Raw genomic sequence first — 112937 nt, forward strand, 5'->3', positions numbered from 1 at the left:
TTCATCTCAAAAACATTGTTTCCGCTCGATTATGTAGGCTCGAGTCAGCGTTGTGGGAAAGAGAGCACTAGAGCAGCTGTGCAAAAGCCCTCAGATATTTGTGATTTAAATTGGTGGCTGTACAGCCAGGTAGTGTGAAAGGGGTAGTCAAGTGGCTATTAAGACCATTGCTAAGAATTATTAACAATCATGGAGAGCTCTAAAGCTTGTTCAATGTAATAAGCCCAGTTTGTCTTTTTGCGTGGGTAACTGCTGAAGAGGTTGCAGCTGCACAGTCTCAAATAGCTTTAGAATGACAGCAATTACAAAGCAATTGCTTGTTTTCATTCAGTATGGCATATATGCAGTGTAACTCCTTAGGTCCTGACAAAAAATATACAATAAATAGTCTACAGCATTCAGCTTTAATAGCAGATAACAGTTAGTCATTCAACTTGTGTAAACTTTGCTTTCAATTGTATCACACTCTTTCATTCTAGCTATGTTTTATCCTCTAAGATTAATGCTAAGTAGTGAAATCATTTAGGATCATTTAGGAAAATCAGTCTCTAATCTATAAAGGTTGGGTAAATTCTACACAACTTTTGTTTGCTGATTGTTTTGCACCTGAAAAAAAGATAAATCCTCCATACTCTATGATTTAAAATACTGATATTAATAATTTTTTTTAGTTAAAGAAAAAACTTACTTGATCTCAAAGCTGGTGTTTATTTTTTGTCCTAGATGATAATTACCAGGAATGGATTATACAGAAATGTCTTCAGAAATGTCTTAAAGAAACTGCAGGATAGAGACCAAAACAATCACAATCTCTGCCTGCCCCAACCCGGCCTGATCTGACTACTCTATTGCCTAACGTCTTGTACCGCGACCTTTGGCCTAAAAGACTCTAGCTAACAGTCGTGCCCCTCTGCCTATCCAGAACCTCTAGCCTTGCACCTCTCATTTAAGTCCTGGTGGCATCCAAGTAGCTGAGGGCTCCTCCCGAGGCCAAAGGCGGTCACACTACAGGTGAAGCGCGAGCCGAGACCAGGGTGCTTGGCATTTGTTCTGGTGTTGGGTACCGACCGTGACAGATAACTTGGGGCAAAGCCAGGTTATCACTGAGACATCTAACAACTTTCTGCCAAAATTTTACAATTTGTGGACAAGACCATATTACATGTAAGAAATTAGCTGTAGGGAATTGACAGCTGGGGCAGGAGAGAGGTTTATTAGGAAAGATCCCATACAATGTTCCAGGCAGAATGCTTGCCCTTTCGCAACGATCTTGATCGAATGGAGAAGGCAAGAAGTTTTGCAAAGCTCTGTACAATTCTAGTAAGCTCCAACTTTTTAAATAATGATAATAAAAACATTTTTAAAAAAAGACCGTATGGGCAAATTTTTTGGGCTGTTTGGAAACAAACCTGTTTTTAACCTTTATTAAAATTATTAATGATGATTGATTAATGATGTGTATGTAGCAGTAACTTAAAGGGTAACTGACTATAATTGTGTCTTGTTAGTATGTGTAGCTGGATTAAAGGCTTATGGCAGCCTGAAACATTGTCTATGATGCTATCAACTATTCTACTGATATTGCATGTGAAGGCAGTTGGTCATTACAATATGTGCTTCTTTATCATTTTTGGGATTTTGGGGAGTGCTGATTATTGAACTATATCTTGCGGATGCAATTTTCAGCTCTGGCCCTGTGCCTTAGAATAAGATGCAGTCTTGTGTGAATAAGTGGGGAAAAAAATTAATTTAGGTAAATTTTATTTAGTACATAAATTGGACATTTACATTGCACAACATTTAAAGAATATTTAAAAAAACAGACATTTGCTTTTAAAAAGTGCCAACACATTTTTTTTTTATGAATAAATAATAAATTTGGGTTTTTTGTCAATTTACGTACATTGATGTTAAGAAAGAAATGTTACCATCAACTCATGAAAATAAATTTGTTCAGTTAAGAAAGTCTTTGTGTTGAAACATGAGGATTTTTTTGTAAGTAACAGCATAATGATGATAAACTTCAGAGGTTTTGGTTTTGTTCATATGACGTGAATAGTTCAGGTACCAAGGCAAAATGACTGCATATTATTGACATGCTATTCACACTGCACGTGTTCCTTGGCTTACGATTACCCATACATAAGAAAAACCAAGTTGAATGTATGAACTTCATTTCATATAGAGATGTGTTTCCCACAACCCATCTCTGTCTTTCTGCCACCGTTAAACAGAGTTCATTGGTTGTCTTCTAGCAGTCCTGGGCTGAATGCTCAAGCTGCAAGAAGCAGACTCGGGTTCCATATTTCTGCAAAGAAATGTCTGTTAAGCATTGCATTGTGTTTTCATCTTAGTGAATATCACCTTGTAAGAAAGATTGTGCCAGACCTAGAAGATAAAAATGGATTCCGTATTAATATTTTGTGATACTTATTCATTTGGACTTTACTGGGGTTATTTACTAAACTCCGGTCTGGCTTTTTGGGGCAAAACTCGATTTTTTCAGATTTTTTTTAAAACTCAAATTTTTCGAGATTTATTAAAGCCCGATGCTGCAAAAAAGTCAGAATCCAAAAATCCGCCATCTCAGACCTGCCGAGGTTGTGTATAAGTCAATGGGAGAGGTCCTTATCCTATTCGGATAATCCTAAACATTCCGTTTTTTTAGAGAAAGCCCACCAAAAAAATTGAGCAGTTCTGGAAAAAAAAATTAAAAATCGTACAATTTGGTTTTTCATTCGATTTTATTGAGTTTTTCCTGATCTGATTAAAATCAAGCTTTTTAATATATATTTATAAATATATTTTTTTTGTAAAAGAATCGTGGATTCTAGTTTGGTTGTTTTTTTTATTAATTAAAAAATCTGAGAAATTCGGATTTTCATAAATAACTCCCAAAATGAATGGTCAGCATTTCCCAATTTTAGCTTCCTGTCACTTCTTCGTATCTGGAAACCTGTTATCCAGAAAATTATGTAATGGTCATCTCCCACAGATTCCAGTTTATCCAAATTTTTAGAAATTATTTCCTTTTTCTCTGTAATAATAAAACACCACCTTGTATCCAAAGTAAGATATAATTAATCCTTATTGGAAGCAAAACCAGCTCCAAATTATGGAAAGACCTGTTATCCAGAAAACCCCAGGTCCCAAGCATTGTGGATAACAGGTCCCATACCTGTACAAGTCCAACATTTCTGCCTGTAATTGTTTTTAGGGTTTAGTTCTACTTTAAGTTGGGAAATTACTTCATTTTGAAAACTCATTCTACTTGCAGTATTTTGCGGAAAGCATGAGTCTGTATCACGTTCCTTCCAGTAATAAAATCTGTCATGTAATTTTTAAATGGTTTGGATTCTAGACTAGATTAGAATCAGAAAACTAAAGCTGGGCACACACACACAGGGTTGGACTGGGTCGAACACTGGGAAAAAACCTGAGACAGCAGCCCGATGGGCCCCCGGGCCCCCCAGTCCGACCCTGCACACACAGGCAAATTAATTGATGTAAACTTATTCAGAGTACTTTCCTGAGCACTATTACAATTTGCACTCATTTTTTAATTAATTTAATAATGTGAAAGACAACCAAAAGCCTGGTATTAGTCTAAAACAGCAACCACTAAAAATGGAAAATTAATGTAACTTGCAAAAGAGAAACAGCAATTCTGAGAGAAATAGCAATCAATTCTGAGAGATTAATTAACTGAGGCCAAAATATAGTACTGATTCCTTGAGGCATGCATTTCAGCAGAGTTTGCCAGCTTTACATTGGACATGTGTACAATCAGGGCCCGGAACTAGGGGTAGGCAGAAGAGGCACCTGCCTAGGGTGCAACGAAAGGAGGGCGCTGGGCAGGTACCTGTCTTCTGCCTACCCCTAGTCCATGTTCGCGCTCCCTCTCCATTCCCTTCCAGCTCTCTTCCCCTCCCCTCTTTTTCCACTCTCATCTGGTAATATCTCCCCTACGCTCCCTCTCCCTTGCCGAGCTCACCTCTTTGGTTTATCCCCTCCCCTCCGTCGCTCTGCGCATGTGTGCGCATCCTGGATGGGGGGGGTACGCGCACGGAGAGGAGTGCACGCACAGAGAGGAGCGTACGCACGCACATGAGCATGGAGGGGAGCTCAGTGGCCAGCTGGGTCGCCTAGGGCTTGGCCCAGCACTGTGTACAATGTACATAATGGCATCACTAGGGGTCGAAGTGAAAATTTTGAATTGAAAAAATTAGAATTTTGAGCTAATTTTTGTGTACTTCAACTAGGGAATAGTCAAAATTCGTTTTGAATTTGAAAAAAAAAAAATCGAATTTCAAAATTTATCATGTAAATTCGACTTCAGGATTCGGTTGGGGATTCGACCAGGATTCGGCCTTTTTCAGCAGGATTCGGCTTCATCCTTCTTGCCGGCCGAACAGAATCCGAATCCTAATTTGCATATGCAAATTAGGGGCGGGAGGGAAATCACATGACTTTTTGTCACAAACCAAGGAAGTCAAAAATGTTTTCCTCTTCCCACCCCTAATTTGCATATGCAAATTAGGATTCGATTCGGTCTGGTATTCGGCCAAATCTTTCGCAAAGGATTCAGAGGTTCAGCCGAATCCAAAATAGTGGACTTGGTGCATCCCTAACCATTTTCCATCTAAAACCTGCCGATTTGCTGTTCTAGCCTATGGGGGACCTTCTAGAAACTATCTGGAGTCAATTGGTGGACTTTGAAAAATCAAAGTTTATTTTGGAAAAACTTTGAATCGAATTCGATCAAAAACTGACCTATTCAATCGAAAATGTACCTATTCTGCGATTTTTTTCAAATCCGAAATTTTAGCCCGGATAAATCTGCCCCTAGAAGATACTAGGCCCTACATCAAAACTATCCCCTCTGAAAACTGTCTATTGAAATGGTTCAAAGTGCACGTGTGTCTCTTTGCTTCTCACAGTTTCTGCTTCCACTATTATTGCATATATGGCATGTCATGTCATGATGTTTCTGCTGCGGGTCTACACCAGTTAAACAGAGCCACACCTCTTAACCTATATTACACTCATTCAGCTCATCTGATTCAGACAAGTAGGGCATGGAAGTCCTAGAGTTGGATTATCTAGCTCTAGGACATGTCAATTCATGTATCTATGTTATTGTAATCTGAATCTCAATTTGTTTGTGTGTATGTATGTGATTTTGCAGCAGTAACTACCATGATAGACATGTTTTAGTTTAGTTTTGAGGTTTCATATGTAAAATTATAGAGAATATGTTGAAAAATATAGACCAACTGTAAAAAAATATGTAGCTGTATATGGGACCAAATAAAGCAGAAAAAGAGTATTTCATTGAAAAATAGTAGTCTTGCAAGTAAAGCATATAATAAGAGCAGGCATACCGATCATTTTAAAGATAGAAAAGATGATTTTCCTGGGCCACAATGCTTTGTATACTGAAACAGTATTCACTGTACCAGAATGTCCATTTAACACCATAAAAAATATTCCTTATTACACCACGATACAGCAAATTACGTGTAAATCCAATGTGTGCCAATGGAAAAAACAGTGCCTTTTCAATCTTGCAGCAATTTTGTTTTGTTTTTTTTGTCGTTGCTCACCTTTTTAGGCTTCAGAGAATTTATCATTTTGCCTTTAGTAAAATTTAGTGAAGCATTCTTTTGCTGTTCATATGTATGACTGCACTTATTCCATATCTGAGACATTTCCCACATTTGAGAGAAACAGTTTGTGAGTTGTGCCAATGGAAACTCGGTGCCAAGGCACAAAGTGCTGTTCCCTAAATTGAACCAGATGAGTAGTAGTCCCTTTCATCCTTTGCAGTAATAGTACAGAGGATAAAGTTGCTGAGGATGGTGCAGTATCTTGTTGGTTAGTACTGAAAAAGAATGACCTGCGAAAAAAGGGTGTGAGTGTTATTATCATGCCCAATAAAGCAATACACCAACACACGTAAAGGCGGTTTTATTTCCATGGAATGGGAGTGCTGTTTTTATTATGGCCACAAAAGAATCTAAACCTTTGCCGAATCCACAAAATTTTGTTAGCAAGGTCCACTTTAAATTTATTTCACACAACGAGTCTATTGGCTTAAAGGACATAGTGTAATGATAGCATTGTTCTCATTGTTTTCTTTTGGGCAAGTAATATCTTATAACCTTGCAGAAAACAATGGATCATAATTTAGCAATCATTTAGCTATTTTAGCTAATCAACTAGCAAGTTTCACTGTGTAGCAAAACCACTGCTTTCAATAACAGTTACCTTCACAATTCAGTATCATTTACATTTGTTTAATGAACTCATATTTATAGATTAAATAAAGGCGTAATGGTCTATCTAGATTTACTTAATTTCAAATAAAAAGGACCTCTGATCTCAATGTGGGTTATGGAGCAAAAGCAACCAAGAAATAGAGTAAAATACCCACATCTGACCTATAAACTTGTGGCTAAAGGTGGCCATATAAGTAACAATTCTCATCTTTCTTGGAAAAGATCTTTCCAAGAAAGATCGTTTGTTTCAATATACACATGTAAAGGTGGCCATACACTGAGAGATCCGACCGTTTGGCGATATCCAGAATTTTGCCGAATTTTGGCCAGATCTCGATCGGTGAAGCCTGCCGGGGGGGCCCATACTCGGGCCAATAAGATGCCGACATGGTCTGTCGGCAGCTTTTATCGGCCTGTGTATGGCCACCTTTAAGCTGAATCGTCAGATATACAGATAGAAACAATAGAATTCTACCGGTATCTGATGATTCAGCAGTAACAATGGCTGATGTTTGGGTGCCTTCAAAGACACTCGACCAAAATTTTCTGTCCGATATCCAAGTCTTCTGCCGATATCGGTCCCTTGTTTCCCACCATACATGCACCAAATATTGTAAGAACATTTGTTTCAAAACGATATTATCTGTGCAGTCTATGGCCACCTTAAGAAATGTGTCAAGTTTGCCTACAGCTTATGCCAGATATTCTGCTCGTAATGGCTCAACTATTGTTATGTTTAATGAGGGAATATATAGAGAATACAACTTGACTCCTAAACATGAAGCCCCTGCTGTTCTAAACAGAAGGACACAGGAAACTTTTATTGTGGTTCCAAAAATAGCTGTTGGGCTTCATTCTGAATTTACATCTTAAACATCTTCTTAAAGGGATACTGTCATGGGAAAAAAAATTTTTTTCAAAATTAATCAGTTAATAGTGCTGCTCCAGCAGAATTCTGCACTAAAATCCATTTCTCAAATGAGCAAAAAGATTTTTTTATATTCAATTTTGAAATCTGACATGGGGCTAGACATTTTGTCAATTTCCCATCTGCCCCAAGTCATGTGACTTGTGCTCTGATAAACTTCAATCACTCTTTACTGCTGCACTGCAAGTTGGAGTGATATCACCCCCCTCCCTTTTTCCCCCCAGCAGCCAAAGAAAAGAACAATGGGAAGGTAACCAGATAACAGGTCCCTAACACAAGATAACTGCTGCCTGGTAGATCTAAGAACAGCACTCAATAGTAAAAACCCATGTCCCACTGAGACACATTCAGTTACATTGAGAAGGAAAAACAGCAGCCTGCCAGAAAGCATTTCTCTCCTAAAGTGCAGGCACAAGTCACATGACCAGGGGCAGCTGGGAAATTGACAAAATGTCTAGCCCCATGTCAGATTTCAAAATTGAATGTAAAAAAAATCTGTTTGCTCTTTTGAGAAATGGATTTCAGTGCAGAATTCTGCTGGAGCAGCACTATTAACTGATTCATTTTGAAAAATTTTTTTTTCCCATGACATATATCCCCTTTAACTTCTTATTAAACTGAGGTGACTATCATTTCTTGAAGAAGTTTCATTCAAACTGCTTCAGCCTATTTTCAGAATATTTTGTTGAACTGGTTAAATGTAGACCTTGAAATTTGACTGATATCTAGACATTAATACATCTTGCAATAGCACTCCTCAAATAGACACGGGTCTAATAAGAAAAAATATCAAAATATGGCATTTCCCTTTTAGGCAGGAATGAACAAGCATATGACATATCTTTTCAACCTACCTTATCCCCTCTGTTAGACAATGTTGCTTCCATGTCAGCTTTGAGGTGCACAGGAGGCCCAGCATAGGGAAGTCTACAGTGCATCTGCCCACACTGTACTTGACCTACAAAATACAGTTCAGTAATACAGTAATTGTTTTAAGTGGATTATAATACCAAAGAAAGGTGAGAAAGACAAAGACATTTTCTCCATTCTAATGCAAATAAGAGTCTAAAGGGTCTTTAACCTTTTTCTAGATCAAGTAGAAAAAGGTGTGTCTTTTATATTACTAGGTGAATCTGCAAGAAAACATATAATTTCACCGTAAAAATCTATACTAAACCTACAAATAATTTGGCCAACATTTCCTAATTAGATCAAGAGTTTAGTGTATATATAGTAATGGCAAGTTTCAGGTATGGGTGGGTATTTTAGATTTATGGTTTTGCATATAAACACTCCTCATAACCAACTAGATCTGGACACGCCATCTAGATGTCTTGGTCCTATTGGATCTTCTTCAAATTCAGTATCCTCTAGTTTCATGACTTTTAAGGATTTGAACATGGGGTTGTGTGGTGATCGGCATATGCATTTTCACTGCTGCACCACTGGAGACTTTTGAATATCATCAGTGCTGTTAATCCTGACAAACATATACTACTTCTGCAGACTTCACCTATAGGCTTATTAAGCTAGCCTCCTCCTACTCTTTCTGGATCATTGAGCCATTCTGTGTTCTAACTGCTTTGATAGGAATCGAATTCCTTGACTCCAAAGTTCCTGAGTTCCTTGAGTTCCTGAGTTCCTTGAGTACAGAATGGTAATGGTAGAGTAAGTTTGTTCATCCACCCTGACCTTTGATTCTGTTATATAGACTTGCCTTTAGTCTGCTGTTACTCATTTGTTGATCTTTATTGTGTTCTCGCATTAAATTACTCACTCCTGGTTACAGGGGCGCTTCGCCAATGAGGCGACAGTCTCAAGTGGCAGCGCCATGCTAGGTACCAGGGGCAGCAAAAATGCCGCTCCTGATACTTTAAGAGCCGAATTTCTGGTTTTCAAACGGGAAATCCGGCTCTTCTAGCGCAGAGAGCGCAGTTAGGCTCTCTGCGCTAGTGCACTGGTCCTCTCTGCTGCCATGGTGGACCCCCCCAGACTGCCGCCCAAGGCTGCTGCCTTGGGCGGCGGAGGGGCCACGATCGCCCCTGCCTGGTTATAATTAGCACCGTAAAATATGTACACTGGGTTATCAAGTGCTTACCTGCCAGTCACAGTCTTGTGGCTGTACTTTACATTGCGTGTTGTCATAACTACATGTTTGTTATACTTATCAACTAGTATCTCATCTTGTCCTTTCAGGTAGGTATTAATTTACAGCTCCTATAATTGTCAGCTAAGTGTTTAGGTAATCAAGGCTTCGTTACTCTGACTTGGTAAAATGGAGCAAATAAATATACTACAAACAAAATATATCCTCAGTGCAATCTCACGCCTGGCGAATAAATTCGCCCATCACTATTCTATATAACACAGCCACAAAAACTTCTGGATAATGTCCACAGTACACTTGTCAAGGTATTCTTTCTTCTCCAACCTTCCTTGCCAATTTTTCTTTAGTACTCAAAACAGCAGAGATATAACAAAACACCATAGTGAAAAGCCCTAACACAATTAGACACGTGTCACAATTAGAGACATAGTGAAAAGCCCTGACACAAATACAGAAATTATAGACAATTGGGGCAATGCAATAAAAGGCACTAACTTTGCCCAGGTGCAGTAAGCTGTACCAACCAATCAGCAGGTTGTATTTACTGGTCACTTGTTTAAAAGCAAATATCCTATTGGTTGCTATTGGTTACTGCTCCTTGGGCAAACTCAGTGCCTTATATTATAGATGGGGGTGCATCTCAATATATGTGTATTTGTCACAAATTTTGAATGAGCATATTATAACAATTCCCCTTTTAAAGGGGTTGTTCAACTTCCAAAATTTTTTCAGTTCAGTTGGTTTCAGATAGTTCACCAGAAATAAAAACTTTTTCCAATTTCTTTCTATTTTCTATGTTTTATGTCTTTCTAATATTGAAGTGTAAAGTGTAATTTTTCACCCTCTAAAGCAGCTCTGGGAATGGGGGGGTCACCGACCCTGTAAATGGTTCTAAATTAGGGATGCACCGAATCCAGGATTTGGTTCGGGATTCGGCCAGGAATTTGGCCATTTTCAGCAGGGGGCAGGGAGGGAAATCACATGATGTTTTGTGACAAAACAAGGAAGTAAAAATGTTTTCCCCTTCCCACCCCTACTTTGCATATGGAAATTCGGATTCCGTTCGGTATTTGGTCTAATCTTTTGCGTAGGATTCAGGGGTTCTGCCAAATCCAAAATAGTGGATTCGGTGCATCACTATTCTAAATTGATACATTTAGTTGATACATTTCTTATCTTTGTCCCTGCTGGGCAGAATCCCTGAGTTTCATTAAAGGCAGCTGTTAGAATTGAACAATAGTTACTAATAATCCAGAATTGCTGCTGAAAAAAGTATTTCTCAGAATACTGAATTTCTCACTTTTTGTTTTGTTTTTCCATTTTGTAATTTTGGTTTATCCATTTTCATGGCACCTGGAGCCCACTTCTACATTGGTAAACTTATTGCCTACCTCATTTTATTCATGCACCTGCTTGAGGGTAGTACTATCAAACATTTCTAAGGGAGGCTGTAAGGGGCCACCAATAAGATCACTGGCACCTTAAAGCAACACACTGGGTGCCAATACCTGTATGCAGTGATGGAGTCAAAGGTGAACTTTAGTATGCACACACAGACGTCAAAAAGAGTTGTTCAGATGGAAAAGTGATTCTGAAATTGGAACCATATAAGTATGGCGTAATTCTGTTCCCTTGAATCTACTATTTTTGTACGGAGTAAGCACAGTGATGAAGAGGCCTTGTAGCGTGATATGCTGTGAATGTATACTGTTACTCAGTGGTGCTTTTCACCTCTACAGAACAATCATTAAATAAAAAGTGGAATAAAAGAACACATAATCTGGTGCACACTGCTCTTATTTATGTCAAAGAGATAACATTTGGTTCTCTATGTACACCAATGACAAGCCTTAAAACATCTCAGGACTTGCCTACAGCAACAGTTTCACTGCTAGCTTAATTACTAACTAAGCTACAGATATATCAATAGACAAACTTGTTACTTACTTTCTATGTATCCATGCAAAGTTACCATCCTTGTTCTTTCAGGACTGCTGAAAGGGGAGAAGTGAAGGTCATCTGACAATGAAGATGAAATGCGTGTTGGTGTAGGGCCAGGAGGAGGCATTGCGTGCTGAGGTGTGTGCTTTTTATGCCGCGCCCTGCAGTTCTGAAACCAGACCTTGGATTTAAAAAAAAGAATACAAATTACAAGGCATATATGATTAAACCTATGGTATAGCATATTCATTTTGTATTGGGATTAAAACGATCAATCCAGATTTTTACTTTGCAGGATGGCCTGGGGCCAGGACATTATACCCATTGAATTACTGCCCCTACCTAAAGTAGGTTGACTCTTATAAAGAGATTTTAATTTGCAGAGCAACATTTGGTACAATCTTAAAACATGACCGATGAGAGAACACTCTCATCCTAAAACATTACTTTATATATTCATTTACCAATTCCATTATTAACCAAATAGAAATTATACAGGCCTTGAGAAGGCAAGGTCTCATTTTGTCTTGGGTCTCCTGAACCTCTGTCTTTACTACCTAGCATTGTGCGTGGTATAATCATTAGTGGTAGAATAATGAAATCAGGCCTGTTATATGTCATTGGTGGGTACAAGGCAAAAAAAAAAAAACAACTGGTGTGCAGTCAACAGCCCCACATTCAAGTAATTTTGGCTCACTTTGCTTATGGAGATACTGACGTATAAAAAGCCTATGGATTTGTGGTAGCACAGACCCCCAAACGTTCATACCCATTTCCCTTCAGGTTGCTACCCACTCATTTAAGGAAAGTTTCTAACATCAGACTTGGAAGTTTAGGCATCTGGAATCCTCTGTTTACCATTTATCTCCTGCTGACAGCAGGAGATGGGCCTGTTACCGATCAGTAAGCGGAGCTTAAATCACAGAGACTCCCAACAAATATATAGGAGTTATTTATATCATAAAAGATCTTAAATGTATTTAAATATTTATATCTCTTCCAACAACATCTCCTAGTGGACATTAAGATATTTTGTGCAACCTGCCCTCTTCTCCTTCTATTTTTCATTAGACACCACTGGAGAGCAACAGTATGATAAGGAAAGAATAGCTATGATAAGTATCTGGTCACTGCTCCTTTATATTTAAAATTTTTTAGTGTTCTTTTGTCTATTAACTATGGGCAGTGCTTTGGCTTTGTATGAATTATTGGGTCACTCCTTCACTACACCTCTCAATAATAATGTTAAAATGTTGGTGTGAGCCACTGGCACATCAGTTTGTTTTGCTAGCTAGCAACTTTGAGGGACAACAAATGAGTCAGAGTCAAAAAAGAAACTAGGTGGCTGTAGCTATTGCAAAAATAAAAAATAGAGGTTTCGCACTCAACTTCAAAGGGCAGGCAACTCTCAGTAGTGTTCAATCCACAGTTGTATTCATACACACCAACCACAATATCTTAAAAAGAAATAGAGAGCAAACAAGGAAAAAATCCAATAGTGTATCACCAAGTAATTAGATTAATGATTCTAAATTAGCCATTACTAATTAGCAGGGAAAGTGAGTAAAATTTTGCAAGTAAGGGCCCACTGCGGTGCTCCCTCTCTTGCCTTTATACTCACAGACAAAATGTTAAAAATCACTCATCAACAACCATCTTGTTTCCATAGCAATTCGAAGATTACTGTCACTGAAGCGGGGCAAGCAGTGGTGAAACTAGAGTGTGCAAGGCCCCCCTGCAAAAAAATCTTTAAAGGGACCCAGCGCATTTCAATACCCATCCTCCCGCCCACTTCCCTCCTCCGCCAACTTCCCACCCTGACTATGCCCACTCTCTGTTGACTGTCCGTCCCCTCCATGGCTGATTCTGCCCACTCTCCGGCCCTTGCCGAATTGCACTTTGCTTCCCAGGTAAGAGAGCGTCTGGGGAAGGGTGGGTTTCTTGTTAGCTATAAAGGAAGCGTCCTCTATATTACGCCACTCGGTGCAAAGGAGAGAAGCATGAAAGATTTTATTGTGCATTAATTCTTTTAGTGTTGCATAAATAGTTAAAAACAGATGTCTACTCACAAATATAAAGACAATAGAAGTGGTAAGAATATCAATCAAAAAGATGTTGACTACTCCTGGCTTCCAACACGTTTGTGTGGCTCCACCCTCACTTCAATTGGGGATACACTATAGGAGTTGTGCTTGTGCATTCTCAATTTTTTTTAAAGATTTATAATAAAAGCAGCCGCTCACTATCTTAATGCAGAGCAGGGCCAGACCGGCCAGGACCCTAGGCAACCTGGCTGGCCGCATAAACAGCCATTTGCGGCACGTGCCTACTCTGCCTACCCCTAGTTCTGAATGTGATATCAGCACAAATGTCCTGGGCAGTACATCTACTGGCACGCTTTTGGGCTATCCACTAACTGAGGTGATACGTATAAGCCACCTGTGTAAAAGTGGCCCACAACAGCAACAATTGACTGCTCCAACAAACGAATTACCAGCTTATCCCCAATCTTTGCAATAGCAGGCACTCCTTTCAAAGGTCACACCGTATAGACCTCAATTAGCATCAACAAAAGAATAGTGAAAGGATGCCATAGACTGCAGAGCTCTGCTGCGTTAGTGCTTTGTAACACTAATTTGGTTACTTTCTCTTTAAATCACCACTTACCCTTGGCAATCCAGGGGCCCTGAGTCCCTTTTGCATTGAAAAGTACTGGGAACTGGGAATTACAGCGCAGTGCCTCCACCTAGTGAACACTGAGGAAGACACCTCAGGGGGTTACACTAGGAATAATAAAACACACAGTTTGCAATTTGAACCAATATAAACTTTATATAAACAAAAAGTAAACACTTGGGCAACTAATACACTCTGCACTCCTACACTGGGGACACGTGGGACACTCCCTAAACCACTATTAGGTGCTTAACTGTTGCTTCACACAGTCCTTGGTAGATATCACAGTCCTTGGTAGATATCACAGTCCCAATCCTCCTGAAGGGGTTAATAATCACACAGTTCAAATGATTGTCCCTTCCCCAGAGCTCTTACTCCCCAGGTAGCGCTACCTTATTCCCCAAAAGTACCTCTCCCTTTTGAATGTTGGCAGCAGCTCTCTCGTAGCAGGTAAAGGGTTAACAGCTGTCTTCAGTATGGGGCCCCACGCTTGTATCCGTGCCAGTATCCTCCCTTGGGTGGCTCACTCACCGGGGTGCTCTCAGAGGAATTCACACAGGAGATCACACACAGCTCTGCAGCAGAATCAGTCTCACTAGTGGCACCTTTCTCCTTCTGAGTTTGCAGCAACTTGGCAGGGGACAGGCTGGGCTCAATCTCCCCAGATTCAGCAGCTTCTTCTCTGCACCTCACAGTCTTACAGCTACTCACGCTGGCTCTCTCAGCTCTCTTCCTGGGAGACCCTGTGCTTTTGGCTCCAAAGTCAGGCACACCCTTTCTCCCCAGGATGCACTGGGGTTCCCAGCCAATCGGGTCACTATCCAGCATGCAACTGGGCTGGATGATGTCACTGGAAGACAAACAGGGGAAGGATTCTTCCTGTCCCCTACAGCTTTATTGTACACACGACATGTTTCGAGTCACATGGACCCTTTCTCAAGTGTAACAATCACATGATCAAACCACATCTTATAACCTTAATTGCCAAACAGTGCTCCTCCTCCCACCAATTAACTCAATTAGTCCAGAGTAAAAATGTAAAACAGGTAGAAAACATAAAACGTATAAAACGTTTAAAAGTCCCAGTGATCTCCAGTGAACATGTAGTGTCCAAGTGCCAAAGTTCCATATCTTCAGGTACACTCTATAATAAAGACAAAAAATCCAAAAAACCCACATCACCTTAGTCCACTAAAAATGGACAACCGCTATTTAATTTAAAAACATTTAAAATAAATATTCACATAAGAAAGGTGGTACTATCCTTTTTTTGGATCTACCTGTCCTGACAATCCAAGAATACATGCATAACTGTGCCTTTCCACAATTATTCTAGAGATACATTCATATTAGACTATTACACTTTACAATACGATTTACGTCTTAAAGCAATCGCTTCTCCCTTACCTTACCCCCAGCTGAGAGGATAGGCACCACTTAATATCTGAAATAAATAAGAGTACAATATTACAATTCTTATAAAAAGCATTTCAAACTCCAGGCATCATTAAGCCCAACTGGGGCTAGTGAATTCAATTTAGAAATCCATTTGGCTTCACGTTGTAGCATCTTTTGCTTAAAGTTACCACCTCGACTTAATGGTTGTACTACTTCGAGGACCACCCATTTCAATTGCCCGTGGCTATGTTTTGCCTCATTAAAATGTCGGGCTACAGTCGTATCTGTCTGAGATCCTGGTTTATAATTCCTTATGTCCCCTTTATGCTCTTTAATCCTAGTTTTTACATTTCTCATTGTTTGCCCCACATAGACTAGTCCACATGGGCACTTCAACATGTATATGACCCCTTTCGATTCACATGTGGCATAGTCATTCAAATTCAGTTTATTGCCTTTAGTGGGATGATTAATGCTTGACCCTTTTATTATCGAGGCGCAACAGACACAATTTAAGCACGGAAAGGTACCCTTCTTCTGTATTCCCAGGAACATCTGTTTCTTTTCTATAGGTAACTCTGAAGGGCATAGCATGTCCCTAATACTCATTCCCTTCCTGTAACAGAACCGTGGGGGATCCTTAAATAGCTTCCCAAAAGTCTTATCTCGTTGGAGAACAGGCCAATATTTCTTTATAACCTTTTCTATATTTTTGCTATGTCTAACGAATTTGGACACAAACATACTCCGGTTATCCTTCTGTCTAACATGCCGACTTTTTTGTAACAGTTCTTTCCTTGGTATAGACTTTACTTCCTCCATTACTTTTTTGACATGCTTAGACTCATATCCCCTTTGTACAAACCGCTCACTTAAGGACTGGCCAGCCCTTCTATAATCATCATCTGTAGAGGCAATCCTTTTGGCCCTTAAAAACTGACCCTTAGGGATTGCTTTAACGGTACTTGGGTTATGAAAACTCTGGGCATGGAGTAAGTTATTTCTATCCGTTCCTTTTCTATACAAGTTAGTACTAATCGCCCCATTACAAATAGTGAGTTGAACATCTAGGAAGTGTAACTCCTTATCGGACATTTCAACCGTAAACTGTTTAGTCTCGTGTGACCCATTTGCTTCATTAACCATCTCATTTAATGCATCCATGGTCCCATTCCATAGTATCAGGATATCATCCACATATCTAAGATATAATATGATATGTTCACTTAACCTATGTCTCAGGAAACATTTCTCCTCTAATCTGCGAACAAACAAATTGGCAAAAGAGGGGGCGACCGGGGCACCCATCGAGGTCCCCTGTCTCTGCCAATAGTATTCCCCTCCAAATCTGAAATAGTTTTTACACAACACCATTGTCAAGCAATCCAACAAAAAGTATACCAACTGGGTATCGATCGTGGTATCCAATAGTGCTTCCTCAATATACCTAATCCCTTCTTCCTGGGGAATGGAAGTATAAAGACTCTGAATGTCTATACTGGCTAGAACTATACCATTAGGTAAAGGGGGTAGGTCCTCGAGTCTGCACTATAGATCATTCGTATCTTTCAAACACGTAGAAATATCTGTAACCATTGGTTGTAAGTAGGCATCCACAAACTGTGCAAGAGGCTCTAAAACTGACCCCACGCCGGATACTATAGGGCGCCCTGGTGGATTGAGCGAAGATTTATGTATTTTAGGAAGAAGATACAGTACTGGTATCTTTGGATGGGCATTAATCAAGAAATCTTTAACATTTTTAGGAATAACATTGTTGTCAAATGCCTCTGTAACCATTAAATCGACCGCTTCCTTTATCTCACCTGTTGGATTATAACCCACTTTTTCGTAATGTCCAGGCATCATCAATTGTCTATTGGCCTCATTTACATACATTGTATGGTCCATTACTACCAATGCACCGCCTTTATCGGCCTTCTTGATTACTATATTTTTATTCCTTTTTAACCCATCAAGTGCCTTTTTTTCATTTAACGTTAAGTTGTATCTAAGTTTTTTTTTGCTCCATTTGTTCCCAAATATGCTTAACCTCCATACCAACCATATGTTCAAACATATCTAGGGAAACGTTCTCTATTTCAGGCATAAATTCACTCCGCTGGGTAAACTTTCCAACCACCTCTTTAGTTTGTTCTACAGTTGGTACATTGGCAAAATACATTTTCAGTTTTAGGTTACGTACAAATTTTTTTTTTTTTTTTTTTTTTATAATGTATATCGAAAGGGGTCATATACATGTTGAAGTGCCCATGTGGCCTAGTCTATGTGGGGCAAACAATGAGAAATGTAAAAACTAGGATTAAAGAGCATAAAGGGGACATAAGGAATTATAAACCAGGATCTCAGACAGATACGACTGTAGCCCGACATTTTAATGAGGCAAAACATAGCCACGGGCAATTGAAATGGGTGGTCCTCGAAGTAGTACAACCATTAAGTCGAGGTGGTAACTTTAAGCAAAAGATGCTACAACGTGAAGCCAAATGGATTTCTAAATTGAATTCACTAGCCCCAGTTGGGCTTAATGATGCCTGGAGTTTGAAATGCTTTTTATAAGAATTGTAATATTGTACTCTTATTTATTTCAGATATTAAGTGGTGCCTATCCTCTCAGCTGGGGGTAAGGTAAGGGAGAAGCGATTGCTTTAAGACGTAAATCGTATTGTAAAGTGTAATAGTCTAATATGAATGTATCTCTAGAATAATTGTGGAAAGGCACAGTTATGCATGTATTCTTGGATTGTCAGGACAGGTAGATCCAAAAAAAAAGGATAGTACCACCTTTCTTATGTGAATATTTATTTTAAATGTTTTTAAATTAAATAGCGGTTGTCCATTTTTAGTGGACTAAGGTGATGTGGGTTTTTTGGATTTTTTGTCTTTATTATAGAGTGTACCTGAAGATATGGAACTTTGGCACTTGGACACTACATGTTCACTGGAGATCACTGGGACTTTTAAACGTTTTATACGTTTTATGTTTTCTACCTGTTTTACACTTTTACTCTGGACTAATTGAGTTAATTGGTGGGAGGAGGAGCACTGTTTGGCAATTAAGGTTATAAGATGTGGTTTGATCATGTGATTGTTACACTTGAGAAAGGGTCCATGTGACTCGAAACATGTCGTGTGTACAATGAAGCACTAACGCAGCAGAGCTCTGCAGTCTATGGCATCCTTTCACTATTCTTTTGTTGAAACAATTGACTGCTGTTTGGTTTGGTTAGAACCAAACATACATAATTAGTTTCATGGTTAAGTTGGGACCAACATCCATCAAATTTAATCCCTCCAAATGAAACCCAGTGTATGTACGTACGTACACACACTCACACCAACCCCTCCATGCCCTCACATAAATATGGTATATCTATACTAATTGTAGATTTTAGTATCACATTAGCCTTGGATATTATGCCTGTCCAAGAAATCATCCAAGCCCCTCTTAAAAGCATTAACAGAATCAGCCATCACAACATCACCCTGCAGGGCTTTTCACAACCTCACTGTCCTCACTGTGGTTCATATGAAAGTTCTGTTCCTCTAGTCTAAAGGAGTTGCCTCTGGTGTAGTGATTCTATTAGTCCTAAAGATCCTAAAGAGTAATCATGTCCCCTCTCAAGCGTCTTTTTTCCAGAGAGAACAACCCCAACCGTGACAATATACCCTCATAATATATATCTTCAATCCCTTTCACAAGTTTTAGTTTAGTTGCAAATATCTGCACTGTCTTCAGCTCATTTATATCCTTCTTAATGACGGAAGCTCGAAACTTCACTGCATACTCAAGACAAGGTGAGGCCTTACCAGGGACCTATAAAAAGACAAAATTAGGTTTTCATCCATTGAGTTCTCCCTTTTTCTACGCAAAACAGTACTTTATTTGCTTTAGTACCCACAGAATGACGCTGCCTGGAATTAAACAACTTGTTATCTAGAAACATTCCCAGATCCTTCTCAATTAATCAAACCCTCAACACACTGTCATTTAGTGCATAACATTTACATTATTTTTTACCAATGTGCATAACCTTGTAGTTATCAACATTGAACCTCATTTTCCAGTTTTCCAGTTTAGTCAAATCACTCTGCAAAGTTGCAGCATCCTGCATGGAATCTATAGTTCTGCACAATTTAGTATCATCAGCAAAAATAGAAACAGTACTTTCAATGCCCATCTCCTGGTCATTAATAAACAAGTTGAAAAGCAAAGGAACAAGTTCAGACCCCTGCAGTACTTCACAAACAACACTAGTCCAATTAGAAAATGACAAGTATCTTATCCCTTAATACCCCATCAAAAAGCTTTCCGACCAATGACATCAGACTAATTGGCATAGTTTTGAGGCTGAGAACATGATCTATTTTTGAATAGCGGCACCACATTAGCAATTTGTCAATCTCTTGGCACCATACCAGACCTCAATTAATCCTCAAAAATTAAGTAAAAAAATTACCAATCACAGAGCTAATGCTGTTTAGTACCCTGGGGTGACTACCATCCAGTCCTGGACCTCTGTTTATCTTGATTCACATGATTTATCTTGATTCACTAGGATCACTTGGCATAATTTATGCTGCTCAATGACCCTCAACTCAGTTTTCTGTTTTGAATGATTACATCCACTGCAATCACATTGGATTCTGATAAGTCAAAATTTCATTGAATAATGTTTTTTACACCAATCAGTCTTACTTACACTAAGCAACTCAATGATTTCAGAATTCTATACCAAGAATGTTACATTTAAAAACACAGAAACGTAACTTCATCCTCAAACAAATTGGTATCAAGCGTTCATGCAATTGCCCAAATAGATGTACAATATATTTTTTTTTTTGTATTTAAAATTTTTATTTTCAAATATCAGCATATAGCAAATATTGGCACATAGCAAAACTCAGAATCTGCAGGTACTGGACAATCCCCAGGCTGCAGTAGTATTGTGGCACATAGGTACATAACATGTATTCCTGAGTTGTATAATAGTAGCTGACAAGAAAATTATACTAAAATAAAAGGAAAAGAAATAGAAAAAGGAGTAAGAGAAAAGAAATAATCAAAAGTAAACCAAAAACTAAATAAACATTTGCCTATAACACTTGTGAGTACTGTCAACATTTCTGCACCAACTGGTACAGCATTGGGTCAAGGAAATTTAGGGATTCCCCCGGAGTCAGAGTGGGAGGACATGCAAGAGAAGTTAGGTTGAGGAAATATTTCGGTATGATAACCAGGGGGACCAGACTTTGTGGAAAGATTTCTGCGCACCGTTTGTGTAGCTAGTTAATTTCTCCAGAATGAGGACATTATCCAGCCTCCTTTTAACCTCAGGAAAGTCCATGATAGGAGACTTCCAGGCAGCAGCGATGACCTGCTTGGAGGCAGAGAAGATATGTGTTATCAATTTACTGGTGAATTTGTTAATTCTTGGGATTCGCTTATTGATTAGTGCTTCCCCCGGATCCTTCTTAAGTGAAAGTCCTGTCACATTTGTAATCATCGTGTATATTCGTATCCAGAATCTGACTGCTTTGGGGCATTCCCACCAGACATTTAGAAACGAACCGTGGTGGCCACAGCTCCGAAAGCACAGGGGGGAGCAAGCAGGGTACCACTTTGCCAATTTAGAGGGGACCATGTACCACTGGTGTAGTACCTTTTGGGAGGTTTCCAGAATGGAAATGTTCACCGAGCAGTGTATATTGTCTTTAATGATATCAGACCATTGATCAGCCTCCATGCAGATACGCAAGTCTTTCTCCCATAGTTGAATAAGTCCTTAATAGGAACCAGGTGGATCAAGTGATCATAAATAGTAGAAAGTGCCTTCTCCCGTGGGAGTATTTGTAAGCACATTTTCTCAAACATGGTGGGGTTAGGAAATTTCTTGTCAGACCAAAGGGAAGATATGTAGCTTCTGATTTGCAGGTATCTATAATATTCGCTCTGAGGGGCCTTGTAAGAGTCTTGTAGCTGTTGCCATGACAATAGTTTGTTGGTTTTGGTCAAAGCATGTATGTTGTGGAGATTGTTTTGTTTCCACCACTGAAAAGACCCTTTCGCAGACCCCGGTGAGAACTCCGTGTTGAGGTTAAAGTTGACCACCGGTTTATGGGAGGAAGACAATTTGTGCGTATGGGGGATAGACTTCCAGACTCTCAAGGAATGTGAGATGACAGGATTGTAGCTGCCCCTCTTGGGGGGAGGTTTAGAACACAGCAGGTTGTGTAAGGATCCCACAGGGAGGGTTTCTTGCTCAATGGTGGCCCATATTGGGTTGTCTGGGGAGTCATGCCAATGGAGCAACTGACAGACTTGGGCAGCAGTATAATATTTCTTCAAGTCTGGGATACCCAGCCCTAAAAATTTGTTGTAGAAAGTTTTTTGATTATCATTGGGGCCGTACACCACTGCCAGCGTTACTAAAGAATCCTGTATGTAACCGTTAAGGATCAAATATCTCCCTTCTAGATCTGCTTTGGCTGAGTCTAAGCGGAAATTAATTCTATTATGGACACATATGGCAACCCCCCCATGTTTACTCTCAGAAGAGGCTAAGTACACCTTACGATAAGCATGGTGAAAGTATTTTGGAAAGGAAGTTCTAGAGAAATGAAAAGTAGATCCGCTTTCATTTGGTTATACTGTCTGAAGGCTTTAGACCATTTTAGTGGGGAGTTGAATCCCTTTACGTTATGAGACACACATAATAATGCCATTTTCGTATCAAGACAACAGATAGAAAGTGTAGTAAAATATAAGTACTCTTCTCCATAAAGTGTAGTAAAACAATAACTGTGCAAACATCAACATAACACTGTACAAAAGGCACTGTAGGTAGTGCCGACATTAGTAAACAGGGCTTACTGGCAAGCCAGTAATGGTGACAAGTAGGCCTGTTTGTGGGGGGGGCAACGACCAGACGGCCCCAGCATGGTATAATAGAGGAAAGGTATTACCCATAATAGGAGTCACTCAAGTGTCCCGGTTAGGGCTGGTATTCCAGAGGGGGGCAATCGGGTGACCACCAGAGCCTTTAGGTGGGGATGGAGAATTCCGAGAGGCGGGCTGGGGGTCTGCTAATTGCAAGCGGTGGAAAAGCTGCATGCCATCCTGTGGGTTGGTGACGGTGTGCTGTCGGTTTTGTAATGTAAAAGTTAGTTTAAATGGGTAACCCCATCTGTACCTGATCCGATGAGTGATCAAAAGGGTAGTAATAGGTTTCATCGACTTTCTCCGCTGGATCGTGGCAGCAGCTAGATCGGCATAGATTGAATATTTGTGGCCTTTGTATTCCAAGTGCGTAGCGGCTCTGGAGGCCATCATGACCGCCTCTTTGGAGGTAAAATAATGCATCCTGGCGATGATATCTTTTGGTGGGGCCCCTTGTTGTCGGGGTCCTAGGGCTCTATGAACCCTATCCAGGATGAGGTGGTCTGGAGAAACGTCTGGAAGAAGTTCTGTGAGGAGCTGTGGGATTTCAAGGTGCAGATCCTGGACCGTGTCTGGGAGGCCTCTGATTCTTATATTATTCCTCCGTGACCTATTTTCAGAGTCCTCCATTTGGTCTTGGAGGTCCAGCAGCTGTTGCTGGAGTTTGGCGATTTGCAGATCATGGGAGTTGACTGTGAGCAGGACCTCATCAACCTTGTCTTCCACTGCCGCCGTTCTGTTGCCGAGGTCGCGCAGTTCCTGCGTCACGTGGTCCGTGATCTTGTTGGCGACCGCTGATAACTCGGTATGCAATACTTGTTTGAATCTGGAAATCAATACTGCGTCCCCAGAGTAGGCCGTGGAAGTCTCCGTTTCCGATTGCACATGGTCAGATTCCCAGTCTGCCCGAGGGGAGGTCCGAGGAGTGGCAGGTGAATCGTCGTCCATTTTGGTTGCCGTGCCTGCTCGCTGTCTTGGTGTCTGTGTGAGCGAGTCTTTGCTCGTAGGAGCCGTTTTTTTCGGCTTACATCCTCTAGTCATAGTCAGGAAAGCGGAGTGGAATATTACAGCCAAAAATTCTGCGGGTAAAATGCTCAACTTATAGCTATTAGGGACCGTCGGTAACGGAGCACTGGAAATCTGTGTCTCCTCAGGTCAACGTCATGGCCACGCCCCCGATGTACAATATATTTTAAGTTTCTGCATAAAGGGTTTGCATAAATACATATACATACAACTAACTGTAGATCACTATATCCTTGGATATTATGCTTGTCCAAGAAATCATCCAAGCCACTCTTAAAGGCATTAACACAATCAGCTCACAATCACAACATATCCCAGCAGTGCATTCCATATCCTCACTGTCCTCACTGTGAAGAACCATATGCACTGCTGCTGCAGGTGAAAATTCTGGTGGGTCAGTTTAGTGTTTTGTGAGGAAAATACTAACTTGCTGATCACACTAAGAGGCACATTTACTAAGGGTCGAATTACGAAGTTAAAAAACTTTGAAATTCGACCATCGAATTTGATTTTTTCGATTGAAGTAAAAATAGTTCGTTCAATCGATTATATCGTTCGAATCTAACGATTTGAACAATTTTACAAAAAAATACTTTGACTACTCAAAACTTAGCCACAGTTTATAGGAGGTCCCCCATAGGCTAAACAGCAATTCGACAGGTTTAATGTGGCGAAGTGTCGAAGTCGAAGTTTAAAGAGACAGTACTTCGTTTTTTGAAGTCAAAGTTTTTTCAATTCGAATCGAATTTTGGCCTATTTGATAGTCGAAGTACCCAAAAATTACTTTGAAATTCTAAGTTTTTGAATTCGAAAATTCACTTTGACACTTAGTAAATGGGCCCCTAAGTGACTAAATAAAACTAAACAAGAACCTTTTACCTGCATTGTATGATTGGTTATGTTAATGTTTGTATGCAATACTATAGATTATTCAAGTTACCACCTTCCTTTAACATTCAATACAATGGTGCAGAAACTGATGTAAATGTGATAGGGATCTTAGATTCTAAAGTGATTGGGCAGGTACTGGTGGGAATGGGATAAGGACCTTGTAAGCTCAATAGCCATGCACTGTCGGAAATGTAATAGGGACCTTAGATTGTGAGCTCACTGGGGCAGGGACTGATCAAAATGTGATAACAGCTTTTATGAAAAGTCCAGACATCAGCCCATGTGCCAATAAGTAAACAATATTATAGCTATATTTATTTATATTTGCTGTGAGCAAAGCTTTTATTCACCTTCAAAACATTTTTTCATTTTAATTTTTTTCTAATGGAACACCAATAACTTTTTTCTCTTTAGTTTACATTTTTGACCATTCTTCAAATATTGAAGATAAAAGTTTCACGTTATCTTATCTTTGCCCTGCTGAACAGAAGCTCTGAGTTTTATTAAAGACAGCTGTTATAAATGAACAGTTGTTCATATACCACAAATGCTGTTGAGAAATGTAGAAACTAATGCAGCAATTTGTAAAAGTTCAGAGTCTGCACAAAGATTACTGAGATGCCAGACTGAAAAAACTTTAAGGGGGCTATTTATTAAGGTTTGTGTTGTGTCTTCCACAAAAATTTTAGTTTTTGAGTAGATTTTTTGGTTAAAAAAACAAAACAAAATTTTTTCAAGATTTATTATACCCCGACTCCAGAAATAGCTTGAATCTCAAAATACACCATCTAAAACCTGTTGAGGTCAATGCCAGAGGTCTCTTGAACCATTTGAAGATGTTAATACTCTCCATGATGTTTGAGTTTTTTCAGAAGGTTTTGCCCGAAAACTTGAATGATTTGAACGATTTGAGTTTTTTTCCCACAGAAAACTTGGTCAATTCGATTTTTCGGGTTTTACAACTCAAACTCGCAGAATCAAGTTTTTTTTCCATTCCTTTTTTCCTTTCTTATTAACCATTTTAGTTGTTAGTTCATTCAAGGTCATTTGATAAATAACCCCCTAAATGGTCAAGAATAAAACAATGAATAAAACAATGAAAGGAGTTGAAAAAAAGTCTTGTTGGTGTACTATCTGAAATCAGTTGAAATGAAAATGGTGTCTGGAAGGTGAACATCCCCATTAAAGTGTGAACGGGATGTTTGACATTGAGAGCAGTACAATTTAAAGTGGACCTGGCACCCAGACACAAAAATCTGTATAATAAAAGTCCCTTTTAAATTAAACATGAAATCCAATTTCTATTTTTTATTAAAGAATTCAAAGCTCATTTACAAATCTGAGCTGTCAATCAAATATTGCCGGCCCCTCCTCTATGCCTTTCATGTACATTTCAAGTGTTGGGTGCATTTTTAGTAAATAAAAAATACAAGGTAATTAAAATATACATTTTAGTACAACTTTGCTTTATGAACTGATCCAGTTGCCCTTTTGGAGTCAGCAAAGAATTTTTACCCTTCTCATGCAAACTGGACGTGGCCTAGAGCTCGCCATACATGCCTATATATGGCTGCAAATTTAACAGATAGGTATTAAAATCCAGGCAAGAACTGTTGATGCCGTATATGGGTGGACAAATCAGTTACTCCCATGATCAACTAGAAGTTAAGATGGTCATTTACATTAAGATCCACTTGTTTGGTGAAGTTGCTAAACAATTAGATGATAACTGCCAATCATACTTGCCTGTTGAGATAGAACTGCTTCAACAAGACAATGCAGTCCCACCCAATGGAATTTCCAACCCTGCCCAATAGAAATCTGCCTGTTTTTTGCAGATATCTATCAGGGAGAGCTCATACCTGACAAGTTAAGGCACTGTGTCCCTTGTTAAATAAGTTTCTTATTGAGCAAGTTGGACTATGGCACACAGGCATTTGTACTATTAATCCATGTGCATTGGATGCCCTGTCAGATGCACATGCAGCCATACCAATAGTGCATTTAAGCTAAAATGCATGCTTGAGTATTTTTTAGAGTGATGTCTGACTTTACCAAGGCCTAGGTTTGCAGGAAGGCTATAAAGTTCCAAGCTGAGTGTGCCAGGTGCACCTTGTATGTAACCCTAATAAGAGAGCACTAAACTGCTGTGTAGCACCTTTGCATGCTATAGAGTATGTATGAGCTGGGTGTGCAAGGGGTGTCAAGCATTTAGCCAGTCCCAGGGGCTGCCTCTCACAGCATATGATAATCATATAGGGCACATTTTACTGATTAATATTGCAAGGGGCAACAAACTGACAGGCAGTATTTTGACCAAGGCTTTTTCCACTGGAGGCGGCGGCTGTCAAAAAGTCCCTTTGTGCTATTTGTCTTAGTAGCATTTACTGTAATGAAAGATGGCTTTATTCACAAACCTTAACTTTATGAATATTGTTTAAGATCACATTATCAACATGTATTACTTATTACCTGATAATGTTTTAAAATATCAACAACATTTTCCATAATATTAACTTCACATAAAGGTTACTAGAGTGGAGAGTGGATATTATCAGGTTAAAGACAGCTTCATTTATAATGCAAGTCATTTTATTAGGCTATGCCATTCACCATATAGTGATATCCCTGTACTATATTATGTTCCTTACCTGGATGACTCTTCTGCTCAGCCCTGTCATATCTGCAAGTTTTTGGAGTGTTTGTGCATCGGGATTGTTGTCCTGAGCAAATTGTGCTTGCATGACCTAAACAAAGCAAAACCATTTTTTATTAAAATATGAAGATATAGATCTTTGCACCAGAAATGGAGCAGATCTGTTCTGTAATGCTTGTATTATATGCTGTATATGCTTGTGAATATACAGTTGCTTCTAGTACCTGCAGCTGGTCTGCTGTGAAGGATGTGCGTGCTCTTTTGGCTGGCTTTGGCTGGCTGTCTTGTTCGGATGGGACAGCTCCTTCTAGTGTAATCCCATTACCTGTAAAAACACATATTAAGAAATGGCTGTGAATTCCATGAGATTTTAAGCTTATGTGGTATTTTTCATTAAATTCTGTCATTTTCTGACCAATCAGTATGATCTGTATATTTACAAAGTGATTGGGTACACTCATACCAATCCATAGGGAAATACATTGGGAGCAGACCAGGCCAACACATCAGGTATAAATACATCAGGTACAAATACAGGACTAACAGATTCTTCTCTTAGTCCGTTTGCTCCAGCGGGGAGCAAAGGGCCTCCGCGACACTCCTCCAGCGAACTCGGTTTGCAGCGGTCTTCTTCAGCTGAGCCCATGTCCATCTGGCTGCCTTCATTTCAGCCTCCATGCACCTCCTCCATGTCTGTCTTGGCGAGCCAACTTTTCTTTTCCCATGTGGGTTCCACTCAAGGGCTTGCCTTGTGATGTTGTCAGAACTCTGAGGATGTGGCCTATCCAGCCCCACTTTCTTCTTCTGATTTCTCGGTCAATCTGGATCTGTTTTGATCTTTTCCATAGGCTGATGTTGGAAGTTTTCTCTGGCCATCTGATGTGCAGGATGTTTCGGAGGCAGCGGTTGATGAAGGTTTGGAGTTTACTTATGGTTGTCATGGTCAGTCTCCAGGTTTCTGAACCATAAAGCAAGACTGCTTTCACGTTGGTGTTAAAAATACGAATTTTGGTTTGTTGTGAAAGGGCAGTGGAGTTCCAGATGGGACGTAAGGTGTTGAATGCATGCCAGGCTTTGTTGATGCGGCTCCTGATGTCCTCATCTGCTCCCTCCTCCATCCTTGCTTACTACGCTGCCCAGGTAGACAAACTTGTCCACGTCCTTAATGTCAACTCCTTGCAGCTGGATTTGGTCTTGCTGCTGGTTGTTAATCCTCATGGTTTCTGTTTTGTTAGTGTTGATCTTGAGGCCAGTTTTTGCTGCTTCCTCTGATAGACGTGTGAGTTACTGTTGTGCGTCTTGTTGTCTGTGTGACAGGAGGCTGACATCATCTGCAAAGTCTAGGTCTTCCAAGATTTTAGTGAAGGACCAGCAGATTCCTGTGTTGGCATTTTGTGTAGAACTCTTCATAATCCAGCAGGAAGACGGTTGGTGACAGCATGCAGCCTTGTCTCACCCCCGTCCGCACTTCAAAAGGCTCTGTAATTTTTCCTTTATGCACAACCTGGCATGTGGAGTTGTTGTAAAGTTGTTTGATAATGGAGATGAATTTTGGTGGTATCCCATAATGTGCAATACATTTCCAGACGACCTCTCTATCTACACTATCAAAGGCCTTCTCAAAGTCTACAAAGATTGTGTAGTGGAGACTGCCATTCCAGTGACTGTTCTATGATGATGCACAATGTTGCAATGTGGTCCGTGCAAGATTTGTCCTGCCTGAAGCCTGCTTGCTCATCTCGCAGTCGTTTGTCTAGAGCCTCCCTCAGTCTCAGCAGCATGATTCGTGTGAGTACCTTGCTAGGTACAGATAGGAGCATGATGCCTCGCCAGTTGTTGCAGTTGGAGAGGTTGCCTTTCTTGGGAAATTTCACCAGATGCCCTTTCCTCCACTCTTTTGGCATGCTTTCCTGCTCCCAGACTTTCTGAAGCAGAGGGTATAACATGTTCATGGTTGTTATGACGTCCGCTTTTAGGGCTTCAGGTGGGATACCATCTGGACCTGCTGCTTTGCCAGCCTTGATTTCTTTTACTGCTGTGATAATCTCGGCTCTACTGGGTGGGTTGGTGTTGATGTCCAAAAGGCTGTCTGCTGGTGGGATGAGTGGAGGCTGCTCTGGAGGTGGCCTATTGAGGACTTCTGCAAAGTGCTTAACCCATCTCGTTTGTTCTTGGCCTTCATTGGTGATGGTGCGGCCTTCTTTGTCCTTTGTTGCACATGATGGCTGCGTGTTCTTGCCTGCGAGAGTTCTGGTGATCTCATACAATCGCTTCATGTCCCGTCTCCCTGCTGCCGTTTCTGCCTCCTCTGTAAGGTCGTGGATGAATTTCCTCTTGTCCGCTCTACAGCTCTTTTTCACCATCCGATTTGTCTCCCAATACTGTGCTTGGAGATCCATCTTCTCCTGATGATTTTGACGATTATTCATCTTCTGTTTGAGTTCTTTTCTTTCAGTCATAAGATCCCATGTACCCGGTGACAACCATTCCTTGTGCTTTCTGTTCTTTTTCCCCAGGACTTCTTGGCAGGTATCCCTCCAGACTTTCTTCAGCTCCAGCCAGTGGTCTTCCACCGTCTCTTTCTCCAGCTCTGATAGTGCCTCAAAGCGGTTCTTCAAGCTGCACTGGTATTCTGTAGCTTTGTTTGCATCTTTTAGGCTCTGCACATTGTATTTGAATGCTGGCCTCTGTGCCTGGTCCCTGTGTGCCCATAGCTTCAGCCTCAGTGTTGCCTGCACTAGGTGGTGGTCTGACGCAGCATCCGCCCCTCAATTCACCCTGACGTCTAGTAGACTCCTCCTCCACTTTCGACCAATGGTGATATGATCAATCTGGTTCTCTGTCTTTCCATCAGGGGAGGTCCAAGTCTTCTTGTGGATGCTCTTGTGCGGGTAGACGGTGCTTCCAATGACAAGCTCGTTGAAAGCACAGAAGTCCATGAAGAGTTCTCCATTTTAATTTTTCTTCCCCACTCCATGTTTGCCCATGATTAGTTCTTTTTCGGTGTTGTCCTTCCCAACTTTGGCATTTAGGTCTCCCATGAGGATCTTTAGGTCCCTTCTATGTATCTTATCAATATCTGCCTGCAATGCACTGTAAAACTCTTCTTTCTCTTCTTCTTTTGCAGTGTTTGAAAGGTACATAACACTGAGTGATGGTAACATTTCTTCCTTTGGACTTGAATCTAGCTGACAGGATTCTCTCTGAGATTGGCTCCCACTCCATCAATGCCTTGGCTGCCTCTGCTGTCATAAGCAGTCCAACTCCATACATGTGCTGTTCTTGTGGGCCAGAGTAGATGATAGTTTCTCCGCTCACCAGTCGTTGTTGTCCGTTTCCTGTCCATCTTGTTTCACATAATCCTAGTATGGTGATCTTATAGCGGTCCATCTCCTTGGTCACTTGTGCTGTTTTACCGCTTTCATAAAGGGTGCGGACATTCCATGTTCCGATATTTGTTTTGGTCTTGGCTGATAGAAGATTTACCGGCGCACTGGCTTCCCTAAGGCTTTCACCGGCTCGCGCCATAAGCTCTGCTGAAGAGAAATCGTCACCAGCCAGGACTTCCTGTGAAAGATAAATTGTATCAACCTAGTCAGTAAAGAAGGCAGAACGTGGGGAACTGTGGTCTCAATAATACCTTTTCTAACTTGAATTGTGTTCTATCTTTCCTACAAAAACACAAATTCCCCATGTCTTGTGAAAGAGAAGGAGGGATAAAAGGAGTTTGCTAATCGATAACTCCTGTAATTAATTTAAAAGAATAAGGATAATAGATCTGTTTAAAATTCAGTAGTAGAGGGAGAGAGAGTGAACCATGCTGACGCGCGTTTCGCAAAAGCTTTATCAAGGCTGTCGGCGTGGTTCACTCTCTCTCCCTCTACTATTGAATTTTAAACAGAGTTAGTCAGCGACTGTAAGGGGGCTCACATGGGACAGAACAGTTCAATGAGTTTGCAATTGATCCTCAGAATTTATTTCAGATTTAAAAGCAAACAGTGATGACTCATGTGCCCCCCCCCCTCAAGTCACTGGTTACTGCTTGGAGAGCTGCAAAGCAGGAAGTAGTGTTCTGTCATGTTAGACATCCACTCACTCCAGCCTTTATAGATTACATTTTTGGCTAACTAACTATGTTGAATTTGTTTTTTATTTTGTACAGCCTATCTATTTACCCAGTTTTTATTTTTATACTGAACAATTCCTTTAAAATTTTCATTATATGGCAGCTTAGAAAATAGTGCAATTTACATTGGAATTTAATAATAAGCTGTAGTATCAGTTTATACAAAAGGCAAACCTGATTATCTACTTGATGGTTTGCAACAACCCTCTAAGCTTAGCTTCTCTACAGCTACCCAGACCACACTGGGGGTCTTATCGACACTGGGCAAATTTGTTTGTGGGCAGTAACCCATGGCAACTGAATTCATGGTTCTACCTGCAGTTGCCTGAAAAAAGCCAATCGCTGACTGGTTGTTATGGGTGACTGTCCATGGGCAAATTTGCCCAGTTTTGAAAAATAAGCCCCACTGAGCATGTACAGTGTCACTGACACTCCTAACAAAAGCCAAGATGGTGACTCCCTGTGCACACATTGAAAAATCTGAATTATTACTGAAACATTAGACTGGTGCAGTAAGGTTAGTATGTAATAAACAGCATTTCTACCCATTTTTGCTTTTAGGGTTTAGTTCTCCTTTAAGGGCATGAATAAAAACCTCTGGTGAAGGGTTAGGCCAGTGATCCCCAACCAGTAGCTCGTGAGCAACATGTTTCTCTCCAACCCCTCGGATGTTGCTCTCTGTGTCCTCAAACCAGGTGCTTATTTTTGAATTCCAGGCTTGGAGGCAAGTTTTAATTGCATAAAAACTAAGTATAGTGCCAAGTAGAGCCTCTTGTAGGCTGCCAGTCCACATAGGAGCTACCAAATAGCCAATCACAACCCTTATTTTGGCACCCTAAGGGACTTTTTCATGTTTGTGTTGCTCCCTAACTCTTTTTACATTTGAATGTGTCTCACAGGTAAAAAAAAAGGTTGGGGACCTCTGGGTTAGGTGATGTCCCTGCTTCACTGCTGTGAAGAGCTGCTTTTTATGTGTGACATTTACAACAACTGATTCAACACAAGACAAATAAGTGCAGCTTATATTTTGATTTATATAACAAAGCACTAATTATTCTTTTGTTTTACTACTTTTGTGTGCACATTTCCAACACCTATATCTAAAACAACACAATATTTATAGCAAAGCACTAATTGGTTACACTTTGTTTTAACCTTTACTACCTTCCACTACCGCAGTGTTAAAAAGCTCAATGTAATGATCACCTACATTTGACTAATAGCTGTCTTTGTCTCAGGCCAGGTAAGCAGGAGCCCATTATACAGGATATTTGACTAGAAACAAATGTCCTCTAGATCCAATGCAGCCTATGTGGAAAATATCAGTTTTTAGAAAAGCAAGCACTGTTCAGAGTATATTTCATTCTACTGTGCTTAAATCAGAAGGATGATGGCTTACTACTATATTTATTTAAAAGGACACTTCTTTTAACTCTGTATGGTTCTTTTGCCATGCACAAATATTGGACCAGATTCAATTAAGTGAGAAAAATGGTTTATCCTGTTAAAAAATCTTGGGAATTTATTCTTCCTATTGTTTGAAGCTCCAATAAAAAGAAACAAGTCTGAGGTTTATTTAGAATATATAAGAAGATTTGTAAGCATGCTATAATTAAAAACATGATGAAACACCAGAGAGAATCTGGCAAGAATCATTTAAATATCAATGGATTTAAAAGAAATTAAACTTGCATACACGTATAATTGTGCCAACCAAGAAAACCAAAAAATAAGTTTGTGTCAAAATTTACACCTTTAACGTGAACCCACCACTATAAAAGTTGCAGCTTAGGTGCAAATGCCCCAGGCCGATAACTACAGAGATCTCTGATTCAGTACGTTCCATATGCAATCTATGCTCATTTAGCAATAAAAACAGTGTGCATAGCAGTATAAATCACAAAACATTAGCGTTAGCCTAGATGCTGCTGCCCTAGGTTCATAGGTTGTTATAACAATATTTTTTCCAGAAAGAGGATGTGCTCCATGTAACCACCACAGAAACATATCAGGTGCAGATAAAACATACCTAAGATGTTAGGCACCTCCAGTAAACGTTATTGCTATGTTTACCTTTAAATTAAATTTTTGTATAATGTAGACAATTATATTCCGAGGAGATTTGTTATTTGTCTTTATTTTTGTTGTTTCCTACAAAACATTTTGTTTAAAACTGTTCAAGTTTCAACAACTACCTTGTTGCCAGGTGGCAATTTACCCTGGCAACCAGGCCGATGAATGGGAGAATTGAAGAGCAAAGATAAAAGGTAACCATCATTTTTGACTCAGAGGAATAGTCAGTGACACGATTTTAAAGTAAGAAATAGGTAGAAAAGGAAGACAATTCAAGAACAGAAGGACAAGCTATAACATATGAAAAATGAACTAAAGGTGAACTGTCCCTTTAAGAGACATTTGCTTAAAACCGCATATACTTAAACCTTTTTAAAAGCGCTAATGTTCTAATCCATAACAAGAAATGCTCTTCTAGTTCTTTGGGTACACATTATTAATACATTCATCACTTTTGGCACTTGGTTTTGTATTTTATACGCATTTTCGTGACAAACATTTCAGATGGTGATGCAGAGGGGCTCCATCTTCCTCCGCTTCGTATTCTTTTTGGACTCAACAACGATTTGCGCATGAGCAGTTGAAGCGAATTCCAGACTTGGCCCAACTGCACATGCTCCCACAGGCTTCGTGTCGACGTTGAGTCCCAAAAGAATATGAAGCGGTGGACGATAGGGCCCTGGAGCTCTGCTGCACTGCTCTGCATTTTAAGGTCAGATTTTTTAAGGGTTTTTTTTTTTTTTACTAATGCACAGTGTGGAGAGGGAGAGGGGAGGGAGGCAATGCCAGGCAGTTAAGGCGGAGTTTTTTTTGTATAGGAGGGTTATGTTCTCCTTTAATGCCTTTAAGAGGAACTTGGATGATTTATTTGTCAAGTATAATATTATAGGTTATGGTAATACTAACATCTACAATTTGTATAGATATTGGTATATGTAGTTTACGTGAGTGTATAAATAGGTTGGCATAGGGATGCACCAAATCCACTATTTTGGATTCGGCCGAACCCCCGAATCCTTTGCGAAAGATTCGGCCGAATACCGAACAGAATTGGAATCCAAATTTACATATGCAAATTAGGGGTGGGAAGGGGAAAAAATTTTTTACTTGTTTTGTGACATATGCATATTAGGATTCGTATTCGGTTCGGCTTGGCAGAAGGAATCCTACTGAAAAAGGCCGAATCCTGGATTCGGTGCATCCCTAGTTGGCATGAGTGTATATATGAATGTGCACTGGGGATCATTTGGAGGGATTGTTGGAAAATTGTTTGTTAGTGTAACATGGAATCAGGCATGTCTGTGTAAAAAACACATTTTGGAAAAACTATTTTGGTGGTTTTTACATAAGTCCAACTAAATAAGCTTAAGTAAGAAAGGGGAGTATATTTTCCCTTTATAGTGCAACCTCCTGCGGTAGTCTCCGGCCAATGAGCGGTCAAATAATATAACACAAAGGAGACTAGACATGTTTAAAAATGTCATTTGGTAATTGAGAACATATTTGATGTATCTGTACATATAGTTTTCATGTACATTCATGTGTTGGAGAAAATGTAGATATTAATGAATATTCAACAGTTACAACATACTACATTTTTAAATGAAGAGCTCCTACCATTTTCTGCTGCCCGCTTGAGGTTTTCTATCATGGTGTCATAATGGATCCTACAAAGAACTTTTTCTTCCACTAGGCCAAACTCTTCCCCTGTTGACAGTTGTCTTTTACATGAATAGCAAGCAAAGCAGGCAAGGTGGTAGGCGTTTCCCCTGGCTCTCCGTACCCAGTCACTGGCATAAATCTGTCTGCCACAACGTGCACACTTTGTACCAAACCGGCTGAAAGATAAAACAGGGGCACATTTAATTCTCCATTGGCAACTTGAAATTGGGACAGTGCATAATAAGTAACAGAATAAAAGAGATATTTCAAGTCTAGGCCAATCCATTTGTGACTGCATGCAAATACCAATCTCCTCTGCAAAAAAAATTACAGGGATTTTGAAGTGCAAAGTAACAGGAAATGTATAAAAATATTGTTGAGAGAAAAAATGACCAGTATCTTAAACGATTCCCATAGCAGATTTCTAAAAATTTGGGGTCCATGGCTGGAATACAGGTACGGGCCTGGAAATCACCTGACATTGCTTAGTATTTGATTTCAATTTTCTATACCAGTTGACTGGTGCCCTTTGTGGGACCATCATTCACTGGGACCATAGGTGGATCTGTCATTTAGTTTGTTAATTGTTATAAAAATATACATTGTGTTATTAATATGCTTAATCATGCAGAACTGGTTATAGTCTGTTAGCTACTGTGTTAGGTCTATTTGTACGGATGGGATCCTATATATCCTATTACATGATATCTGTATGAAACCATGTGACTTTAAATGACAGTATTCTTGATTTTACATCTGTATAATGGCCGATATTTCCATTTTTACTGCTGTATGCTAACTATGTATACTATGTTTTGTAAAACACAATAAAAATTATTGAAATTGCAAATTGCATGGATGAATTCAGACACTTCTATCAATTTTAGTAGCTAGAAACTACTAAAACTAGAAAATGAATTAAACACCGCTAAAATGTGCTTCTTTCTTTATATGTACCACTAAAAAAAACCAGATTAAATAATTAGTTTAAATAATGGGCCAGATACAGCTATTGTTTTAGCTCATAAAACAAAATTGAGGTATGTGGGGGAAAACTGGAAATGAATTAGTAAATGTGTTTCTCATAGAACTGAATCTGACACAATACTCTCATTATTCAATTGTAGATGGCTCCATAGAGCCAGATGCAATTCAGTTACAAAAACTTCTCACAATTTATCACATGAAATCTCTGTTGACGTGAACTGAACTGAATTAGAAGAAAAGTATTTCCTCCACAAATTTTGGTTTATTTCTTATATATATATATTGTAAGAGAAGTGCTAGGCAGATAGTAGATTTTGTGTATTTTTCACCAATGATGAAAAGTTACGTGCAATAACTCCAGGAAAATTTGTGGTATTGTAGCAGGTTAATGCTACATTTCGTTTGCTGGCTTTAGAAGCTTATGAGTCCCTGGAGTGAAGAGAATGGTAGGCCCTGAAATCTAAATATAGGGTTGTCACCTTTTCAGCTTGGGGAAAACTGGTCGGGGGGGGGGGGGGCAATGGTGTCAGTGGGCTGGCCAGTGACATTGGGGTGGGCCAGTGACATCGGGGTGGGACAGTGATGTCAGGGGTGGGCCAGTGATGTTGGGGGAGGAGCTGATTACATCAGGGGTGGGACTGATGATGTGGCAATCAGCGATTAGCTGATCGTCATGTCATTAACTCCAGTGTTCTGTCCGGATTCGGAAATCCCGAAAGGCACTTTTCACCTGGACAGACCTCCCGGGTGCAAGAAGTTTTGTTTTAATTCTGACCTGAGCACACCATTTTTAGAAACTGTGCACACAAGTTTAAAATGTGTGCACAAACTTTTTTTTGTGCACAGAGCTGAGAAGGAATTCTCAATTCAAGGCTTTTTGAATTTAAGCAATGCTGTGTGAGAAGATGGAGTAATGCAGTGGCTACACACAGACAGACTGCAGAGGATGGCACAGACAGACAATGCACACTGAACAGACCAAACCTCTCTGTTCTGAATTTACACTATACAAAAGTACTGTAGTAATGAAAAGGTTTTGTCCACCTTTACTTTCAGTACAACCCAAAATAGTTGGATCTGTTCTTAGTTGGGAGTTTCCAGTTTTGGGGTTTCCCTGGAAGTTCTGTTAGGGCACTTACACATGAGTGTTTGTCTTGCGGTTTCAACACACAATAGAATGATGAAATCCAGTCAATATTTCCTAATCATACTGTACTCACACAGATGCACCCAAGCTCTGAATGCAGGTGGAGCTCAACTTATTACATTCCACCTCATTCATTTTCACCTGTACTTTTTCTTGGCTTTTTCAGAATCCCCTGTAACCAAAATATTTCAAAATCTTTAATAGAGCCAAACTCTGAATCCACATCTTTTAACTACTAATATACTCTTACTTGTAGTTTGACATGTCTTGTTTTTTTAATACTTTTACATACAGGGGCAGATTTATCAAGGGTCGAATTTCGAGGGTTAATAAACACTCAATGTAAAATCCTTCGAATTTGAATATCGAATTCGAAGGATTTAGCGCAAATGCTTCGATTGAAAGATCGAATAAAAATCGTTTGATCGAACGATAAAATCGTTCGAATCAAACAATTAGAACAATTTTAAGCGATCGATCAAACGATTTTTATTAGATCAAAAAAAGCTAAGAAAAGTGCTGGGGAAGGTCCCTATAGGCTAACATTGCAGCTCGGTAGGTTTAAAGTGGCGAAGTATGAAGTCGAAGTATTTTTTAAAGAGACAGTACTTCGACTATCAAATGGTCGAATAGTCGAACGATTTTTACTTCGAACCGTTCGACCCATTCGATGGTTGAATTACCCAAAAAAAACCTTGGAAATTCAAATTTTTTTTCATTCGAATTCTTCAATCGAGCTTATAGCCCCTTTGTGTTAGGCTATAAACTGAGAACAGTTTAATATTGTTTTACAGCAAAGCCATTTCATTAAAGGGGAACTAAAGTCTAAAATAGAATATTGCTAGAAATGCTGTATTTTGTATACTAAACATAAACATGAACTTACTAAGCCTAATTAAACAAATGATTTATGTTTTCAAAGTTGGCTGCAGGGTCTGTCATCTTGTAACTTTGTTTAACATCTTTTCAAGACCAAGACTACACTCATGCTCAGTGTGGTCTGGGCTTCAGTTGGGAGGATAAGCTTAGGGATAATCATAAATTATCAAAACAGCACAAGTCAAATAATATCTGCCATAGCTGCGGATACAGCAAGTTTAATAAACAGAATTTGCAGACTGCACTGGGCCTGTGGATGCAAATCTCTACACAGTTGTTGACTGCTCTACAGGGAAACAAACAAAGCTGCTCGAGGTCAGGGAAGCAAGGTGGGGAGCTCCCCCCTGCTATTTGAAAGTATGATCGTTTCCAAGAAACGCTGTTATGGACCATCTGAAGTTTCCTATCTGCAGCTGTAAGAGCAAGTAAAACGAAGGGGGAATTTCACTGCATACAGTCAGGTTTATTATAAAAACAGTAACATAGTAACATAGTAACATAGTAACATAGTAACATAGTAAGTAAGGTTGAAATACAGACACATGTCCATCAAGTTCAACCTTTTTTTTTTTTTTTAACTACCTATCTGCCAGTTGATCCAAAGGAAGGCAAAAAAAACCATCTGAAGCCTCTCCAATTTGCCTTAGAGGGGGAAAAATACCTTCCTGACTCCAAAATGGCAATCGGACTAGTCCCTGGATCAACTGGGACTATGAGCTATTTCCCATAACTCTGTATTCCCTCACTTGCTAAAAAGCTATCCAACCCCTTCTTAAAGCTATCTAATGTATCAGCCTGTACAACTGATTCAGGGAGAGAATTCCACATCTTCACAGCTCTCACTGTAAAAAAACCCTTCCGAATATTTAGGCGGAACCTCTTTTCTTCTAATCGGAATGGGTGACCTCGTGTCAGCTGGAAAGACCTACTGGTAAATAAAGCATTAGAGAGATTATTATATGATCCCCTTATATATTTATACATAGTCATCATATCACCCCTTAAGCGCCTCTTCTCCAGCGTGAACATCCCCAATTTGGCCAGTCTTTCCTCATAGCTAAGATTTTCAATACCTTTTACCAGCTTAGTTGCCCTTCTCTGTACCCTCTCTAATTCAATAGTGTCCTGTTTGAGTGATGGAGACCAAAACTGTACGGCATATTCTAGATGGGGCCTTACAAGTGCTCTATACAGTGGAAGAATGACCCCCCTCCTCCCTTGACTCTATGCCCCTTTTAATACAGCTCAAGACCTTATTTGCCCTTGATGCTGCCGACTGGCATTGCTTGCTACAGCCAAGTTTATCATCTACAAGGACTCCAAGGTCCTTTTCCATAATGGATTTGCCTAGTGCAGTCCCATTAAGGGTATAAGTGGCTTGGATATTTTTACACCCCAGGTGCATGACTTTACATTTATCAACATTGAATCTCATTTGCCACTTAGCTGCCCAGATTGCCAGTTTGTCAAGATCATGTTGCAAGGATGCCACATCCTGGATGGAATTAATTGGGCTGGATAATTTTGTGTCATCTGCAAACACTGATACATTACTTACAACACCCTCCCCTAAGTCATTAATGAACAAGTTAAATAAAAGTGGACCCAATACTGAGCCCTGGGGGACCCCACTAAGAACCTTACTCCAAGTAGAGAATGTCCCATTAACAACCACCCTCTGTACCCGATCCTGTAGCCAGTTTCCTATCCACGTGCAAACGACTTCATTAAGCCCAATAGACCTTAGTTTATAAAGCAGTCGTTTGTGGGGCACAGTATCAAACGCTTTGGCAAAATCCAAATAGATCACATCTACTGCCCCCCACTGTCCAGAATCTTACTTACCACATCATAAAATGCAATCAAATTCGTCTGACATGACTTATCCTTCATAAAGCCATGCTGATTGTTGCTCATAATGCCATTCATTAGGACAAAATTTTGAATGTGATCCCTTAACAAGCCTTCAAATAATTTGCCCACCACAGATGTCAAGCTTACTGGCCTATAATTGCCAGTCTGAGATCGTAATCCCTTTTTAAATATTGGAATAACATCAGCTTTTCTCCAATCCATAGGCACCATACCAGATGACAGTGAATCTGAGAAAACCAGAAATAAGGGCTGATCTAAAACTGAACTAAGCTCTCTTAGAACCCGGGGGTGTATGCCATCAGGCCCTGGAGCCTTGTTTACATTAATTTGTATTAAAGCTTTTTGAATCATATCCTGAGTCAGCCACTGACTAGATTGAGCTGAACCATTCGTGCAGTTATTAAGTGAGCCTGTGAACCTAGACTCCTCTATTGTATACACTGAAGAAAAGAACTGATTTAACACTTTTGCCTTATCTGTATCTGTTACAACCATACTGGTACCATTATTTAACGGAGCAACACTCTCAACCTGCATCTTTTTACTATTAATATATTTAAAAAACATTTTAGGGTTAGTTTTCACCTCCACCGCAATTAACTCTTCATTTCTTTTCTTAGCCTTCCGGATTGCTGATTTACAAGATTTATTACAGTGTTTATATTCATTAAATGCAGCTTCTGTCCCTACAGATTTGTAGTTTTTAAATGCCTTTCTCTTCTTTCCCATTAACTTCTTTACTTCTGTATTAAGCCACACAGGATGATTCTTAGAGCTTCTACGTTTAGTCCTTAAGGGAATAAATTGAGAACAGTAATGATTTAATATAATTTTAAAGGACAACCATTTCTGTTCTGTGTTTTTAGCTGAAAACCTAATGCCCCAATCAATGCTCTGTAGGGCAGCCCTCAAGGCACTAAAATTAGCTTTTCCTAAATTCATGGTTTTTGTTGCCCCAGTATATTTTTGTTTTTTGCACCAGACATTAAAAGATATAACATTATGGTCACTATTACCCAGGGGTTCAATGACTTGCACATTTGCTATAAGTTCTGGGTCATTTGAGATCACTAAATCAAGAATAGCATTTTTTCTGGTAGGCTCCTCAACAACCTGTGCTAAAAAATTGTCGTGCAATAAGTTTATAAACTTGTTCCCATTAACTGATCTGGCAGTACCGTTGCTCCAGTCAATATCTGGGTAATTAAAATCCCCCATTATCATTACTTTATCTAAACTAGCAGCCTTTTCTATTTGCATTAGGAGCTTTGTCTCTTCCTCCTCACTTACATTAGGGGGTCTATAGCATACGCCTACAATTAATTTGCTGGATTCTTTACAATTGGTGAAGAACTCCACCCATACGACTTCTGCCCCCTCATTTTCTAACATAACCTCCTCCTTTATATGAGCTTTTAAATCCTGCCTAACATACAGACATACCCCTCCTCCTTTTTTATTGCCTCTATCCCTCCGAAACAAAGTATAGCCACTGATATTTACTGCCCAGTCATGCGACTCATTCTGCCATGTTTCGGCCACACCAATCACATCATATTTTCCTTCCAACACCAGCAGCTCCAGCTCTCCCATTTTACCAGTCAGCATTTGTAAACATACATTTAATACTGGCACCATATTGAACATATGACATGTGGTCCTCCCTATCTTTAACAGTATCCCCAGCCAAATCTCCTCCCCCATTTTCCCTTTGTTTGCCCACTATCTCATCTAACCTGTCTTCCACTGAATCTTTTACTGAACCCTCCCCCCCCACACCTAGTTTAAAATCTCCTCCAACCCTCTAGCCATCTTACACACACACATTTACACATTTTTAATTAAAGTATATTGGAGATAGATTTCTTTTTAATTAAAGAAAGTAAAAATGGGATTTTATTTTTTTGGCTTTAAATCCCCTTTAAGGAATGCAAGTTCAAAGTGCTAAAATTGGCTACTCATTGACAATACTGAGAAAAGTACTTGCTACCATACATATTTTCCTTTGCAATCCTTCAGCCTGCTGTGATTAATTACTCACACAGTGTCAGACTAGGGTGCTTGGGGGCCACCAGAGAACCTCACCTCAAGGGCCCACCAAACATATAAGCATAGCCGCTTCTGTACCTATGCCTACCACCACCTGAGTAATAGATTACCCTGTAATAATTCGCTGTAGGCAGCCTAAAGAAGCACATGCTGCATACTTTGTTATGACAAACTATCCAAATACTAGACTATTATCCCGATGTTCACTATAGAATTCACTGAATGTACAGCTTTGTATAAGAAAAATACTCCATTATTTTAGCTATAGGGTTATTGTGTCATCAACAAGGATTTGTACAATCCACGTTTTAATATTATTTGAAATAATTTCTATGATACTATTTATCAACCTATGTGTTAATTGACTCATATCATCCTAGTAATCTCTTTCTTGATGAATAAATGCCATTTCAAGCTGAACTTAACAAAAACTGAACTAATCCACTTTCCAAGTAAACCAGAACCATCTCCGCTGTTTCAACTGATGGCATGCTTATTGACCCTATCAACCTAGCTTGTTGTGTGGTGGTAGTCATTGGCTCCTCCTTCTCCTTTTCTTCTTTTTCATATTACCACTACAGGCAAACCCTGTTGCTTCCTCCTATGCAATATTTCCAAAGTCTGTCCCTTTCTTGATTAAGCAAAAGTTAAGACCCAATCTCTGCCCTCATCCTATCCCACTTAGACTACTACAACTTGCTATGGCCTCCCAAACTCCCATCTCCTCACTAAAATTCATTTTCATCAAGAAAGAACAGACCCTCCACTGCTATAATCCTTATTTTAGCTTTACCTTAAAGGGGTAGCTCAACTTTAATTTTTACTATGTTATAGAATGTCCTCTTCCTAGCAACTTTGTAATTGGTATTCTTTTTTTTTTTTAAATGATTTCCCTTTATCTTCTATATATTTTCATATTTCAAATGCGGGACACTAACCCTGGTAGCCAAAAAAGCTCTGTGAGCTTATAATTTTATTATTATTTATTTATTTATTGTTACTTTTCACTCCTTATCTTTCTATTCTGACCTCTCCTATTTATCTTACAGTTTCTCATTCAAACAACTGCCTAGTTGCTAAGATAAACAAGACTCAAGCAACCAGATAGCTGCTGATATTCCAAACTGGAGAGCTGCTGAACAAAAAAGCTAAATAACTGAAAAACAATAGGGATAGCAAATTGTCTCAGAATATCAATGTCTATGTCATTCTAAAAGTTACTTTAGGTGACCCACCTCTAATTACAACTGTATATCTCTTCTCCTGTGTCTCTATAAGTCCTGACTGACACCTCCTTTCCTCTTAGAGCTATCACTTGGTCACATCACCCACTAACACTGCTGTTTCCCATCTTAAACCTTCTCTTTTTGGGGGCGCATGCGCGCACGCAACCAAGATGGCCGCAGAATAGAGTAGCTCCGTGACACGTCTCCTAAATTCCCTGTTATTAGCGATCCAGAGCTTTATTTACAGCGCATCGGGGATCCCTAATATCTCCTGACGCCACAGTGAGCATGGGCAAACGTGGTAATCTACCACAAAAAGACTCTATGGAACGATACACGGTTAAAGCTACTCCCACCCGCATGGCGGCAGGCCTGCCAAGATCCGCTGATGAGCAGGGGCCGGAATCGATATCCCCGTCTCAGGCTGCAGGTCAGTTGAGCCCAGTCACCGAAGAAATACTTGAAACCCAGCTGTCGCAACTACATGAGAAGCTCAAAACCACGATTCGCACTTCTATTGCTGAAGCGACTAAAGAGCTCTGGGACAGAGTGCAAAACATTGATGATCGGATGGAGCACTTGGAATTCGCAGCAGAGGAGATTACGCAGCAGGTGTCACACCTTGAGGACGAAAACAAAGCCCTCCGACAGGAGCTGCAGCAACTCCAGTACCAACAGGAGGACACTGAAAACAGGGATCGCAGGCAGAATCTCAGAATCCGGGGGATCCCAGAGGAGGTAGGCCACATTGAACTCAATGATTACCTATTAGCCCTGTTCCAGCACATAGTGCCCGACCTTCCTGAGGGTGAGTGGCGTTTAGATCGGGCCCATCGAGCACTGACTGGGAGACCCCCGCAGACGAAGCAACCCCGTGACGTTATTCTGAGGCTGCATTTCTTCTCCTCTAAAGAGAAAATTATAATGGCGACACGGAATAAGCGGGACATTGCCTATAACGGTGACACCCTCCAGATCTTCAACGATCTCTCCCCTGCCACCCTAGCAAAGAGAAGGGCCCTCAAACCCGTCACGGCAACACTACGGGAACAATGTATTCCCTATCGCTGGGGATTCCCCTTCCAGCTTGTGGCTACCCGCAATGGCACTCACTACGAGATACGTGACCCTGCCGAGGGCCCCACTTTGCTAAAGAGGCTAGGCCTCAAGGCCGGACCGTCACCTCAACGACAGACCTCACCTTCTCCACCACGTCCATCAGAACACCCTCGCAGCGCACCACCGTACCAGCGGTCCCCTGGACCATCGGCGGCCTCGTCTGACCACCCGTCATCCCCGAAACCACAGCGACAGAGATGAGTATGCAGTTTAAGACGACTTCTCTTTGCCTTTTACTACCAAGGTCCATTTTGGACTGCTACTTCCTTATTCATGGAGACCAGCACGGAGACTTCCTGGTCTATTGGTTGCTAACCAATGTTACCCCCACCGAAGGGGGAGTTCCCCCTTCACCTGGAGCAAGGTAGACGGCACAACCTTGCCCCACATCTACACCACCAATTGAAAGCATTACCAACGAAAGCTTTCACAAACATGTCTGATACTTATGTTCAATGTTCTGATATTATCATTGGTTTTTTTTATTGTTTGAGCCCGGGGGACCCCCACACCCCCCTTCTATTGGGAGAGGTAAGACCACAGATTTTCTTGCAATGTGATTATGGCTAAGTTTGTTACATTGAATGTGAAGGGTTTGAACAGTACCCTGAAACGATATTTGCTTTTCAAGGAGGCTCACAGACTACAAGTGGAGGTGCTCATGGTTCAAGAGACGCATTTCTGTTGCTCTGATTCTCCTAAATTGATCTCGAAACAGTATCCCACCTCTTATCTATCCTCGGCCCCTGTTAAGAAGGCTGGAGTAGCAATTCTGATCCACAAAAATTGTCCTTTACAGGTTACAAAATCTCAGATTGATCCTAAAGGGAGATACATCATACTCCAAGGTCACCTATACTACAGAAAGATAACTGTAGCATGTGTATACGCCCCAAATGAAAAGCAAATATCCTTTCTAAAAAGAGTGATGAAGAAAATCGCAGTTCCTCTAGATTCTTTGTTTGTATTAGGGGGAGATTTTAATCTGCTACACTCAACCGCCTTAGACAGAGTGGGAAAACCAATACATAGTGATAGAGAGAGAAGTTCTAAACAATTTAGACAATTTATACGAGCGAACACTCTATATGATGCCTGGCGAGTATGTCACCCAACGGAAAAAACATTCACTTTCTCCTCCCACCCTCATGGTTCACAACAACGCTTAGACTACTTTTTGATCAATCACGATTCCCTAGTAGCCTTAACCACGACAGACATACACCAGATCACCTGGTCTGACCATGCCCCGGTTGAGATGACACTTAGAATCTCGCCTATACAGCGTAAACCTTTCCACTGGAGACTCAATGAGACTCTCTTGACCTGTAATGACACTAAAACACAACTAGCGACTGGGCTTAAGGATTTTTTTGAGAGGAATCAGGGGTCAGTTTCCTCTCCTTTTGTAACCTGGGAGGCTCATAAGGCATGGGTGCGAGGGGAACTCATAGCAGTTGCTGTGCTAGTTATCGCCCAATTGCTTTGCTGAATGCAGATTTCAAAGTTTTCAGTAAAATTATGGCCAATCGCCTGACCAAGCTTATGCCTTCGCTGATAGACAAGGACCAGGTGGGTTTCATCTCCAATAGACAAGCTGGAGACAACACTAGGAAAGTGATTAATCTCATTGATATTGCAAATACCGCTCAAAACCCTCTCCTGGTCCTGAGTCTAGATGCGGAGGAGGCCTTTGACCGCCTTAATTGGGTTTACATGAACAAGGTGTTAGATCTGATGGGCTTTGGGGGTCCCTTCCGGAATGCAATCTCGGCTCTTTACTCTAATCCCACAGCAGCAGTTAAAATAGAGGGATACCTCTCCTCTATTATTCCGATTTCCAATGGCACATGCCAAGGATGCCCTCTTTCTCCCCTTATCTATGCACTCTCAATTGAACCCCTGGCTACTGCGGTCAGAAATTCTCCGAACATACATGGCATCGCTCACCGAAGAAAGACTTACAAAATATCCTTATTCGCTGATGATGTCCTACTCAATATTACACGTCCTTTGACGTCTCTGACGAATTTACACGCTTTATTAGACACCTTCAGTAAGCTCTCCAATCACAAGATTAATCAGGATAAATCTGAGGCTCTCCCAATAAATATACCTCACTCCCAAGCCAAACTCCTACAATTAAATTTTAACTATAAATGGAAATCTGATTATATTAAGTACTTAGGTGTCAGGATCACTCCCACTTATGCAACGCTGTACACGGAAAATTACGCCCCCATTCTCTCCCAGCTCTATAGTGACCTGGAAAAGTGGACCTCCCATACGCTTTCCTGGTTTGGTAGGATGACCACGATCAAAATGGTTTCCCTCCCTAGACTACTTTACCACTTCGAAACGCTCCCTATTCGTATACCTAACAAGGTCATGAAGGTTCTGCAGGCTAGACTTACTAGATTCATATGGGCCTCCAAGTCGCATAGGCTAGCTCGTAAGGTATTAATGACCCCAATTAAATGGGGGGGCCTGGGTGCTCCTGATATTCTTAAATATTTCCTGGCAGCACAACTGCGACAAGCAGTAGCCTGGTCTGACAAATCACACTGTGGTAAATGGGTCACGATTGAAAACGATGCAATGTTTCCGTATACAGTTGCCTTTTTATTGTGGGATATTAACAAACTGATTCCCTTGAAAGACATTAAGCTGAACTCTGTGAAACTGACTTTGGCCATATGGAACTATTCCAAATCACGTTACAATATTGTTAAAGGCCCTCACAGATTGGCCCCTATCTTCGGAAACTCGGACTTTGTCCCAGGCCTGTCCACCTCATTTGCCCAACCCTGGTTGAGAAATGATCTAACGCAGGTGAGGGATTTCTATAACTCGTTGACTCGTAAACTTCACACCTTCCAAGAGCTACAAGCTAAACATGGTGACTTACCCAATGCCATTTTTTATCAATACCTGCAGATCTGGCATTATGTCCTGAGGATGATTGGTCCCCAATTACCTCAAAACCAGACCCCATTGGACATTATTATGGCCACTAGATCCCACAGAAAAGGTCTAATTTCAGATATTTATGGAATCCTCACGATGGACACTGAACTCTCTGTGTTTGTGAAACAAAGATATATGCTGTTATGGGAACAGACCTTGGGAGAAGAGCTCTCCTTACATGACTGGACTACAATATGGGAAAACCTCAGGAGGGCTTCGGCATGTGTGACACATAAAGAGGTTAACTATAAAATCCTCACACATTGTTATATGACACCCGCCAAAATGCACTCTATATATCCAACTACCTCAGCATCATGTTGGAGACACTGTGGTGTAGAAGGCACATTGTACCACATATTCTGGACTTGCCCTATCTTGGTGGATTATTGGAAGGGAGTTTTAGCACTTCTTGAACCTCTACTGGGACGATCCCTGCATTTAGACCCGCAAACATTCCTCTTAGGGAAACCATTTCCCAGATTAAAGAAACATGTACAGAAACTGGCCAACCTTATATTAACCTCAGCCAAACGTCTTTTAGCTTGAAACTGGAAGTCTCCGAGAGCTCCTTCGGACAACAAACTCAAAACAGCCATTCAGGATGTGAGACAGATGGAGTCTTTGGCAGCTCTACATCGATCCCAGTTAATGCTCTTTGATAAAGTATGTTCACAATGGGACTTGATACACACTATCTCTGCCTGACTTCCATCCCACCTGCAGATGTCCGCTCCCTCAGGGACACTATCACTCTTGAGAATATATACCCCCTCTTCCTCTTATGTATGCATATGGTCCTCTCTTCTGATTCCCCCGGGCTCAAATGGTTTATGGTTTAATTTTTTTTTTTTTTCTTGTTTTCTATTATTTTTGAATACTGCTCTAGTCTACGGTGCTCGACTCATATCCATCCCCAATACCGATGTTTACATGCTGCAAGGTGTTACACGGGCGTTACTCCATAGGATTCTCTTACACGACTGTGTATGCCTTGTTGTTAGGTCACCTAATCTGATGTGAACGGATGAGTCTGAAATGTGATAATATGCAATGCTTTGTTAAAACTTCAAATAAATAAAGAGATATAAAAAACCTTCTCTTTTGCTGTGCCGTACATTTGGAACCCATACATTTCTTGAAAGTGAATTTTCCTTCAGTCTCTACAAAACTACCTCTTGGAACACTCGCATGATATTTGACTCAGGCATTTATAAATTAATGAGCCAACGATAACCACTGTAGGATGAGTCTGAAATGTGATAATATGCAACGCTTTGTTAAAACTTCAAATAAATAAAGAGATATAAAAAACCTTCTCTTTTGCTGTGCCGTACTGTACATTTGGAACCCATACATTTCTTGAAAGTGAATTTTCCTTCAGTCTCTACAAAACTACCTCTTGGAACACTCGCATGATATTTGACTCAGGCATTTATAAATTAATGAGCCAACGATAACCACTGTAGGATGAGTCTGAAATGTGATAATATGCAATGCTTTGTTAAAACTTCAAATAAATAAAGAGATATAAAAAACCTTCTCTTTTGCTGTGCCGTACTGTCACGGTCTGCACCCAACACCAGAACAAACACCAGGCACCCTGGTCTCGGCTCGTGCTTCACCAGTAGTGTGACCGCCTTTGGGCCTCGGGAGGAGCCCTCGGCTTACTTGGATGCCACCTGGACTTAAACGAGAGGTGCAAGATGAGGGTTCTGGATAGGCAGAGGGGCACGACAGTAAGGCAAAGTCTTTGGACAGAAGATCGCAGTACAAGGCGTTTAGGCAAAAGAGTAGTCAGATCAGGCCGGGTCGAGGCAGGCAGAGAACAAACGTTATCAGACAGGCAAAGGTCAAACCAGGATGTCAATCAGAGGGTTAATCAGAAGCGGTAGTCAATAATCAGGCAAGGGTCAGAATCCAGAAGTCAGAATAGTCAAATAGCCAGGCAGGGGTCAAAAACAGGAATCAAACAGGTTCAGAATATAGCACAAAGCTCTGAAGCACCAGGAACTAAATCCTATCACGGGCAATGATAAAAATCCAAACTGTGCCTTTAATACTTTTAAATTTCGCGCCACTGCGCACTGACGTCACACGCCAGCGCGCATGCGCACATAAACCAGGAAGAGACGCGCCGCGCGCGCCCTAACTTTTCCCCATTTGCGGCCCAGAGGAGCAACGAGGCGGGCGTCCCTGCCGAGGGGGCTGCAGGCGTCCCTGCAGACCCCCTCCCACTAGACCACCAGGTAAGTTCGTTACATTACCCCCCTCTCTAGGGGGGGCCACTGGACCCCCAGGCTTACCGGGAAACCTAGCATGGTATTGTCTCCTGAGGCGGTCAGCCTTGATGTCATCAACTGAGACCCAAGAGTTCTCCTCAGGACCGAAGCCCTTCCACCTGGTAAGATATTGTAACTTACCCCTCACAAGGCGGGAGTTGAGGAACTCCTGGATCTCATACTCAGGCTGACCTTCAACCAACACTGGGGGAGGAACAGACAGGTGACGAGAATTATTGGCAGGCTTCAAAAGAGAGACATGGAAGGAATTAGAAATTTTGAAATTAGGAGGTAACTGAAGACGGACAGAGGATGGATTAATTACTGTAATGATGGGATATGGACCAATGAATCTAGGACCCAGTTTAGGAGAGGGAACCTTCAATTTGATATTCTTTGTCGACAACCATACTAAATCTCCCACCTTGTACTGGGGTGCTTCCCTACGGGATTTGTCAGCAGCCCTTTTCTGAGCTAGGGAAGCTGCGGATAAAGAATTATGAACTTGAGACCAAATTTCGGAAAATTTCAGGACAGAAGAATTGGCAGAGGGTACAGGGGAATTAGAGTCAGAAAAAGAAAACGCTTTGGGGTGCAAACCATAGACAACAAAGAAAGGAGACTCTCCTGAGGAGGAATGGGTAGCATTATTGTATGCAAATTCTGCCCAGGGTAGCAGTTCGGACCATGTGGACTGGTTATCGGACGCATAGCATCTGAGATACCCTTTCGGTTTGACCGTTAGTTTGGGGGTGATAGGCAGAGGAAAAAGACAATTCAGTACCCACCAAGGAACAGAAAGCACGCCAAAATCTGGAAACAAACTGAACCCCCCTGTCAGAAACAATATTCTCAGGAAAACCATGAAACTTAAAAATATGAGTAATGAATAAGTCGGCCAGGGTTTTAGCAGAAGGGAGATGTGGAAGAGGAATAAAATGAGCCATTTTGCTGAACCTATCGACCACCACCCAAATCACTGTCTTACCCTGAGAAGGAGGCAACTCCACAATAAAATCCATGGAAATGTGAGACCATGGTTTCTCTGGGACGGGTAAGGGGTTTAATAGACCCTGGGACAGATGATGAGATGACTTAGACCTTTGACAGACTGGACAGGAATTGACAAATGTTTTAGTATCCTGTTTGAAAGAAGACCACCAGACATGACGGGATAAAAGAGAAATGGTTTTTGCAATACCTGGATGACCTGCCACTTTAGAATCATGAACCTCTCTTAACACTTGTTCCCTAAGCTACTCAGGAACGAACCATTTACCAGATGGGGTATCAGCAGGAGCGGATGACTGTAAAGGGGACAACAAGGAAGAGAGGTCAGACTCCAAGGTCGCAACAATTATTTCCCTGGGAATGATCGGAGTGCACTCACTAGAGTCAGAGGAAAAGGATTCAAAACTCCTAGAGAGTGCATCCGCCTTGGTATTTTTGGAACCAGGCCGAAAAGTTAACGAAAAGTTGAATCTAGAGAAGAATAAAGCCCACCGGGCTTGCCCTGGATTTAGGCGTTTAGCTGATTCAATATACAGTAAATTCTTATGGTCGGTATAGACCGTCACCAAATGTTTAGCACCTTCCAGAAGATGCTGCCATTCCTCAAAGGCCCATTTGACTGCCAACAGTTCCCTGTTACCTATATCATAATTCACCTCTGCGGGTGAAAACTTCCTGGAGAAGAAAGCACAGGGATGTAACTTGTTGGTAGTCGGGTGCCTTTGAGAAAGGACTGCCCCAGCTCCTACCTCAGAGGCGTCAACCTCCACAATAAAAGGAAGTGCAGTGTCGGGGTGTCGAAGAATGGGGGCAGAACTGAATTCCTTCTTGAGGAAGTCAAAAGCTTGTACCGCTTCGGGAGGCCAGATGCTGGGGTCAGCACCCTTCTTAGTCAAATCAGTAATGGGGGCCACAATTAAGGAAAAATTTTTAATAAACTGACGATAGTAATTTGCAAACCCCAGGAACCTTTGGGTAGCACGTAATGATTGGGGTTGGGTCCAATCCAGTACAGCTCTCACCTTGCCTGGATCCATTTCAAGACCCTTGTTGGAAATATTAAACCCTAAAAACTGAACGGAAGTAACCTCAAAGATACACTTTTCCAGTTTGGCATAAAGATTATTCTCCCTGAGTCTGCACAAGACTTGATGAACATGATTTCTATGTTCACCCAAATTAGAGGAGAAAATCAAGATATTGTCAAGATAGACCACTACGAATATCCCCAGCAGGTCCCGAAATATGTCGTTGACAAATTCTTGGAACACGGCGGGTGCGTTACAGAGACCAAAGGGCATTCGTAGATATTCGTAGTGGCCGTCCCTGGTGTTAAATGCAGTTTTCCACTCATCCCCCTCCCTAATACGTATGAGATTATAGGCGCCCCTAAGATCTAGCTTAGAATAGATCTTAGCACCCTTAACCTGGTCAAACAATTCAGAAATCAACGGGAGGGGATAGCGGTTCTTTATGGTGATCTTATTGAGACCCCTATAATCTATACAGGGGCGTAGACCACCATCTTTCTTTCCAACAAAGAAAAAGCCTGCCCCCGCAGGGGAACTGGAAGGCCTAATGAACCCTCTTTCAAGGTTGTCCTTAATATACTCTTTCATTGCCTGGGCCTCCGGCAAGGAAAGACGGTATGTTCTACCCCGAGGGGGAATAGACCCAGGAATTAGATCTATAGAGCAATCATACTGCCTGTGTGGAGGTAGGGTTTCTGCAGCTTTTTTAGAAAACACGTCAGCATATTCAGCATATGCTGCAGGTAAACCTTCTACAGAAGTGGTTGCCACCACCTGAGGAATACATGAACCACCACACTTAAGACCCCATTGCAGAATCTTCCCCGATACCCAGTCAATATGAGGATTATGGGTCTGGAGCCAAGGTAACCCCAAAATAAGAGGAGAAGATGCACCCTCAATGATAAAAAGGGCTAACCTCTCACTGTGATGATTATCAGAGCACATGGAAAGGGACACAGACTTTTTAGTTACCAAGCCTGAACCTAAAGGTTTTTTATCAACAGCCAAAATCCTCATAGGAGGAATTAGGGGGATTAAAGGAATACCAAATTTTGCCGCAAAGGTGGCATCCAGAAAATTTCCCTCCGCCCCTGAATCCACAAAAGCGGACACCCTGACAGAACCCGTAGGCCAGGTGAGTTTAACAGGTATCAAAATCCTAGAGGTAGACTGGGGAGAGGAAACTTCTGCACCCAAATGGAGCTCCCCTTCTCCATTTAGGCTTGGAAGTTTCCCAGCCTCTTAGGACATAAATTCAGGAAATGACCCTTTTCCCCACAGTAAATGCAAAGACCAAGGGAACGCCTGTGGGCTTTTTCCTCAGGGGTTAGATGGGATATGCCCAATTGCATAGGTTCCCCCTGAGGTTGAACCATGGAAGGGTTAGAGGGCTTAACATTGGACACCATATTAGGAAAGTTATACTTAACATTGGTAAACCCAGAATGCATAGGAGAACCCCTTTCACCCCTTCTTTCCCTCTGCCTCCTATCTACCTGGATGGCAAGGGACATGAGATCATCCAGGTTGGAGGCTAAAGGATAATTTACCAAGCTATCTTTGACAGGATCAGACAGCCCAATACGGAACTGGCTACGAAGCGCCAAGTCGTTCCACCCAGTCTCCACTGCCCACCGGCGGAACTCGGTGCAATACACCTCCGCATCCCATTTCCCCTGGCGCAATTTACGAATCGCGGAGTCGGCAGAAGATGCACGATCCGGGTCATCGTAAAGTACAGCCATGGTTTTAAAAAATGAATCAAGGGAAAAACGGGCAGGATCTGAGAGGGGCAATCTGAGAGCCCAAACTTGGGGATCACCCTGTAATAGGGTTATTACGAACCTCACTTTTTCCTCGCCAGTAGTGAATGAATGGGGGAAAAAGCTGAGGTATAATTTACATGCCTCTTGGAACACGAAAAATTTTGACCTGTCCCCATTGAATTTATCAGGAAACACAATTTTGGGTTCATGGGTTTTGGATACATTACCCAACAGAGCAGGAGAACCCACCGGAGTGGCCACAGGAGGGGTGACTACTGGAGTTGGAGACTGAACCGAAGCATCCAGTCGACGGGTCAAATTGTGGAAACCTTGCATCAGGTAATCTTGCCTCTGCTCATGTTCTTCCAGGCGCTGTAACAGAGTGGTAAGTAGCGCTTCAGTGGTGGAAGGAGCAGCGGCAGCTCGACCTTCTTCGTCCATCTTGGGCCCGTGATAATGTCACGGTCGGCACCCAACACCAGAACAAACACCAGGCACCCTGGTCTCGGCTCGTGCTTCACCAGTAGTGTGACCGCCTTTGGGCCTCGGGAGGAGCCCTCGGCTTACTTGGATGCCACCTGGACTTAAACGAGAGGTGCAAGATGAGGGTTCTGGATAGGCAGAGGGGCACGACAGTAAGGCAAAGTCTTTGGACAGAAGATCGCAGTACAAGGCGTTTAGGCAAAAGAGTAGTCAGATCAGGCCGGGTCGAGGCAGGCAGAGAACAAACGTTATCAGACAGGCAAAGGTCAAACCAGGATGTCAATCAGAGGGTTAATCAGAAGCGGTAGTCAATAATCAGGCAAGGGTCAGAATCCAGAAGTCAGAATAGTCAAATAGCCAGGCAGGGGTCAAAAACAGGAATCAAACAGGTTCAGAATATAGCACAAAGCTCAGAAGCACCAGGAACTAAATCCTATCACGGGCAATGATAAAAATCCAAACTGTGCCTTTAATACTTTTAAATTTCGCGCCACTGCGCACTGACGTCACACGCCAGCGCGCATGCGCACATAAACCAGGAAGAGACACGCCGCGCGCGCCCTAACTTTTCCCCATTTGCGGCCCAGAGGAGCAACGAGGCGGGCGTCCCCGCCGAGGGGGCTGCAGGCGTCCCTGCAGACCCCCTCCCACTAGACCACCAGGTAAGTTCGTTACATGTACATTTGGAACCCATACATTTCTTGAAAGTGAATTTTCCTTCAGTCTCTACAAAACTACCTCTTGGAACACTCGCATGATATTTGACTCAGGCATTTATAAATTAATGAGCCAACGATAACCACTGTAAACTGCAGCACTTTTTTTTTTTATTTGTGTCTGTAAGTTACCCATCTATGGGGCAAGGACCTATTTAACACTCACTACTTAATCTTGAATTATTGTATTATTTTATCAGCCCTGTTTTGTTCAAATAGATTATTGTGCTGTACAGCCCTGTGAACACAAGTTGCGCTATATAAAAAAAAAATCACATACAACCATTGATGTAATAGGGCTTGTGCTAAAAATGTGAAATTGAAAGAGAAGTCACATTCTGTTGAAATCAAAAAAACAAAACTCATGTTCCCAGCATTGTCACTGCTGTAATTTCTCTGTGATTTCTCTACAAAGTCTTTGCAGCATTCTATGTGTACTTAAAGGTACCACTATTCTGCATTATTCTGTTGTATTTTAAATATATGAACATGGGCACGTTGTCTGTATTTCTTAGAGCTAGCTTAACTCCCACAGGGACCTGATTTTCCTGTTGCAGGCTTTTTATTTAACAAAACACATACCACACTGAAAGCACATAAGGTATATCTTTATTTAGAAAGAGCCAGATACATTTTTTAAACTAACATGAAAAGTACAAAATAGCACTTGTAAAAAAAAAAACCCCAGTAAAATAATAACTACTCACTGTTATATGTGCAAACATCAGCTTGTAAATACATTTTGTATATGGCTATTCAGCCATACTTCCTCATTTAAAAACATCTACACATTAAATCTATAATATTGCTCTAGTCTACATGTTTCTTTACAGTTAAAATAAAATAAATTAGCTTTTGGTGGCTTTTGATAGCTTTTTGTGTACATGGCTCATGAGAAATAAATGGAGTCACTCTAGCGCAGTCTATGACAGCCATGATTTTCAGTTTTATTTAACCAAAATACAGTAAATTTTATTATGGAAAAGATGATGGCACTATGGCCATACTTATTGACATATGGACCCTTTGGATTTTCATCATGATTTCCCCAGTTATTTCCTTTTCTATTGCCCCTGGAAGATTCTCTTGGCTATGTATTTCCGTTTCTATTTCCTTTTCCTACTGTGTTTGCAAATTGTATACATATAGAAATTTGAAAACCATTAAAAATAAAGTAAAAACAGAAAGTTTGTGTACATTTAGGGGGTGTGTATATATATATATATATATATATATATATATATATATATATATACACATATATATATATATATATATATATATATATATATATATATATACACATATATATATATATATATATATATATATACACATATATATATATATATATATATATATATATATATATATATATATATATATATACACACATATATATATATATATATATATATATATATATTAATATTCAATCATTTAGCAACCAATCATTTCTTTGCTTTTGTTTTCTAATTTGTAGGTGATGAGTAGGTGATGGTTCAAATCTAATTACTGATTGGTTGCTAAAAGCAACATCACCAATGATGTTTGATTGAGCACCCCCTCTCTTTTTTGTATGCTTGTAGCTAATTTGGCCAGATCAGTAGCACTTCCATTGTGTATATATATATATATATATATATATATATATATATATATATATATATAGCTTAATAAGTAATAATAAGTAAGTAATGATTTTAATAATCATTTAAGACTACACATCTAATAAGTTATTTTTTTAAAAAAATATTTCAAATAAATGCAAATTACGTGGCCAGGAAAACAAAATAGAAAGCGACTGAAGAAGGATGGTGGTGAATGGTGAACTACCCTTTTAATAATGTATTTATTATTATTGCCTATTGTATTTATGTCATAAAATATGTTATAAAATGACAAATCCGGAAATATTGTCTCTGTTTTTACCTTAGTAAAATAATACAATAAATAAAAGGTCCAGCAAATTTCACCATATGAGAAGATGTCCTCTAAAAGTCTGCAAAAATACATTTCATACAAATTATAGTCAATATAATAATGAAAATTAATTTGTGCATAATGTGCTACCGCTGCTAATAATAATAATAATAATAATAATGCTAATATATAATAATAGACTGGGTTCTTTTCTTTCATGCCATCTGCAAGGACTGTGTAAATGCTTTGCATTAAAAAAATATAACTGTACAAAATCTGGCAACATTATAAGCTAGAAGGCCTCAATATCCTTAAATCCTTTTTCGCTCATAAGGAAAGGTTTGCAAGCAAATTCTGGAGGCATGCCTAGTATGCATAATACAATTTACATAGTTGACCCTCAGCTTAAGCAGGTCACTGGCACAAGGTTACATTCATTTCCTGAAATTGCTTGCTTTGCTTTCTCTGTGCAAACAAAGAAAAATTTGTAAAGGCTATTTGTGTTCAAATTAACGTTGTTAGGGCTAAAAAAAAATATTCCACGCAATCAAGCTGAGCTTAGACATCATGAAGCAAAATCAGTACTTTTAATGCAAGGAACAAAACCCCTTTAGCCAAAACCTCTGTTATTATAGAAAATATGAGATTTTGAAAATAAAAGGTGGCTGACAAATTGATAGCAAATATGAATTTAATATTAGTGTACTACACATTATGAACTTGCTTGGAAGGATGTACGTGTGCAGGGATTTTTTCTGAATGTTCTGCAGAAACAAGCATCTTTCTTCCATCTTCTTTAATTGTTATATAATCTAACAGCTGGATATATGTTCAGACACCTGATATATCTCACTACTAATTTAGTAATAGGTGCAGTTTACCACTTACATTGTGCTTACAAAACAAACTACTGCCATGAATCGTTATGATGCTTGAGTGATATAATGAACATGTGTGATGTTAGTCTGTTTTAGTTTTAAATCTCATACAAAAAGCTCAGTAAAATGCTGGAAATATAGTACTTCAATAGGAGGCAATGCTTTTTTCGAGAGGAGTACTCTAATCTGCGTTAAGTCTTGCATTCTAAACAAGATTCCGATGCCATTTAAGGAAACATTTGTCTTGCTTTATATAAACAACATAACTGAACCTGCAAGAATTGTATAGCCATTACCTTCCAGAGCCCTCACCCCCTCCCCAAGTGGCATGTTCCAGATATCAACCAGCGAGCTACTACTGACATAACAAATGAATTACCCACACCTGCCCATGAAATAGCCTTTGAGACAATTCTCAAATTGCTTTTGAGCCCCTTGTTATGTTTTGGGTAGCCCAGGATGAGGAGAGTATAACAGTGCTCTATTAGCAGGCTCTCATGCAGCCATTACACACTGTCCCTCTGCTCCCAGGCAGTGAATAAGTAAAGCATGCTTTCTAGAATCAGAAATCTCCCCTTGATCAGCAGAAATAATGTAATTTTCAAACATACGAATCCAAGCAGTAAAAGGTATGGTAGGCTCAGGTTTGGAAGAAAAGCTGCAGGCTGCTGCAGAGGTAGAAGAGACATCCTGTCGCCAATTGTTATGTTTTGGGTAGCCGAGGATGAGTAGAGTATAACAGTGCTTTATTAGCAGGCTCTCACGCAGCCATTACACAACAGTAACTTTCACTTTCACATTTAAGCTGACAGGAAGTATGCAAAGTATAAGTCTGAGTACAGTGACATCTACAGGCCATCTGCACAAACACCACACCCCTGAAATGAAGTTATTGTGTTAAAAAAAGGCTTTAGTTCCTCACATTCTTATGCCATCTTTTTGTTCAACCCACTGAATTAAAGCTGAAAGTCTGCAGTTCAACTGCATCTGAGTTGTTTATTTATTTATGGGCCTAACTGTATCTCTCTAACACTTAATCTCCCTGAAACTAAAAACCTTTTGCTAAAAAAAAAACTTTTAGTTTCTTAAAAGTTTCTATACCCGGTGAGTTTAGTCAGTGGTTTAGTCAGACACTTTAAATAATGCAAAATTCTTTTGGACGTCACCCTTGAATAAGATGGATATTGCACTGCTTGAGTGTGGTTATATGGCAAATCAAATTGTTTCTTTCTGCAACAGCAAAATCTATTGACCTTTGACTATTGTCTGTCAGATACGTCTTTGACTTTTAAAGACATCAGTTTGACTACAGCAACTTTTCTAGGGTTCAGTACCAATAAATAAATAAAAGACCTGTGTAAAGCAGGGTATTCCAAACTCAGAAGAGACTCCAAGGACCCGGTTGTGGCTCACCCTTCTGCCTATAACAGTCACCTTTGGCTTCGGGACAAGACCTCTGCTACTCTGATGCTGCCAGGTCTTAACATGAGAGGCCCAGTGTCGGACTGGGACATTGGGGGCCCACCCAAAAACCTTAGACCAGGGGCCTACCCAAAAACCTTAAACCTGGGGCCCACTCTCAGTGCTATTATTCTTTCTCTCCTTACTCAACCTCTATTCTCCTATTTGTTCTCATAGAATTAGGGAATGACCATGAAATAAGACCATGAAGGAGGTCCACTGACACCTGGGCCCACCGGCAGTTTTCCTGGTATCCCGATGGGCCAGTCCGATACTGGAGAGGCCCCATGAGAGACTTTTGAGCAGGCTAGGAAACCGAGAGCGAAGCAGTAGAACGGGAAACAATAAGCGTAGTCACAAACCAGGCCGAGTCGGTAATAATCAGGCGGTACAGATTCAGGAGACGGAGTAGTCAGGGTCACAGGCTTGGTCAAAACACTCCAATAACACTGAACAGAATCCGAGAGAAATGTCAATAAACAAGCGAATGGGCAGTGAAGTATAAATAGTCAGGGACAGGCAAGAACAGCAACAGGCAAGACAACTAGAACAGCACCCAAGAACTAAGAATGAGACCTTTACGTTTTGAATTTCACTCCAACCGCGATGACATCTCGTGCATCACCGCTCCAAAACCCAGAAGTGCAGAGCATGGCACACACTGAAGTGGATGCGGCGGGCATCCCTGCTTGCCCCCTAGACCACCAGTACCTTACAATCTGTCCTTCAAACACCTGACCCTTGCATCACATACGTTTGCCAATATCCTCCCAAAGGTTGCTTACACAGTGAGGCACTCACAGGGGCAATCTCAATTAAAGTGGACCTGTCACCCAGACACAAAAATCTATATAATAAAAGTCCTTTTCTAATTAAACATGAAATCCAATTTCTATTTTTTATTCATAGCTGTTGCAAGCTCATTTAAAAATCTCAGCTGTCAATCAAATATTGTCTGCCCCTCCTCTATGCCCTGGGCATAGAGGTGAGGCAGGCAATTACTTTCACTTTCCATTCAGCACTTCCTAGATGTCACGGCTCTCCACATATTCCCCCATTCTCTTTACCATTAAACGGTGTAGCCAGGGCATGGGGATGGACATCAGCTCCCCCATTCTGGTGCACAAACAAGATTCTGAGATGATGCAAGGCTTGCCTTAATAACAGTGTCCACAAAATGGCTCCTGCCTGCTATATATAATTTTGAAATCCCAGACTGAAGGAAGAAAGATTCAAATAATTTATATAGTGTAATTAAAGTTAATTTTGCTTGGCTAATGTAATAAAATATTATTTTGAATATTTTTTTTGGGTGGCGGGTCCCCTTTAAAGGACCAGTAACATCAAAAAAAATTTTTAATCTGCATCTGCACGGATTGTAATCTGCATCGCGCCGCTGCTCGGAAGCCTCCTTAGTCCCGCTCTGGAGAGAGGCTGCTGGGATTGTACCGATTCCCCCTTTTGGTTCCAAGTCGGAGCGATGGAGGCTGTCAGTGTGCGCTCACTCTTGCGCCTCACACAGACACCGACCCGGCACCAGCCGCACACCGCTTCTTGTATCTGAGCGATGTAACGCTCCTGCGCTGATAGATGCGCCCCAGAGGGGATGAAGAGACAATCTGCGATGTCTGTGTGCCCTGCCACCCGCCTGGGGCACTCTCGCTAAGAATCACCTGCTGCTGCAGGGCCGGGTTAGTAGGAGGCTGAGTCCCTGCAAGATCTCCCCAGAGGCGTGCTGCTCTACAGAAGGATGTTCTGGGAACACACCGGGCACTTCAGCTCTTCATCCAGCCGTCTGCTTTCCAGCACGTCTTCCTGCTGTCAGTAGCCTGTGGGAGCTAGCCAGGGAGGACAAATCCAGCACCGCACTATGGATGGTCGCCATATCGCCGTTTCAGAAGAGGACAGGAAGTGGAGTTTCAGTAAGTTATTTCTTAATAAAGGCTTTGCAATTTTGAAATTTTAATTTGTCTTGGTGTTTTTTTTCGTTGTATTCTAACAATTTTTTTAAAAAAAAATTTGCTGTTACTGGTCCTTTAAAATCAGAGGCAGCTTGGGTTGCAAAGTGGAGGCTGGGATGCCCCAGCTTGCCCATGCTTTAATCAAAAACACTGTATTGCCATGTAAGGCCAAGAAACCCAGAAAGAGTACTGAATGATTGCTCCTTAAAGGGATATACAAACAGCTGTGCTTGTTTGCAAACAGAGTTTAAACTGCACAGAGTAAAAATTAATAATCCAAATTAATAATTAAATTAATTTAACCAAATTGTATTTTCCCAACAATTCAAACATAGTAGTCTGTGTAACACACTGATATGGACACAAATTGGGGTCTGTTTTTTGGTAATGTGCACTCCCTTTTACATACATTTTAGCACTTTGGGCAGAACACACGGCTCATTTACAAATACAAGCACTTTGAAACTTTGAAACTATTCAAAAAGTTATTTCATACATACTGTGCAACCTTTCGTCAAGAGCCAATGTACAATGAATTCTGTGTAACTGCTCGTATGGATGCAAGGAAACCTTTGACTTTTGGGAAAAATTCAGCTTTGTGGAAAAAACATAGGCATTTGTGCTTCTTTAATTCAATCTGCGCGATGTTTGCTAACTAAACGTCACATCGATTTATGTTATCTTTTTCCGTTGGGAATCCATGTGCCAAGCAAAATAATATGACAATTTCCATTGGTTTATGATATCACTCAGAGAATAAATTCTGTATACAGGTATGGGACCTGTTATCCAGAATGCTCGGGACCTGAGGTTTTCCGGATAATGGATCTTTCTATAATTTAGATCTTCATTCCCGAAGTCTACTAGAAAATCATGTAAACATTAAATAAAGCCAATAGGCTGGTTTTGCCTCCAATAAGGATTAATTATATGACTGGTAAAAGCACCAAGGACATAGAATTCCACAATACGTATACCAGAATTAAACAACGCAATTTTGGGTGACTGAAACTCTCACCCATGCATTCACACCCTGCTTTGCTTAATTTTTCAATTTATCTTTGACAGTATTCTCTCCCTGTATTTTGAATCTTGTGTTTCTATTCCTTTCAGAAGTCACTGACAGACAGAAAGCTGCAGGTGGAAAATTGCTTTTAAGATTAATTTAGCATCTTTTTGTCAAAAAATATGACATGGGGCTAGATATTACCGTAGGTCCATTTCCCAGGTGCCCCAGTCATGTGACTTGTGTTTTGATAAAATGTAATCACTCTTTACTGCTTCACTGCAAGTTGGAGTGATATCACCATCTCCCTTTTTCCCCCAGCAGACCATCAGCAGAACAATGGGAAATGAACCAGATAACAGCTCATTTGTAACTTGGAGCGAATCCTGGAATTTCCATGAGCATTAGCATGAACCTGGTGTTAATTTCAGAGTTCCCTAAGAGAGTTGGTAATGACACAGATTTCAAACAAGTACACAAACACAAATCCAAGGGAAAAATGTATTCTGCAGCATGTGCATGATTTACCAGAACAAATGTCCATAATGTCCATATTGGTACATCCAAGTTGCAGTGCATGTAGTTTAGTGTGCACCTGTAATTACGCTGAAATTGTAACTGTGTTTTACATTTTTGGTAGAAAACATGATTATCTGCATCTGCACTATGCATTTGATTTGTAAACGAGCCTTTGTTTAAATGTGTCTTCAAGTTTCTAAAATGTTATGATTATGTTATGATGTTAACCTCTTGTCTGTTGTGTTGTGTGTTGTCTGTTTAGTGTGGCCAGTAGCTTATTGATCTGTTTGGGTAGTGCACACATGTTTTTTGCTTTTAACAGCAAAATCTGAAACAGATTCTTGGGGAATTGCCTTATCTTTATTATTTGTAACTATGTGCTGGCCCTGGGCATGCCCATTCTAGACCATTTGCATTAAACCTCCTTAAACTTTGGACAGGGTGACAATTAAAGGAGTCCGGGAGATGCCAAAACTGCCAAGAAAATGGCAGAGACTCCCACTATATCTGTGATTATACTCAGTCTAATGCGTGTAACTAACACTTGCCCTTGATAGCTTTAAGTTAATTTCAGCATATTAGTTTGTTTCCTTCACATTCCCCTGATTCCTAACATTGGCCACACATGTCCACCCCCTCCCTGTTCTTGCTAGGAGGCTACAGTCGTCTAATTTACAAAATCAACGAACTATCAATCAGCAAGCACATGCACAGGATACCAGCAGGGTATAGTTACATGCCCTCCTTGATTAGAGTGGACTCATTTCCAGCATTAGCAAAAGTATTTGTGTTCTGGAAAGCTCATCACCGACATCTGACGGCCTGATTTCAGAGAACTTCCTGGTTTTGTTTAGCATCAATCGCTTCAATATGTTGCCATTTCTTTTCATCAATTTCCTATTATAATAATTTTTTTCCTAGCCTTTCCCCAGACTTACAGCTTGCTTCAAATTCATTTTAACATAAGGTGCATTTTTAAAATGATATAAAAATATTCATATGATGTAAGAGACCTAAGGCTACAGCAACACGAATGTTCAAAACGAAAAATTTCATTTTAATGAATGTGTGAAAGAATTTAATTTATAGGCTGTTATGTACACTGTTTGAAATGTAATGGAAGAAACATTAGTTTACTTTAAAATTATTTTTGCGTGTGGTATCAAAAGACAATTTAAAGATGGTTTTAATTAGTTTTAAGTTTTTTGTACATTTTTTTAACTATTTACATTTTTTTGTGCAGCTGTCAGCTTTGTTGGGTAGGGGTGGTGACGAACAAACTGCTCCATCTCACTTTCACTAAAAATTTTCGAAAGAACAGAAACATTTACTAAATGGTGAAATTTTGCCAAAACGTGTTTTTTCTGATCAAAATTCTACAACTGCCATTGCTCTTTTTCTAGCATCAAAAGTGAATTTTCCCCCGGCGTAAAACAGATTCATTAAAATGTTTGCTACTCCCAAAAATTTGAATATTGCTGAAAATCTGTAATAGGCAAAAATATTCACTCATCCCTAATGTGAAGTTATTTAATAAAACGCACTAAGATTGCCTAGGTAGTGTTTTCTGGTCAGCTGTTTAAAGGCTCTTACAGACGAGCGTTTGAAGCTGCGCTCCCCAGCGCTCCGTTTTTATGCGTTCAGCCGCAGGGGAGTGCATGAGGAGACACATTCAGTTATTTTCAGTGGGGCTATACTCACACAGGCGCATGTAGGCGCCGAATGCAGGTTGAGACGCAACATGCTGCATTTTTCCTGCGTTCGGCGACTACATGCGCCTGTGTGAGTACAGCCCCATTGAAAAAAACTGAATGCGTCTACTCCTGCACTCCCCTGCGGCTGAACGCATAAAAATGGAATGCAGGGGAGCGCAGCTTCAAACGCTCGTCTGTAAGAGCCCTAAAAGTAAACATTTTATTGGTTGCTATGGGTTTCCACATGTGACAAACGTGCTTTTTTTTACATTTGGTGGGTGGAATTTTTTCTGCTTAATTACTTTGGTAACCACTTGAAAGTTCAAATGGAAAATAAATAGTAGACTACATAATTAGGAATATATGAAAAAGAACAGCTATTAAACAGAAATTATTTTTAGGATTCTGATTGTTATTCAAAATTAGAAATCAATACCTAAAGCCTCAGAGTCCTTTACCTTTTTTGGGGAGGTGAAGTGGGGCGGGAAGGACTCTAACATACTAATATAATTTTTAGTTTCAGGTTTAAAAAAGCAGAATAGGAGGGCTAAGAGTTTGAAACCATCAAAAGAATACCCCCCTGAAACAGCCTAGAATACATAGGCCCATATATACTGTAACATCATTGTGTTTTTTTAAATCATTTTTAAATTTTTTATCTGATTCTGCTGTGTCTTTCAAACTTTTTGTCGCAGACCCCAGCAGAAAAAAAGGTATTGTTCTATGAGGCTACAATTGTAATGATATGATTGCTTTTTATTGATTATTTCTCCTATTCATACTGCAGCTGTTTCCACGTGCTTCCTTAGGAGCATATGCCTGAAAAGACATCGAGGCTACAAAAAGTTAGAATCCGAAAATCCTCCATCCCAAATGTGCCGAGGTTGAATATGAGTCAATGGGAGAGGTCCCTATCCTATTTGAACGTTTCTGTGGTCTGCGCTGGAATTAGCCCAAATTATTTATTTCTGGCTTTTTTGGGCCAAAATCCAAAGAATTCTGGGTTTCTGGGAAATAGCCCGGAAAAATTGAGCGATTTGGGAAAAAATTCTAAATAGAATCATACCATTCCTGATTTTTCTAAATTTTATCGAGTTTTTCCTCGATTTGATTAAATTCGAGCTTTTTTTAAAAATAAATAAGGTCCAATAAGGTCAGACTTTTTTTATATTAAATAATCAGAAAAATTCAGATTTTTATAAATATCCCCCCTCATGTGAAATGGTCCTAGCAAAGTAAAGTAGTGAAGTAGGAATCATCAGTACTATAAGTAAGTTTTATAGCTCAAATAACTGTTAAATTACTACCATCATTATCAGTATAAATGGGATAGGACAGGACAGCCTCGGATGGGGAGGGAACTGAGGCTGTGGAATGCTCTGTTGGGTGATGTTGTGATGGCTGATTCTTTTAATGCTTTTAATAGTTGCATAATAGCAGGCATAATATCCACGGCGATTGTACGCACAAGATCTACAGTTAGTTAGTATAGTTAGATAGTATAGTTATATACAGTTATATGTATGTATGCGAGTCTATAGATAGATCTGTATAAGTATGTGTATATATTTGGCACACCCCACTGATTTCACCTTTGTTTCTCCTTTAAAGGAGAACGAAACCCCCTTGCTTATAAAAACTTCTATCCCATACCTTCCATAGACCTCCCTCCCTGTTCCCCCCCGCACAGGTGTTAGCACCGGTTAATGCCCTTAAAGAAAAACTATACCCCCCAAACAATGTAGGTCTCTATTAAAAGATATAGTAAAACAGCTCATGTGTAAAACCCTGCTTCATGTAAATGAACCATTATCATAATAATATACTTTTTTAGTAGTATGTGCCATTGGGTAATCATAAATAGAAAATTGCCATTTTAAAAAATAAGGGCCGCCCCCTGAGATCGTAAGATTCACTGTGTACACATACAAACCACATGTAAGGTCACATGAGCCAATTAACAGACAGAGTTCTGCCTTTTGCTTCCTCACTTCTTCCTATTACAGTTATGTGTTGTAGTATTTCTGGTCAGGTGATCTCTGAGGCAGCACAGATAGAGTCACGAAATGGTGGTTTAAGGCAAGAGATGTAAAAGGGAAATATTTATGTAAATATATATTCCAGTTTGGTAAGATTCTTTAATATGTCATTCAATTTGATAGACTCCCCCTCCCTCCAGGCTAACTGCCTCCACAGGGAAATGCCCCATACTTTATACTTACCTCTTGTCGCAGATTCTGGCAGGGGACTTTAAGGCATCCATTTTCCGGGTCCTCGGTAAGCTGACTGGGAGATCGGTATTTCTGTGCATGCGCAGTTGGAGCAATTTGAAGGCTTGCAACAACTGCGCATGTGCCGAAATTGACGGAGATTGCCGATCTCCCAGTCAGCTTACTGAAGACACGGAAGATGGATGCCATGAAGTCCGCTGCCAGAATCTGCGACAAGGGGTAAGTATAAAGTATGGGGCATTTCCCCGGGGGGCAGTTAGCCTGGGGGGAGGGGGTCTACATGGGGTGGGGGGCAGGGTTTTTTTCTACAGGGTTTCCTTCTCCTTGTTGCAGGGTCAGTGCAGTGGAGCTCACTGGGGCAATCTTCAGGACTTCCTTAAAGGAAAACTTTACCCCAAAATGAACACTGAAGCAACAGATATAAACTATCATATTAAGTGGCATATTAAATAATCTTACCAAACTGGTCTATATATTTAAGTAAATATTGGCCTTTTACATCTCTTGCCTTGAGCCACCATTGCGTGATGGTCTGTGTGCTGCCTCAGAGATCACCTGACCAGAAATACTACAACTCTAACTGTAACAGGAAGAAGTGTGGAAGCAAAATATACCACTCTGTCTGTTAATTGGCTCATGTGACCTAATAAGTATGGTTTGTTGGTATGTTTGTGTGCACAGTGAATCGCACGATCCCAGGGGGTGGCCCTTATTTTTTTAAAATGGCAATTTTCTATTTAGGATTACCTAGTGGCACATTGTACTAGAAAAGTATATTATTATGAAAATGGTTAATTTACATGAAGCAGGGTTTTACATATGAGCTGTTTAACGATTAATGTGTATTCATTAAAATGGACCCAGACACAAAAGTCGTTTTCAAATTAAACATGTAATCCAATTTCTATTTTTTATTAAAGCATTCATAGCTGCTCCTGCCTGCTTGCTATAATAAAGAATTCCCAGACTGAAGGAAACAAGATTCAAATAATTTATATAGTGTAATTAAAGTTAATTTTGCTTGACTAACATGATAAAATAGGATTTTGGATAATTTTTTTGGGTGGCGGGTCCCCTTTAATATGAATAACAATGTCACTGAGGAGTGATACTGCTAACGACACAGCTCTGAATATATTTGCCATACATACATAAGCATATTAGGTAGACTGCATGTTTATAAAAGGCCATTTATTTTTCTTGCTTACACCATGGTGTGCTGATCCCTTGCAATTGTGGCATCAGCTGAAATGATGGCCTGATAAAAAAAAAAAATCTATATTCGTATAAATGAGATTGCAATGTAATCATTTTAGATAAAAGTGATACAAAAAGTATAGAAAGGAATAGATGATCATTTTTCTAAACCATCATTTTTCTAACATTATTTCAAATACTAAGGGGCCCATTTACTTAGTTCGAGTGAAGGAATAGAGGAAAAATAGTTTGAATTTTGAATGTTTTTTTTAGCTACTTCGACCATCGAATTGGCTACTTCGACCTTCAACTTCGACCTTGGATTTGAACTAAAAATCGTTTGACTATTCGACCATTCGATAGTCAAAGTACTGTCTCTTTAAAAAATACTTCGACCACCTAGTTGGCCACCTAAAACCTACCGAGGCCAATGGTAGCCTATGGGGAAGGTCCCCATAGGCTTTCTAACAATTTTCAGATCGAAGGATAATCCTTCGATCGATGGATTAAAATCCTTCGAAACGTTCGATTCGAAGGATGTAACCGTTCGATCGAACGAACGATTATTCCTTCAATCGAACTATTTGCGTTAAATCCTCCGACTTCGATACTCGAAGTCAAAGGATTTCAATTCGGCAGTCGAATATCGAGGGTTAATTAACCCTCGACATTCGACCCTAGGTAAATTTGCCCCTAAGAGTTCTTGCTGTTTTCTCATTAATTCCAAATTGAAAATATATTTATATATGATGCAACTCCAATGGGCTACAAGGAATCTAAAGGTTCCCTATTATGATATTTGGAATAAATACCTAGACATACTAGAAGGAGAGAAACAACATAAGCTATTAGCTCCTTTTCAATAAACCAATTGGTGGACAGAAGCTTCCCTTCTAAGGAAATGTCAGTATCAACCTATTGACCAAATGTTACAATAATAATCTTGCTTCCTCCTCTACATGGAATATCACATTTTGCGCTCTGGCCCCCACCATGCACTGATATGCAATAACCTCCTGCCTCTTTCTTTTTCCTTGCTTCTTTTTCCTTTCTATGCAATGTTTCTCTACCAACTACTTATTTTCTTTATTCCTATTATTTATACTACAGTATGGAATCCATTATCTGGAAACCCTTTATCCAGAAAACTCGGATTTACGGAAAGGACGTCTTCCATTGACTCCATTTTATCGAAATAATCAAATTTTTTTAAAAATGATTTCCTTTTTCTTTGCAATAATAAAACAGTACCTTGTACTTGATCCCAAGATATAATTAATCCTTATTGGAGGCAAAACCAGCCTTTTGGGTGTATTTATTGTTTACAAGGTTTTCTAGTAGACTTGGGGGCAGATTTATCAAGGTTCGAAGTGAATTTGAGGGAATTTTCGAAGTTAAAAAATTCAAAATCGAAGAAATTTTTTTGGATACTTCGACCATCGAATAGGCTACTATGACTTCAACTTCGATTTGAAGTAAAAATACTTTGATTATTCGACCATTCGATAATCGAAGTACTGTCTCTTTAAAAAACTTCGACTTCAATACTTCAAATTAAACCTGCCGAAGTGCTATGTTAGCCTATGGGGACCTTCTAGAGCATTTTTCTAAAAATCGTTCAATCGTTCGATTGATGGATGGATGAAATCTTTCAAATCGTTCAATTCGAAGGATTTCATCGTTCGATCGAATGATTTTATTTCAACCGCAAATGGCCAAATTCGATGTAAAAAAACTTCGAATTCGATATTTGAAGTCAAAGTATTCTAATTCGATGGTCGAATTTCGAAGCTTTTGCTACTTCAAAATTCGACCCTTGATAAATCTGCCCCTTGCTATGAAGATTTTAATTACGGAAAGATCTGTTATCGGAAAAACCTCAGGTTCCGAGCATTTTAGATAACAGGTCCCATTCCGGTACATGTTGACATGTAGTTACATCTTTATATTTTACAAAAATGAGATCAACTGTTGCTGCTCAGGGAAAAAATGCTGTAATTTCAGATCTATGGATAAGAATACATGCAAAAAATATATCAATAACAAAACATTCTTCACGTACAGCATTAATGATAACTTGTCAACTGTCCTATTTTTGTTCTCTAACTACGTAAAAATTGCTATAAAAAAAAGTTTTATTAAAAAAACAAAATGAAAAATCTGTTAAAGACTTTTTAAAAGTTTTATATGGCTGCAGGAAAAAGAACCATTTAAAGCTGTGTATTAACCAAATACTGTGTTGTCTTTGCACAGAATTATATTATCATTACCTTTCACCTGCTTTAAAAACCCACCCCTTAATCTTCCAATGTTGTTCTCATAGAAATTCTAAATTCTGAAAATGACTCCAAACATGAGTAGTTAGCATATAAAAGACAAAACCGCAGATGGTCTGAGAAGGCATTTGTTTTGTGCAGTCATTTTAGTCATGTGTTATAGCCACCCATTTTCTTTGTAGACCAGTAAGCAATAAGACATAACTACAAAAAATGAAAAGCAATTTAACACACACACACAGCACAACAAAATGAGCCAGCTGCTGAAACTGTGCCTTTTAAAAAGGTGGTTCACCTTTAAATAAACGTTTTGTATCTTATAGAATGGCCAATTTCAAGCAACGTTTCATTTGGTCTTCATTGTTTATCTTTTACAGTTTTTTTCTAATTATTTCCCTTTTTCTTTTGACTCTTTTCAGCTTTCAAATGCTCTGTAAAGCTACAAATTTATTGTTATTGCTACTTTTATTACTCATCTTTCTTCTTTATTTTACAGTCTCTTATTCAAACCAGTGGTATCTTGGACCCTAGCAAACTGGGGAGCTGCTGAATAAGCTGAATAACTCAAGACCCACAAATAATAGAAAATGAAAACCAATTGCAAACTGTCTCTGAATATAATTCTATATATAATACTAAGGGGGTTATTTATCAAAATCCGAATTCTCATTATTTTCGAAATTTACTCTGACCAAATCTGCACGGTTTATTTCCCCTTATTTATCAATACATTTTCCTGAAAATTTTCCTGCTGAAATTCGTACGAAAATTTGAACTGTATGAATTTTTTGGATCTTCAAAAACCATAAAATCTTTGTTTTTTTTGCATAAAACCCAGCGCCGATTAGGATATCTTCGGGACTTCTCCCATTGACTTATATACAACCTCGGCTGGTTTGAGATGCCGGATTTTCAGATTTGGTTTTTTTCCATCCTCGGGGTATAATAAATCACAGATGACCAGTAAATTTTACCTGCTGATTGGTTGCTAGGAGTTGCTTCTAGTCAAACTTAGTGCCTTTTATTATATAACCCCCAAGATCTTTTTCCACTACAATCCTATAGCCACTTTTCTTGCTGGAATATAGTGCAACATTTAAATGCAATTATTTCTTCTGCTTTTTCTCCTGTTGTTTAGTTTCTTTCCTGTGAACATGTAGTAGACGGCAATCAGCAATTTGCCTTGTCTACTACAAGTTAGAGACTGAAGACAAAGATCTGATTGGTTGCAACTGGCAGCTGCACTTGTGCAATTTAGTCTTATGTTTGTAATTTATTCTCAGTATGTCTTCTGTACAGAAAAACTGAATGGGCATGAACAAAACATAGTTACATAGATTGGTTTAATGTGATTAAGTTTATTGCTTGACAAGAAACTCCTAGCGAAGGTAGGTAGTATTTACAAGTTCAATACCAAAAAGACACACAAAAAAAAAACAACATACATATTCATACACAAAACAAGAGATTAATGTAACTCTGGATATTATACCTAAGAAGTCATCCTCTTAAAAGCTTTATTAGAATCTGTTAGCACATCGCCCAGCAGAGCATTCCACAACCTCGCTACCCTCACTTTGAAGAACCATTTGCTTTGCTTATATATACAAATCAGAAGATCAGCACTGCCAACAAAATTCAACACTATTTTTTTCCTTAATAGGGTTGCACACAGCTTTGACCCAGATAGCCTGGTTTTTTGAAAAGCTGTCCTGTTCAAAACTGCCTGCCCGGTTTTCCAAATTAGGAAAACCGGGCAGGATTCCCTGAGATTGTTGTGGCGACTGGTTAATCCCCACGTCATAACCCGTCTGCCCCTCTACATCATGACATTGCCTCCTGCTATGCCAGGAGTAAGTCGTGAGGAAAGGTGGCAACCCTAGGCCTAAATTGCAAAGAGAGTGAAGACAAAGGAGAGCACACCTATGAAAATCAGATGCCTGGGTGCTGCTTAAGAATTGTACACAATTTATGAAACAATGGCGCATTCACAGGTCTTAGCAACAAAAAAGTGTTTATTTGAAATCCAAGGTTTTTGTCACATAAAGTGACCTTCCTCAGGGACAAAAAAAAGCATAACTGCAAGTGACCAACTCCTTAAAAACCATCAGCGCAGAAAATGGCACCAAAATGAGAATGACAACCATTATAAAAAAGAGATATTTCAACAAGGTCCTGTTCATCATCAGAGGTCTGCATATCCAACATAGGGGTGTACAGTAACAAGTTGTCCACAGCACTGTCATGACAGGGATTCAGTTTGGCATTCAGCCGAATGTTAAATAGAAGCCAACAAACAGAATATTTGGAATTTTACTGCAGCAAGTATCAAATCATTATTCCTTTGCAAGTCGTATGTAGAGTATACTACTAGAAGCTTATATGAAAAGTTTACATTGATGAGAAAAGTCTACAGATTATAGAAGCTTTGGTTCTTTCTTACATCACTTAATTTGACATTATACATTACAATATACATTGCAATGCAATATGCAATACAATATACAAAATTCATGAGTATGGTTTATATCTATTTATAAAGGTATAAACTATACATTTAGGGGCAGATGTATCATGGGTCGAATTTCGAGGGGTTAAATCCCTCGAAATTCGACTGGGGAATAGAATCGAATAGGCAATTCGGGCAAATTTACGCCCTGGCGAATAGTCGAATATTCGCCCAGCGAATAGTCGCACGATCGAATATTCGATCGAAGGATTTTCATTCGATCGAATGATCGATCGAATGCCTTTTTATTCAATCAAAAACGTAGAAACCAAACCTATGGGACTTTCCCATAGGCTTTTAAAGCAATTCGGTAGGTTTTAGGTGGCGAAGTAGGCAGTCAAAATATTTTTAAAAGAGACAGTACTTCGACTATCGTATGGGCGAATAGTCGCAGCGTTTTTGCGCTCGATCTATTCGAATCATTCTACTCAGGTGAATTTACGAAAATTCGATAGTCGAGGAGCACAAAAAGCTACTCGAAATTCGAGTATTTTTCCCTCTATTCCTTCACTCGAACTTAGTGAATGGGCCCCTAAGTGTATGACAGTGTGCTTAAAAAATACACGTGTCTCTACTTTACTTGGAGAAAGGTTCTTAGTGGGGTTCCTTAGGGCTCTGTATTGGGTCCACTTTTATTTAACTTGTGCATTAATAATGTATCAGTGTTTGCAGATGACACAAAACTATCCAGTCCAGCTTAATAAATTACATCCAAGATGTGCCATCCTTGCAACAGGATCTTGACAAATTGGCAATCTGGGTGGCTAAGTGGCCCTAATGGGACTGCACTAGGCAAATCGATTATGGAAAAGGACCTTGGAGTCCTTGTAGATACACTTGGCTGTAGCAAGCAATGCCAGTCAGCAGCATCAAGGACAAATAAGGTTGAGTTGTATTAAAAGGGGCATGAATTCACAGTAGGAGCACTGTGCAGAGCACTGGAAAGGCCCCATCTGTAATATGCCGTACCATTTTGGTCTCCAGCGCACGAAAAGGACATTACTGAATTATAGAGGGTCCAGAGACAACTAAGCTGGTAAAGGGTATGGAAAATGTCAGTTATGAGGAAAGACTGGCCATGTTGGGGTTGTTAACACTGAAGAAGAAGCTCTTAAGGGGGGATGTGATAACCATGTATAAATATATAAGGGGATCATATAATAATCTCTCAAATGCTTCATTTACCAGTAGGACCTTCCAGCTGACAAGAGGGCACCCATTCCAATTCCGTTTGGTGAGGGCTGTGAAGATGTGGAATTCTCTCCCTGAATACTGGCTGATAAATTAAGAAGGGTTTGGGTGACTTTTTTTCAAGTGAGGGAATACAAGGTAATGGAAGATGGCTCATAGAAGTTTATCCAGGGACTGGTCTGATTGCCATCTTGGAGTCAGGAAGGATTTTTTCTCCTCTGAGGCAAATTGGAGAGGCTTCAAACGGGTTTTTTTTGCCTTCCTCTGAATTAACTAGCAGTTAGACAGGTTATACAGACTAAAGGTTGAACTTGATGGACATGTGAGTTTTTTCAACCCAACTTACTATGTTACTCTGTTACTATTTCAGGCCTAGAAATGTACTAGGAATGTGTCTTTAAAGTGCACAGTGATGCCTAGTGGTAAAAGGGTTTATTTTCCCTTACAACCAAGTAATTAGGTGAGAAGGTGAACAGGGACCTCAATTCTGGGATGGCAGTGGATGTGATTTACTTTGCTAAAACATTTGATACAGTGCCACACAGAAGGTTACTGGTTAAATTAAGGAATGTTGGCCTGGAATATAATATTTGTACCTGGATAGAGAACTGGCTAAAAGATAGACTACAAAGAGTGGTGGTAAATGGAACATTTTCTAATCGGACCAGTGTTAGTGGAGTACCGCAGGGCTCTGTACTAGGTCCCTTGCTTTTCAACTTGTTTATTATTGACCTGGAGGCGGGCATTGAAATTACTGTTTCTATTTTTGCAGATGATACTAAATTGTGCAGAACTATAGGTTCCATGCAGGATGCTGCCACTTTGAGTGATTTGTTGGAAAATTGGACAGCAAACTGGAAAATAAGGTTCAATGTTGATAAATGCACTTTGGCAAAAATAATATAAATGCAAGTTATACACTAAATGGCAGTGTGTTGGGAGTTTACTTAAATTATATAGATATAGATAGGGGTTTTTGTAGATAACAAAGCACTGCGTATCTTGACAGCGCTATATAAATAAATGATGATGATGATGATGATGATGATAACTCTGGGCAGTGTCATTCTGTGGCTACTTAAGCAAATAAAGTTCTGTCTTGCATAAAAAAGGGCATTAACTCAAGGGATGAAAACATAATTATGTCTTTATAGATCCCTGGTAAGGCCACATCTGGAGTATGCAGTGCAGTTTTGGACTCCAGTCCTTAAGAGAGATATAAATGAGCTGGAGAGAGTGCAGAGACGTGCAACTAAACAAGTTAGAGGGATGGAAGACCTTGTTTTCTCTGGAAAAAAGGCACTTGCGAGGGGACATGATTACACTTTACAAGTACATTAGAGGACATTATAGACATATAGCAGAGGACCTTTTTACCCATAAAGTGGATCACCGTACCAGAGGCCACCCCTTCAGAATAGCAGAAAATAACTTTCATTTGAAGCAACGTAGGTGGTTCTTTGCAGTGAGGACAGTGAGGTTGTGGAATGCACTGCCGGGTGATGTTGTGATGGCTGATTCAGTTAATGCCTTTAAGAATGGCTTGGATGATTTCTTGGACAGACATAATATCAAATGGGTATATATAATTTATGTGAAGGTATGGAGGGGTGTTTGTATGGATGCTGTGGTTTCTTTCTGAGGGGTTGAACTTGATTGGCTTTGTCTTCTATGTAACTAAGTAACTATGAGAGCAGAGTTGTTTTTGCAAGTAAAAGGGGTGTGCTCCCACACCTATGTGACTTCCCTGTGTGTCAAGAAGTACACCATAAATACAGAAGGGAGCAGGCACTCAATATTTCCAGCATTGACAGGTTCAATTAAAAAAATAAATGAATCTTTATTAAGGTTTACATTTCAATAAAAAGCTTAAGGTGTTTCGTGCTAGATGCCTCATTATCACAGGCTATATACCTTGTAAAAGAGAACCAGAATATAAAGGAGCAATAACCAATAACAATCCAGGAAAAAAGCTTTATATAAAAAAACACTACATACACACGCAAGCAGGGTGCAAGAAGGAATCTGTCCATGCTGGGCCCCTTGAATGTTTTTCCAGGGGGGCCTGGTGCTCTGTAGTTCTGCCTGAATTTCAGTAAAAATTATTTCTGCAGAGTGCACATACAAAGACATGTTTATGCAGCTCTACTGACTGGCTACCCGCACCCCTCATCCTTCTGTTGCAGAGTTCATCATGCATACATATGCAGAGCACTGGTCAACAAAGTGATGATAATTTGAACACTGGTAGGCTGATACTAATTCAGATAACCGTAGTAGGCCAATTAGCAAAAAAGAGCGAAGTCTGATATGGCTAATTTTACCCTAAAAGGTGTAAACAACCCATGTTTGTAGAAAAAAACAGCACCATATTCATTTTTAAGGAATATGTATCCATCAGCCACCAAACTTAATGTAGTTGCATAGCAGGACCACAAATTCAATAAGTACATTCTGAATTCATGAACCGCAACAATCAAAGTCAAAATCATATTAAAAGGGCAAGAACAATATAGGGTAAAAGCAACAAATTGCAGCATACCTGAAATAATCCATTTTGCAGAATATCTCCTTGTTTTTGATATAGCAGCTATTGTGTTGTCTCAGGGAGGTTCTGCACACGGAACATTCTAGGCACCTGACATGCCAGATCAGATTATTCACCTGAAACACAGAATAGCACACTCTATTAAACTACTTTCTTTAGCAGTTGCTTGTTAATGCGTTTTTTGAACTCTAGTTGTAGAGCTAACAGGATAAATTACTTTATGACCAATCCCCAATGGACAGATGTCATTTCTAGTCCTTTCTCCCTGGATAAAACTGCTTGCATGTTTAGACCCTGGTTACTGCTGGTGCCCCTGGCAGACCGGGACTAGGCAGAGGCAGCAGAGTTTCTTCCTTTATTCTCCAACTAGCAGCAGTACTCCAACAGCGGTATGAGTGGGTGTCATTTCCACATTCCACTCACAAGATACCACTGTGGATATAATATTATCAAACTTTTTAAAAGAGCGTCTACAGGCCCGAATGTGATGACTCCATCTGGTTGGCTTACTGTATTGGAGTAATAATCACCACTAAGTATGTAATTGGAATTATAATATTTTTGGATTGTGCTGCATAACAAATGCAAATTCCTTTTTAATTCTGTATTACTGTTCTGTACAGGTTGACGTTCATGAAGTCCGTGATTATGCTATTATATAAAGTGAAAAAGAATTGTGGCACTCACAGGGTTTTAGTGAAAAAACAAAAAATGTTTTATTATTAAGCCTCAACGTTTCGATCCCCCACAGGGATCTTCGTCAGGAGAAAAAACAAAAACATCCAGCACCCACAACCCCCCAGAGGTAATAAAGCCTTGAAATGGCGCCAAAATCTGTTTCTAGGCAACCATACAGGTGTCAATGAAAGTGCTCAAATCTATTAGCCAGTGATATAATCTAAAAGGCACATGGGGAAATGTATAACAGCAGGGTGAAACACACAAAAAAGATTAAGAGAGAAAGAAAACAAAAAGAAAACAAGAGCGCAGTACTGTGAGTGCACAGTGTCAGTATGAAGGCCACTCCCCCAACTCCTGTTCTAACTGTCAGTGCGTGTCAAAGGCGGGCCTGGCGACCTATCACTGAGCAGCGATGGGTGTATACTATGCTTTTACCGGGTCTCTGTACTTCTGCATTATCAGTGAGCGTACAGTTATTAAGACACGACTGCTGGCCAAGCGGTTCTGCGTGTCACTTATCCAGCTCAACCATGGAGTGTGTGGTATTCAGGACACGATCGCTGTCAAAGCAGTTCTCAGTGTCGCTGCACAAAAGTTTAAAGAACTAGAGGGTAAATAGACTCCAGGCCTGTCATCTGGGTAAAGGATTACTGTTGGTACACATCAGTACTCCCACTTGCGGTGGGGGATGGTATGCCCGGCGCTGCACCACTCCGGCAAGGAGTGGGTGGCTATCAGATACACAGAGTACTTTGACCACAACCCACATGCTACTGTGTTGCTAGGACCCGTCGCGTATGGGAACACATAGGAGTCTAGTGGCTACTGGTCGATCCGGTGCCCCAGTACTGCGTAGGGTTAAAAACACAAATAACAGGACAGCACATGAACAATAGGAAAGATGGGGGTTAAGGGATGGAGGAAGCACAAAGAAATGTTGCGATAGAAATCATAAAGCTGAAGCAGATAAAGATATCTACAAATGTAGCTAGTAAGCTTGTCAGAGAAAGTCTTATTAATATATCAATATCGCCATTGTCCAGAGTTATGTACTTAGTGATATAAGCTATCCCCATATAAAAGTTCAATCCAAGGATTCATATAAGGCAGCCAAGGGGGAGGGTTTTGTTCAATCCACGGGGAGCTACGGTGTCTAGGCGATATATCCATCTCGACTCCCGTCTAAGGAGGGCCAAATCTCTGTTGCCCCCTCTCGCCAGAGGGGGTTGGTGATCGATCGCCATACAACGGAAAGTGGGTAGGGTATGGCCCATTTGTAGAAAATGTCTTGCCACAGGTTGTTTAGAGGTTTTTTCTTTTAGGGCTTTACTTATAGCTGACCTGTGGTTTGCGATCCTATCCTTCAGTGGTGTAGTGGCTTTGCCTACATAATAGAGGCCACACGGGCAAGTTACAATGTAAACCACAAACGATGTGGTGCAAGTCAAGCGATACTGTATTTTTATGCATTTTCCAGTATGTGGGTGGGGGAAGTCTTTGCCAGTAAGCATATAGATCTACACGTCGTGCAGTCAGGGCACCGGTAGCACCCCAATTTCTGTTGACCCGAGAGCCAATTCGGGGCTTCCTTAGTTCTGTTCACAAAGTCAGTGTTCACCAGGATATCTTTAAGGCTACGATTCCTGCTGTGGCCAAACATAGGTGCTGGGGCATGGTGTAGGGAAAGTGTTTCGTCCATGGCGATAATTGGCCAATTTTTTTGCACACACTTCTTTAGGTCCTTGGACAGATGTGAGTATGTGGTGGTGAAAATTAACTGTGTATTCTCTGATTTAGTAACATTCGGTTTTTCACTTATCAGGTCCTCTGCAGTTGCTGGTGTAAGAGATCCTCATTATAGCCCCTATCTAGAAAACGTGTAAATGTCTCTTGAAGTTGTAACAGTGTCTTTTGAGGATTACTGTTGTTGCGTATAGTCCGTAAGAATTGTGAGTATGGGATGGCTCTGGAGGTGGCTGGTGGGTGGTCGCTGCTAGCATGCAAGATCGTATTACGATCCGTTGGTTTCCTATACAGACTGGTACCTAAGCCCTGTTCTGTCTTAAATATCAATAGCTCCAGGAACTCAATGCTATGGTTATCAAAATTCAGTGTCAGTCTGATAGGGGTGTCAAGTGTATTGAGTTTTTCCACAAAGTTTAGCAAGGACACAGAGTCGCCCTTCCAAATAAACAGCAAATAGTCAATGTAGCGCAAGTATAAAATTATATTGTCCCCAGTCCAAGTGGCAATATTTTCTTGTTCATATTGTAACAAATAAATTAACGTAGGAAGGAGCTAGGGCACTTCCCATTGCTGTCCCAGATACCTGTACATAAAAGGTATTTTCGAATCTAAAGTAGTTCCTAGTTAGTGTTAATTCTAACAACTGTAGTAGGAATTCTGTCGGTACAGTTTTGTCTGTGCGTGTCTCAAGTGCTATCCTGCAGGCATGAATGCCTAGGTCATGGGGTATAACTGTGTATAAACTTTTTACGTCCATTGTCGCTAGTAAGTAGTTATCTGGTAATTCCCCCAGTGCTTTAAGGGTTCTGATTACGTGTGTCGCATCACGGGTATAAGATGGCATTTCAGTGACAAGTGGACAAGACACACAAGTTTTTATGCTCAGACTTCCCTCATATTCAAATTATATATACGCTCCCAAAAATACACAAATCCCAGTCTGCACCCCCAGGACGGCCCATCATCTCGGCTAAGGGCTCCCTGTTCCAACCTGTGGCAGAATTTATTGACTATTTCTTACAACCACTTGTCACTGAAATGCCATCTTATACCCGTGACGCGACACATACATTTATTTATTTATTTATTTTTACTTATCTGGGGGTGCTTCTTACAAGGTAGAATATTGTGCATTGAGAATGTTTTGTTAACCCTTCTTCACTACCTAAATTAGTCACATACAGAAGGAAATTCTAAATGTAACCTAGCAAGTATATAGCAAGCAGAAAAATGTTTCTTCCCTTTTACAAAAATGCTCTGAAAACCTCATAAAATAAGCAGACACGCATCTTTTTTTTTTTTTTTGCACGTCGCCATACAAGTCTATGGGCGTCATTTTTTCGGCGAAACGAGGCGAAAAAATTCACCCATCCCTATAAAACACCTGAATTTTATCTAACTACGATAGCTGGTGTCATATTCCTGTTAATAGATGCTATCCCTGGATAGAAACATGCTCACTATGTATGTCCTTCAGTGCTGCTCACCATGTATTTCCTTCAGTGCTGCTCACTATGTATGTCCTTTAGTGCTTTCTACAAGGGATATTGATATTTGGTGAACATCTGGATGAACACAATCTGTGTGTGTGTATGTATACATGGAAATGTTATAACCAAACAATTAACCAGCACTCACTTGTTAAGAAAAATAAAGATATTTGTTATGGCGCCATTTTCTATTGTATTGTATGAAACCATTTTCTGTGTACACATAGCACTTTTTTTGTCCCTGAAGGGTATATGAAGGTTATAATATGCAGGGTTTTCCCCCTCTCTCCTTTAGGATCGCGCGCATGTGTATCCTTTTTCTACCGGATCGCCGAGCGCTTAATGCTACAGAATAAGGCAAACGACATGTGCAGCTGGGTGGCATGCCCCCCTTTACTTTATGCTGCCCAAGGCCCGAGCCTTTGTGGCCTTGCCGCATTCCTCTGGGATATTTAGATTCGTATTTATGAATGAATGAAAGCAAGAGTTCCCCATTTGATAAAAATGCCTCTAAAAATCCCAAAGGAATGAACAGAGAACAGTGGAAATTTTCTGTGTTGAGCTCTAATTTGTAATGGACGTTATTAAAAGATTAGAATATATAAAAAGTACCAGGTGAGAAAAAAAACGCTAGATGATACACTAAAAATGACAAAAACCTCGAAAACCATGAAAATTTCAAGTTTTCGCACAATTACTAGAGAAACAAATTCAAAAACCAAAATTCAAAAAAAAATTTAATTATCCAATAAGTTCAGTGCAGCTCCCGTTGACTTCTATAGGACAGCTTTTACCTGGCAGATTTTTGTATTTTGTTTTTGTGGTTTTTACACTAAATAAATCTCACATTTTTAGAGTTTTAAAGAAATAAAGGAAAACCACAAATGTTTTCATACTCATGAAAAAAATAGAAATCCGAATTTTAGTAAAGTCTTGGAATGCAGCGTGTTTACCCATAATTCCAGAGAAAATGTGACCATGTGTAGGTCTGCATCATTCAAACTTGCATGCAATTTGCTAAAACACACAACATGTTTTTACCCACAATGCAGCATTGTACCACAAAATTCCAGAGTAATTGTAGCCATGTTCAGATTTGCATCCAACACAATCACATCTAATGCTTTTAAACACAGGCATTTTGAGTGTGCACAGAAATAGCCTAAGTTGATTTTCGTTATTGCACTAGTCAAATTAGTATAAGAAAAGGGTTCAGTAGTACCAAACTGAAGCAGAATTATAATTAAGATCATTAGCAAGGAGTTGAGGCAGGCATAGTGGCTCAGTAATTAGTACAACTTTCTCGACACTGAGGATCTGAGAACTATATGACTAAAAGTATAATAAAGGCAATACAGGCAATGCTTCATATAGCACATTCACTCAAGGTACCTTAAGCAAATATCTGTCCAGGATTTCCAAGCCACAGCTGGAGCAGATGTTCTTTCCATCTGATGGGACTGAGGATGAGGAGGATGGGGGTGAGCACACAGAAGGGGTGGAGGGAGGGCTGGGTGAAGAGTGGTCCTCTTTCTCCAAACTACATGGCATATTTTCATCATCTGAGTGAGACTGAGAAAAACAACAGAAACAATCAAAAAACAATTATCCGACTATAAATAATTATGCATACATATTAGGGAGCCGTCATATGTCTTTTCTTTACTACAAAGAGCACCCTTAGTTACTTCTATTTGATGTATTTTTATTTTGTATTATATTAAATGTCTCAATTTATATCTAGATGTGGTGTGAACAACAAATTGCATTTAAAATCCAGATAGAAGTCAGATTAAGTTTTTTTTCTGTTGAGGTTGACTGGCAATCTACTATCTAATAGATCAATAGGGTGTGTTTAGACTCCTACTAGCTCTCCAAAGTTACAGCATGCAACAATTTACATGCTGCAATACTGGAACAGAAAGTCACCCAATTATATTGTTATATATTGAATCTGTAGGAGTCCGATTCTTGACAGCCTCAGATGCAATTTATAAACTAGAAAGTCTTCCGACCACACTCCTATATGAATCACATCAGGCCTATTATCTAATGAGATCAGTTTGATACCACCATGGATGTGTTAAATGCAGTAATCCCAATGGCTAAAACAAAAAACCCATAAAGAAGCCAATGGATTAGCCAATGACGCATACAGTCAGGCACAAGTGGACCAGATTTTAGCTCCAAACAACAATCCTCATTGTCTACAGTACCCTTATAAACAATAACAAAACCAACCCACCCACCTGTTTTCCATATTCAATACTCTTCTCCATCCTTCATCATCAGTATCTGTCAACCATGACACATTTTTCTCAGGACTTATTCTTTAAAAACAGAGTTTATCCACAATCAGATTCCCACCACTAATACTGAAACTAACTTCTCCTTTCTTAGCCTCCTTCTGCATGCCGTAATTCTTTCCATCCCATAATAACTTCTAAAGTCTCCAGCTTCTCTTGTCATGCCCACTGACAACTTGCTTTCTTGACCCTATGTCCTGATCCTTTTTTACTGTATTTATGAAAAGTAATACACATTCACAATCAGTTATTGAGATTATAGCTATGTACACGTACATATCTTACCAGTGGCATAACTAGATATTACTGGGTCCTACAGCAAATAATTTTTCAGGCCCCCAAAATGTTTAGCCATCGACCAATATTTACTGAAACTGTATATGAATTTGGGCCTCATGGGGCCCCTGTGTGTCCATAGCCTTAACATACAGAGAGAACAGTTAAGGCTATGGACATACATACGTTTTTCCACGGCGTCTCTGCCACGGTTTTTAAAAAGCCGACCGCAGTGTAAATACGCTAGCGAAAGTACCATAGCCTAAACTTGAAACTTTACACAGCTGTTGGCTTTTTTTTAAAATGGCGGCGCGAACCACAGAAAAGATGCCAGGGAAAAGTGTATGTGTGTCCATAGCCTTCATTTTGCTTCATAATATAACACTTCAGAAAGGAAATATAGTACTAAAGACCCAATGCTGCAACCCCTCACAGACTACTAGTATAGAAAGCAAAATCATGCTTTTTACACTACAGCAGGTGAATTGTTGGTTAAAATAAAAGTTGAAATTGTCTTTTTGCGTTATTCAGGGTGGCTTGTTGTTGTGTAGGGTAAAGTGTCACCTGACTTGCCTCATGGCAGGTATAGCACTTGTGCAATGTTGCTTTTTAAAATCCATGTCTGCTGTCGCAGGACTAAAACTCCCATCATATTTTCACCTTTGATTACATGCTGCAAAATGCTGGGACCAGCACTGATATTGAAGATATATGTACCCAAGATTTTTCATATATTACATAATTTAAAATGTCTTTATTCACTCAACATTGTTTTCCTTTGTTAAAACCTTGAAACTTGAAAAATGTAGTGAAATCTCACCCCACCCATCATTTTCATTTTTTTTTTATTTTTTTTTTATTTTTTACCACCCATCATTTTCAATAAATCATAACTCGAATTGAAAAATCCCATCCACTACATGAACTCGCCAGATTGTAGATGACAAATGTATATTCATGTTTTTCATGCTTAGTAAATCTCACCTCTTGCGAAAGCCGCATTGGGCAGCACAACAGCTGTCAAGGTGTTAGAATACAGAGAGGAGAACACAAATTGAAAGCAGCGACGTATAACTTTGAGCTGCAGCATCGCAGACCACGTGCCGATTGCTGGTGGTCAAGAAATAAGGCTACACTGACGTGCTGGCAGGAATGAGAAGCAGGAAGTTTAAGCTTATGTGTTTTTTTTTCATTGTGGAGAAATTTAGGACAACTCGTGCTAATAAGAGGATTAATGCAAAGACACAATTGATGCTTTAGGAATAGGACTTTATGGGTGAAGACAGACGGAGCTACAAGTAGCAGCTACTTGTCACGGCTACAAAAATAGACAACGCTGAAAATTTACTGATAGCTTTCTCTCCATGTGTTTTAGTAGAGGCAATTCTCAGCATTGTATTTTCTGGTGTTTTGTAATTGTGGAAAGTAACTGCTATTAGTAACATTAAGCCTAAGTCTGCCCTTTTTTTGTAACGCAAATATGCCTATGCCAATGGTTACAACTGAGGTTCCCGCAAGTTACATGCATGCTGTTCGGATATATTATGCTGAAACCGCCTAGAAATTATTACTGTGTGAAAGATACTGATGCTCTGTAGGTCACTGAAATTTTATCTATGCATTGGTCAGTGTAGAGGGCTGCAAATTATCTTAGAGGGGCCTCCTCCATTTTCCTCCTATCTTTCTTTGTTTTTATGGGTATGGAAAGTACTTTTTTTTATCAAAATACTTTTTTGTCTTTTTTAGATATATAGGCTGTCATCTTTATCAAGAAATACATGTGTATACTAGTGATGGGCGAATAAATTCTCCAGGCACGAATCCGGCACATCAAAAAAATTTGGGCACAAATAGTCGCACATATAAAAATTGTCATGCATCATTATTGACGCCCATTGACTTTAATACATTTGGAAAAATAGGCGCGCATATCAAATTTGTTGCAAACGTCAAAATTGATACAATCGATAACATTGAAGAATAATTTTGACGCCCATTGACTTCTATGCGTTTCGTGAATTTTTTGCTGTTTTTTGCCATTTCACGGTCCAAAAAAGGTTGGGGACCCCTGGTCTACTGCATAGCTGTAATCAAGTTCTTCTGCAAGCATACAGCAACATTATACAGTTTTACATTTTCAGTATCTAATTCACAGTTATTCAAAAACAAACTTCCTGATCATATAAAACTATAATTACCTATATTATACCGGGGGGGTTATTTAGTAAACTCAGAATTTATCTCATTATTTCATAAAAAAAACATGGCCAAACTCCCGTGCCCGATTTGACCTTATTTATTAATTTAAAAACTCAAATTAATCAGATCAGGATAAAAACCTGATAAAATCGAGCGAAAACCTGATTGAAAAACCTGGACTTTTTTCCCAAATTTTGTCAGGTTTTTGCTCAAAACCCCCACATTTTTCATATTTTCAGGCTAAACCCAGCACAAACCCCAATATCTTCAAATTGGGATAGGTGACTCTCCCATTGACTTCTACAGGACCTCAACAGATCTGTGATGGTGGATTTTTTCCATGAAAATTTGAGTTTTTGCCACAAAAAGCCCAACCAGATAAATCTGGGGTTTAGTAAATAACGCCCTAAAAGTGTCTATAACTGGCTAATTATTGCTTCTTGAATTTGCAACTATAAACAAAGGAGAATGTCAGGAGAGTTGGACCCTATGGGTATGGAAAGTATTATTTTAATGCTGCATGAATAAAATTTAAAGTGTGCAAGACATGTATTAATGGAATATAATTGGCTAATCATTACCAGGGGAATTCCCCTGGTAACGATTTGCCAACCATATTCCAGAAGTTAGTCCAGAAAAATTGATAATGGACTAGATACAAGTGATTGGAATTTACCTGAACTGGAAAACACTATAGTGCAAACTGTAACTCTCAACAACCTCTTTAGTGTGGAAACAGAGATCCAAGCAGACCTGGACCACTGACCACTCAGCGTATTTAAAACAGCAGTTAATGAAAGGATAATGAGGCCAAATAATCACATAGGCCGGGTCTTACAGGTTTCAGAAGTGCACAGTACTAGGGAATTCACTGAAAGAGGAAACCAGGGGAGAGAGTCAGAGAATACACTGACATCCAATTATTTGGTCTTAAATATTATTTGCATGCAGATGACATCTAGATATACTTCCCTTCATTAAACAATGAAGCAAAGAAACTGTTATTTTTATTGAAAATTTTGCTTTTACAAAAAGGAACAAGCAAGAAAGGAAACATGAAAGAAAAAAAGGAACCTAGCTACATTTAGCTATCTCCTCGTGGATGTATCAATACCACCTTAAACTAAATCTACCCCCTGACTCCCCTCGCCAACTCCACAGGCCCCACATCACAGCCGCAACCTCAGGGAGCACACAGTTTTCAGGCAAGTGGGGGAGCTGGTCTGGGCCGACAGTTTAATGCCAGCCGACCCTTGATTATCTTATCCCACTTAGACTATTGCACCCTACTACTAATCTGTCTCCTGGACAACCAACTTGTTCCCTTGCAATCAAAATTAAATTCTGACCCTAAAATCCTTCTGCCCTCTCCTGAGAGGGGAACCTTTTCGTACCTGGTTAAATTAATTATTGTGGCTGCATGGGAAACAATAAATAGCATATAAAATCCTTCTGCTAATTAGTAAAGTACTATTCTGCTCTCTACAGACTCCTCTGTTCCTGTCAAAACCATTGTTTTTTCATACTGTACATCCACACACACTGCCATTGGTTGTCTTAAAGGAACAGTTTAGTTTAAAAATAAAAACCGGGTAAATAGATAGGCTGTGCAAAATTAAAATTATTTCTAATATAGTTAGCTAATAATTCTATAAAGGCTGGAGTGAACGGATGTCTAACATAACAGAACAGAACACTACTACTTCCTGCTTTTCAGCTTTTTCTCATTCAGTTAGTTAGTGACTAACTACATGGCCACATGGTACATAACTGTTCAGTGAGTTTGCAATTGATTCTCAGCATTCAGCTCAGATTGAAAAGCAAGCAGTTATGCTTGCACCCAAGTGGCCCTCCCTCAAGTCACTGATTGGTTACTGCCTGATAACCAATCAGTGGAAAGCAAGAGAGCGGCAAACAGTAAGTAGTGTTCTGGCTATTATGTTAGACATCCAGTCACTCCAGCCTTTATACATTACATTTGTGGCTAACTAACTATATTAGAAACATTTTTTTTTTATTTTGCACAGCCTATCTATATACCCAGTTTTTATTTTGACACTGAACAATTCCTTTAAATCTTTCTATTTTGCTGCTCCTTCCCTTTCTTCACCACACTATCAGGGGAATGTAATTAAAGTTGCAAAGAGCAAAACAATTCGCACCAATAAGAATAAAAATCCACATCTCGCAATGCAATATTGTTCCTTAAACTGTTATTACATTGCGAATTTTAATTGCGCACTCTTAAGAAGCGCTTGAAGGTGTCATAATCTTTTGGAGCAAACATAATGACTTTTTCATTAAGAAGTTTTATTACATTGACTGCGCATTGGCACAAACTATAAAATTCGCAAATGGTCTTCTACTGTCGGAAGTGGTCCCTAAGCAGTTTCTGGGTTCGCAAAAGCTATATTAAATTCATGCAAAGCAAAATTTGTCCGCACAAAGGCATAACTTTTTTCGCATTGCGAATAGTTTTTCCATTAGCGACTTTTATTACATTCCCCCGATACTTGTGATTATTATAGCAATGCACAATGTGAAGGGCCTTAATAGTCCAGTTAAATGTAAAATGGCAGCATCATGTTATCTCAGGCTCAAGGCAGCTATTGTAGCCTTACAGGAAACCCATTGGTCTGTGAAGGGTTCTCCTCCATTCTTACATAGATCCTATACCTAAATATATGCTACAGTGTACAGTGATTAAATTACATAGTCTGTAAAAATGCTTTCAGAGTATTTGTATTCTTTGAAAACACTATATCCAAAAGGAAGAATGTGAGGATCTCTATGCTATGAGCCTATGAGTAAGTGCCCTATTAGGCGTTTTATTTCCTAAATAAAAAATTAGGTCTTATTTCCTAATAAATGTTCTACTTTTTTAAAACTGTAGTTTCTTTATTATTGGAGATCCTCACATTCTTCCTTTTGGATATAGTGTTTTTGGATTCTTGCACCTTGGGACTGAGGTGAACTGAGTGGATCCTCCTGTTTTTTACTTAATAACGGAAATTTTTTTTGGGCTTATTACAATTTTTTTGAGTGGTACTATTTATATTTTTTCCTTGTGGCAGTAGCACAAACTTTGTCTTTATTATTTGTATTCTTTAGCACATTGTTCAGTGTTTTTTCATCCATACTTTTAATAAATTCCATGACATTCCTGGTTGTAGGTCATCTGTCGAAGGGGCACGCCCCAAACCTTGCGTGTTCTTGGCATAAAAAAAGTCAAGGGGCTAGTCCCCATTGCAATAACCTTGTGTGCTTAAAATTGTCTGCTATCTATGGACCACTGGGAACTGCCGTCTCCCGAATGACCATAGCACCAAGGTTAAAGGTCTTCTCATAAGTACGGAGGCCAGGGTGTGCACAGGTCTTTCTTCAATATAATATGGGCTAAAGGTAACCATAGACACAAAGATTTCTCTTGCTGAACAACTGATTTTAGCGAAGTCCGACCAATCCTTCGAAATTATCGTGCGGTTAGTGGGATTTGAACAATCAACATCTTACAACTTTTTGCCAACATCTGTCAGGAAAATGATCGGCCAGGTTAAAAAATCTTTGTCTGTCCCAGTGCAATCTATCTATGTTTGCAGGGCCAAGCTGCCAGCTCCCCTTTGTTTTCCTGGCAAATTGGTCTTTTTAGTTGATGGACAATTCGTACGAACGTTCCAAGATAATCGTGGTCTCATGATGACGATCGGATCTTTTAAAAATCTCAACATCTATGGCCAGCTTTAGCATAAGGTTACATTATGAGGAGAAACTTTTAAACACAGAGAAATAGAGAATTTTACTTACCTACTTGACGTAAATTCCTTTTCTTCTAGTCCCGACATGTCAGTACACATGGGGCATTGCCCCACCTGGAGGTAGGACCTATAACATAGCCAATCAAAATGAATCATGACCTATAAGACCACATGACTTCCTCCTCACCACAGTTATACTTTTGTCATAGCAGTACAGTAACCAAAATAATAATTGGGATGGGAAACCCTGTACTGACATGTTGGGACTAGAAGAAAAGGAATTTACGTCAAGTAGGTAAGTAAAATTCTCTATTTCTTCTACGTCCCTCCATGTCAGTACCAACATAATGTAAAAACCAAACTGATGCTAAGGAGGCCCTGAGAAGAGGCCAGCATCACATTCATCCAACAGGGGAGCTGATAAAATGTATATCTCCTGAAAAGGGTAGATAAAAGGCACAAGAACATGAACAACATGTCCTAGGACATGGTAAACGATTGGCAACAAGAGCTACAAAACCAACCACTAAATTACAGAGACCGGTACTTGAGGATCAAGCATTGCAGATTAAGAATAAACATTCTGTTTAAAAAGGTTCCCTCAGTGACTAGAGGGATACCTGCAAAAATCCTGCAACTGTTAAAACAAAAAGGTGCCCTAGGACACAACCAGAATGATGGCAATAGCCATCTCAGAACTAAAACACCCTAGAAACCACCAGGAAATCAATCAGATCAGGAACTAAACATAACTTGGATGCATCTATCACCAGTGCTGGAGAAATACACGATCCTCAGCAATAGCGAGTGGCCCTAAAAAGACTTGGCCCACATTAGCCTAGTCCTGCAGCTTAATGGAAGCAGCTCAAACCAGTGCTGATCGGAGTCAACTCCACACCAGAGATCAGTCCAAGATCCACCAACTCCATGCTAATAATACCTAATGAAGACTTAACTAAATGAACACCAACTCTGGGTTATCCTAAACCAGCATATCATTGTAACCATTGTAGAGCCATGCTGGTACAGCCCAGTAGCTCCACCAACCACCAAATCTAAACTGGGCATACAACATCACAAGGATAAGCTGCTGAACCAACCAATGTGACTTAAAGCCATCTACCACTAACATAGGCTGTTGCCCCAGCCAACTGCTACACAAGCAAGCAATGGGACCCAAGCCAATTACAGTTCTAGAAAACACCCACAAAAGCCGAGGCCACTACAGCTCAAGCTGCACAATGCTACAGTTTATGCAAAAACTGAACTAAACCTGTGACCATACATAGAAGCTACTGAACCAGCCAACAGCTGGGGTCACAATACAAAATCAGGCATGCCAGAAGCCTACAAACACTGGTACCAACCAGCAATGATGCACAATCCACTGGCAGAGAGCCAGCCACCATAAATGCAAACCAGTGGTGGACCAGCCAGCTATTATGTATTCCAACATAGATGTGCAAGGCCATTGTCACACTAGCAGGCCAAGATCCCCGTCAGCTGAAGTGTATGCAAAACACCAGAGTGGAATTCTAATACACAAGCAATAGTATATAAGCCAACTATTGTGAATGCCACCCTTTGGGACAAGGTCACCAACTGCACTGGCACCTGACACAAAAGTCAATTTCTATACATGCAACAACGGAGCACAAGCCAGTTGTTGAACTTGCAAAACCCTGGTCCACAAGCCCGCCTTATTGATAATAAGCAGTGGCATACAAGACCAAAAACAATGCATGTAATGCAGAAGCAAAGATTAGCTGTAAGCCAACAACATATGACCAACATCAGCTGCTGAATACCAATCAGCAACAAAATTAGCTATGGGCTGTGAAACTCGGAGCAAACACCAGCTGATGGTACAACCCATGCTAGATCCAACCAAATAGTCAATCATGCCTACTGCTGGTGTAACCAGCACCATGCCTGCAAGGATTGTAGACAAGACAAAACCAATGCAAAGAAGAAACACGGGTTGTGAGAGATTAAAACGGAGCTCACCCTTCCTTGTGGCGTCTCGGCCGCAGCTCTCGCGATACTCCGGCAACTCCAAGCCGGCATCTACAGGGCAAAATCTGTGTATCGCTATTCAGCGCTGGCCCGTCCACATCAAGACTCGCCACACTTGTTCATTGAAAAAGCGGCTTTATTCAACTTGCATAAGTGATAACAGGCAGTGGGTAAGTGGACAAAACCAATGGCTGTTGTCCTGCCAAGGATTGCCGCAAGGCAAACAGACATGCCCACCAAGGGCCACAGCAAGAATAGTAACCAAGCCTATCAGCTGCCACAGCCTGGCTGGTAGCCTATGCACCATAGGTAACAGCCAAGACTGGCAGCCACAAGCCCCCAAGGACTATAATAAAAACTAGCGGCCACCTTAGCCAAGGGCCACAGAAAAGGCCAACAGCCCAAGAACCCTGGTAAAAGGCAAGCAAGCACCTAAGTTAAGGGCCATGAAAACAGGCCCACAGCCATAACCCAGGTAAAAGGACAACCAAACAAATGTGCCAAGGGTAAAAGACCACATGAGCCAACGGCTCATGCAACAGGCCAGCAGAACAAGGGCCCTTATAAAAGGCCAGCAGACCCAGGAGCCGAGGACCATGGTAAAAAGCCATGGACCAAAACAAGGGCTCTAACCCAAGCCAAGGGCAATAAGGAAGCCAGAGGCCACACAACCCCAGCTCCCTGGCGAGATGCCCGAGGCCACACAAAGGGCCATAGACTACAAGCATGTTAAGGTGCCAATAGACATAACAGTAAGTGCCCTTTAATCTACCAACAATTAAAGAAGGGAAACCTACAGTCACAAAAACTCAGTAGATGTAGTATAACTACAACTGAGCTCCCAACAAAAACCACCAGATGGGAATAGAATGTCTAAGAGAATGCCTACTTCACACAAAAAGACGCCATATAAATAGGAACACTGCTTGTTAAGTGTGGAAACATCATAGGAAAAATGGGGCACAATGCTGCTACCGCAGAACAAACCCCTAGCCGGTCCTGGAAATACCAGGTGTAATCAGAGCACACTTGCCTACTGTGTCTGCCCAGAGAACAAACCTAAGACCTCAGATGACATCAATACAAGAAGTCAGAGGGACACAGGCACCTAACCAGATAATATGCGCTAGACAGTGGGAATAATCCAGTCCGATCCTTGGTGGCAGACTGCTTCTTAGGAGCAGACTAAGGGGCGTAACTACAGAGGAAGCAGACCCTGCGGCTGCAGGTGGGCCCAAAAGGTATAGGGACCCATGAGGCCCAAATAAAGAACAATTTCAATATGTATTGGTAAAAAAGCACAACCTCTGGATATGTTAGGGGCCCTAAAATGAATTTGCTGTGGGGCCCAATGACTCAGGTTACAGCACTGAGCCGACTCAATGTAAGGAAGGAAGGGGCTACCATACTGCTTCAGCAGTGCAAGCATCCAGCCAACCCTGCAAGCACCCTGTGTAATAAAAGGCAAATATAACCTCTGTGTCTGCACAGAGGACAACAGAAACAACAGTAGCAAACTGAGGAGTATCTGCACCTTACCCGATAGCAATGAAAAGTCCGCAGGATGGAAACTTCAGCTAGAACCCAGATAGCTTTCAGCTGAGGGACATAATTAGCTTATTAACATGCAGACTTGCCAGTGTAATGAATGTTTCAAACACACCATGGATACTGATACTTACCGGATCCAGGTACCACCCTGCTTCAGTAGAGAGATTCACCAGCCAGTACTGAAGTACCTTGTGTAACTGCATTTTGCACAGAGGACACCAGCTCACAACATACAACTTCATATAATATAAGAAGGAACACAGGCAGCTTACCAGATAGCTCAGACTTGTCAGCAGGAATATCCAGTCCCGTGGAACACTGCTTGTTAAGAGCAGACTCATAAGAAAGGAAGGAGGTGCCATACTGCTTGAGTAGTATGGCACTCCTGGAAGTGCCTTAGGCACATGAGCCAATATAACCTCTGTGTCAGCCAAGAGGATGCAGGGTCACCCATACAAAACTTAAAATATTAAACAGCAATAGCAAAGGGGCCAAAGGAACACCTGCACCTTACCAGATAGTGACTAGTTAGCTTGATGGAAACTCCAGCCAAAGCCCTGATTGCTTTAAGCTGAGGGACATATTAAGCTTATTAACATGCAGACTTCCCAGTGAAATTAATATTTCAATACACAATGGATACTGAGAAATCAAACTCACCGGATTCAGGTACCACACTGCTTAGGCAGAGGGATTCACCAGCCAGTACTTAAAGTGTAACAAGAACCAATACTGCATTTTGCACAGAGGACGCTAGCTCACAGCTCACAATATAAGACTTCAGATAATACAAGAAGTCAGATGAACACAGGCACCTTACCAGATAGCTCAGGCTTGTCAGCAGGAATATCCAGACAGGTGGAACACTGCTTGTTAAGAGCAGACTCATAAGAAGGAAGGAGGTGCCATACTGCTTGAGCAGTGCAACCTCTAGCTCTTCCTGGAGGTGCCCTAATAACATGAGCCAATATAACTTCTGTGTCTGCACAGAGGATGCAGGTTCACCCACACAAAGCTTAAAATATTAACAGCAATAGCAACAGGCCGAAGGCACACCTGCACCTTATCAGATAGTCACTAATTAGCTGGATGGAAACTCCAGCCAAAGCCCCAATAGCTCTCAGCTGAGGGACATAATTAGCTAATTAGCATGCAGACTTCCCAGTGCACTACACACAGTAGATAATGAAGAATCATACTCACCAGTTCAGGCTGTTAGAACTAGCCAATGTGCATACCCATGGCCCTTTTGCAGAAGTTCTGTAGAGTTCTGTAAAGCCTCACATAACTCAAAAGAAAAGGGGGAGTCCAAAAAGCTCACAGGTAACAATGTGGGAAGCCCACACCTGTGTCTGTTCCCAAAAATGCACTAGATTGAATCTTGTGCCTCGCTGGGCATATAGCAGGGGGGCTGTTTTAGCACAGGGCTAGGACCATGGGTATGCCCACACCTGCACTACTTCCCAATAAGTGATAATTTACAGATTATGCGTCTTGAGGCATCAGGTAAATTCTTCTCCATTACCTGGGAATCATCCCTCTGTGTGCACACCGAGGTAAAAAATAAACAAAAACAAAAAAAAATACAGAAGAAAAAAACATAAGGCTCACAGGTAATAATGTGGGAAGCCCACAACTGTGTCTCTTCCCAAAAAGCACTAGATTGACGCTTGTGCCTCGCTGGGCATATAGCAGGGGGGCTATTTTAGCACAGGGCTAGGACCATGGATATGCCCACACCTGCACTTCTTCTCAATAAGCGATAATTTACAGATTATGCGTCTTGAGGCATCAGGTAAAATCTTCTCCATTACATGGGAATCATCCCTCTGTGTCCACACAGAGGGGAAAAAATAAATAAATAAATAAACAAAAAGAAAAAACAAAAACTGTGTTTGATTTCTCTCAAAACTCACCAAAAAATAAAAAGTGAGGAGGGAGATCCTACCTCCCTGTCCAGTAGGACAAAAAAATAACTGTGGTGAGGAGGAAGTCATGTGGTCTTATAGGTCATGATTCATTTTGATTGGCTATGTTATAGGTCCTACCTCCAGGTCTGGGAGGGGCAATGCCCCATGTGTACTGACATGGAGGGACGTAGAAGAAAGAAAGCTTACTTAGATACTGTTCCAGCATTGTAGAAAGAAATAGGATAATGGGAAACCTTGGATCTGCACACACCCACATCACATACACTTTTCCGCTTGTTGGCAGTTTGGCATAAACTGTGGTGATGACTATTAAAGCAGATAAAGTCTTTTGATGGTCTAAACAAAAATAGTTTAAAGTAAAAGATAAATCTGATCGTTTATTAGCCAGACAGAACTACCATCAGAACTACTGTATACAGACCTACCATCTAGGTTTTTGTGGAAAACAATAAAACAGGAGTTTTCTGGGAAAGCTCCAAGGTTTTAGTAGTTTTGCCCAACCCTATTTTTTTGGGCTTTCTTCTTCATAAATAAGGTCCATTCGGGAATTCGGAGTTGCTCGGAGTTGGATATTAGAAATACTGAGATAAATTTGGACCTTGATGAATAACCCCCTTAAAGAAATACTGACATCAGAAAATAACCTTTTTAATATCTATCATAACATTGTCTTTTAAGGCTATTTATAATTTTGCCATAAAAGTATTTGCCTGATGCTTTTGCACACTTCTTTTGGGTTTCTAATATTGAAGTGTAAAGTGTCATTTTTCCCCTTCTGAAGCAACTCTGGGAGGGGGGTCACCGACCCTGTAAACTGTTCTAAATGGATATATTTAGTTGATACATTTCTTATCTTTGTTCTTGCTGAGCAGAATCTCTGGGTTTCATTACAGACAGCTGTTAGAATTGATACAATAGTTGCTAATACTGCAGAGATGCTGCTGAGAAAAGTATCAACTGAATGTTGCAAAATTGTAACTGTTTAGTCTGCGCCTGAATTACTGAGCAGCCAGACTCAAACACCAGAGACATGAACATTCAACATAAAACAGTAAAAAATAAATAATGGAAGGTAATTGAAAAAAAGTCTTTATTTCTGGGGAACAATCTAAAAATAATTGAATTGAAAAAAGTGTTTGGAAGGTGACCAACCCCTTTAAAATGACTTGACTTTTAATCACAAAATAAGGAAGTAAAAACAATTTTCCCCTCCCCCTGCTTTGCATATGCAAATAAGGGTTTGGTTTGGTATTCGGCCAAATCTTTCACGAAGGATTCGGGGGTTCGGCCGAATCCAAAATAGATGAGTCAGTGGCTCCCATTTGAAAAATGGAAAGGGTCAGAAGAGGAAGGCAAATTATTAAAAAACGGTAAAAAAGAAATCATGAAAGCCAGTTAAAAAGTTGGTTAGAATTTGCCATTCCATATCATACTAAAAGTTAGCCCCTTAATAGCACATATAGGGGCAGATTTATCAAGAGTCGAATTTCGAAGTGTAAAATACTTCGAAATTCCACCATTGAATTGAATCCTACAAAATTCTAATTCGTAGGATTTTAAGCATCGTACGATCGTATTCCGATCGTAGTATGATCGTACGATCGTACTTCGAATCGTACGATTCAAACAATTTTATCGTGCGATTTTCCTTCGAATGCCAAAAACTTCGAATTTGGCAAAGTTTTGTAGTCGAAGTTTTTATATAAAATTGGAGGCATAACAAAGGGGTCACAGAGTTCATATTTGGCCCTAGAACAATGGTGTACTCATATGCTAATTGCAAAATTATATTGGGTCTTTGCAAAAGTGTTCAGGTAGTTATGCAAGTGAATGCAAGCAGCTGGCTAGAAGTATAATGCATGTAAATTAATTGCATATACATACATTCATAGTTATAAATCCATGATACAACAAAAGCTATATGAAAAAGCTGAAAACACAGTTTTTTCCTTCAAATCACATTTTTGTGGCATTTAAAAAAAAACAAAAAAAAAAAACAGGTTCAGAGATGACCTCATTGCAGTTGAATGCAAAGTAAACAGCTTTACTACAGTACCCATGAAATAATGCAAGCATTTATACATGTTTTTGTGGGGTTTTTTTTAAACATATATGTAGCTATTTATTGTTTTTAGTCTAATTCCAAGACTTTCAGTCACTTCTCTCCCTGTGGGGATTATTTCCCATATATTACAAAATAATCAAAAACATTATGCTACTTGCTTACAAATGATGAATGTGTGAAAATTGTCTATATAAATATATGATGATATACATATTCACTATGTTGAAGGGATGCTTTTAAAAATTCAGTTTTATGATTACATGAAAATATTTTATCCATGCAACCTTAATGATTTTCATTGCCCAACTATGATGTTTTTGAACTACTAATACCAGCCCAAGCTGGTTGATTGTTGGTGACATTCTATATGTTGAAATTCAGAACTGACCCTGCATGCTGATGAATAAAGATATACCGAATGGAATCATGTACCACTGCGAGTTTAAAGCTTTAATTAGGAGAATCTCTTAGTAAAGCTTTGCACTTTATAATTTACAAATAGTATGTCGTCAACATGTTTTTGTAGTGCTTTACAGATTGTCCATTCATTAGACTTAGACTCATGATTCCCAGTTATATATGATATAGTGACAATGGATTAATAATATTTGAGGATTGTAGAAAATCAAGATATCTAATTTTTGCTAGAAAAAAAAAGGTTAGAAAAGCGTCTCTCTGCTTTGCAGACTGTACAGACAAATGTTATAATCAGCATTATCACCGCCTGTCCGTATCAAATAATGGAAATCATTTACAGATTAATTTAGCCATTTAGAGAACTGCAAAAAATAATGCTACATTAAATGAAATATGATAAACTAAATGAAGCATGGCAGTAGATGTCGGCTCCTCGTTTGTCTGTTCTTATATTCTAGTGTTTATAATAAAGAAAAAAGAAATATTGAATTTGGTAATTCAACCCTGCATTGGATTTAAGACGCTCAGCTCAGTCAATACTGCAATTTCTAGCCACAGTTTGGAGGATATCGAAAGATCCACTGGGCTGTCCAGTTAATGTAGTAACTTCACATTTGTTCTATGCAGAACTGGTCTGTGGTGATCGCCTATATTCTGTACACTGTGCTAAATATGCGCTGCGCTTGTTGCTTAAATAGTTGTCATTTGGGCTGCGCCTTGCGTAAAGTTCTGGACATTAATGCGATTGGTGAGTGGGTTGGAGGTCTTTTTAGTTGTGAGTAGGCAGCAGTTTTATGCACTTGTAACCGGGAACGGTATAATGTGTACGTGGTGCTGTGATTTCTCTTAGTGCTAGGGCTATGGCACAATAAGATCTGGGGCTTTTCAAGTTCTAGCTCCCTCTTGGAGGCCTCCTACTTGATTCACAGTATGATTACAAATGTTATCTTCAAGCTGGACCAGAAGGCCCAATATGTGGGTACCACCTGTTCATTTGCTGGTGAGGAGTCTTGTGCTTAGTGCTCATTAAAGGGAATCTCTGTCCAAAAAAAAAAAAGGATTTTTTTTTTTGCTGTAGTCATACACAATATATATTTCCTTTTGATGGTGAGGAGTCTTGCGCTTAGTACTCATTAAAGGGAATCTCTGTCCAAAAAAAAAAAGGATTTGTTGTTTTGCTGTAGTCATACACAATATATATTTCCTGTTCTCTGGTTCTGACTTGAAATAATGTAGCAGAAGTCAGCTCTCCTCTGTCTGTCTGTTAAAGTAACTTTTAGTATGTTATAGCGTGACTAGTTCTAAGTTACTTTTCAGTTGGTCTTCATTATTTATTTTCTATAGTTTTTTTCTATAGTTTTTTCCCAGCTTTCAAATGACCCCTCTAAATTGATTGGTAGATTGTTCCCCAGAAATAAAGACTTTTTTTCAATTACTTTTCATTATTAATTTTATTTTTTACTGTTTTTCCAAAATCTGAGTTGAATGTTCCTGTCTCTGGTGTTTGAGTCTGGCAGCTCAGTAATTCAGGTGCAGACTCTAAACTGTTACGATTTTGCAACATTTAGTTGATCCATTTCTCAGCAGCATCTCTGGAGTATTAGTAACTATTGTATCACCCGAGATTCTGCTCAGCAGGAAAACAGATACAAAATGTATCTACAAAATGTATCCATTTAGAACAGTTTACAGGGTCGGCGATCCCCTTCCCAGGGCTGTTCAGAAGGTGAAAAAAGACACTTCAATATTAGAAAAATGGTCACACATAGAAAATGGGAAGTTATTATTTCTGGTGATCTATCTGCAAACAACTAGTTGTTTGAAGGAGAACCGACCCTTTAATTAAATCAAGGCATGGTTGCTAGGGAAATTTGGGCCCTAGAAACGAGATTGCTGAAATTGGGGACCTGCTGAATAAAACGCTAATTAACTCAAAAACCACAAATTAAAAATGGAAGGTGCTATGGGGAACTAGGGCAATATTGTGCGATGAGAGGCTTATATGGTGCAGTTCATGGGGACTGCTTGTTCCTAAAATACCGTAGTGTACAGTCTCTTTAGCAAAATCCAAACACAATTTTATATTCATTGATCAAGGAAACAAAATTGCATACAATGTCAATTCCCCGAAAATGTGTTCACCAGCACTTGCATTGGACCCTCACACAATAACCTCCACTGCCCCTGGATAAGAGATTGATGATTATCTGTCTCCTCTAATACTGTCCCTCAACACAATTCTCACCCGTCTCATCTAAACCTTCTACTATCCCTTTAAAGTAAAATTGTGCTTACCCTGACTCGTTCCATTTGCTTTACATAAACCTTCTATAAGCACCCCAGAACGATGCGCTTATCTATTATTCTAATGTTCTGTAGTGCTTGTCAGAAACACTATATCTCCCAGTCCTATCAAGTGTCCCTCACAATAACTGTTAATTTGGGTCGCTTGCTGTCCACTAGTTCTTGTCACAAAACACTGTGTTCAATGGCCTTTCCCATCCCAACCTTTTATAAATGTTCTCACTTGTACCCCCTTACAGCCTCTTATTTTAACACTGGCATTAACTGTCCCCCATTTCTCCCCCTTGTCATAACGCTATTCTCACACTCCATCCCCACTCTCATTCTTCTCTCACTGTCCCTCATAATAGCGCTGTATACTTCAGTCTTCTAAAGCACCCGGCTCTCCAGGTCGTCTCTACTCCTCTACACTGGACCTATCAATCTTCCATAGTCATCTACACTCTCCAGTCCACCTTAATGCTCTGCACTGGACTATGCAGTATTTACTAGTCCTCTACACTAAACACTTTGGTCTATACTGGTCCTCTACACTAAACTCTCCAGTCTTTCCAATCCTCTACACTGGACTCTCCAGCCTTTCCTAGTCCTCTATACCGGACTCTCCAGTCTACCCTAGTCCTCTGTATTGGACTATGCAGTCTTTACTAGTCCTCTACACTAAACTATCCAGTCTTTACTAATCATCAACACTGGACTCTCCAGCCTTTCCTAATCCTCTACACTGGACTCTCCAGTCTACCCTAGTCCTCTGCACTGGATTATGCAGCCTTTCCTAGTCCTCTACACTGGACTCTCCAGCCTTTCCTAGTCCTCTATGTTGGATCTCGTAATAAAACTCTATTAACATGTCTCCTGTAATCTTTACAGCTCCCCTCAAAATAAAAAACTATGGTCCCTAGTTTCCCCTAATGCTCTCCAGCAGCCCTCAAAAAGACACCTGTCTACCCTATATCTGTACAGCGTTTCTAATTAACGTTGTGTTAACCTACTCCCCTAGTTCTGTTTAAGGAGCCCATCACAGACACATTGTTTCCCCTCTCATCTCCACTACCTTTACAGTAGCACTGCATTCTCCAGATATCCACGGCTCCCTGTCCTTATAATAAAACTCTGCTTTCCCTTACAAAAGCTGTTCATAATGGTACTTTGCTCATTTAACTTCCCTATTCATATTTATTGCACCAATGTCACCCTTAGCCCATCTGTTTCCAAAAAATACTTAAAACGTGCAGCTCTCATGTCATACCCCAGTCTTGTAATGCAAAAACTGCTTAAACATGCCAGACTTACCATCATGTGAGGACTTTTGACATTCAAGCGCCGGGATGCTCCCCTGGGGATCTGCTTATCTTGGGACATCACCTTTCAAGAGACAGAGCCAACAAAATATTCAACATGAAGTTGTATTGCATGCCATCCACTTCCCCTTTATACTGCCTACACATTTCAGCCTCAAACAACAAGTAAGAACTTCTAGTAGGCATTAAACCATTTGCAACAAAAGAAGTGTCTTTTTAATGAAGCAATTTGAACCTGGATTGATTTTTTTCCTTGCACTTAACCCATGCCTCTTGAGGTAATCGTTTCGTTCACATGTAATCCAAAGCGCAGGAAAAAAACACAAACTACCTGCAATTAGAAACTGCTGTAAATGCCCAGAAGAAGTGGCAGCAAGTGTCAATTTCAGCTGTCAATCAGCAAATCCATCAGACTTCTCAAAGAATTGCAAATCTGATTTTTTTTAAACGGTTTGTAATTAAAAAAAAAAAATCAAGGCCTGTAGTGTAGCTTTCTAGAATCAAATAAGGCACCGGGTTATTAGATGAAATAAAAAGGCTGATATAAATACATTATATAGAAATACACACATACTTATATATGTGCATGTAAACGATTTTGCTGTGAAAGTGTCTTTAGAAACCATTGGAAACTTGAAGAAATCAAGAGCTAATTTATTAAACGAGTTATAAAAGTGCAGAAGAAGGGGATTACGCGGTGTTATCTACAATCCCAGAAAACTCACCTTTCCTCCAGAAACCCCTACAGAATCCAACTTGTTCCCCTCTGCACGAGGAACCAGATTCTCATTTTTCCAGTACATTGGGAAAGTAGGTTTGCCTATGTTATCAGCTGGAGTATTGGTTTCCAATTTTGAAGAAAGGACAAATCCTGGCTGGTTTTAGAACTTGGTGCAAATGCCCAGGCGCTGCGCAGCTACAAGATCCAAAAGTCCCATATCTACAGCAACTGGAATGTGTGGACTGTAAATGGAAAAATTGGGCTGCGTCTTTCCACTTTCCTGTTGGTTGGAGTTTGGAGGCAGGAAGGGAAGGAACATTGGCGCAAGGAAGGCAGGTCTGTAAATGTCCTGAAGCTCGAGCTTTGAGTTCCAACTTTTACAATTCCACCGTGTGGATCTTCTTGCAGCCTGGAACGTTTTAGCAACGCCACTGATTTATCTGATGAAGGGAGAAACCAGTTTTGGGTATAACAGTGTCATATCTGCCAATGTTCCCATTTGCTCATTATTGCAATTCATTTTATTAAAGGGATGTGTCTGTGTTTCAGGGAGTCCTGCAAGTCGTCTGCGTTACTGGCACAAAGGGACCAGGCAATTTCATAGAAATCATGTTCGTGTTTGTTCGAGGCGTAAAGAAAAACGAGAGTTTAGTTACATCGAGTAGCGAACGGGATAAGGTTGATATTTCCTAATACAACTGATTTTCATTGGGTTAAGCCTCCCACCCGCCCCCAGTTCCCACAAACTCCCCCTCACCTGCGTAAAGTCGCAGCCATCCGCCTAGATCTGGATGCGGTTTCTGTGTTTGGGTTCTGCAAATGAGAATGAGAAAAACTCAGTATTAAAGGATGAGGGGGTTTTGGTCCAAAAGTCTTTGCAGCAACGACTTTACCAAGGCCAACATGGCACAGAATTTTAACTCACTATCAGCTCAAATGTTTATCTCTCTGTCTTATTACTTGGTATTTATTTTGTATATAATAGAGAGAACATAATATACCAAGGCCAACATGGCACAGAATTTTAAATCACAATCAGACTACTTCTGTAGCTCAACTGTTTACCTCTGTGTTATTACTTGATATTTATTTTGTATATAATAGTCAGATTATAATATATCGATATCACTTTATTTAACCTTTCTTTTTATTCGATTAAATCTAAATTATTTTGTTAATTTCGAATTTATTTGCATATAAGCATTTTGTCTATCATATTTCTTTTATTTTTTTTTCTTAATACGTTTCTAGGAAATCATTCTCTGTTGATGATCCATCTAATGTAAGTATAATAGCTGATCAGTTATCTACTGCTGATCTCTCAGCTACTACAAATATCGTCAATCTATTGGGTTTAATTAATTCTCCTGCACTGGATCCAGAATAACGATTTCTAATCGGAATAAGCCTTGAGTGTCTTTGTTATAGTTCCTGTTTGTGTTCTGTAGTTCGGTAAACCTATTCTGATATATATATTTTTATTTTTTTAGATTAAATATAAAATGGTTAATTATAAAATGACAGTTGACAGACACATTTCTGACCGATTGCTTTCGACATTTTGGACTAGATATAAAACTCGATTTTAGAGACTTCCTTATTGCATTTTACTGTGATTAATTAACATATTGGGTTCTCTTAGTGAAGTGAATCTGCCTCTGTATATTTAAAGTACACAAAGTACATATAGAACAGAAGAGAATGTCATTATATTGGTAGGTTTATGCAAAATGCAAGCTCGATGTACAATATTTTCGTAATGGTTGACTTGGAGTTTACAATATTTTGGAGTAGTAATAAAACATATAGCATGCAGAAGGGACATCTATCTCACATTTCCCCTTTGGAATAATATATGCAAGATTGTAATCCTACATTGTAAAAATAATTTTGAAATATGTTTTGCGTCGCTAAAAAAAAATTAAAAATGTTGTTTTGCATCTAAAAAATGTCCCCCCCATCTGCTAAACCTAAATTGCTAAAACTAAAATGAAGCAGTTGATAGTAGTGTGGGATGCTGGGAGTTGATGTTCAGCATTAGCATATAAGGATAAAAGCTGGGTAAATATATAGCCAATGCCACCGTATCTGATTTCCTTCACATAGCCATTACAAAAAGTTAAAGGGATCCTGTCCCATCCCTCTTTTTTTCAAAACGCATCTGTTAATAGTGCTACTATTCTGCACTGAAATCCATTTCTCAAAAGAGCAAACAGATTTTTTTATATTCAATTTTGAAATCTGACATGGGGCTAGACATTTTGTCAATTTCCCAACTGCCCCTGGTCATGTGACTTGTGCCTGCACTTTAGGAGAGAAATGCTTTCTGGCAGGCTGCTGTTTTTCCTTCTCAATGTAACTGAAGGAGTCTCAGTGAGACATTGGTTTTTACTATGGAGTGTTGTTCTTAGATCTACCAGGCAGCTGTTATCTTGTGTTAGTGACTCGGGAGCTGTTATCTGGTTACCTTCCCATTGTTCTTTTGTTTGGCTGCTGGGGGGGGGGAGGGAGGGGGTGATATCACTCCAACTTGCAGTACAGCAGTAAAGAGAGATTGAAGTTTATCAGAGCACAAGTCACATGACTTGGAGCAGCTGGGAAATTGACAATATGTCTAGCCCCCTGTCAGATTTCAAAATTGAATATAAAAAATCTGTTTGCTCTTTTTTTCCCATGGCAGTATCCCTTTAAGTGGCCACACATAAGGTGCAACTTTTATAACAACCATGGTATAAAGGGGCTGTTTTTTGATGTATTTTTTTCTGCCAAAGCAGGCACTTACACCTCTAGTTTTCAGCTCTTCCTAGGTCACAGGGGATTTGTAAATATTCATGTTTGAGAACAACTCATTTCTGACTGAATTATGCTGGTGCAATCAAGAAAGTAGTTATTGACAGCCTAATCAGCACTGCTTTCTGCAGGTTGGGACAGAAATTGTTAGGAATGAATGGTACAGGACTTGGGGAGGAAGATGTATATGAGTGGAGAAGAGAATAAGTAATCTGGAAGAAGTAGACAGGAGTGGGTGGTAAAAAGGTATAGCATGAAAAAAAGTGCATTTCTAGAAATAGAGCATATACAGTGCATGAGGAATGAATAATAGTGATGCCATGCAGAGAGACTCATGGGACTGGAGCTGAGATTGGGGAGGGGGGTGAATTTATCAATAGGGATGTAGCGAACGTCGGAAAAAAAGTTCGCGAACATATTCGCGAACTTGCGTCAAAAATGCGAACGGTTCGCGAACGTCGCGAACCCCATAGACTTCAATGGGAAGGCGAATTTTAAAAGCTAAAAAAGACATTTCTGGCCAGAAAAATTATTTTAAAGTTGTTTAAAGGGTGCAACGACCTGGACAGTGGCATGCCAGAGGGGGATCAAGGGCAAAAATGTTTCTAAAAAATACATTGTTGACACAGCGCTGCGTTTTGTGCTGTAAAGGGCAGAAATCACACTACATTTCTAAACCTGTGTAATAAACTGCTTTAAAACGTCCAGCGTCTACATGTAAAGGTTACAGCCTGTTCACACGCAAAGACGAAACGCAGCGCTTACTGCAACGCAAAAAAACGCAAAGAGCTTTAATGAATGATACCGTCAAGTGAGCAAATAATAGTTGTTAATTACTAGTTGAGCTTGTCACCTCCAGGATGTTCGTCCTGTTGGTGGCAATATTTCTGTAGTGGTGTGTTTAGCAGTCACCGTGCTTGTGCGCACGTGCACGGTCAGGCAGAGGTAATTCAATGTACAGTGAAGTGAACCAAAAAACACTGATTCTGCAGTGTGGGCCCAGTTTTGGTCTACTTTATTGATCACCTGCGGTGACCATAAAAGATGCGATTTTGCCACTGTTGCAGAACCCTGAAAAATTAGGCATGTGTACTTTCCTGAAAAATTATGTTTTTTTTGTCGCAGCCACTGAAGCACAGAGGCCAGAAAAAATATGCCATATGAATGCTAAAAATATAATTTTTTTTGGTCGCAGCCACTGAAGCACAGAGGCCAGAAAAAATATGCCATATAAATGCTAAAAATAGTCATTTTTTTTGTCGCAGCCACTGAAGCACAGAGGCCAGAAAAAATATGCCATATAAATGCTGAAAATATTCATTTTTTTTTTGTCGCAGCCACTGAAGCACAGAGGCCAGAAACAATATGCCATATAAATGCTGAAAATATTCATTTTTTTTTGTCACAGCCACTGAAGCACAGAGGCCAGAAAAAATATGCCATATAAATGCTGAAAATATTCTTTTTTTTTTTGTCGCAGCCACTGAAGCACAGAGGCCAGAAACAATATGCCATATAAATGCTGAAAATATTCATTTTTTTTTGTCACAGCCACTGAAGCACAGAGGCCAGAAAAAATATGCCATATAAATGCTGAAAATATTCATTTTTTTTTGTCGCAGCCACTGCAGCACAGAGGCCAGAAAAAATATGCCATATAAATGCTGAAAATATTCATTTTTTTTTGTCGCAGCCACTGAAGCACAGAGGCCAGAAACAATATGCCATATAAATGCTGAAAATATTCATTTTTTTTGGTTGCAGCCACTGAAGCACAGAGGCCAGAAAAAATATGCCATATAAATGCTGAAAATATTCATTTTTTTGGTTGCAGCCACTGAAGCACAGAGGCCAGAAAAACTCAGGATTTACCTGGATTCAAATGAAACCAGTAGGGTTTGCACCCTAGTTTGTAACGGTGGCGGAGGGAGGAGGATGCTAAAGGACAGCTGTGTGTGGAGTCATGAGGCGTGCAGAGAAGGACAGCTGCATGGGGAGTCAGAAACTCAGAACAAGTTTTCCGGCATGCAGTAACCCTCCGAGATCCACCTCTCATTCATTTTAATAAAGGTCAGGTAATCCACACTTTTGTGACCTAGGCGAGTTCTCTTCTCAGTTACAATCCCTCCTGCTGCACTGAAGGTCCTTTCTGAGAGGACACTTGAGGCGGGGCAAGACAAGAGGTTCATGGCAAATTGTGACAGCTCTGGCCACAGATCAAGCCTGCGCACCCAGTAGTCCAGGGGTTCATCGCTCCTCAGAGTGTCGATATCTGCAGTTAATGCCAGGTAGTCCGCTACCTGCCGGTCGAGGCGTTCTTTGAGGGTGGATCCAGAAGGGTTCTGGCGCTGCCTTGGACTGAAAAACATTTGCATGTCTGACGTTACAGAGTGGCCAAAGTGCTTTGTCCTTGCAGGTGCGCTCGTGGCAGGATTACTGGCACCTCTGCCCCTGGAATGTTGATGAGTTCCTGAAGTGACATCACCCTTAAAAGCATTGTACAACATGTTTTGCAGGCTGGTTTGTAAATGCAGCATCCTTTCGGACTTGTGGTATGTTGGTAACATTTCTGCCACTTTATGCTTGTACCGAGGGTCTAGTAGCGTTGCGACCCAGTACAGGTCCTTCTCCTTAAGCCTCTTGATACGGGGGTCCTTCAACAGGCATGACAGCATGAAAGACCCCATTCTCACAAGGTTGGATGCAGAGGTATCCATCTCCGCTTCCTCGTTATCAAGGACTGCATCATCCACGGTCTCCTCCCCCCAGCCACGTACAAGACCAGGGGTCCCCAAAAGGTCACCACCAGCCCCCTGGGAAGCCTGCTCCTGTTGGTCCTCCTCCTCCACAAAGCCACCTTCCTCCTCTGACTCCACTTCTGACACCTCTCCCTGCGTTGCAGCAGGTGCCTGGGTTCGTTCTGGTGATTCCGACCAGAAATCGTGCGCTTCCTGCTCCTCGTCACGCTGGTCTACAGCCTCATCTGTCACTCGTCGCACGGCACGCTCCAGGAAGAAAGCAAAGGGTATTAGGTCGCTGATGGTGCCTTCGGTGCGACTGACCATATTTGTAACCTCTTCAAAAGGGCGCATGAGCCTGCAGGCATCGCGCATAAGCACCCAGTAACGGGGGAAAAAAATCCCCAGCTCTGCAGATCCAGTCCTACCACCCAGTTCAAACAGGTATTCGTTGACGGCTCTTTGTTGTTGCAGCAGACGTTCCAAAATGAGGAGCGTTGAATTCCAGCGAGTCTGGCTGTCGCAAATCAAACGCCTGACTGGCATGTTGTACCGCTGCTGAATGTCAGCAAGGCGTGCCATGGCTGTGTATGAACGTCTGAAATGGGCCGACACCTTCCTGGACTGCCTGAGAACGTCCTGGAATCCTGGGTACTTCGAGACAAAACGTTGGACTATTAAATTCAGAACATATGCCATGCAGGGCACATGTGTTAAATTGCCCAGTCTCAGTGCTGCCAACAGATTGCTTCCATTGTCACACACCACTTTTCCGATCTTCAGTTGGTGTGGGGTCAGCCACCGATCGGCCTGTGACTGCAGAGATGACAGGAGTACAGATCCGGTATGGTTTCTGCTTTCCAGGCACGTCATCCCCAAGACAGCATGACAACGGCGTACCTGGCACGTCGAATAGCCTAGGGGGAGCTGGGGGTGCACAGGTGTGGAGGAGGAGGACCCAGCAGCAGAGGAGGAAGAAGACGAGGTAGAGAGCGAAGGAGGAGTAGAGGTGGTGGCAGAACCGCGTGCAATCCGTGGCGGTGACACCAACTCCACTGTCGTTGTTGAGCCACACATTCCCTGCTTCCCAGCCATTACCAAGTTCACCCAGTGGGCAGTGTAGGTGACATACCTGCCCTGACCATGCTTGGAGGACCATGCGTCAGTAGTCATATGGACCTTTGGCCCAACACTAAGTGACAGAGATGCGGTGACTTGGCTCTGCACATGGTGGTACAGGTGTGGTATTCCCTTTTTTGAAAAAAAATTGCGGCTGGGTACCTTCCACTGCGGTGTCCCAATTGCTACAAATTTGCGGAAGGCCTCAGAGTCCACCAGCTGGTATGGTAAAAGCTGGCGGGCTAAGAGTGCAGACAAGCCAGCTGTCAGACGCCGGGCAAGGGGGTGACTCGCAGACATTGGCTTCTTACGCTCAAACATGGCCCTCACAGAAACTTGGCTGGGGGCAGATGACTGGGAATGGGAACTGGTGGTCAAGGTGGAAGGCGGAGTGGAGGGTGGTTCAGACGGGTCAAGGACAGCAGAGGTAGAGCAGTAAGATGCTGGACCAGAAGGAGGGTGGCTTTTAGTTTGCCTGTTGCCTTTGAGGTGTTGCTCCCAAAGTGCTTTGTGCTTGCCGTTCATGTGCCTTCGCATAGAAGTTGTACCTATGTGGCTGTTGGGCTTCCCAAGACTCAGTTTCTGACTGCACTCATTGCAAATTACAACACTTTTGTCAGAGGCACACACATTAAAAAATCCCACACTGCTGACCTTTTTGAAGCTGGCAATCTGGCGGTAACAGTAGAAGTTGGCGGCGTTGGCGGCAATGGCGGGTGCGTTGGCCGGCTGACCACAGGTGCCGATACATGTTGTTGCCCTACTGTTCCCTGCGAGCTGTCCTCCCTGCTTCTTCTAAGTCTTATTCTCCTCCTGCCTCTCTGACTCTCCGTCTCTCCATCTGAACTATCCTCCTCTTGCTCTCTTCTACTGGGCACCCACAAAACATCAATCTCCTCATCATCATTCTCCTCAGATGCATCAATTTCTTCTGACAGCTCACAGAAGGAAGCAGCAGCGGGGACCTCCTCATCACTCATTATGTCCATCTCTGTTGTGTTCTCTGCCAGAATTAAATCTGGTGTAACGTCCTCATCTCCTTCATCTTCTTCTGCCAATAATGGTTGCGCATCACTCAGTTCAAGAAACTCATGTGAAAATAACTCCTCTGACTCCAGTGAAGAAGGGGCGCCGGTGGTGGAGGAAGTGTTACGTGGGGTGGCCATAGCAGTGGAGGATGAGGATGTTGTGGTAAAGTTAGAAACGGTAGAGGATGGGGTGTGCTGTGTAAGCCAGTCAACTACCTCTTCAGCATTTTGGGAGTTCAGGGTCATTGCCTTTTTAAAACTGGGCAATTTCCTAGGGCCACAGGATAGCATAGCAGCACGGTCCCTAGTGCCTCTGCGTGGCGGCCTGCCTTTGCCTGGCATTATTTTTAAAACAACAACTCAGGTGGTGTTTCTGGAGACGGTATTATTATTGATATTTAGACAGTATGTGAACAAGCTCACACAGCTAGGTGGCAGTTGTTTGAAAATGAAGAACACACTGGGCAAACAATGCCTACAAGGTCAACGTATACACTACTACAGCAGTGGATACGGAATATATTATTGCTGCTTGAAAAACGTCACTCAGGTGGTGGTTCTGGAGACGGTATTATTATTGATATTTAGACAGAATGTGAAAAAGCTCACACAGCTAGATGGCCGTTGTTTGAAAATGAAGAGCACACTGGGCAAACAATGCCTACAAGGTCAACGTATACACTACTACAGCAGTGGATACGGAATATATTATTGCTGCTTGAAAAACGTCACTCAGGTGGTGGTTCTGGAGACGGTATTATTATTGATATTTAGACAGTATGTGAACAAGCTCACACAGCTAGATGGCAGTTGTTTGAAAATGAACAACACACTGGGCAAACAATGCCTACAAGGTCAACGTATACACTACTACAGCAGTGGATACGGAATATATTATTGCTGCTTGAAAAACGTCACTCAGGTGGTGTTTCTGGAGACGGTATTATTATTGATATTTAGACAGTATGTGAACAAGCTCACACAGCTAGATGGCAGTTGTTTGAAAATGAACAACACACTGGGCAAACAATGCCTACAAGGTCAACGTATACACTACTACAGCAGTGGATACGGAATATATTATTGCTGCTTGAAAAACGTCACTCAGGTGGTGTTTCTGGAGACGGTATTATTATTGATATTTAGACAGAATGTGAAACAGCTCACACAGCTAGATGGCCGTTGTTTGAAAATGAAGAACACACTGGGCAAACAATGCCTACAAGGTCAACGTATACACTACTACAGCAGTGGATACGGAATATATTATTGCTGCTTGAAAAACGTCACTCAGGTGGTGGTTCTGGAGACGGTATTATTATTGATATTTAGACAGTATGTGAACAAGCTCACACAGCTAGATGGCAGTTGTTTGAAAATGAAGAACACACTGGGCAAACAATGCCTACCAGGTCAACGTATACACTACTACAGCAGTGGATACGGAATATATTATTGCTGCTTGAAAAACGTCACTCGGGTGGTGTTTCTGGAGACGGTATTATTATTGATATTTAGACAGAATGTGAAAAAGCTCACACAGCTAGATGGCCGTTGTTTGAAAATGAAGAACACACTGGGCAAACAAATTGAAACAATGCCTGCAAGGTCAACGTATACACTACTACAGCAGTGGATACGGAATATATTATTGCTGCTTGAAAAACGTCACTCAGGTGGTGTTTCTGGAGACGGTATTATTATTGATATTTAGACAGAATGTGAAACAGCTCACACAGCTAGATGGCCGTTGTTTGAAAATGAAGAACACACTGGGCAAACAATGCCTACAAGGTCAACGTATACACTACTACAGCAGTGGATACGGAATATATTATTGCTGCTTGAAAAACGTCACTCAGGTGGTGGTTCTGGAGACGGTATTATTATTGATATTTAGACAGTATGTGAACAAGCTCACACAGCTAGATGGCAGTTGTTTGAAGAACACACTGGGCAAATAATGCCTGCAAGTGCACTACTATTGGTGCACTACTATGAAGAACAGCAAACAGCACTGTACACGTTAAAGAACAAACAGTAAGATAAGTAAAATAAAAAAAAAATTATATGTATATTAAAAAAAAAAAATTCTCGGGTTGGTGCTGCTGAACTACTAGGAGCAGCACAGTAGCACACCAGTCCCACTCCCCAACACTGCTAGACTAATAGCACTGGGCTCTTATAGTAGCAACTAGCAAAGTAAAAAAACAAAAAAGAAAATAAAAGCAGTCCTTACAAGGACTTTTGGGTTATTACAGCAGTCAGCAGATGAGATCAGAAGAGATCAGTGCCCACAGCAGGCAGCTACATACAGAGCACTGCAGTAGAAGGTAGATTACTAGCCAGCAAAGCTACCTAACCTGAAATGTCCCTCAAATCCCTGCAGACTTCTGTCCCTCCAATACAGAGCAGTATCAAGTAGATTACTAGCCAGCAAACTTACTATCAACTGTCCCTCAAATCACTAACAGCTCTCTCCCTACACTAGCTCTTCCAAGCACACACAGGCAGAATGAAAAAACGCTGCAGGGCTTCAGTTTATATATGGAAGGGGAGTGGTCCAGGGGGTGTGGGGGTGGTCCAGGAGGGACAGCTTCCTGATTGGCTGCCATGTATCTGCTGGTCTGGGGTGAGAGGTCAAAAAAAAGCGCCAGGTAAGGCAAACCCAAAATGGCGAACGTCGCGCGACGTTCGCGAACATTCGGCGAGCGCGAACAGTCGATGTTTGCGCGAACAAGTTCGCCGGTGAACAGTCCACGACATCCCTATTTATCAAAGGATATATACTTGGTTCACAAAAAGTTCACTGACAATATTAATACTCTGCCTGTGCATATTTACTAAAACAATAGTAGTAGTAGCATCAATGCCAGTCTTCCTAACACATTTTGTTTATTAAAATACATTTTATTCTATACAAATATTGATGTGGGGAAAATATTTACATACCATCAGCACATTATAGACCCCTTTTTTTGTCAGGAAGTTTGTATGACCCTTGTTGTTTCTTGCACTACACAAGGTGAAATCTGAAATTGAAACTAAAGTCCCATTCTACTTCCTGTTCCCTACAAACACAATCAAAACAAATCACCAGTCTACTGAGAAGCCCTCTGTAACCTACCGCCCCCCAACTGCAGTCTGTTACGCTTTCAGATAATGAGCAGCTCATTATACAGATACAAAAGGCACTTGTGATCTCTTTAGTGCAACAGGCAAAAGGTATGTTCAGTGTAAAGCTCCCCATAGACACGACAATTCTTCTTGCTGAACTACCGATTTTAGGGAAGCCCGACCAATCCTTCGAAATTATCGTGTGGTTAGTGGGATTCGAACGATCGTACATCTTACGATTTTTCGGCCGACACCTGTCAGGAAATTGATCGGCCAGGTCAAAAAATCTTTGTCGGACCCAGTGCAATCTATCTATGTTTGCAGGGCCAAGCAGGCAGTTCCCCTTTGTTTTCCTGCCAGTTGATGGTAAATTCTTACGATCGTACGATCGTTCTGAGAAGATCGTGGTCTCACGATCCGGATCTGATCTTTTGAAAATCTCAACATCTATGGCCAGCTTAAGTCTTATTGAAGTAATGTTAAAAGGTGGGAAATCTCCTCCAACCCATCCCTTAGCACAGTATTAAAGGGATTATTCACTTTTTATTTAACTTTTCTTATGTTGTAGATTGTGCTGTTCTATGGAAATTTGCAATTAGTCTTTTTTTTTTTTTTAATTATTTTTGACTTATGTTTTTTGTTCAGCAGCTATTTGGTAGTTTGTGGCTAGGCCCCAAAGGCCCAGGCCTAGGCTGGCAAGGTTCCAGGGGCAGCATGCCGTCCAGCCATATTCCAAGGAGCACTGGGGCTTGCTTTAAAGTCAAAATTAACCAAGCATCCAAGGGGATTAAATAAAAACATAAATAGTAAAATGTAACAACAATAAAATTGTAGCTTCACAGAGGAATAGTTATTTGGCTACTGAGGTGAAAGCTGGAAAGAGGCAGAAGAGGGAAACGAATAATTCAAAATCTATAAAAAATGAAGACCAATTGAAAATTTATTAAGAATGGGCCATTCTATAACTTACTAGAAGTTTATCTTAAAGGCAAACAACTGCTTTATCTTACTCTTTATCTTTCAGAATAATCCCAACATATTTACCAATTTCAGAATGATAATTATTTGGGGGTCTTTAAAAGATAATTGAAATTTTTTTGTGACAACCATAAAGTAGACACATTTTGTGACTATATTTTTCTGCCTTCTTTTTGCACTCTTTCGTAATTTTTCACTAGCAGGCAGATAGCATTTCATCAGAATCTGTCAATCCAGAGTGCTGCTGCAGCTGCAAATCAAAAAATTTGTATTGCTATGCTTTTGTTTGCTTTTTCATGTTCAAACAAATTCTCCCGTGTTTTGTCAGTTCACCACATAATATTCCCACATATGAGAATGGAGTGAGTTTTTAAGTGGCAGTATACCCCCTTTTTGAATATTAGGGATATTTTGACCTAATGTTCAAAAAGGGGGTATACTGTCCCTTAAAAACTGATACATCTGCTTTGCTGTAAAATAAGAAGCAGCTAATTTTACAGAGGCTTTAGTGGAATGGTGAATTGTTTTAATTGTGCTCATATGAACAGGAAGTAGAATGCAGCTTTACTGTTAATTCCAGGTTTTGCGAAGTGTAATTCCAGAAATATGAAAAAAAAAGACATTTTATAATCAAAACAATAGGAAAAAAAGTATGTACACCATAAGCCCACTGGAAATGCAGGGGTTTATTTATACAAAAGGCTTCTCAGTGGGCTAGCAAGCCTAAATTCTATAGTAATGGATTAA

General features: G+C 40.3%; 1 protein-coding gene across 2 annotated transcripts; it reads right to left on the minus strand.

Moving 5' to 3' along the window:
* Window positions 1-1007: 1007 nt before the first annotated feature.
* Window positions 1008-101167, minus strand: lhx6.L (LIM homeobox 6 L homeolog). 2 transcript variants are annotated; one of them, XR_005963502.1, is made up of 11 exons: window positions 100425-101167; window positions 99692-99763; window positions 80971-81150; window positions 75656-75777; window positions 34682-34902; window positions 27090-27190; window positions 26861-26956; window positions 11264-11438; window positions 8064-8167; window positions 5607-5899; window positions 1008-2388 (listed from the first exon to the last, which is right to left on the minus strand). XR_005963502.1 is itself a non-coding variant. In XM_018229600.2 (10 exons), the coding sequence occupies exons 1-10, from the start codon at window positions 100500-100502 to the stop codon at window positions 5879-5881; spliced, it is 1170 nt and encodes a 389-aa protein (XP_018085089.2). In that variant the 5' UTR covers window positions 100503-101167; the 3' UTR covers window positions 4715-5878. The 2 variants fall into 2 exon arrangements, 1 of the variants encoding a protein (XP_018085089.2); XM_018229600.2 differs by lacking the exon at window positions 1008-2388 and having other exon boundaries at window positions 4715-5899.
* Between the last annotated feature and the right edge of the window lie 11770 nt (window positions 101168-112937).

Source organism: Xenopus laevis, chromosome 8L, assembly GCF_017654675.1.
Source record: "Xenopus laevis strain J_2021 chromosome 8L, Xenopus_laevis_v10.1, whole genome shotgun sequence".
NCBI classification, from domain to species: Eukaryota; Metazoa; Chordata; class Amphibia; order Anura; family Pipidae; genus Xenopus; species Xenopus laevis.

Bases quoted from the DNA above. Each gene is read 5' to 3' on its own strand.
- lhx6.L (XM_018229600.2), bottom strand. From the start codon at position 100,502: ATGTACTGGAAAAATGAGAATCTGGTTCCTCGTGCAGAGGGGAACAAG. The intron at 81,151-99,691 runs GTAAGTCTGGCA...TGTTTTTCTCAG, and splicing joins TCAAAAGTCCTCACATGATG to TCTCACTCAGATGATGAAAA. The intron at 27,191-34,681 runs GTAGGAGCTCTT...GTGTTTTTACAG, and splicing joins CAAGCGGGCAGCAGAAAATG to GTAATGGGATTACACTAGAA.